Source organism: Ammospiza caudacuta, chromosome 7 (genome assembly GCF_027887145.1).
Source record: "Ammospiza caudacuta isolate bAmmCau1 chromosome 7, bAmmCau1.pri, whole genome shotgun sequence".
NCBI lineage: Eukaryota > Metazoa > Chordata > Aves > Passeriformes > Passerellidae > Ammospiza > Ammospiza caudacuta.
The window spans coordinates 33,493,934-33,619,325 of NC_080599.1; the positions used below are offsets into that span (position 1 = coordinate 33,493,934).

The 125,392-nt window shown below is 38.4% G+C and overlaps 1 long non-coding RNA gene across 1 annotated transcript; it reads left to right on the top strand.

Moving 5' to 3' along the window:
* The first annotated feature begins 64,669 nt into the window (after nt 1-64,669).
* Nucleotides 64,670-100,897, top strand: LOC131560290 (uncharacterized). The gene is made up of 3 exons (XR_009274941.1): nt 64,670-64,741; nt 87,324-87,371; nt 100,750-100,897. It is a non-coding gene; the product is annotated as an uncharacterized LOC131560290 (long non-coding RNA).
* Nucleotides 100,898-125,392: the final 24,495 nt, after the last annotated feature.

Below are 125,392 nucleotides of genomic sequence, written 5' to 3' on the forward strand. Positions count from 1 at the left end.
AAGATCTTGCTGGTGACTCAATTTGGCCTAATTTGTTTAACATTTTAGTAGACTATTTGCTTTTTCTCTTCTCTCCATTAGCTTTGTACAGTTGGTGTTGAATTTTTGTGCTTTTTAAAATTCTTTTTCCATACTAAAACAGTATAGACTTTATTTTTAGATTTTTGTCTAGAATAAACAAACCCTGTCTACTTTGCAGATAATTAAATGGCACTCAAAACAGAAAAACAATGTGGAAAGTTGTTGTAATGATGGTAATAGCTGTGAATTCCAGCAATACTCTTAGGGATGGAGAAAGTAACGAGTGTGTGATTCCCCTGTAGGGATGCTGGTGTCTGTTCCCTGCGTGTGGACTAAACCTTTACATACAGATGAAATTTCACTCAAAGCTCATCTGAACAGCCCTTTAGTAACAGTTATTCTGAAGTCTAATATCCTTTAAAAAAATATTTCACCATCCATGAAGTTGAGTTTGGCTCAGATAGTAGAAACCTTGACACCCCAGATACACAGTGATCCTGTTTTGTATCTAAAATAAAATGTATTTAGATTGTTTTACCCAAGCCATATCCATGTAGTTGGAGACTGCTAAATTCACATGAGAATGCCTGTCTGCTTTCCATCTGAAAAATAACGCTCCCTTTCTGCCAGTAAAGATTTCAATATAATATATTTTCAAAGTAATCTTTCCTTGATCAGCAGACTACAGTATTTTATCATTTTGAAGGCTTTCTTTCCTTTATGGGGGAATACTTCACCAAATTGCATTTAATATCTATTAACTTGGATTTTTAAAAGATCAAATGGCCTTCACATCTAATGATGTTTTTCATAATTTATTTCTTCCAAATTGATATCACTGCATACTTAGAACTTGCTTTCTGTTCTCTCATCCTGTCTGAAAACACGATCCTGACAGGAGTCCTGCCTTATGAAAGCATAAACTTTGTGGGAGTAACTATTATGCCCTCCTTTTTTTGAAGGAGACATTTCTCTTACATTTCTACCCTTCCAGGAGCTCTTTCCAGATACCCAATCTTTTGTTATTTACTTTCAGCATCTCAGTTTTCAGAACTGCTCTGATTAGATGTGTTGGTTTTTTTGCTTAGTTGAGCTTTTACTTTTGCATCTTACCCTGTCCCACCTGCTCTTTGGCTCCCTGGGCTCTTTATCAGAGTAAATGTCGATGTTGAAATTTCAAAACATATAAGTAAATAACACAACCCATGCTTCTGTTACTTTTTCAAAGAGTCAGCTTCCCAAAGAAAAAAAATTACATTTTGCAAAGTTATGGAAACAACAGTGAGCAAATCATAAGATGTGTTACTCATATTCTTATTCTGTTCTATTTCTTACACTGTGAAGGTAACTCTATTATGTGAGACTTCAGTCTGGAGGTGTTTATTTTTGAAGATGCCCAGAGTACTCAAACTACAACTACTCTGAAAATAAATATACTATGCATTAGCATTCGAATATTCCTGTCCAGAATGATTTTCTGTGTTCATACAGGTATTTTCTCATCTATACTGTACATAGCTAGTATGAAATAGAAAATAAAATATGAAAAATCACCTAGAAGGGAAAAGCAGACTTTTTAAAAAACTGTACTGAATAAAAGTCTGAGAAGCCATTGCTTGTTATGTAACTGTTGTGGATAGATATGTTTCCAGTCAAGGGTGGCTGGTGCATATACTTTTTTTGCACCTCAACAACTTCAGTTTTATAACTGTTTGCATAGACGTTATGAGAGCAATTAGTAAACTATATGCCAATTCATTGTATAGGTGTTTTAGCAGGTGTTACAAACTTGAGTTTGCAGTAGTGTTAGGCATCAGATCCCAATATGCACGTGTCCAGTCACAGTCAATACAAGTTTCAATATTTTGCTGTGAATAGACTTCATTGTTACAACACTCAGACATAAATGCTCCTGTGGGGGCACATCTGCCCTATTAGCAGTTTGCAAAAGTTTTAAGATAATATTAATCTCACTTGAAACTCTATGCATGAAGAAGAGCCCTCTCTAGATAGTTTAGTTAATTTTCTTTGGACTTCAGTTTGGACTTCGGACTATTCAGGTTGTTGCTGTTATGTTGTTGGTTAACTATCATGTTGATTGTTATTAGGTTGGTGTTTCTGAGCAGCAATTTGCATTATGATGCTTCAGCCCATAAAGAGTTCAGATGAACTTTTTTCTCACATTTAATTTTTTAGTTTTAATGTTTTGTTTCCCTTTCACTTTGAAAACTATTTTTTAGCACTCTACAATAAAATAAATTTTGTGATTTTATGTTTCTACATGCACACGTATGTGTGTATGTATGTATGTATATATATATATATATATATATACATGTATATATACTATAGCTTGGGTTTGGGGGTGATGTGCTTTTGAAAGAGAATCTGAAGTCCTCTATTTGCCAGTACAATAGGACTTAGGAAGTTCCAGTATACTTTTTCTCTTGCTGTCTTTCAATTGCACTCACTTTAGGTCTGAGTAGAAATATGTATATATCTCTAAGGCAGCCATGCCACAACAATTTCCCCAAAACTTTACACTCACTTGTAAATAAAGCTGAATTCTAACTGCTGCCATTTTATCTGAGAAGTAATGAAATTTCTGCCTAGACTGGAGGCACTTAACCTAGAAAGATAAACAGAGAGCACATGTTTTGTGCTTTTGAATTATTGTTTGTGGTTTGCTTTGATAATTTTGGACTTCATATAGAGCTAGTTACTTGTAGACAACTGGCAATTACTATTGAGACTGTGGGTATAATCCATTAATATCCCCTAATTCAATGCAACCATCCAAATCAAACATTCTTCTGTTTTTAAAAAAGCCTGCAGGTAATGAAAGCTTCAGAACATTCATATGTGTAGTGTTACAGTAGAAAAGTCTAAAGTCTGCATTCAAAGACCTGGTAAAGTCCCAAGCTCATATTAATGCAACTTCAAGCTTCTAAGAGAATATTTTGACTGTTTGCCATTAGCCCTGTTGCTTATGGAACAGCAAGGAACTAAACTGGTGCCCGCTGGCTTTGAATACCTCTTTTTAGGGGAGGTCGAAACTTGAGCCAAAGAAAATGGGGGGACCCACCCCAGTGACCATGCCTGATGACATTACCAGATGTATCTAGAGAACAGGAAACTACATCTGTGATGTTCTACAAATATTCAGCCTGTGGAAAATGGTGCTATGTGTGGGAAGACTTTCTTATGTCCAGGCCTTTCTGATTAATCCGAGATTAAATGCTAGGTTTTCCGAATGAGGAAACAACTGTCTTCATTCCCAATTTGGAAGATTTTGTCCTGTCAGACCTGGAGAATATTGAGTATGGATTTCTTGTGTTATATAAAAAAATAGGACAATATTTCAGTGAAAATGTAAAACATTGTTCTTTCACTAGTCATATTAATTTCATTAATCATATGTAACAGAATGTAAAAAAACTCATCAGCAAATTACCTCTGAATTGGTAAATAGATATAAAGGGATCCTCAAATGCATTTTTCTTACCTGGATGTCAAAGTCCTATAAAACTATCCTGTAAGGTATCTTCCAGTGTCACCAAATCTCTTTTGATCTCTCACAGTTTAAAATGGACTGAGGAGTCTAAACAGTTTTGTTCTCTCTTCTTTTAATTGCTTCTTTTTGCAGTCAGTCTGTTAATAATCAGATTGTGTTGTTTGTTATTTCTGAACCTTAGTTGACTTAGCCTGTACATAAACAGTCTCCTTTTGGTATTGCTGCATCATGTTGCTGGAGAAGGAGATCACATCGCTATGTGTGGAAGCAGTGTGGAAGATGTCACTTTTGTATCTTTCCAGTCTTAATGTTGTCTTCAATGAGATGGAAAAATCACTAATAACTATAAATTTGATAACCTTCAGAAAACCTTTTGCTGAACAGTCTTGATTTCTGATTTGTACTAGTTTAAGTCATTCCATTTGCATATGAAAACAATCTCTCTCTTCCCCCATCTGTTATATTATTGATTTACGTCTTTCAGGTAGTTATCTGCAATGATGCACACAAACATTCATAGTTTAATACTGTCATTTTGAGCTGATTTCCTATACTCTAGTGAACATAAACCATGAAAAATTTAGGATACATTTCACCTTCTTTTAAAAGTTTATTACAAACTTTGGAAGCCAATTGTAAGTGTTTTACAATAATGGATATCTTTACATTCTTTTTTGGTGTTCAGTATTTTTGTGACACTTGATAAATACCACTCTATAGACCAATAAATAGTAATTTTGAACCAGCCTAGACCTTGATTGCTTTGTTTAGGTAACTCTGTGTGTGTAATCATGCACACAGACTTTGAGTCATATCCTGCCAACTCAGATGACAGTAACTAAAAATACTTCTTCCCAGGGGCTGGCTACAAGAGGAATCAGGATAGTTCTAGCACACTCCTCCTGGCTGGGAGGTGCCATCATAGGTGGTGATAAACATACCTTAGTGGTATCCTCAGCAGGTGAACCAAATATTGACCTGCAGAATTTGGGTAGCCTTCAAAAGTCATTGATGCACTGGAAATAGACTGAGAGTATCACCTGTGCTTTAAAATACCTCCTATGTCATCTCACTGATGGGGTGACTTCAAATTAGGTATTAGGCTCTCCTTCAAAATGTGGGTACTATGTGCAGGTGGAACTCAAGTTATATGCAAAAGTGGAGTTACAGCTCCAGCTGATATAGCAAAGACAAAGCCCAGTGTGAGTTTGAATAGGTATTTTTCTCTATAAAAGGTATATACTCTGAAAAACATGCTTCCTGGCAATGATCACCATCAGACAACAAAGTCAATATAGCTGAAGTCGAGCTTGCCTGTCAGTTCATCTGTGAAAACAGCCCCTTCTCTCTCTTGGTGAGTGAAATAGTGAATGCTTCCCCTTAAATACAGTACAGGACAATGAAATGCATCATCCTCACTTCCTTAGATACACAGTTCCTCTCACAGCTGTGAGGAGCTTCATCTTGGCAATGCTTCTGGACTCCATTACATCCAAAATTAGTCAGCAAATAGTTTGGAAGGACTTAAAATAACTAACAAATTAAGAAATTGAAATGATGACTGCTCTATGTGAGAAAAGAGTAAAAAGAAATATGAATAAATTGGCTGGCTGATGTATTCTGGGTGTTTATCTGAGGAAGCCTCATGGTAATGACATCTGTTAGACATGACTTTCTGTAGTCAGGAAAGGGCACTCTTTAAAACTCTTGTCTGTAAAGTTGGACTATCTTTGGTCTGGAGTACAGCAGAAATACTCAGGTCACTTAAAGCTGGGCAGATCACAAAGCTGAGCTTTCATTTTACTGCACTGATAACCTGGTGAAGGCTTGAGGGCCTGGGGTTGCATCTGCCCTAAGTCCTTGCATTTGCAATCAGAACTTCTAATGAGAATAGGAGGAAATCTTGCCCTCACACTCTATGGTGCAGAAAATCAGAGGACTTTATTTCATTGTAGGGTCATTAGATCATGAGGAACTTCAGGAAAAAAGTCTCTAAAAGACTAGTCTTTAAAGGATTTAACCCATTCAGTGGTAGGGAAGGACATCTTTTGCTGGAGCCGTAAATGAACATTCCATTATTAAAGAACGGAAGGATTACTGTTCTCACACAGACCTAACAGCATATTTTGTATCTTTTTATACCTCCAGAAGGGGAAGTTTCTTGATCAGAAACTCTTAAGTGTTTTAATAGCATGGGAAACTGAGGCTTGGAAATATAACACCATTTTCCCCTTGTTGGAGCAAGGCCAGGTGGGGGTTAGATCTGAAAAGGGGATAGCCACACTTAATGTTGGAGGGTAAGAATATTTTACACTTTCTCTTTGGGAATGGTGGAAGTCCTATTAAAATGAGTTGTTTCAAATTTAGACTGAATGAAGTGCTTCGGAATTTACTATGGGGAGCAATCCACCATTGGCAATAGAATGAACATAATGACCTAATACTACAAAGACTGTCTATCTCTGTTTCCTGTAGATCTGTTAAATGTTCGACTTAGGATTTGATTCCAATGTGACCACCAAGAAAACAGAATAAAGAAAGTTTTCTTGCCCTTGGTGTGAGTGTAATATTCCCACATTTTTTTATGGCAGTCCTAATCTAAATGATCTGCAACCTTTGAGCACAAAGACTTCAGACTTAGCTGGGGCAGGTTGCAAACTGCTAAGCGCTGCTCAACATCTTCATAGCTGAAAAAGGCACAGGGTTCTTAAGCTTTTATTTGAATAGGCTGTAGCTATTATTAAAATAACCTTCAAGTATTGACTCAAAATCCCTTCATACTTTGCTAAAATTGTCCTGAAATTTCTGTCATTCTCACTAATATGTTTCATTTTCTTTTCTGCATGCTGTACTTAGCATTGTGAGTATTTTTCCCTCTTTTAACTTCTGTATATTAAAAAAATGTTGGTGCCATTTTTCTAAAACAAATAAGTAAAGTGAAATTTTCCCTTTGATAATTTTCTCTGCTCTTATTAAAAAGCACATTGCTTAAAGCTGCCTCTTGTCTATTGTAGTTCAAATGACAAGTCCGAATTAGGTGCTTTAAAAGTTTGCAGTTACAAATGGAAATGTCTTTAACTATTTATAATCATCTTTGTTTAAATTGTCCTTACACAGAGAAGCAAGGTAAGCGAGGTGCTGAAATGCATAGAAAACAGGATCTTTTTAGGAAGTCAGTGGTTTTGTGAAACAGACACCTTCTTATCAAGGTCTGAGGAAGACTTATTTTTATTTGGTTTTGGTTTTTCCACCAGCATATGAAATATTTACGTGTTAGGCAGTATCAGGAATACCCATTTTCCATAATGTTGTACAAGCCCAACCCATCAATGTGCTGGTTAATTAAGTGTGACCTAAACCAACTTGACTTGAGCTCCGCATTAAATGCACAAAACCCATTTGAGCTGACCAGCAGCAGAAGTGGTACTCAGAGAAATTGAAAAGGATTTCTCCCAAATGCTTTCTACTTACTTACAGCACTCAAGTAATGGCTGAAGATTAGCATATGACATGACAGATTACATTAAGTCATGTCTTTCCAGTGCTTTATGACAGCACTATCACATTAGCTTCTTAGCACTGGCACATCGAGGCATGCAAATGTTTTCAGACCCTCTTATTCAAATCTACAAGCTGACATGGCAGCCTTGATATGATTATTAGTCATTTGAGAGACTTTAATTCACGTCATCAGATAACAGGTTCTGCTAAAAGGTTAGAGAAACTGTCTGCTTTTAATGAAGCCCTCAAAAAAGACCCTCAAAAACCTCCCTGCTCACAGAGAGCCTGATTTGACTTTATTGACAAGATCCCCCTAAGAGTGAACTTGACTTGAATAAGTAAGCAGGCATCTAGAGTGAAAAAAACACTGACTTCATTTAAAAATTAGACTGAACTAGGTTGAATTCCTATATTTCTGCTTCCCATTTTCTTTCTGGTTGTATCGTAGTTTTAAAGACAAGGTGCTCTGTCTGGAAGATGTTTTCAGCATATGGTGCTGAGTGAGGAAAAGTAGGGCAAAGGCTGGTCCAATACTGTAGTGGCAGACTCTCATACTGAGTGGGAGGTCACTGCTGCTTATTTCAAAGGTTAACTGATGGTATCTTGTCACAAGGGTCTGTTTACACTCTTTTAGTCTGCATCTTTTAACATGACTTCATATTCAGGTACTGTTTTATGTGAAAATCATTCTGCTTTTGCCTTCTAATGAAAATACGTAGTAAACTAGACACCCATGGTCAGTGGCAGTTAGCATAGGGTGAGGTGAGAGATGATGTTCTTCCTGAGCAATAAAAAGGAGAGGAGGCCTTTACCATTAAAAAGGTAATTTGGTGCTAGAGCAGCGACTTCTCTTTGCAGAAGTTGTGGGAAAATAGTGCTGATCCTAGCCAGCATTGTCCCCTGACCTAAGATACATGTCACAAAATTAAAAAAAAAAAAATCTGAGTTCTTAAAATCCTTTGTCATTAGTGTCAGGATGGCCTCTGTATTAGTAGAGTTTATGTTAATATATTACTGCCCAGACTACAACTGACTTCCAGAAAGCTTCTGGTGGCTTTATGCCTGGAACTCACTGAAAGCTTTTGTTACCTTATTCCTTATTGTCGACTAAGGAGGAAGCTGAAAGTTGCTTGTGGACTTTGTGAAGCACCTAGTTTAGAGATCACTTTTCTTATGCCTCAGAGTTTCTCTAGAGCCTTGCTTGGTTTGCCTGTTAGCAATATGCTAACTGGGAAATCAGTAAACAACTGTATTTAGGTTCAGACACTTTGTATTTAGGCTACTTGTTGCAGTTGACGTTAACTTTTTCTGTGAAAAGCCAGTTGAGAATCTTGAGTGTAGGACTCACATTAGTTATCAGGACATGCATATACTGAGTTTGAGATGAGTGATTGCAGCTGATTCACCTTGGTGTAGATGACCTGGTATCTATCACCTTTCACATTGCCTCTGAATGTCACCTCTGCAGCACACGTCCTCCAGGAACGCCGGTTCTGCTCCTGCTGGATAGAAATGTGCCAGGTACAAACCAGCTTGCTGGTCTGTGTCAGCTCACTAAATCCTCTCCTCTTCATTTGCCTTTGCCACTCCTGCAGCTGTGGCCACAGTGGTCCTCTCAGATCCAATCGACCTATTCTGCTTCTATTTTCATGTCTTCCAGCTCTTTCTCTATCTGAGCAAAATCAATTGCTCTAAGTACTACCAGTCTAATCTGACTGTACTTCATCCCATTCCCTAGAGGTAAATTGACAGGATGAGCAGCAAGGCAGTGGAACATCAGCTTCTTTGTTACTCTTTCTACTCTTTTTACCAAGAGCTTTTCTTGTCCTTAACCACAGCTCTTCATCACAAGACTCCACTTCTGTGCTTCACCAGCACCAACCAAGCTTTTTTCTGTGTTTGCTTCACTGATTCTCCAACCCCTCTCACATCCATCTTAAAATGTATCTTTCAGCCTTGCTTACCCTTGTTAATTTCTCTCTCATTGGATTTATGATCAAGTACTTTAACTTAATCATACAATGTCTTTTTAACTGCATAATGTAACTTAAACCATTATATTTTATAAGTGTCTACAGAATTTTCATTTCTATGAAAGCCACTTACCATACAACAGTTACAGTGCTTTTTGAATGTTTTGTTCTCTGAAACTAACAAAAAAATCTTCCATTACATTGTTATGTCATTGCTCATAAATTAATTTGCTAGACTAAAATAAAATATTTAGACTTCAATCTTGCAAACGCTTCCACTTGAGTTCTCCCACTAGGCTTGAAGAAGATTGAGAAGATTTAGGCCTGTTTGTGGGGCACTCCAGCAACTGACAAAACAGGTGAATGAAAACAGAGGGTTTTAGGGCCACACTCTCAGGTGCACCTGTGAATCTTCCTACCTATGGCAAGAATAAAGGTATATAAAATTGTGATAAAAGACAGGACATAACTGTACCAATGGTTTTTCCTCATCTTAGAGTAAGTGTATAGGCTCTCTTAGCACAAGTTGTAAAGCAGATTAGGTAAAACAAATTAAGGAAAAGGGTTAATATCCATATATATATATATATATACACGTATATATGTCAATAGTATGTGTTAGGAAAGATAAAAATATATAACACGTGTGAATCCTCACAGCACAAGCAAAATCAATCCCACAGTTATTCTTACAGGATGTGGCATGAATTAGCCTGGCTGAAGATGTTTCTTTTGATTCATCCACTGTTTCACTGGGTTGGGTACTTGCTCTGAAGAGGAAGTTCTGTACAATTTCTTCCTGCAGCTCTACTGGCAGCAGAAACCTTAAGCAAACTTTGACTGCAGCGTGTGGCACTGGGTGTTGAGATCCAGAACGACTATCCCCTCTGTTGCTGGATGTGTTGGTGCTGGCAAAAGCCTTGAGTCCTCAGCCTGGCACATTTCCAAACCCAGAATGGTCCATCCTCCTTCATGGGTTGATTTCAGCTGCAGAGGGAAGTAATGGGAAATGACTTTTAAACTGGAGATTCCAGTTGTCCTTCAGCTCCAGTCTGATGGGCTTTTAGTGCAGCTGCTGCCTGTATTAGGACACCTGACCTGCTTTCATCTCCTCTGTATATCTATTCCTGGTCCTCCTTTGTGTCTCCTGAAACACTTAAAATAAAAGACTACGATTAGAGAAATACAAATTATTTTAAAATCCCTGCTGAGTCTCTGAATTTTTGCAGACAGTCCTGTACTTGCAGTTATTTCCATCTTGTAGTTTAATACAAGCTCAAAAATCCATACTGCTTTGCTCCCTTCTGCCTATTTCTTCTGCAAGGTGTACATGTTGATCAATAAAGAATCTATCTCCCCCTTTTCATTACCTCTAGCCTCCCTGCTATACACAGTCTCTTATACACAGGTTATGAATGATTCCACAGTCTCAAAATTATTTTAAATGTAATTTAGGCTAGAATGCAGTAGAGTGACAAATACCAGTGAATTGAGAGGGTTTGTTCACCAGAGGCTGCAATCTCTTGCGACAGCTAACTATGGCTCTGATCTTCATTTGCACTTTCCCAGTCCTGTAACAGATTGCATTACTCTCACCCTTTCTCTCTCTCTCACTGTTATTAATTCTTCACCTTTAAAAAGATTAATACCTTTCAAGAAATGGACTTGTGTGCTGATTCAACTATTCTGACTGCTAATATATGGAGCCCACAGCACTGAGAACAGCAGTTTGATATCTACCACCTGATGGACCTTGATGTACAGCCACTGTTATCTTAAGTTTTCATGGTTTTTGAGGCTTAACACTTACTGTACTTGGGTGAAAAGGTGCTGTTAGTGGGAATGAAGGAATTGCTCTAAGAGTTAAGGGAGCTATGGGATAGTTTTAGATTAATCCTACCTGCCAGCTGTACATTTCAATGTTGAAAGGCTGACCCCAGTAACTGGTTTTCTTGTCAGCAGAAAAGCTTTCAGTGGCCTACTTGGGAATCAACGCAAATATAAGGTGTGATTGAAGGGAAGGTCTGAGGTAAGTGGCAGAAATAGTAAGAATCACTTAAATTTCTTCTGTACCAGAACAGATTATGATGTTTACTTCACAAGGTATCAGCTCTTTCTCATTACATTGTACTGTTTCTGATATAGAAGTATATCAAGTTGTCTGCCACTGAAGTCTTCTAAATATGATTTTAATAAAAATCCTCATCTTTAAAGTCTGGCATTCAAATATCCGTTAGCAATCTTTGCAGTCATGAATATTATTCCTTATGCCTATATTTCAATAAAATAAGATTTTTGTTAAAAACAATTTATTACTGTTGCTATACTAATTTTAATTTCATTTTCTAATTATTTAATAATTAAAAGTTAAAAAATATGCATCTAAAGTATGAAATGGGCAGCTGGTATTTCAGGAAACAGCTTACTGGCACAGGGCAGTTCCAGGTGCATTTTAAGGGAAGGTAAAATCCAGACTAATGCAATTTCCAAGTGATTATCTTCTCTCCTTTGGCATGTTCTATGTCTTTGCCATCCTGTTCTAGCTTTCTCTCAGTCCAGCTGTCCTTCACACATCAGTTCTAAGGCCTTGTGTGATTTAGGTCTTCCTAAACTGGTGTATTTTAACTAGCTGACCATGTGTATTTCTATACCAGCTAGTCCCGTGCTATACAACTGAGCTTTAAAAAACCTTCTCTGAGTAAGTGGACTCACTGAGTGCTGAACTATTGTGGACTATATGTTTCTGAAACAGAGCTCCTTCAGATATTGCAGCAATCATTTTATTCTGAAGTATAAACATACTACATATTTTAAACATGAATTAGCTGGTGAATGTGGTGCATAAACTGCTATTTAACTGTCCCTTTAAAATACATATTTAAATCCTAGGCTGTGTATGACTGAATTAGATTTAGCACTTTGTCTTAAACCACAATTCAGTTTAAGGGAGCCAGTAATTGGGTTTTCCTCACAGTGACAGAGGATCTCAGAATGAGGTTGCTTTGACAAATATTGTGGGCATTATATTCTTATGGTATGAAACTTTACTCTGTTGTCACTGAAGTCAAGGGTGTCCATTGATTTTACTGAAAAGTGGAAGCCCTCTTTACAGCCAAGAGGGCTTTAAGACACACCTTAGCAGAAATAATTCCTTGGCCATGTGGCATTGCCCAAAATACTCTTGGCAAATACAGCTGATTTAGAAAGGAGCTCAAAATTTTTCTTGGTGATGTAGTACAATATATTAGATAAATGAATGTGCCATTAGATGAAGATGGTATGATCCACAGTTGAAACCAGCTACAGACTTTAAAACTAAACCAGTATTGATACACTTCTAGAGAGAAAATACTGCTGTATTACAGCTTGGCCTTCATCTTTTACATTTTTGTGAATGTATCAGTGTATGCATAGGTGCCCTGTGGAGTGTGTAATCACACACATGTACAGCTTCTGCTCCTAGCCTGGTGGGCAGATAACATCTTGAGGCCAGTGGAGGGGGTGCTTACCTGTACAAGGCACTTGTGTAAGCTTAAACTGTGTATCTTCTGGTATCTCTTGGAAGCTCTTGTCTTCAGCACTGCCTTGCCGTGCTGCCTGGGTAGGAAAGATTTCACAAGAAATTACTGTGTGATGGTAGGAACTGTGTACTGCCCTACATGAGTCCTTGTGCAGAAACACAGTAGAAAGTTTGTCTGACACAGTCACATGTATTTGATAGGCTATTCCATCATTTGCTTCAACTTTCTGTACCTCTGAAGCCAGCAGGCACAAAAGGGCTCTTGATAATGGGCTCTTGATAAGGGCTCTTGTCTTCCTGCAGTGGTAAAGGACCCCGAGCAGCAGCTCTGGCAGTGAGAACACTTGGGTGAGACCATGGCAGCCTGTGCTTTGGCTGCATGTAGTAAATGGCACCTCATGGCCTGTATTCTATCAGATAAACTGAAAATATTTTTTAAGAAAGCAATACAGAAACCTCTTTCCTGAATTGTTTGGGGAGTTTTGTTGTTTCTGTAACAAACACCACTTAGTTTCTCTGCCATCTCTTATTTACTATATTAAGCCTTATTTGGATGTTTTTATGTAATAGGCATAAATGAAGTGTTTTAAAGGGAGAAGTGTTTGATAAAGAGAAAAAAATTCTTTTTTATTCTCAAGAATGTGTAGAAGTTGTGTGGTTTAGAAAGAAGCGGGAATTCTGAGTGATGCTTCCTGATTGAAGGCAATCTGTTAAAGCAGAAGAGACAAATGTGTGGAAATCCTTATCACATAGTGCTAAAACTTTGCACAAGTTCAAAAATGATAGGGTAAGATCAGAGCAGGGGGAGTGGATCAAGGATTAATGTATACAACTCTAGCACTAGTGTTCCTGATGGGAAAGTATTCTGGAGAAATGTTACTATTTGCTTACTTTTATTCATGTGGTTTTCAGTGTCTCATGGACGTTGTCAGAGTTACTAGATGGATCTTTTCTCTGATATAAGCAATACTGCAAAAAGAAAGAAGCTTGAAGAAATAACCTTATTTTAATAAAATATTTAATTACTTCTTTATTCTTGTTGTCAATACCAGAATATAGGCAAGATAGACTGTCTTATCTGCTAGGCTGTGTCTATTCACAATGTTTTTGGAAAATCTAAATAATGATTCTATTAGAAATGTGACTTTCAGAATAATATGTGTTCAAGCCCTAATGAAGAAGGTATTGCTGGTATGGATGGATACATTCCTTTGTTTCAGAAGCAGCCATAAGCTAGAGAGCTATTAGACCTCTATTGTTGGATGATGGATAGGATTTTCTGCTAAATCTAAGCAGAAGGTAGTCAATGTGATCATCTAATGACTGGGCCATTCAGTCACTTCTAGGGAATTTCTGGTCTAACTCCATCCCATTCTCTTCTGGGAAGATGAATTGGTAGAATTCTAAGGGACAGCTACTGTAACCTCTGGTGAGAAGAAAAGAAATAAGTGTTAATCCCTTTCTGCTCAGAGGAAGTCCTAAACACAGCTGTACAACAGACCAAAAGGGCATCTTATCAGTTAGGTGCAGCTCTTGATTAGATGGAGTTGTCCAAAGGAAACATGGATTCCTGTTCCCTTGCTTACGAGAGAACACATCTCCTATGACTTTCGGCTATAGATTCTCATCATGTTTGTTGGCCCAGGGAACAAAAGATTTTAGAGATCAAAACTCACAAGAAACTACCATGTGGCTGAATTTTTTTAAAGAAAAGAAGAGAGAGGACTTGTTTTTTGTGAAGGCTGAAATAACTGAAATACACCACTAAATATTGTGGTGTATTTAGAGGCCGTAGCAGAAGCGAACTCCTTTCTTCCCATTTTAGCAATTCCCAAGTGTTTAGTAGTAGTTCATTCACCTCATGATAAAAATGAGGAGATTTGAGGTAGCACATTTTACAAGGCTTGTTAAACCTTGACAGAAAAAAAAAAGTTGGCCTCTAGCACAGCATATTGTGAGCTGAAAGAAACACGACTGAGCTCCTTGGAGAGCAAAATCTCAAGGGTTTTACAGATACTGGGTCTTAGTCAAGAAGGACCATGGAGGGACAAAAAGAGATATTCTATGATAGCTACAAATGAGGTGTACTGGAAGGATGAACGTCTGAAGGACAAGCTGATGCTGCAAGGACTGCCTAGAGGGCACAGTCAGTCAGCAGAGCTGATAGTAGATGTCTGCTGAGATTAAAAAATATGGAGAAAATCAGATAAAAGGCATAAAATCTGCTACGTAACAGTTAGCAGGTGTTATGCCTGTTTTTTTTTACCACAGACAGAGTTTAAACTGAGCTGGTTCTTATTGAGTTTTGTAATTTTTTTTTCTGATTGTTAGAAGTTTGCATTTGCACCTGCTAAATTGTAGCTGAATTCTAACTTCATAAATATTAGCATTCATATTTCTGCTTCTTGTTCAGTTCCCACTAGTCTGCATTTGCCTATGTGTAACCACCATACACTCACCAAAATATACTACCTCAAAAAATTATTCAGACCAATAATTGTGCCCTGAGGCATATAGTTGAACCTTCACCTCAGAAAAATGAACAATTCTACTAGGCGAGCTTGTGTGTATCATATACAATCAATCCTTTTTAGAAGATTTAGCACACTTGGAAAAAATGTGACGCTGCTTTGTTCAAACTCAGTGTATATTTATAAAAGTATCTGACTAAGAGTTCTGGGACCTCCTTTAACATATCCATTCTGGAAGCAATGACAAACTTTTGGACAAAAAGTAGTTGAATTCAATTCAATATATGCAAAGGGAAATAATTTGGAAAATTTAAAAAAGATTTAGTCAACCCATTCCAATCATAAGTGTTGCAGTTAGGTGAGTGATGTATGATATGTCTGAGAAACTTAACTGTAGCAATGCTGGTGGTTTTTCATAACTATGTTTTTTTAGAGCAATTTGAGACTGAAGACAAACCTCTGTTTGGATGGATGGTTCTGTAGAAATTCTGTCTACTCAAAATACAGGGTATATAGCATAATGCTCAAGCTAGAATTAAGGCTCTGTAGGATTTAGAAAATGAAGTTTGACTGTAAATATTATTATAGTTTTATACTTCTATTTTGTAGGAACGCTAACTTGCCAATCCATTCTGTACATGAATCTCTACCCATAGCTTTAATTCACTTACAGAGTTTTTTGCAAATATACATATGTACATAGACACACACATATACATATACACACACATATATATATATGTGTGTGTGTGTATGTATGTATGTGCCAGTACCATAGATGGTTTTATTCAATAGGTATCAAGGGGTTTTATGAGGGAAGTTAAGTATGATGATTGTCTCAACTTTGCAGGTGGGGAGCTTAAAGTAAGGAGGGCCTTGTAGACTTGCTGAAAACCTAAAAGTAATTCTCCAAACTGAGTGGTGGTTTTCTAAAAAGTTTTTCACAGCATAAGACAAACCATATTCTGCTGAGCATTTGTGCTTTGCTATCTCCTAAATTTTCTTAAAAGTGTGCTGTTACCCCAGAAAACATAGGAACAGATTTCTAAGTGTTAGTTTGTTAAAGTTCAGCTAGGGTTTTGCACTTGAAATTCGGGTGGAAGGTAAAACACTGCTTTTCATGTGAAGATGTTTATGTCAGTCCATAGCAAAGAAGAGGCAACTGGCAATGAGAAAATAATAAAAACTGTAAGTATTTTTTTGATTCTTTACTTATTGTAAATCTTAGGCAAAATTGAAGTCCTGCCCTGGGTTTCCTTATGTGCTGAAAAATATCTCTCATGCCCAAGAAACATACAGACCAGAAGTGTATACATGCATACCTATAGATGCAAATCTGTGTATGAAATTATACCCATGTATCTCCATGCACATGCTTTATATTTTGTGATCCACCCTTTCCTTCCTCTCATTAAGGCAAATCATAATCCACATTTTCACCTTCATTTCTTGGGTTTCAGTTTTAAAGCAACATTTATATGACTATGGGGTTTGTGTTTACAGCATTTTCTATCATGCCAGTTGCAGTAAAGTGTTTGGTTGGAAAGCTTCATTGAGACTAGCCAAAAAAAAAAAAATCCTTAGTACTTTTCAGAAATAATTCTTGCTATCACTTATTATTTAATAAAGTGAGTATGGAATTGTTGAAGCTGCAGCGTAAGTTATGACAAGATTAAAAACCTGCAGATTTTGTCTGCTCTTCCAACCAGTTGAAGTTTTTTTCTGATGAGATCCCATGCAGGAGTTATGAGTTGCTTCAGTCTTGTTTGTGAGTAGCCAGTAGCTTTCACAGATGCTGGGCTGGACTACTAAACTAGGTGTCAAAGCAGCATTTGCAAGACTGGTGAAAGTGACTGCTTATCAAATAGATGATCCACATCTATTTGAATTGTTATTTATTAATCAAAGATCAGCAGGCATAGAAAATGTTTCTTCATAGAAAATGTTCTAATCTAGCCAGTGATTTCTGGACTATGTCCCTTGTCCTGATTCACAGTCCTGAAGAATGTGAGAGAGGTCATTTCAGAGGTAATAAAACTTTCAAATTCTTGGCTGTGGTGAGGAAATTTTCCTTTCCCACTGTGGCAGCTTCCTAGCTACTCTGATTGCTCAGGCCAGCTAAAAAGCAGCATGGAAATATGGTATGTTAGGGTCCATTATGCTCTTGAGAAAAATTTTTCTAACTAAAATCCGAAACAAAGGAAGATGCTAAAATGTAGTCGTGAGATTGTGTACCAGGTTTATGTGGACAAATCTTCTTAACAGCAAATGAGGAAATTAGTCATTAAAATCCAGTCAACCAATAACAGAGTTTGTGCCTGTAAAATCTTAAGCACCACTTTGGAAATGGCCACTATAATGAAAAGAAAGTAATCTTGGTTTGATGGAAACAATGGTAATCAGTTTTCTCTAGTGAGCTTTGGTAAGAAATGTTTGTGCTCATGTTCAGTGTATAATAGGACGTTGTGGTATTGGTACAATCCTATTTCTAGCAAAGAGTTATTCTTAGTTGGGTCTGGTTCCTTTGTGTCTTCATTCAAAAAAAATGTAGAAAGCAGAACAAGAACATTACAGGGAAGCATAAGGACTCTTCAAAATTCTGTCTGGTCATCTTTAGTAATTGCTTGCAATTATAGCCCTTTTTGCTTAATTTCTTGTAAGCTTCTGACTGACGTGCCACCCTTTAATGAGCTGCATGGATGAAGAATGTGTTATAAACAAGCTGGATACAGGTAAACAGAAATAACAGGGTGTTCCCCATGGATCAGTGTTCTTTGTGGAAATGTTTATTTTACTTGATGTTACTTATTTTAGTTTTGAGGATTTGTTAATGTGGGTCTGAAGTTAATCAGTTTGGGCAGAAGTTTGTGGAGGGGAAAAAGTATATTTTAAATATCAAATTATATTTATAGAGAGTGCAGCTTAGATTACATGTAATTGACAGTGCCCTTTAGATTAACAAGTGAGATAGGATCATCTTATTTTCAATATTCTTTTATGTTTAAGGTGTTTCTTTAATGGTTCGGATTACAACTTAAAAATAGAAAGCCTGTGCATATGCTTCTGCTTGCTAGGGTACTGCAGACTTGATTTCTGAGGTTGCTGACAGCTTCTGAAAGATTTAGGAACTGTCAGCAGGAAACATTCCCATAGAATCTGTACTGTGAACTTTTTCTGGAAAAACAGCATCATTTAGCAGGTAATATATCTTCAATAAAAATACAGTTATGCAATAATGACTCATTAATATGGTCGATCATAACATCTTTTCAATTCAATTTAAAAAGGAACTTGTGGAAAGAAATAAGTTCCTACTCAGCTAGTCAGTGAACTTGGTTATTTCTTTTATATTGTTGGGTTTTAAGCTTTGAAATAGCTATTTGATTTGTATGGGAGATAACATTTACTCATGACATTTGATTTCCGTATAAACAGATTTCCATTTATGTTTAGATTAGTACAATAAGGTTTTTTCCTCTTTTCTCCTTTTTTTTTTTTTTTTTTTTTTACCTTTTTGAATATGCTAGAAACTGCGGGAGTACTTTGGTATGTAACTGTTAATTTATCCTTTATGTCTTTATGATCTTGTCAGTGCTTCGTGTCTGCCATAGTTTTTCTAATCTAAAATAATCCCAGTGAAATCCTTTGATTGTGTGTTTGGACCTGATCCATTTCTAAAGCAGGAATGTAATGGGCTTTATGGCACTTACTTGGAAGTAATTTATCCAACAGAGTGAATATAGATACTTGTTTTAATAAGAATATGCTTTATGGTAAGTGGAGACGGCTATTTAATTAGGCAAAGGGAAAGTAGTTCATGATACAATCTGTTCCAATCATCTTGGACATTAAACAAAAAGTCAGACAAAGTTATTTATGTACATGCACTTTATTTGCAGTTGTTTTGAGTAACCTCTTGGTAGAACTTTACAGCATTATCTGGGGAAAAAAATGTGGATGTGCATTTCTTTTTAAAAAATGTAAACAGGAGTTTCACTTATTGCTCTCAGTGCTTCAAGTGCGCATCTCTTAAAGCGGTTGACAGTGGCAGCAGTGCTCAGTTTATCCTGGATAATACGCTCTTTCGACATTTGGTGCTTTACATCTTTCTGGTGTGAAGGCTGATATAGGATGCCATAAAAGCATTACACTCTGCTTCTTTCTAATGTGGATTTTTCTATTGCCTTGAGCTGCCTATTGCATAGATAAATAAGATGTATTTCTGAAGAAGAAGGATTCCTGTGCAGTGCTGCAGAAGCTGCTAGGATTTTAGGAGGGATTAGAACAGCATTTAGAAACTAAATGGGAACATGCTTCCTTCAGTTCTTCTGACTATATTGAGTACTGGACTTAATTTTTTGTGTTAAAAGCTGCTATTAGTAGTAATTGTAGTTACAAACCTAAAAACAGCAAGGCAAAGGAGGAGCAGTGTGCAAGTGTTAAAACATGCTGTTATTTATGAGTTTGATATACTTTGTTGTTGGACTGTATGCTTCATTTTCCTACAAAATTGTCTTCCTTTAAGGGACTAATCCATAACCTGTTTGATTAGATTTAATAATTTCTGTGGACTATAGTGGTCTTTGGGTGATGTGTCAAGGAAGGAAGAAAGGAAGTCTTATTTACCCAAATGAAGTTGAAGTTATTTCAAATACAGGACACTTTTGGAGAAAAGTGGTTGTATTTCCATCTATAAGTGCTTGCCTTATGTTTAAATGGTTATTAGTAATTGTAAATGACTCTTCCTTGCCCACCATTTTGTCAGTAGAAAATTTTCTAAGGTTTTTAGACTTAAGCAGATCACTAGGATGTTCCTGAACAACTGATTTCACATGCAATTTGTCAGTTCACAGGAGCCTAACCAGAATTTTGTGTAGTAAAGCCTTCATTGTGCTGAACAGACAGCATTTTCTCAGCATTATGATAAGAGACACAGATATCAGGCATACTCATTCAAGAGGAATGCCTGTGGCAAGAGGAGTGAAGTCCTAGGGCTAAGTTTATTTAGTGCAAAGAAAAATATAAAAATCAAAGAAGTACTTTTCTTACAGCTCCAGCTTCCAACCTTTTGTACAGTGAGTTGGAAGAGGTTTTGATATAAGACAGTGGGTAGTGTGTGCTGACACTTTCCCTCCTCCCCACAAACATGTATCACCAGCTGGTTTATGTGACCCTGCTTGTCCCCATGAAGTCAGTGGTAACTCTGGAATACCAAGCAAGTCTGGCCTGCCTGCAAGCACGAGTTGTGACAGAGCCTGGAGTCTAAAGCCAACAAACTCATGGTTCTCTTCTCTGCAACAAGTCAGGGATGAGCAACTACTGTAAATTGTATGGGTATCTCAAACAGACCATTTTATTCAGCTACATAATGCAAATAAATGCATCACACTAAAGGGGAAAGATGTTTGGTTTTGGTCATATTATGACAAAATTCCATATTAAATCAATTTAGCAGCTCAGTTCTGGCAAATCACCAGTAGGTTACTCACAAGTGTCAGGGACTTGCTGTGTCCAGTTCTAGCATGATACCAAATGTTAATAGACAGCTCAACCTCTGTTTAAAATTGCATTTTAAAATGGAAGCAAAAAATTAAAACAGATATTTATTATATACATATAGTAACTGTCCCAAAACCCAGAGGAAAACCTGTCTAAACTTCCTAGATCTGGTTGTCTGAGGCCCCTTTTCTGGAAGGTGCTAATTGCTTCCTAAGGGATGCCAAATGCTCTCAAATCATTGAATTCAATGAACCCCGATTGATGTATTTCAGTGAATTCCTGATGAAGTCAGCCCTTCAAGCACTACAGACTCAAGGGCTCTCAGAAGTATGCAGGATTGTGTCCTACATGGATAAACAAAACAATGTTAGAAGTGTTCTGTATGACAACCAGGGAGGTTAATAGGTCAAGAACATCAATTAGAACTTACGTAGCTGTACTGCTCATTTATGCTTTCATTTTTTGGACACAGATGTATCTTTAACTTTTTGCAGTGTGAGCAGTCCCATCCATTCAGATATAGGGAACTATTTAATGTCTACAACTCGATACACCTGATTCCTTGCAGGGCTAACATTTGAGGGGTTTAAGAATGGGGACAGGACAGGTCTGCTGTTCTCCCAGTCAGCTGGACAAGTGAGCATCTTCAGGAGCTGATCCCAAAACCTGGTTTGTGGGCTCCAGTGGTTCAGGTGCTGCTGCAGAGGCAGCTCAGCTGTGCATGCAGGTATTACATAATTATGAATGTGGTAACATCAACAGTAAACCCAGGGTTCAAAGTGCCCTTTGCAAAGCTCTGAGGTGCAACAATGTTTTTAGGGTATATGCACACCCTTTAAAAACTACAGCAAACGCTTCTTAGTACCTCTCTGGAGCTTTTGTGACTTAAACTACTTACCCCATATTGGCAAATTTAGCTTTTCAACTTCACTGTGAAGTTGATCATTACATTATATTGGCAGCTTTTATCTATTACTGACATGCAATCACCTCTACAGTGAAATGCAGTAGCCGTTTCAAAGTGCCATTGCACACTCATGGGAAATAACAGGCATGCTCTACTGATCACAGATCATCAGATCCTCAGATTTGGATCTCACACAAAAGACCTTCAGATCTCCTAACACCTGTATCCAATACCGAATCAGAAGGAAAAACATTGTCTATTGCATCACTAAGCTGTTCCTGCAGTGGTGAACTTTCTTGGAGGTCTCTCTTCCAAATGCTAAGCAGCCCAACTGGTCTTAGCTTTTAAGATCACAGCCCAAGGTGGTATGGCTGCCGGCCATAACTCTAATGAAAACCTGGTACAGTGGGTAGATTGTTCCTGGATCTCATTATAGGCAATTGTTCCACTACTTCTGCTGTTTTTAATTCCTAAACCTAATATTTACCTCTGAGCATTCAAAGTTATTTTGAATTTTATCTTGACAAATCACTAAGGGGTCTATTCTTCTTTCAATGCGTGCATTTAACTCTCATTAATGTTCATATGAGTTATGCACAGAGCTCAGTTCCAGCAGGTTTTTCCAGCAGGGCCTGAGTCTCAGCCCTTATATGGTGTTTCAAAGTTTCTTATGCTTCTGACCAAACACAAAATTCTTCTGCCCAAATGGAGCAGAACAATGCTTCCTCCTACCCTCCACTGTGACCTTCTGGTCTGCTACACCTATCAGTGGAAAGGAGTCTGTCCCCTTTTCTTTCCCCATTTCCAGCATGGAATGTATGCATACTGGGAATCTTGGGGGCACAGTTTAGCAAAGAACTCACTCAGGCTCAGTCTTACAGAATCCTTGTGCAAGCTTTTACTGTGGAGTAACTGACAGTGTATTTGGTACTGAATCAGGCTCTAAATTATGCCTAACGCTCGGTTAACTGGAAAGGTAAAAAGTCTGGGCATATTGCATACCATTTTGACATTCTGTGAGCTCTCTGGCAGTCTTTCAGTTATACTTCTCAAGGATACTTTTGCTTTTTTCTTCATATTTTTGAAAAAAATATCATGTATCCTGGACTGAGCACATGATATCTAGAAACAAACAAACCCTGAAGGAATTAATTTTTAGACACAAGAACCCAAAGATTTAATAGGATGAGTGTTGTTCATACTGTATTACCTTCTGTAGCATGAGTTGAGAGACTTAGCATAAAGGTTTTGGAAAATTATGATTTCCTGGGGCTTCTGCACCAGCCCTTTGTCAAGCACTGACTGAAGCAATCTCAAAGAAAATGCTGAAAATAGAAGGGGTGATTTTGAAACTTAAAAATACCTCTGCAGGGCAAGGTGCATTCTCCTCTGCCTGGTGAAAGGAAAATAAATCTCTTCCTAATAGAGAAGAGCTGTAGAAAACGGACCTGGAAATACCAATGTCTGCATTACAGAGATCTCTGGATACTGTCACGAAATAGCCAAATATGTCGCTTCTGCAGGTAGAGATCACTGGGAAAAAAAAATTTATTCTTCCACAGATTTTAATGCTTTCTTTGAGGTTGGAGGAAGGAAGAGGGGAGAACTACCCCCCATTTTTGACAAAATCCAAAACCACAGGAAACATGATATATCTGAAATTAACTGTGCTGCAGGGAATGCTGGACTGACTGATGGAGTCTGACATAATTTTGGTCAGTTTTAGTGGTGTGGTTTGCAGAATCAAATTGGAAGGAATTTTGTTGGTTCTGGGGCTCCCAGGGCCCACAGTCCACTGTACTATCTGTCCTGAGTGAGAACACAAGGTTTCTAGTCCACTCTGTTCTCGCATTTTGGAGCAGTATTGAAGACAGTCAGCCTATACAGATTTCAGAAGTGGGCATTTGAAAGCTTTGGGATTCAGCATGATGACAGATGTCATCCTGCAGATACCTACAAGCCATTTTTGGGAATGGGGCTAAGGTCCTTTATCCCAAAAGCTCTGGTTTGACTGAGGTTGGCAAGGCTTGCAGATAAGTACCAGTACTGAGAACTTCAGTGGGAGAACATACAACGCTCTGGGAAAATGGGCTTCCCAACAGCTCAGCAGATAGGCTGGCAAGAAGCCAGACATTCTAAGACCTGCCTAACAGACAGGATGTCATCAGGTGTTGGCTGAAATACTCTGGGGACAATTTATAGATTTTGATGAACCAGCATTTTTGACAAGCAAATGTCATTGGAGAATTCCCAATGAACTGTAGTTTCCAGCAGTTTGAGATGGTTTAGATGTTGTTTGGTTTAAACGAGGTTGTCATATAAAATGCAAGCAAGCATCAGTTACCCTGTGCAAAACTGTAATGTAAAAGTTATCTCTTTTGGGGGCATGGGTTACTTACAGAAAGCTAGTTCCTAAGTAAATACTATATATTTTCTGTGCAGAAGGCAGAAATGTTCTAGGATTTTGCCTGCTTTTCACTTCCTAGATGAAACAACCTGGCTGATCAGACAATAAAGGAAGGTGAACATGTATATGTACCAGGGGCTAAATTAATAGCTCCAGCCTCAAAGCAGTAAAGTGCTATTTAATGTTTTGATTTCTACTTCTTCCTTGGGGACAGAACGAAGAATTTCATGGTCAGTTGTAGGTTCTCAGTCAGGACGGCCTCTCTTGTACCCTTAGGAGCTACAAGCCCATATGTGTTTTTCTTGTGGAGATTTCAGTTTGTCATATGAGCAGAACCCAATTCATCTTCTCATTCTCTTTATTTTTGGGATAAAAATGGCTCTGACAGAGCCTGCCACTTATTTTTGTCCTGCTTCTTTTGCTTGGGTTGTTTTTTGAGCTTGTACCTGGGAGCATTTCAGTGTTTCTTCCCTGTTATCCAGGTTCTGCTCTCAAGATGCTTTTTGTCCTAAACCCTTGAGCTACTTGCCCAAGGGCTTCCCCATTTTCTGTGTGTCTCACCAAATTGTGCAGTGATTTAGCATGGTCATCATGTTCCCACTGGTTCCAGTAACAGCCTCTTCCTTAGTCTCAGACTGACTTTCTCTGTTGTGTGAGAAAGATGGTGTTGATGTGTCTGACACTGTATCAGAATCTTCCATCTTTTTCTTTGTCCTAGTATCTAATGTTAAACTAATGCATAAATCAAACATTATGCCTTGCAGACAGGCAGTCCAATATAAAAGTCACACATTTACAAGCTTTCATGCTTAAGAAAATTGAATCATAGAATCATTTATTGGAAATAGAATCATTTGTTGGAAAAGACCCGTTATAGAAGAGTTAGTCTGAAAGTAAGAGCTAACAGCTGCATCTGGATAGCAGCCGTCATAGCATAATTTTTAATATACCATATATTTTTATTTTTCCATCCTCTGGATAATTTTTCACAGAGATGGTACAGTGAAGTGTGCTTTCAGCAATGATGAGAGTGGCTTTGATGCTCTCAAATGACAGTTTTACCATAGAAGGAACAATAACCAAGCTTATATCTTCACTAATTGGTGGCACCAGCAAGCTCTACAGTTGGTGCAATATCTTTGTTTTAAAACAGTGAGCTCATTAGAGGCAGTAGGCTGCTTCCATTGGAATGGTTAACAAGCTGCAACCCAGAACATTTCTACGTGCCTTTCCACCCCCTCAGAGACTGCCTTAGTCATCACAGCCTAAGAAAGTAAGAAAGATTGTTTGCTGAAATGTGAAGGAATTTCACCATTCTGTGGTATTGGAATTAACACATTATTATTGGATTCCAGGCCTTTATTACTTTAATATCTTTATTTTGACTGTGGCTCTAAAAAAGCAGATCTGTGAAAGAACTTCTGGCTTCATACACAAACATAAAACTTTGAAGGGCATTATGGTGGAAATATGCTTGATTGAGAACTGTGGGCATTAATATAACCATTTCAATCTAAACTTGCTTCAGTACCCTGTATTTACTGAAACAACTTGAGCTAAGCAATGGATATATTGTCTTGTTCTGGAAAGAAAACAATTGTTCATTGTATATCACAGAATCATAGGGTGATTTGGGTTGGAAGGGACCTTAAAGATCATCTAGTTCCAATACTACTGCCAAGGGCAGGGATACCTCCCACTGCTCCAGGTTGCTCGAAGCCCCATCCAACCTGGCCTTGAACATTTTCAGGAATGGGGCATCCACAACTGCTCCAGACAGCTGGTTCCAGTTCATCACCATACTACCAGTAAAGAATTTCTTCCTAGTATCCAATCTAAACCTACCCCTTTTCAGTTTAAAGCCATTTACTCTTATTCCATCACTATTTGTCCTTGTCATTGAAAAGTCCCTCTCCAGCTCTCTTGCAGACCCTTCAGGTACTGGAAGGGGCCCTAAGCTCTCCCCAAAGCCTTCTATTTTCTAGGCAGATGAACTCCAATTCTCTCAGCCTGTTTTCACAGGAGAGGTGCTCCAGCCCTCTGATTTCTTTGTTGTCCTCAACTGGACTCATTCCAACAGGTCCAGGTCTTTCTGATGTTGGGGCCCCACAGCTCTCTCTGTATTGTCTGATGAGAGCAGAGGGGAGAATCACCTCCATGGCCCTGCTGGCCACGCTGCTCCAGCTGCAGCCCAGGGCAGGGTTGGTTTCTGGGCTGTGAGTGCACATTGCTGGCTCATGCAGAGCCAAACCCCCAATCCTCCCCAGGGCTGCTCTCAATCCATTCTCTGCCCAGCCCTGTCAGTGCTTGGCATTGCCCTGAGCCAGGAGCAGGACCTGGGGTGTTGGACAGTCAGCTGAATCTTCAAGCTAGCTTGATGTAGGCCCATCACTTTCTCTGTGCAGTATTACAAAGCCAGCTTAGCTCCATGTTTAATCCAAGTCCACATGACTAGATATTCCTTGAGAGATCATAGGAACAGCCACTGGATTTTAAATAAAACACCAGAGCTTTTGCTTTCAAAGCCAGTATCCTCAAGGCTGGGAGGAGGTCTTGCTTAAATTTTCCCGATTAAGAGTGTGGTAGGTGACACTGGCAGCTGAAAAGGTTGTCAGGTGTCAATAACTGTAAAATCTAAATAACAAGCTACCCAATGCTCTACTGAAGAGAAGTCTCGAGAGGTAAATTATGGGAATTCTAAAGGATTATCTGGCTAACATCAATCACACACTCAGGTATAAAATCTGCTATATTCAACAAGTGCCATGAACAATTGCCTTTGTACATCTCAAATGTATCTTGGGTACCTGGTCAGAGCTTTAAAACCATGGTTACAAGCTTCACCTGTGCAGACAGTGTAGTTACTGACATTTGGCTCAAGCTCAGAACTCTCTTACATTACAGGACTATTACACAGGCTGCTCACCCTTCTCCTTATTACTACTTTTTGAGCCAAACACAGCCTGCTGTGTTTTGGTGTTTTTTTGATTGTTTGCTACCATTGTATTAATGATGATCTATGCATACTACTTCTGTATTCTGTAGACCTAGTTCTTTTGCTAGAATCAGAATATGAGATGTGAAAAGGTGACCATCTGAAATATGTTATTCCTGTGCCACTGTGTGCCTCAGTGGAAACAGAAAGGATTTGGAATACTTGCCTGCTGTTTTCTGTTCCTCACCTTGAAAGAAAGAGGAAGGTAGCATGGTCTGTGTCCTCTGCAACCACAGCCTTTTCCAAATGCTTTGGTGTGTTATTGTAACTTGCCTTTTCCCTCTTAAAAGTCTCTCTGTACTACATTATAAATACCAATAAAATGTTAGTAGAAAAAAGCCCACATAAAATTCATGTTATTTGTTTTAGACGTCTACAAGATACAGTCAGTGTAGGAGGCTGGAATTTTTTTACAAGGGGGAGTATTATTTTCACTTTTTAATTTCACATTGACCGATATTTTTACTTTGGGTAAAATAAAAACATACATTTTCCTGAGCCTTTACCAAGATAAATTTTCTGAACGTTAGGCATTCCAGGATATATAGCCAGCTCCTCCTGAGAAGCCAACGGATAGATCCGTTTGCTTTGGAATACGGTTTTCTCCATCTCCGTCAGCTCTTGCCTCTGTCAGCAATATGGAGCATGATGGACAAAGCAAATCAGAGCTTTGAAATGGACCAGTCACCACCTTCTCATGTCTTCTGTCCTGTCATGGTTTAGGTCAAGGATTGTGGTCAAGAGGAAATACTGACCTTTTTGCTCTTTGCACACTGGGGAAGAGGTGGGCACAATGTGTTTGGGGTGCAGTTGCTGCACATGCCCCAGGGTGGCTGGGATGCCAAGGCACTCTGATAGGGTAAGGAGTGTTGGAGTGGAAAGTCAGCTGATCAGCTTGGTCACCTCCTTCCATTCCTGGCAGTGAGTCACTGTGACCATGTTGTTGAATGAAGTCATCTGTTACCTCTCCTCCAAGCCATGTGATTAATACATTTCTTAACAAGCAGATCGCTGCTCATTATTCCCCAGTGTTCTCAGATGTTTCTTTTATTTTCTAGAGCTATCTGAGTGATTTGCAGAGAATTGGGGATGCCAAGTAGGCCAGTTGTCTTGCAGAGATGGTGGCTGGTGTGGCATCTGAGCCCCATTGCAATCTTTTAACAGTTTATTTATGAATGGGCTGTATTTCTGTATATTTGAAAGAAGGAAAATACTTCAGTTTGTAAATTGACTTATAGATTTAAATCTTACAAATACGTGTGTTTTTGTGTATTACTGTGTACCACTTGGATGCCACTGTAGGGGCAAACTGTATTCTCTCTGTTCAAATTTCAGAGGTGTTAGTATTGCTTAGCCCTGCAATTCTCTCAATTAAAGGTACAAATAAGAAATATTCTTTTATCCAAACAGTTTTTTATTACTGTTAACATACAGTTATACAATATACTTAGATAGACTTTTTGATCCAAGAACCTCTCAGTATCTTTAGAAAAATATATCACAGTAAGTTCGTAACAATTCCCACCATAGGACACTTAAGTCCTATGCCTTTCTTATGGAAGTTTTCACAGCAAAATTGTTTAAAACTTAATTTTATCAGTCTGATAAAGACTAAGGTAGGGGCTGAGCAATCTGATTTTCATTGTAGTGTATTATGTAATGAGGTCCTGTGCAAATAAGTTGTAAACCTTTCATGGATAATCTTCCAGAGGCCTTGTGATGTTCTTGAAGGACTTCCAATTTTTCCTGATAGAAATTGACCTTTTTTTTTGGCTTAGGGATGACCAGCTTTAAACTTTGTTTAAACTTTTACTGAGAAGTTGAGTTCTGCTCTACTAGGAAAGCAATGATTTAAACATCCTATTCATTAATTTTCAAGAATTGATTATAACCCTTTCATACTTGTTCACAAAAATGATGGATCTATGGAATACTTGGTGACTGCCACTGCATTTGGGTCATGAAACTTACTGGTATTATTTAAACTTGTCTGTAGTGCTTAGCAGTGCTGACTTAGTCTAATTGCAAGCTGCTGTGGAAATGTATTCTAGTTGCTCTTACAACTGCATTTCATGAGCTGCTCAAAGTTTGAGTCCTCACAACCCCGCCCCAAGTGTTGATTATGATGTACCTGTCTTAGCCTTCTGTGTCTGTACAGCCAGGCTTTCACACATGTTCTCCCAGGGAGGCATGTTGTAGTCTGGGAAATCCTTGCTAGATATTTGTTAATAATGTTCCTCACCTCTGTTATATATTTTTGTGAATTAGTTACAGATGGTAACATTGAATATGTCACTTTTTTGTTTCAGAGTTTGTCCATTTTGTGATGACCAAGACAGTTTATATTTTGCATAATTTTTTTCATCCTCCTTCCAAACTCCAGCAACTCCTTCTGCATTAGTTTCAGTTTTGTATTATGAATTTTTTTCTTTGAAATTTTACAGACTATGGGCTTACTTATTTTTATTGAATGTGTGGCTCTGGAGTGTGAATGAAAGGTCCAGATGTCCTGCTCTTCATGGACTGCAGCAGATTTTGGATTCTCCTATACAAAACCTGACATTGGATGATATGGAATTTCTGTAGTAATTTTATAGAAAAGATTACTATTTTGACAACTATTTTTCTCTTTTGAGTATCAAAGCATATTATTTGGGAATTTACAATGAAAAGTATTTCAAAATATTGTAGCACTCATTTTTATATTCTTGAAGTGGAGGTCCTAAGATGACTAGGAGTTTTCATGCCAAATCAAATCAAGTCTGTAGTGCAGTGCAGGCACTGGGTTCTTCTGTGTGATGTAGCTAAACAAGTCCTCCTGTGTGTGAGAAACAGTCTCTGTGAAGGGCTGAAGTATCAGCATCTGCAGTGCTTGGAGGAATGGGCTGTTTCTCACAGCCAGAAGAGTGCAAGGGAGGGTCTGAATTATAGTCCACGTAGCAAAATAACCACCTTCTCAATCCTGAGCATTGTGAATATATAATTATTTAGTGACAGCAGATAGTTTAACATTCACCTTCTATTAGCTGGTTACTGATTCTGCTGTGCTGACTTGCCTGCTTGGCAAATTGAAAAAAAAACAATCAAAACAAAGAAATGGAGCTGTCTGCACTCCAGAAAGGACTTTAGATTTGTCTCTGACAGTGATCCATGGCAGACACTTGAGATAACTAGTGTCTTCATTTGTCCTACATTAGGAAGGTGTGGGATGATTTTTCTCCCAGTTCAATGCATTGATAATACATAATGTGCTGAGATCGATTTAAATTTGAAAGAAAGTACTTTATTACTCCTTTAACAGTGCCTTTTAAACTCAGTTCTGATAACTGACTTTTTTTGTTTGCTTCTGTAGAAATTGGATGAGTTTTATATATTGGAAAGTTTTTTGTTCTGTGTATGTCCAATGGCTATAAATGGTACCAAATATTTTGAATTCTGCAATTTTTAACTTGATTAAGGATTTTTTGAGCTCTCTATCGTGATAGAAAAGACATGATTTACTTTGTCTCTGCCATTTGATAGCATGCTTCCAATGTGTCCTCATCTTGTTCATCTCCCTTCTAGAGTAAATAATCTTAGTCTTTTCAGAGCATTCAAACAGTCTGATTGTTATTCATTATATCTCACTCGCCCAACACTTCTTTATTCCTTTCTTCTGGCAGCTGTAGATGTTACTGGGGTTTTGTTTTCTATTTTAGGTCGTGCTCTTGGCATACAAGGTTTGCATTTTCTATGTTGATGTACATTACCATTGTCAACAATTAAATATGGCATTAATTTTGGGTCCCTTTGCATAGCTGCTTGTGATGTCTTAGCGAATTATCATTGTCCTACTTTGTCCTGAAATAAATACCCCTCCATACCCTGCAGATGCTGCCATCTCACTGCTCCTGGACCTCCCAGGCATTACAGGCCATGAAATAGAAGAAGCCTTCAATAGTTAGCCTTTAGCTAAGCAGAGTATTGACCTGAATGCCATACTCAGCTTTCTGCTGCACAAATTTTTACCCCAGCAGTATCTCTCCCTAACCACTTGGCTTCCTTAGTAGCTTTCCATGAAGAAGCTTGTCACAGGCTTGCTCTGCCTGGAGTTACGCTGTGTCAGTGGCTTTCCTTACCTTGCTATAGTACCAACAGAGCTGTGCTGAATTTCAAGGGATTGAGGCCTAGTTTCCTATTTGAATCAGTTTACCAAATTCACCTGGTCAGATATGTGATGGATGATTCAAGACTCTAATTCCTTGATCATTCTGAGATGACACTTATGCACTGAAAGGATATATTCCCATGGCCCAACTCCTTTGGAACAGTACCTTTCTCAAGTAAGAGCTTGTCTTTTGCCACCAGCCCAGCCAATTTATACTTAAGATCTTCTGGACTTTTGGTGTAATGTCATCATCTCTGCCTGATGACTCATTGTTTTTATAATTATGACTTTGCTGAAGAACCCTTTCCCTGACACCTCAATTTCCCGAAGTATATCATCCTTATTAGCTTAGCAAAGAGGAAGGAACTTGGATCATGGTCCTCACCTACAAATCTCTATGACATGCCTGGGAACATTAAAGCATGCCCTGCAGTTCATGATATTTTCTAATAAAACCAGATTTACAGATATGACAATCCACCCCAAGTAGCAATACTTTCCCTTCAAATTCTGGTCCTTTTTGCCAGTTTAATAAAAGTAGAGCAGTATGTTGAGTCTTTTTTCCTACCCTTTTCTCAATTTTCCAATTTACATGGTAATTAAATTGGTAACTGGGACAAATAAAATTTTGTTAATAGGTCCCATTTTTGTTCTCATTTGTCATTCAAAGAAAATTGAAATTTTCGTTGAAAAATCACAACTTTCCACATAAAATGTTGCATCAAAGTTACAGAGTTCAGCTTTCATTCCATTTTCATCCCACAATCACCTGAAATTCTTCCATTTGTTCTGATAAATTTGCTTCTGATATACGTCATATATTTATTTTGCCAGACATGAAATTCTTTGCTGGAATTTTAAAGAAAATAAAGGGAAAAAACCTCTAGTGAATGGGATTTGAAAAGTGCCAAACTTACAATCCAGAGAGAGCTGTACATAGCACCATTAAGGATAACAAGAAGAATAATTCTCTGGTGGGGACTCTAATAAATGTAGTCGTGTGCTCTACTAAAGAACACGTGAAAATGGATGTGGTATAACAAAATTATTCATAAAGAGAGACACAGAAGGTTGTCATGCTGAGTGGTTACATGCAGTTATATGGAGCACTAACAAGGTTACCACTAGAAGCAGAGTGCTGGGGTGCTCACAGATGTTTTCTAGCTAGCATAGAGTGTAAACTGTTTTTATCTTAGAGTATATAGACAAAACTGGAGTTGAAAGGGTGCTAAATCTTTCTACTGATTGTTAATAATTCAGAGCCAAATGGCAATAACAACTCATGTAGGTCAGTGTAACAACCCCAGCAACTTCAAGATATATGATGGAAGGTTTTCAGGCTGCATGCTTTACTGCTCTTTCTCCTGGATTATTTTTGATACACTATGATCATGTTCTCACCCTGTCCTTCATAAATAAGCAATGAAATGTGTGCATGCATGTGTGTGTATGTGCACACAAATGTCAATGAAATATAGCAAACAAACTGAAATACTCATTGGAAAAGTTTAGTGTGGAAGCAAGGAGCTCTTCCTAAGCTGCTACTGTAACATTTCAAACTGTAATGTTAGAAAACCAGAGGCTGAAACTTTGCTCATATTCCTGAAGTACAAAATGTCTAGGAAGTGCAGTAATTCAGAGAGTTGGCTAAGTGTTGTTCCAGCAGCTCACTGAGCTAAAACATCATTTACCCGCAACATCAATATGATCTGAGTTTTATACTATCATTTAAACATTTAAACAGCAACAGATTTACAGCACAGACTGGAGATATGGCTGTAACTAATACTGTAACAAAATCAATAGACAAATGTTTTAGAGAAGGGCAGTCACTGCTGTTCTCACTGATGTGCGTTTGTGTGCACAGCACAGTCATGCCAATGTGCTTTGAATTCAGCTCATAGGAAGGAGTTTTAAGCTCAGGGATTTAAAGCATTCAGACTTCCTCAGACCAAAATCATATCAAGACATGGCTAGGAATATCAGTGGCCATGTCTAGAGCCAATAAAAATCTGTGGAAGTGTTTTTCTACTGAAATTGGCCTTTGGGGATTTGCCTTTAAGATTACATTTTAATTGAAGTAGTGAGCCAGTTCTGCATGTGGTGGAAGCAAGAGGGCTGCTAATATTAGAGCTCCTCAAGAGCCCTGCAGATTCTGCCAGGTTAGTTAAGGTGTTTCTACTAGACTTAGACTTCAAGATGTGGAATGATGAAACAGTTTGTACTGTTTCATCAGTGCCTCACATCTTCAGAAGTTGATTTTAGGCAAGCTATTAGTGGTCATGGTGCTGAGCTGCGATAGCAGCTATTTGCTTTCACATTTTGGGTATTTACATCAATCACCATAAGCATTTTGTCACCTCATAACATCCTGGATTTAAAAATTTATATATAGAAACAGGATAAAAATGTAAAAGCTGAATGGATGGACAGAATCTCTGTGACCTGTGGCAAAAAAACTCTCTGTAAATATCAAGCATAAAAATTACAACTTGGAGCATTTACCTCTGGAAGTTAGAATGTGCTGAACGCCTGACCTACACACCTCAGTCGTTAAAGTTACTAAATAGGTTTTTCTTCATATACAGGTCTTTTACCCTGCATTTATGGGCTTAGAGTGCCAACCTAGAAATAAAGATTTATATTGATTTTTATTTTGAGGTGAACATACATTTTCATATTCAAAGCCTATTTCATAAGAAAGTAATTGTCTTTTCTTCTATTATTTTCCCCAGATTAGCTACCCAGAAAGAGAGTCAGAAATAGAAACCATTAGGTAATTTTAAGAATTAAAATTTTATTCTCTCACCTAAACAAAGAATTGCAATGAACAGTTTTCATGTGAAATAGGGGTTGAAATAATTTGATTTGCTTCTCAATGGAGAGTGTTTGTGCATGCAGCTCAAGAGGAGCAAGCAATACCAGGAAGGTAATTGTAGCTAATATGTTTTAGTCTACTTTTAGGGCTGACTGAAGCCACATGCATGATCTGTTTCTATTGTGCAGCTGACAAGGTGTAACTTGTGAAGTTACAGGAGCACAATCCCTTCTAAGTAGGAGTCTCGCTGCTAAGATATTAATCCGAGGTCCTCTTCTAATTGCCAACAGTAATCAGTTTGTTCATGTGGTAGATGTGTCTATTGTTGGCAGAGGACAAAAGGGTTAATGAATAAGTGATGCCAAAAAACAAACCCACGTGTTGCATTGGGAAATGTTTCTGTAATAGTGTGTCATTGTTCGGGTGAGGAAATGTCACGTGCAGCTTCAGACTATTTATACTGCCTAAAATCAATTTTGAAAAATGTAAGCACTGGCCACAGTGGGGCCCTAGCAAGGATTTGAAATAAACCTCCCAGGAGGAGGATGTAATTATTTTCTCTTAATATCTAAAATATCAGGTTTAAAGGGAGAAGGTAAAAGCATTCATTCAGCACAAGTGCCTCAGTGTGTTTATTGAATGGAATCACACAGTCTGGAGGCCAGCACTGTGCTGCCTCACATGCCTGCTATCCCACTAATTTTGCTGGGATTAGAGCGGGTGTAAATGAGCACAGAATTTAGCCATGGGATTCTAAGTCCACTTTGGCTGAAAAACCACATGTGGGCATGTGCACACCTCTGCACAGACACACACAGTCTGCAGGTGGAGATTGCTGTGGTATGCTTCTGGGGTGGAGTCCCCGTGGCAGGAATGCCAAAAATCTTTTTAATCTTATTCACCTCAGAGAAGTTATAGCTGGCCTTGACAGTGGTATTTTTGTCTTCAAAATGTACTGCTATTTTAAAAACAAGTTAAACGCACTTAGTTGAAGAAAGCTGTATTGCCTTAGTAATTTGCATTTGTGAGCTTCCACCTGTCAGCCAGTTTGTGCTCAAATAAGACAGCCACACACCAGTTTCTTTGAGCAGCAGCAAATGACCATTTTCTGAACTGGAACAGGAAGGGAACTGAACAGGAAGAACTTGTAGACTCTTTGCACTGCTGAAAGACATCCACGAGTCTTTAATTCAGGAAGATAAACTTGGAGAGACTGCTATTGAGGAGATATTCTTCTTTCCAGCTTCAGAGACAGATGTAGAGCTGAACTCTGGCCATTTGTGTGTGTGAAACCAAAGTGAAAGTCCTATCCAGAAGGTTGTTCAGTTGCTCTGAAGCTCTGTGAGGGCTGGAGGTCAGAGTGAGACTTCCTATCTTAAGAATTGTCAGTGTCTTATCTCCTAGTGATAATGCTTGGTCTCGCAAAGTAGTGGAAATCTCTTGCAAATTATTTCCATTGCTCTTTGCCATCATTAGTAGAGAGTTTGTATTCTCCTGCTCACAGGAGGATCAGCAAGGGTCTGCACATCTGTGTGATGTTAGGACCATGTCAGGATTAGAGTCAGGGCCTGAGCTCAAATTTCAGAAATATCCAGGTAACTGGAATCCAGATGCCATCTTTTACTCTGTGCCCATCTCTGATTTTACTCAGATATAGTAGCAGCAGAACAAAACAAGCCAGGTCTGTCCAGCAGAGGAGATTTAAAAGTAAAGATGTGAGAACTACAGGAAGGATTGCTGCTATCTCTGAGCCATATTGTGTCATTGATTTTTAGGCTGATCTCTTAACTGATTCCAATTGTGACTTAGACTTAAAAATTGATGATACAGTATGGCCTTACGTGAGGAAGGGTGAGGGCTTGGGTTTGCTTGCAGCTGCGGTGATGTAAATCCTGAGTCACTGTACTCAGCTGGAGTTAGGTCACTTGTGCTGGAAGAGCTTAGGGCCTGTTCTTGTGGAGTCAGGGAAAGGACCCACAGCACATCAGCTGCTTCAGAGAATCAGCCCATCTGTACCCTCTCTGCCCTCAGTTATTCAGATAATTCAAGGCAGTTTACCTCTCTATGCAAAAAGAATAAACAAGTATTGAAGTAACCACAGGATAAAAGCATGCACACAGGCAATTATGAGAGAGCAGCTGATGCACTGTAAGTTCACACCCTGTGTTACCCTGTGGTAACTTGTTTGTAAGCTGGTTCTCTCTGAGCATAGTACCAGAGAGCAGGCTGCAGCCCTTTGCATCACCCTAATGACTGCTGCTCAGACAATATTTGCAGCCTGTTAAGTGCTTACAAGAAATAAAGAAAAGGGATGGGCTAAAAAAAGTCTTCCTTCTGGGGATATTTTCCCCTGCTCTTTTGAAGTAAGAGCAGCCTTACAGTTCTTACTAGTTAGTATCTAATGGTACTAAAACATAGAGCAATTGCTATTCCTAAGATTCCAGTTTCTGTCTGCTAGAATTTGTTATAGCTGTCAATAAACAAATCATGGTAATAATTACAGTGGTGCCTGCTGATACCTCTTTGGTTAACATTTGTCATTAGATTTATTATAATTCTGTGTTTATTAGGAGTTGTAACTTTGACAGAGGACCTGCTCTTCAAGATGAATTTACCCATATAATTATAAACTATTCTTTAATTTTTAAATCTGTGTAGTTTTACATTTACAAAATGCCAAAAAAACATGTGCTTACAAATGGTTTACCATATAAAAAAGCTTTTTATTATTTTTATTTGATGATTTAAAAATCCAATTGTTTGCCAGAATTCCACTCAGACCAACAATGAAACAAGTTAACACTTCAGATGCTGGGACCTAATAAACTACAAAATGGCCCCAAGGATACATTTCTTTCCAGAAATCCTCAGACCTTGATGATTGCATGGAAATATTACTTGGGAACATATTGTGCTATTGGAGGTACTGAAACCCACAAAACAGAGAACTAACTTCAGCCTTCAAATATATCCGTGCAACTCAATAAACTACATTCTGATTAATGTTATAATTTGGCCCAGAAAATTTAGGGCAAAGGCTGAACCTTTTGGTTAACACATAACTGCACTGAGCCTTTGCATGAGTCTCAACCCTCCTTTTTGTCTTACAAATCATTGGTCCTGAAATACCTATTAAAGGCATAAATGGGTAATTTATAGATGAAGGGCCAAATTCACCAGTGCTGGGTCTGGAAGATATAAATAACACTTTCTTGTTTCAGCATGGCTCGTTGCACTCTGCCTTCCTTTGGTGTTTTCTGATGATGGAAGGAGATTAATTTAATTTGTGGTTGGGATTTCATATTAGCCTCGCTGCTAGCGGCTGCTGAATCAGTGCATTCCTCTGTTACTCTGGTAATTTGCTTCTTGGCTGTCTACTACACATTTTGGGCAGCTGTGGTACTTGCATTCCTCTACTGCCACCACTGAACAGGACACTGGGCTTTGCACAGATTGGTAGAAGCTGGCATAATTTCGGTTTGGTTACAGAATTTTAGCTTAAATTTGTTATTTCTGATCAGTACTACTAAGTGACTTGACTGTCAGTCTCCTGATCAACACTCTGCTTGAACACATATATTTTTTTAGATTAATAATATAATCAACTAATTGTAGATCAAGAAAAAAGTCTGCTCCAGAAATCAAAATTGCGTTTTGATTAGGTTATATTGGAATATTTATGGAAAAATTTCTTTGACCAGAAAAACTATAATAAACTACATGCTACATTAAACCTTAAAAAATGGACCTGCTTTATGTTGCTTCTGAAGGGCAGATCATAATCCAACAGTATCTGGTCAATGCTGATGGATAAATGGGCACTGTACTCAAAACACTGGAGAGCCTTGAGGCAGCAAATGATATTCATTTATAGGTACTGGTGCTTCGTTAGGAAATCATAGCTGTGAACCAAGATTTTACTAGTTCTTCTAATGTAAAAATCTGATTACTTTGATTCTGTTCATTGGTGACTTTTCAACTAGAGGCTTTAGCAATAAATTTGAACAAAACAGAGACTGTTCATTTTTAAAGCTATTCCAGGGGAAAAAACACCTCTGCTGGTGTTTTATATTATAATTTATGCCATCTGTCATTCTAATAGATTTTCCCTATGATTTTTACATGATATCATGAGTTCAAAATGCTATCTTTTCTCCTTGATATTGTGCTTTTTAAAAAAGCAGTCCCTTTTCTAGTTCTGTCCTTTGAAGTAGCTCATAGCATGAGAGGTCCAGCATTAAGAGTATTTAGACTAAACCACACAGAAACCCCAATGGAAGTCAGCAGGTAAGCACAGCATCAGCTCTTAAAAACTGATAAACAAACCAAAATGTTTTAGAGGACAAAGGGGGTGACTGAGTCCTTTTTATGAATACAAAAGCTAATAGGATCAAGTTTTGCACATCACGTACTCTGATATTCTTAATTAGAAAAAATTTAGTATATTGGGATTAATTTTCTGGAATCCAGGAAATTCTGTACTTGGAGTAAATGTAATAAGGTTATTGTAGTAATTGCCATGCTGCAGGAATGTTACAGAGCAGCAGATTACATGCAGTTTCAGTATATGCACGTACGTGTATTTACATGGACTTTTTCTCCAAATTAGGAAGAGACTTTATACCAGGACACGGTTACTACGTTTCTGCAAAGAATTATTTTTTGGTATTATGTGTAAACTTTTAACTGGCTTCAGAAATCAAATTTATAGTGTAATTTGTTGAGTTGTGTTGTATGTAGCGCTTCTTTGCCAGTGCTTTTTGAAAGAACCAGGAGGTAACAAAGGGATGGTCCCTACTGCTGGTCTGTAAAGACAGGTGCTGTATTTCTCGCAGCTATGAGGAGATACATGTGCTGTGTTTCCAGTTACTTAACTGCATTATGAATATAAACATTTCCTCAGATTAGTTCTGCCTTAAACACTGCTCTCCTTTGTCATGGATGAATAGGCAGCTGCCCATGGAAACTTAGGTATGGCACATAAGAACCTTGAACTAACCTGAAAATGCATCCATCATTTTGAGTTACTATAGGGGCACAGCTCAACTCACTGAAGTAAGGTACTCTCACTCCATACTAGTAAGATGCCTGAAAATCCTACATTGTATGCGAATAGCTTAGCTCAGGGCATTTAAAGAGACTCTGTCCCCACTGTGAACTTGAACCATTATCTTATATTGACAGAGGATGCAGAACTGTACATATTCTAGTCTCCATTTTAGATGGGTACCTATGCCAGGAGTATTGTAAGTACCATGTACAGTCTGCCTCCATCACATTCCTTATAGGCCCAGTATGTTGGTATTTATTATGCTACATGAGAACAATAATTATGTTTTTAAAAAGTTTGCAAAATAATGTGCCCATCAGACTAGGATTATTTACATAGATCACATAGTTGTCATTTGGAGTTTTTGTATATGCAGATAAATCAGAACAATATCTTTCCTATATTTCCATGTGTGTTTTATTTTTTTAAATACAAGAAATATAAAACAAAGAAAGTGAGAGCTACAAGAATGATTAGACATCTTGTAAAAGGTTTCTTAGTGTGGCTGCTGACCTTCTCAGTCTGTTCAGCTTTGCTTTGGTATGTTTAACTGCCCCGGGAGGTCATTATCAGACAGTGGTGACTGTTTTGTCAGGTCTTATTGTTTAATTAGATCACAGTTTATGTCAAAATTCTAAAATTCTTTTGGCACATGCCAAAATTTTCACAGTTTTTCGTTTTTAAGTTGAAATATTTCTCAAACATTAAGCAGCAGCTACAAGGGAGTAGACAAATTTATTTAATATTTACAGTGTGCACTTAAAAAATTCTGCCTTGGGTTAAATTCATTGAAATGTGACATCTTATTTTCAAGAGTATCCTATGGGTAGTCCCTTGAAACTTGTATTGACATTAATATAAGCCTTAAGAAATAGGCCTGGCAAGGCTCACATTATCTATAGTAAAGCTAGTTTTTTTCTACTGATCTTGCCTCCAATCATCTGAAATGGTATAAGACTGTGTAAACAAACCCTCATCTACAGAATTAGAAAATGATGTTTTTGATATGCCTTTCCTGCCCTTGAAATTATATGCCTGAAGTGTGCAGTCAGTGATGTACCATGTTCCAGTAATGGTAAGATAATGGGTACAAATTTCTAGGCTAGAGCTAAATGCCAAACAGCCAATACTACAAATTTGTTGCTTGGATGATCTACTTGTTCCTGAATAAGGCAACTTACCTATCTTTTTATTTACCATATTTAATTAGAAATTAATGGAAAATATCTATATTACTCATTCCTCAGAATTCTAGTAAAGAATAAATTTTCAGTTGCCATATTCTTATTCATTTTGTACAGAGCCAAATCAGTTAGTGCCTTTGGAAAGATGCAGTGCTCAAACTGAGCTAAGAATGATGATGTTCAAAGGATCAAAACACTAAGTGACCTCATACAGGTCCTATATTCTGGAAAATCTATCTCCTTTTTCCAGTTCTCTTGTATGGCCTGATAAAGTGTATTATCTCTCTCAAGACACTTGATGTCTCTGAGCAAAATGGACCCAAAAGCCCCAATTCTCCCTCACAATTAGCAAGGCTATTCTGAGTCGTGATGCTTCAGTGTATGAAGCAGGAAATCATACAGACTTTGGGGGTAATTTGTTTCTCCAGAACTATCATCCTTCAGTCTCTCAGTTTCACTGTTCCTCAAGCATTTCTCTGTTGAATATTTATAGTGATTGACCCCACTGCCAGGGATTGCTGTGAGCTCTGTAGTATATCAGGGCTTAGGCATTTGATAGAGCAGGGTCTGTGCTACACCGGCAGAGCAAGCACTATCAGTGTCCCTCCACGTGTAACACAGGAGCTGAATCACTCACAGAGACAGATAAATGACAAATGTAGAACCCAGACAAGAGCAAAAGGTGGTGTAAGGTAAGGACTAATTACTGCTGCTGCTGGGAGTAAAGCCCCTAAGTAGAGCAGATGTAAAATGAGGCTGCCCCAAACAGGCTGGAGCTGCTTTGGAGTGACTTTGGGGAGGGAGAATTGGCTTGAGAACCCTAATATCTCCTACCTTGCCCTCCTTGAAGGCAAAATGAAGGCAAAAAAATAGTGACTGATGCACTGAGGAGACGTCCAAAAGAGACCATATGCTAGCTTGTGGTTTGGGTTTGAGGTTTCCAGCACTCATGAAAACTGTGAGCCCTGACTATGAAGGCAGCAAAGTGGAAAGGGTTTTTGCCAAGGAAAGGACAGGGTTTGTCCAAAGTGGACAGGGTTTCTGCTAAGGGTTTCATGAGGGGACACTGTACAAAATAGGGAACCAGGAACATGTTGTAGTCATCTTAATCAGGCATATTTCAATCGTTAACAAGATCTATACCTACCTGAGGCCTGAAGGAACAACCAGCCCAGGTGTGAATTTAGCTCCATTTCCCCTGCCCTGGATTTAGTCAAATCAAGGGGCATTGGGCCAGCCAAACCTGCCCTGCAAGCACCCAAGATTCAGTCACTCACTTGATGTGCTCAAGGCCTTTCCACCTCACTCATTTCCTGCCAAATGGCTCCTGTTTAAACAGTGCTGTGCTGTTGTATCTCAGATGGGCTGTTTTCTAGCCTGGAGCTAAGCTGGGCCCCTCCCCAGGATCAGACACAGCCTCAGTTATGCCTTCTGTCGTGTTAAACCTTTCCCATGCTGGAGAAATTGTGCAGCCCTCTACCGCTTGGGTAGAGACTTGCAGAGAAATTTTATTGGCAGCCCCTCTGGGTCTGCATTCAGCATTTTTTCAGACTGGCCATTTATTTTTAGTCCTTCTCTAATAATTCACTCTGTGGTAGCTTTTGATAGCTGCCCCAGTTGCAGGGCTTTGCTCAAGCGTGTTCCTGGGAGGTGTCTCAAGCTGTATTTCCCCACTGTGATTGTTCTCTGCAGTGTGTACTTATTGTCAGATCCCCTAATTTCTCCATTTCTGTGTGGCACATAAAAGCCATCTCAGAAAGTATCCTCAATTTACTATGTTGACTTATAGAGGCTGGAGAGAAAGCAGAGAGGAGCCTTTCACCCTCATAGCTCTATTGAGAAGATCATCATGTTAACTCTGCATAGCTGGGGATATGGCCAACTCTCTGAGGATAAGCATGCCCCATGTTTTCCCATGCCTCAAAGCATGAGGAAAAACAGATCCACTCTAGATGTGAAAGGGGTTTTGAAAAACTTGGTCAGGAGTGTGAACCATTTCTACAGGGTCTTTGCTATAATGCGTAATATTTGTATCTCATTCACAGAGGGAAGGATACTGTATCTTACAGGTTTGGGAGAAAACAGAGTTCAGCCTTGAGCTCAGTTCTTGACTCATAAAGACTCATTTTGTTTGACAAAATGACTCTGTTTATTTGACATCTGATTAATCTGCCTTTTTCTCCTTCTAAACCTTTTGGTGAGCTGCAGTTAGGGTTTTCTGTTACCATTTCATTATGAATACTATGTGAGGGATAAATGTGTATATTGTGTTGCATGCATGTAATATAAGACAACCTCTGCCCTGAGATACTGGCAGTGTAATACAAAAACAGTTAATGTAGAATGTGAGAAATCCAATTTTCTTTTAATTTTAGCTAAATGAAGTAGTAGTTAATGTAGTAAAAAATATAGTAAACAAATGTAGTTAATAAGGCATCCAGAACAATTTTTAAACCTTCAATTGCCAAATTTATTTTGACTAAGTTTTAGAAATTAAATTGATAAAATTATGCAATGTGACAATCTTTATACTCAGAATCAATATGTATACTAGTATGTTTCAGGCGGAGTTCATAAGGCTGCACTGCTTTGTAGCAGATACTACAGTGCCACATGACTTTCTTAAAGAACAGTATTGACAAGCAAATAAATGCTGCTGGTGGTATTAAAAGAGCACATTGTGTACAGATATTTGTAAACATAGTATGCTATTAAATTATTACTTAGTATTTATTCAATTATTAAATAACTCTCAATTACCAAGTACAATTGGAACTTTAGTGCTAAACTGCAGTATTGGATAGGAGCAATGTGCAATTATGATTTCCCATAGTTATCTACAATCTCTTTTCAGAGAATTAGATCACATCAGCCCTCCCCACAAGCAACTGATTACCTGAGTATCTGTGGATTCATTGTGTCTAGCACACAAGCTCTCATTGCCCAGAGCCCTTTCTGGGTACTAATAACACTTTCCCAAAGCATGACTATGGTGTTTGAGACCTGCTTATGGTATTTTGAGCTCTCCCAGTGAGGTATTTTCAAGGCTCGCTCTTAGCGTGTTTTGTGGCACTGTGACCAGCATGGGGCTGTATTTAAGGTGCAGGCATTAGCATGGGGCATAGTGATGTGAATGTGCCCACAGGGCTCTGGTGGGGTCTCAGCACCTTGCAGCACCATTTTGACTTTGAAAATTACTCCTGGGCCCACTGCTATGGACAGCTGATTACTTTCTGACACAGGGTAACGGGAGTTGCTGCCTCAGGTTGAAGCAAAATGCAACCAAACCTGCACACAAGGAGGCTCTCTTGACCCCTGCCTGGGGTCAGGGAGGCCAGGGTGCTGTGGAGAGAATTGTTGAATTTGAACTAGTTTGGCCTGCACATGCTGTAATATATGATGTTTATATATATCTCCAGCAAGTAAGATGCTATTTATCTAATGGTAAGTGGGTAGAAAAGGTGCTGTACCATCTTTCTCTCTCAGACTTTGAGTCTCACCAGGTTTTGTTCTCCTCTGCCTAGAGGGTGGATTGCAGATGGAGCAGTTGCCTGACATTTATAAATAAACTTCTCTCCTATTTAATTTTCAGCAATGCTGTTAATAAGTTCTTAAAGCTGCTTCTATTAATTTAGCATGTGGTGGCTTTCTGTGCTCTCCCTGCCTTTTCTGTACATTCTCTGTTGGCTCTTTGTAGCCTGCAAACCTTAGTCATCTCTGTAGATTTATGTATTATAGCAATGGATTGGAATTAGGTGTCTGGCCCACACAAACCTCATTCTACTGATGAAACATATTCTTAAAGCCATGGCTTTGATGTCACTATTAATCAGCACTTGACTTTCAGTTAGATTTCTAGTTTGCAAATGTGGGGATCAAAACAGATATTCAGGTTTGTTGAGGGCTGTTTGAATGGCTTCAGGCAGTTCTTTGAGACTGTACTGGGGTGAAGCAAATGAGCAAACAAAACGTTCTGTTAGCAAAATGAGAAGCTTTTAATTTTCCTTTAGCAAGTTAGGAATTTAGATTAACCTGTTCACATCATCATGAATCACCAGTGCAGTGTCTAAGGTATGTTTTGGTTTTTATTGCTGTGGGATCTGTACAGCTACTGAACAAAAAAATGTTGGCTTTTTTATACTGAATGAAGATAATGAAATGAAAAGTTTGCAAAGACAATTGATAATACTATCAGTGGGTGACAGTTCCCAGAGACAGACACTGTATTTTAGGGTGGTATGGGGGGGTCTCTCAAATTCTGTGGATAGAAGTTTACATCTGAAAAGTCTGTACACAGTCTCTATCCTTTGACAACTAAGATGTAGTCATGATTGCTGTGTTCCCTGTCCTGCCAATCAGGCTTTGCAGAGTGGATTCCATTAGAAGGGATTCCAGAACAAAGTGAACAAGGGACTTTCCTCCCCTTTACCATAAATTGTGGCATGGTGGTTACAGGAAAGATGAGTATAAGGCAATCTCAGTACCTTCTGAGGCAGTTGGGAGAGAACCTGAGTAGGGCTCTATTATTTAAAAAAAAGAGAGGTAGATATTGCATCCTATACTAATTACAAATGTCATGTCTTTGGATCTTATTGAGAACCCTTTGAAAAGAGGAGTCTTCATATACCCTGATACAATGCTTAGTAGCAGATACTGAAGTTCTAAATTACATCTGCCCCAGAGCTAGCTGGTTCAGCCAGAGTGGACCAAAAAGAGAGGTTTGCATCTCTATCTTCTTTGTCATATGGATATGTCCTTTATCTTAAATAGCTAGGATTTAATATTTCAAGGGAGACTAGATTCTTCCAATCAGGATAGTAATTGTTGCCCTGAAAATGTAAAGACTTGGACACATAGATTATGAAACCAGATTTGTTGATTGGTAACAGCAGAAGTATGGAGGAATTAATCTTATATTTCTCTTATGGAAGGCTGAAAGAGGTAAGCATGTCAATACTTCGTGCTTCTGTCAGAAAGAAAAGCAGAAGGAACAAAACCATAACTAAAAAAAGATCCCAACATGCAAATTTGTCAGATGATTGCAGGTCAAAGAGTTTTTAGCATATCCCAAAGGTTTGGGAGACATGGGCTGAAGAGGCCGTGGTGGAACCAGCTTTTGAAACATTGGAATATGTTAAACACCACTGGCCACTTGCACCATGGGCTATACAGGAGTACCCCACAGGCAGACAAACCAGAAAGAGATCACTGGAAAGCTGCCTTTTTGCTGTAGTTTCTTTCTCTTTCTAATTTGCTGCTTTTCATTATTTACTTTACTTTTTCTTAATTTACTATTCTCTTCCAGCCTCTAGGAATATGAGCTATACTAATTTGGGTATTGTATCATCATATTTAAAGGCAATATGGAAGTCACACCGTACTTAGTTCACCTAAGTAACTAAATCTCAGTGAACATGTCTGAGTCAGTCTTAAGGGGGTTTAAAGTGATAGGATATGCACAGTGAGGGGTCTGGAAGGAGAGGTAAGCTACCCCAATTTAGGCTTCCTCCAGACTTAATTGGCATTCTTCAATGTACTTAGACTCCCTTCTGTTGTTGGCCCAGCATCTTCTCATAAGTCAATTTCTACTTCACACTCTGGAAATAAAACAGAGTAGAAGCACATGATTTTGCATGTAATCAGACCTATTATCTGGTTTGATCATTATTTTGTAGAGATTTGATTGCTACTTATGATCTCTAATAGAGGTCATTATTTTATTACATGCTTTCTGGGTATGATTAAGTCACTTAAATGCAGGCTTTCTTTCAGTTTAAGTTAGTAAGAATAATACACTTGTGATTTCATGTAAATAAATCCGAATTTCCACAAATCTGTATGCATTGTATTATGAAAGCTTTTTGTTTGAGTATACAGATACAAGTAAATTAGTAAAGTATAGAACTTTGTGCAAACTAAAAGTATAATATAATTTTATATAACTAAAAATATAACTAAAATATAATATAAAATATAAATTTTATGGAAAAAAGTTTTAAATTTTATATAAATGGTCTCCAATGCTGCAATCCCATTATTCACAGACTTTGAGAATAAAAGATGTAGTTTCTTCTAGGATATGTGGCCCTTAAAAGGAAAAGGAAAGCAGTATTGCTTAACAAACGTGAGTGTTCCAAAAATAAATTTAATGTTGTTAACATTTACTTTATTGAAAGTTACTTGGTGAGGTGCGTAATTGTTCAGCTGCATTGCAGACTTGAGAGTTAGGTTTTATGCACAAGTGTTGTTCCCTCAGATTTTTTTTCTCAGGTTTCTTAAGGGCCTGTAATGAGCTCTAGCAAGTCTTCAGTGCTTCTGGGGAAAACTAAGCTAAGTCAGTATTAGTCAGTCTTGAGTGAGCTTGTAAATTGCCTGATAAAGATATTTGCCCGTCTTGTTAAATTGGAAGAAAAATAACAGAGTGGGTAATGAATTAGTTGGGCAGCTCTTCCAAGGAGGCGAGAGATGTGTATGTCTCGAGAGACCACAAAAAGTTGAAATTATGTATAAGAAAGAGTATTAGGATGAGAGAGAATGATCCTGGATGAAGAGACTCTGGGCCTGAGGAAAGGTGACATTGATTGCTGGTACATGTTGGACTGGATATGCTGGACATGTTGGTCTCTTCATGCACTGCTAATTCTTGATATGATCAGTTCTGCCTTGTGGGATCTCAGCACAGCAGTCCTGATGTGCAGAGTCACCGAGACAACCCTTGGGGGGCTCGGAGGTCCTGGAATATTGCCAGAAGCATCTGGTGGTTGGACTTTGATCCTGCACAGGAGACAACACCTGTATGAGGATGGGAGGATCTCACAGGGATAAATGGTGAAGGGATAGATTAATTATGGTGCGAAACACAGGTTTTAGAATCCCGGTACAGGGGGGTTCTAGGGAGACAAGATGGAGGAATTAGGGCATGTCCTGTCCTCCTTCTTCTTCTTCTTGTCCTCCATCTTCAGTGGTGGTGGTGGCACTTTGGGATTGGTTCTTACTAAATGTGCACTTGGCAATAAGGGTGAAAGGTATTGGGGAAAATAGGTAAATATCTTATACGTAGTTTTGGGTATAAAGATCAGTGACTGCCCCAAGGGCATGCAGTGTGCTCATGGCTGGCTTGCTGTGCGGACCTCTGTCGGGCCGAGAGAAAATATTGTAGATAAGATTAATAAGCAACACTGAAGACCGAAAAACCTGAAGACTCCTTTCGTCCTTTGGAGCGCGGGCTGCCCCAAGGCCATCTCGAGCCTTTCCAGGCCATCAAAAACAGCCGAGTCGGGACACTGCCTGAGCCAGACATTCATCCTGCATCAGTGCCATGGCTAGTCAAAAGCAGTTTAACAACAGAAATGTACAAGAGATGTGACTTTTGGCCAAGTTGTTTCATGACCAGTTCTCAGTAAAACACTCAGACTCTTTCAACCCTCACATGAACTGAGGACTCCAAAATAATCTACAGAAATAGCTTTTTTACACATACCACTGAACTGGTCCCAGTGCATGAAAGAAAGATTCCTTTGCCCGTCAAGCCACAATAATTTCTCCCCATACGTATTTACACCAAATTTTTGTACCATTTCTCTAGGCTGTGTTCTCAAATAAAGTATTTGTCATGGCTACATATTACATGAGAAGCAGGCAGACCAAGCACAGCCTCTACTGATAATATAAATGTTCACCTGCACAGCAGGCAAAAACATCATGAGATTAGAGAAGATTGGTGAAATATAAATCACATTGAGAAGCAAATAGACTGATCTATAACATTCTGCAGAATCTTTCAGAATGGTGGGTCAGTTTGGCAATAGCAAGATGTAGTGCAAATGTATCTCAGAAAGAGCCATGAAATATCATATATAGGAGGTTCACCACTGACTTTTTGTACTCAAACTAGAGAGCTCATGTACTCCTCTTGAGGTATTGTTTACCTCAGGAACCCTACCTTTTGTATTAAATGTTCTTGCTCCAAATTTCTTTCCAATGGACTGGTAACAATCAGAGCTCACCACTTTTTTGAACAGCTGCTATTTGTGTCTGTAACTGAAAACTTGCTGGGAAAGCTTTATGCAATGGTAGGAGTTCAGATGCATTACTGTGATATGCAAATAGCTATTTGTGGTTTGTTAGGGAAATCAAGGCTGGAGATGGCTATTTTTTTTCCAGCTTAGATTCCAAATGAAGTAATTTTGCTCTATAAAAAAAACCTGGTTTGGGGAATATTGCGATTCTAATCTTTTTATTTTGGTGCTTTTGTTTTTTTTAACTGAAGGGAGTTGAACTTGTAAATGTTTGGATACCCTTTTCCCCTTTTCCCAACTCTCCTTTGACTGAAGATTGTTCCATAATTTCTGTGCAGCTGCCACAACTGGGTCTGTGTTTGTACGTCAAGTGAGCTTAGCAGACTTCTTCATCTTGGAGCACTGTCCTTACATAAAGACAGTAACTGAAGTACTGATTGCATAAATAATATTTTTCAATAGAAAATTCCTTCTCAATTTGCTGTGGAAGCTGTACATGCCTGTCTTTTCTGTGTACCATAACTTTCTCTGTACATGGTTTCTGAGCTAAGCATGCATCAAAATAGATGGCTGAACCAAACAGACATTTCTCCTGGACCTGCCTCAGAAAGCAGCATTGGTAGTTGAAATTCCATTTTTAAATTCAACTTCTCCCTCTTGGAAAAAATTCACTAAAGTCAAAGTATCACTTTTTATAGCCTCAGTAACTCTTTCAGGATTTTCAAAGTCAATTCAGCTCTAAGCTGAAGTAATTATGGCACATGCTATAAACCACAAGCACTGTAAACTCAGCATGGACTGCTATATCACCATCTTGGAATCATATCAATCTCCTTTTACTTTAATTTGCTTTACACACTGTTTCTTTGGTGGCTTTTTCTTACCTCACATTTGTCTATTCATCTATTAAAACAATTGAGAATGTGACCTGTTCCAAATCCATAAAAAGATAGGACAATTTTGGAGCCATGAAACTTGGAATTAAAGTGCCTTTAGAACAACAACAACAAAAAAATTGTAAATTTTTCTCCATGTTGTCTTTTCTAATGGAAGGCAGTATACTATTAACTTAAGGCTATTGGTAGATGAGAGTGTGCCTCCCGGCAGTGAGGATCCATTTGCACTAATTTTTATTGTATTTTTAAATTAATTTTTTATTGTAGATGTACTTGCTACATTCAACTTATATGTGAATGCACAGAACTCATATGTGAGAGATAGGCTTTTTTGAATAAGGCATCTCTAAGAAGCAGGCAAGGAAACTTTGGATGCTTTCTTGGTAAGGTTTGGCAGGCAATGAAAGAGTAAACCACTTACAGTGCCTCATACCTGAACATTTTCTTGATGTTTATAAGATTTACAGAGGAATTGGTTTTCTTTTTTTTTTTTTTTTTTTTTTTTTTTGCAAATGTATGCTCATCCCAGTTTTGCCCAGGCCTGAATATGACATGCCAAACTACCACAAGAAAGCCCAGGCATCACAATAGTTTTCCAGCTCAAGTAGCAACTGAAAGTCTTGTGAGACGACTTACAAAATTCCAGCTCAAACTTGTAGAACCAAGATGTTTACATAATTTATATGAGGTGGAGTTAAATATACATAAGGTGGTTAGCTACAATAATAGCTAAGTTTTCAAAGTTGCTCAGCACATGCATCATTTGGGCTTCAGACCCCAACAGAATGGTGATAAAATCCTTGGTCCCACATAAATGTGAGAAGGGGAAAATGATTTTTTTTACTGACCTTTTACAGGTTTCAAACCAGTCTTTCTTTTAGACCACAGGTGTCACTGCATGTCATAATTATTATTAGTTAACCTCTCTAGGTGGTAGCAATTCAAGGCTTCAAAACAGCTCACAAGTTAGCTTCAGGAAGTACTCAAGTATTCACATCAGTTGGACTAAATAATATAACATATATAGACGTGATGAAGGAATAAAACCCTACCTTCATAAGGAATGAAGGAATTCTGGTCCCACTACTGTGTAAACCATATCACTGACAGAAAATGAATGAGACCTTGATGAATGCTTCCAAAAGTTCCTCTGCTGTTAAACATTTATGGCTTATCATATGTCCTTCTATTTTTCTAATTCAAACTGCTCAGAACACGAGGAACAGCTTTGTAAAGCTCAGTAGTTTCAAAGAAAAAAGATATCAGTGCTTAAGATCTCCACACTGAAATATCTTGGATGAGAGAGAAAAAAAATTTTTTCAAGGCCACTGTCCACAAGGAGATGGGAGTGACAAGCATGTTGTTTACACTTTGATCTTGCATGAAAGGTCATTAAAAAACACTCACTGACTGTGGGTTGCACTCTCCAAAAGCAACAACATGTATTCCAATCTTAAAATACATCAAGATGGAACAAACTTTGAGACTGCCACATATGACAGAGTGCTTCATGAAACTTTGAAACATACTGTTCTTGGAAAACCAAAAGAAAACAACCAATAAGCTTACAGGACACAGTTTTTAAAGAAAAATCAATTACCATTGTTTTCCAAAATACTTGCTGACCACAAAACAATGATTTCTAATTCCTAGTGGATGAAGTTATTTCTAAGAACCTATTCTTTCCATTCTAAAATGCAGCAGAGTACAAGAGACGTTTCTGAGACTGATTTCCCCACCACAGAACTAGTATATTTTAAAAAGAGGCAAGGTACACGCGATGAGGAAATGAAGAGGGCCCAAAAGGCCTTTTAATTTATTTTTATAATAAATATCATTAAGCAGAATTTTGAAGCCATATATTTTTATTTTGTATGCAATGCTTATATTGTAGAAAGGAACCATTTAATGAACGATTGAACTAAGCAGTTGGTAACAATGAAGTTACTATTTTATTGAAACCTGATAAACTTTCCTGGATGATTTGAAATTTTTTAACAACATTTTTCAAGTCTGAAAAGAAAAAAATTGAACCCTAATTTTGGCAGAAATGAAAAATTATTTGTATCAGCTTCATTTGGACATGGAAAACGTGTTTCAAACCATTCATGGCTGCACTGCTCACAAACTATTTATTATGTACTATAAAATACATATAACATGTAACATAAAAATTAAATAGAATTGTTCTGGAACCATAGATACAGATTGAGAGTTAATTAAATGAATTTGTGGGGAAAAATCTGTGTGAGATACAGGACTAAGGGTTCCCTGCTGTACCTATTTAATGAAGTCTCATCCGTCTGATGGCTCCTGGACCCAGTCTTCAACACCTCCACAAAAATGTCACAATCTTTATGGGGGAAAAGTGTGGAATGTGCCTTACCCACATCAAGTACACCATTTTACAATTCCAATCCAATTAATTAAGCCTCTATTCTTCATGCATGAATGGCCGTCTCTCAGTTACACACCCAAGGCAAAGCTCCAAAGGGGCCAGGCAGCCAAAAGTGAAGGTGCATTCCCAGCTCTCATTTACTTAAATACATATTTTTGGTAAAACAAAATGTTTAAAATTACTTCAAATAAAAGTGTATATTTCTCCAGGGCTAGAGCATCAATAACTTATGTCTCAGGAAAATGAGCTTTTTTTTTTTTATTTTTAATGCAGAGTAATAATTAAAGCAGGAGGAGAGGACAGCCTCCTCTGTGAATGAGAAAATTAGACTCAGTGTGGTGAGATGGGAGGATAGAAGGAGACTTCTGATGCGTGATTAAATGAAGAGGCAGTATGGTGAGGGCAGATGAGACACAGCACAGTGGGAGTACAGAAAGCAGGGTGAAAGAAATAAACAGAAGACAGGATGTTAAAGTACCATAACCTGACTGCACTCCTGAAGAGTTAAAAATGAACTGATCATCTGTCAGGAAACCACACAAGAGGGGGGTGATGTGATTCTAGTCCAACCTCCCTGGGTAGGAATGTTGCTCTTCTGTGATTAAGGGAGTAACTATTTTCTTCTTACTCACTGTTATTTTTAGCACTTGATTTCTAAATATGCTTCCTATAGATCATCTGTAATTTCAGTGTTAGAAGAAACCATGCTATTTTTTTCTGTAATCATACGGAGTCTTTTCATCTATGCACTTGTTATTTATACTGATCAAAACTTCAATCAATTCATTATGTTGTCTGGACACCCAAGATCCAGCTCAGGGAAGCACTTTCTCAGGTTCTCTTGTCTACTGCAACCTCACCCCAAAACAAAAAGGGCTGTATTACAAATAGCCAGATGTGCAAAAGTTATGCTTGCTACCTCAGAACCACTGAGATGTCAACGGGAGGTCACAGACAGGAATGGCCTCTTCCAAAATTAGCCGTGGCAGTATAGAATGTAGCAGGTCCCTCTTGTTGGTACCTGCCAGACAGTATTACTCTCTATGGGAAGAATCATGTTAGTGCTGCCCAAAGGCAGTGGCTGTCATTGTAAATAGTCAGTGATTTCAGTAAAAAACCCCACCATGGCCAGCCTTGCCTTGTCAGAGGGACCTGAGTGGGAGTTGGAGTGCCAGACCTTGCTGGAACTGTGGCCTCAGTTCTCCCCTCCGTTCCTCAGTGGTGATTTCTGCGCCGGTATGAACAAAATGCCAAGGCAAGCACATCCTTGACAGGTGCTAGTAGGACCGGGGAATGTTTCACCTGTTGCAATTACACCTTGAAACTTTTCTACACTTTTCTGCAGAGGTGGAATTTCCCAAATGAAATTATATTTTCCAACTGTATTGCAAGTTTGAGGCATTTCACCCATTTACATACTCCTTCAATCTGTCATCATTGATGCTAGAAGGGAAAAACCTGAAATAGAGAGGGAAAGCTGACAAGTCCTAAAATTAAAAAGTTATTGATTAAGCCATTTGACTTGTTCTTTCATTCCAGTATTGTACTCCAGGAAACAAATGTTTAATTTATTTTGGATAAAGGGATTCAATTTGTGATAATGCCATGGAAATATAATTTCCTTACAAACTCAGATTTCTCATAGAAAAATATTAATGAGTCTTTTCCATTACACTAAAAATACCATGTACAAGAGCTGGTTGAATAGTGCCCAGACAATGTTTTTGAACATTTGTCAGAATTGTGCTCCTTTCAAGAAAATTCATGTCCCATTGTACTATTTGCCAACATTTACATGAACAGTTTTTGTTTAGGTAAAGATTGGCTGATTCCCTAAAAATTATCAGTCCATTTAAAACCAAAGAATAGACAGTATCAGGTCATTAAATGGCCAAGCACAATCTTCATTGCTAATAATAAATATTTTACTTTGCAAGCAACTTTTAAGATCAAAATTGTTCATTAAAAATGCAAACGTACTTGATATTATGCAAAGCATAATTTAGGTATTATTCATCTTCAGAAAGAGTATCAATGCCTCTTTGCATTGATAAATTTGATTATTAAATATATTGCCAGAACTCTGACTTTGTCCACAAATACTCATTAAAAGGAAAAAATTCAGAACATTATCACAAATCCTTCCCTGCAATTAATGAAACATCATGTATTGTTTAAGAACTTTTTTTCTCACTCCAAAATGTTTTATTTTCAAAACACAAGGAAACAGAAAGACCTTAGTATTATCCTATTTATGCCTATTGCAATGGCAACATTACAGTAGTAATCAGAGTGCTCAGTCATAATTGGGCCTTCTTTGTACATAGTGCTAGTAAAAGACATTAATTTCATGAAGTACATAACCTAAAGTTATTTCAACAAAATAAATGCCTTTGAAATTGTGAGAACATAGTTCATCAACTCTTCCCTAAATTACATAGTACAGTTTACCAGCAAGTGCTGCATTCTCTATTAAAATTTGACATATTATAATTTCATAATTAGTGGTTCTTTTAGGCTGGAGGAATTGCTGTTTGTTTTTTTTAAAAGTATCATAACGCTTTTCAAAAATTATTTTACCTTGTTTTTTTTTAAAGAAGTTTTAAGGACTGGGGGAAAAACTTCTAAAATGAGGCATGAGTGTCACTGATGCAGTAAGTTACAGCTGAGTCTGTAAAAACTCTGAAACAGTACTCTTGAAAGGTAGGATTTGTAAAATAGTTTAGATGTCCCATGATAATCTGAAAAATTTAAATAACTGATTTTGTAATTATTTTATTAATGCTAAAATTGATTAGAAAAGAAAGGGATAGTAAAATATCAGTGGTCTCACAAGGTGGATTTAATAACAAAGTCTGATTTCAATAAGCAGGGAGGTGGGTTACCCCAAGTTCTAGGATTCAGCCATGGAGCTCGGCTCCACGTACACCAGGGATGTGACTTCACTCCCTCTGGCCCATGTTAAGACCTCCCCAATTAAAGATGCTCTCATGCTCCTCTGGCTGAGCAGCTGTCAAAGAAGGAGGTGGGCAGGACCAGCGGAAAGCAACCAGTGCACGTCATTCCACCCTGCTCGGCAGCCTCCTCTGGGAAAGAGAGCTGCTGATCAAACACAGAACAGCTCTAGCAAGCTCCCAGTTTATGGTTCACTGTGGACTGGTCACTGCTCTCAGCCCAGGCTTGCCATAGCCACTCTCCTGTTAGCTTGCAGGGAGGAGGCATCAAACCCAGCTCCTTGATATTCTGCTCTACAAAGTGAAAGGAAAATATTTTCCATATCACTGCAACTTTGTTCTCAAGAACAACAGATCTGGACAAACCCAACTCTAAAACTGAATGAAAGTTCTGGATTCAAATAGTTATTTTGGATGAAGTTCCAGCTAAGGGCCATATAACTTTGATGATAGTTGCCTATGTGCTCGAATGAAATTCTAAATATAAACCCCCTTAAACACTGAGACAGTTCAGCTTGATTTTCCTGTGTCTTTCCAGTGAACCCAACAGTAGTTTTAAGTTTATAATGAATTTTAGATTTGGTTGTAAACATTTTCACCATGTTTCTTGTGCATTATTTCATTTTCTATGAACTTAGTAATTAATTGTTGGGGATTTTAGTAAATCTGTTGGAGGTTTCTTGTAAAACCTCCAATTTTAGCTATGTTTGTTTTTAGAGCCAATAAATCCCTACTGTGTTTTATAAGACAGATTACTCAAGCTAAGATATTTATTAATATGTTGAACTGTGTTGGTGTTTTGTTTTATTTTATTTCTTGAAGAACTGTCATAAAAGTTGTAGATATTCAGTCATATTAATTAAAAAGCATAGTACTCATCAGGTCAAGCCAGTAGTTTCCTTTACCTACAATCATCCAAAACATATTCTTATTCCTTTCCTTCTTTTTCACTCAGCCTCCTAATATTGTCAGGATTGATGTCATCATTTATCCACTCCAGAATGCTCAATTCCCTGGAAACGAATTGGTGGGAGAGAGACATTTGCAACAAGAAGCCAAATTTATTTTAACAATTTTGGGTTTTATAAAAAACAGTATGTTTCATGAAACAGTGGTACCTAATATTTCTTTACACTGGTAGTTTTCTCCTTGTTGACTCGTCCTTCATTCATTCTCCCGCCCCCTTAGCAAAATAAGAAAAACAGATTACTGTAAATTTTGGCACAGAAGGATATTTGCATCATTTTCTTAGAAGTCACGTGCTTTGGATTTCCTCTTGTTTATGATATATTGAAATGCCTTCCAGATGTTCTTAATTATAAAAAGTTTTCAGGAAAGCAAAGTAATCCGTAATAAAATTTCCTCTACATTTTTTAAAATAGCCAATAAATTAGTGTACTGTAGCTTATCAAACTGCCACATAATTCTGCATTTGACCCCGGCACAGTAAGGTCTGGCATTTCCTTAAGACAGCTAGTTTAGGCAGAGGCAAAGCAGGCATAGTTTCAGTTCCTCTTCCTGGGGCCAAGCCAGCTGGGCGAGTGCTCATTGGTGCGAGTGGCTCCGGCTTCCTCCACAAACACAGCCACCTCTGCTGCACTTGGAGAAGCAGATGTGTGACATGGGGGATGCCAAAGCTTGGAGTCAGGACAGAGACAAAGAGAAAACATTTTAGCTGCTTCTTTGTGTTGCTGATGCTGTGCTGCATGAGATTTTCATTTATACATTTTGGGCAGGTGCCCAGATTGCTGTGGTGAAATCTAAGTGAAAACACAATAAAAATAAGATTTGTTCAATTTTCAAGGACATCTATATGTGGAGGGGGGAAGGTTTTAATCATAAAAGGCATTTTTAAATGGTTCAAGAACTAAATGAATGGCAACAGTTCTGAATTCTTAAAAATCTTTCTGGAAGCTACCTCTTGTATACAGTCATCTGTTTATTTATCCTAATGACACACCTGGTGAAGGTGCTTACTCTAAGCCTGTATAAGGACTTAAGGTAGGAACAGTAATGGGAAATAGAAACCAACTTTGCCATTTCTGTGATTTTTCAAGCTCTGTGTGTATGTGTGTGTGGTAGGTTTCTTTTCTCAGAAATAATCAAGATCTGAAAGAAAGTTATAGTTCCACAAATATTTGATGAAAGAGTTATTAGGCTGTTGGATCACAGGTTTAGTGGCCTGCACATATCTTTAAATTTGTTCTGCCAAAAGATCTCACTCTGAGAAACAGGAATTTAAGCACACGTCCTGAAAGACAGAAAAGAGTAAGCATGTGCATTTGGTTCCAGCCAGGTATAGGAATTCTGTAGCCCTCTGAGGTGAATGTGAAGCATTAGGTCTAGGAATATGATATAGAAGCTCTAAAAGTGGGAAAGCATACAGCATTCTAATGGACTAGATCCTCTTGCCTGACAGAATCACTTCTCTTCCAGAGGTGGGAAGGGAAGGAATCAAGCAAAAAAGAGGTTTGTATATTTGGGGGATTATTTTTCCCAGAGTGTCTAAACACAGCAGGACTTCTAATAAAAGGAAATTACTGTTAATGTAGCTATTCCACTCTCAGGTGGCATAAATGTTGTCTGAATGGTGAAAGTGATCTCTGTTGGCTTCCACCACTCGAGGCTCTTGCCTTTTCTCACTAATTTTCCTTGAGTACTATTTCATCAGCCAGATTTGCAAGGAACAGTAAATAACCATGCAAAGCTCCAAGCTTTTTTTTTTTTTTTTTGCATTAAAAGAGTAAAAGCAAATATTTCACCTTGCTATTGAATCTATTTGTATTTGTTGTAAAAGCAGCACAGCGCAGAATTTGGACCCAGTTTTAGCAGAGAGGAGACAGAATGCTAAGAAAGATGTTAAGACAAATTTCCTTTGTGTGCCTATTAAAAACAGTAACTAATGGTAATCTTGCCATCAAACTAGAAAATGACAATCAATGATAAACAAGCTGAATTTTTTAAATGCTCATGGAAGTAAGATAAATGTGATTTAGAGCTTATCTGTGTAAGGGTGGTGGAAGAACATAAGAAGGAAGGAGGCAACCACAGACCTCACTACAGTGGCAACCATGGCTGAGAACTTTGACCAAATCTTGAAAGGGATATAAAATGCTAGTGCCACCACCCCTCAAAAAATCACCCCCAAGAATTATCCCATGTTTTCAGATGTCAGAACCTGTTGGTTTTCACTCTTAGAGTACTTTAAGAGCTGTAGATCCATTTATTTTTTGGGAAGAGTCAGGTGGCACTGCCAATGTTGTCATCCATTCCTCCTCTGCCTGCCCTCCATGAATGCTGTTGTCCATACTCAGGCAAAGCTGCCACTGAGACAGCTTTAAAGTGAAGTTTAGGCTTGAGTTTGGCTGAGATGAAGAGTATCACTTACCTAACAATGTCTCATCTGCTGCAGTAAGTTTCTGTGGTATTTGACTCTTTTTTTTTTTTTAATGGTAAGGCAGGAAAATCTCTTGTCCTTCTGATACAGTGGCAGTGAAGACCCTTAAAGAAAGCAGTGAAGTTGAGATGAACCACATTTTTAGAAAACAACAAATTATTAAATATTTGACTGCATTTGTTTATTTGCTGAACACTAGTAGTACCTGTAGTGCTAGAGTTACTGTGGAGTCAGTGTAAAGCTGGGTCTCTTCCCTCCTAAATATTTCCCACATAGGGAGTAAGAAAATTACATTGCTAAGGAGAATTTTCATGGGAGACAGAGCAACCTTGGTGATCACAGTCTGATGTCTGGTCTTGCTGTTACCAGCATTTGCAAGGTGGGGAGAATGGAGCTAGGTAAAAGCAGTCAAAGCCAATCAGACATTTCAATCAATCTGATAAAATTCTTTACTGATTCAACCTTTTGTTAAATCAGCCAGCTGTTACCTAATCGTGTTCTACAGTGAAAAGCTGGTGCTGTAGTGTCCAGTCTTGGTGTCTTTGAAGCAGCAGAGATTAGCAGTGCTAATTTTTTTTAATGAGGTTTTGCTCAGATTCCTTTTTTTTCCACTACTCTTTTCTTTCCCTAGAGGTTTATCTCCTTCCCAGATGGGTGTCCTGCTCCCAGAGGAGTTTGCTGTCTGTCTTGGTTTGAAAGAAAGGCATCTCCTAAGGAAGGTGGTAACCTACTTTGGAATAGAAAATGGGACCCCCTTCCCTCAAAATTGTTATAACCCCGAAATTATGGGGCTTTCAGGCAAACATATGGGTAAAGGAATAACAGTTCTTTACTAGTGTGTATATAGTGTGTATATGTACATAACAATACATATACAATACAATAACAAGGTAAACAAACAACAGCGAACAAACACAGAGACCCAGTCCCAAAGGCAGAGACCCGGCCCCAGCCTTCCTTCAGTGCAGTTCCGGTCACAGCCTGCGGGGGCGCTGCTGGCTCCCGGCCGGGCAGGGCCGGTGCGATTCCCCCACACCTCTAGGGGGCGCTGTGGCGCGAGCTCAGCCCTGTCTTCCTCACAGGGTAATGGTGGGTGGGTTGGTGGAAGGGATGGAAAAGGGGCTTCGTTTACAAACTCACAGCAGGCAGCAGGTCCCAGTGCCCGTGCAGATAGGGAAATGAGCTGTAGCAGGAACCTCAGAAGCAGGAAGGGTAGGAGAAGACAGGATGGAACCCCGTGGTGGTGGTGAATTCTCCCCACAGTGATCACAATCGGTCTCCCCTCCGATGTCCAGAGTGAGAGCGCTAGAAGCTGGGCCCAGCTCCTTCCCTCCAGCCTAAAATCTCCAGGTAACTCTGCCCTTCCCCACAGAACCCCCACCCCCCCCAAGATAAGAGAGTAGCCAGCTGCACCCTTGTCCCTCCTCTTTCTCCCAGTGACATCTTTTGTTCTCCTAAGTATGCGTAGTTATTGTCTCTTAGCAACAAATGGGAGAAAATTCCCTAAGAGAAAGAAAAAAAAAGAAAGGAAAAATCTTAATTCCCAACACTGTCCCTGCAGGATGTCACTGGCAGAACTGTCCCACTGAGGGGGAAGTGGTGGCACTGCTCTGCGAAGCGACGGTGGGTCCTTCTCAGCTGTGATGTGTCAGCAGCAGTTTTTCAGCAGGGCCTGTCCTGTAGGCACAGTTTCACAGGCACAGATGGGCTCCAACTATGAGTGTACAAACTTGTTCTCTCACAGTGCTGAGCTGGCCACCCAGGGCCTCGGACCCCAGGTGTTTCACAGAGAAACCTGAGGAACTCGTCAGAGAAAAGCTGAGCTACAGGTAACAGAGAAGTTGTTGCTTTCTCTGGAGAAAGGATTTATAGTATTTTCTGTTGTTTTTGCTGAACTAGAGCTGTAGAAGCCACATACTGAGGGCAGTGAGGGGGGCAGAATCAATGCGAGTGTCTTGGTCTCTGGATGTGTTCAGTGGTCTAAAGCACCTAGAAACTGGCATTTATTTTCATATTTCATTTGCCCTTTGCAGCTGCAAAAGGCAGCAGAGCAAAGGAGCAATGGGCTCAAAGCCTTTTGCAGTGTTTGTGGGAGTGTGCTTAAGAGTCCTTAGCCTACCTGTGGGAATAGGGCTGGGGAGGAACTTGTGGGATATTTGCTGTCTGGCTCATCCATCAAGGAATGTTTATTTGTTCATTAATTGCTTTTATGAAGATTGTATGGACTGCACATGCAGTTCCTCACTGCTCAGTCTTTGTTCAGAGTTTACAAGCCATGACTTGATGGCAGTACAACAGCATAGCCTGCCTCCTGCTCTTTGAGCTCATGGTGTACAGCAGGGTGCTGCAGGAGACTCTGTAAGGACAAGATACAGCACTGTGCCTTTGTAGGAACAGTTTTATGCTTTTGGTTGGTTGTGTGGGTTTTTTCTTTATTTAAATTTTTTGAAGTGTATAAATAGGACTTTGATATTTTCATTGCAATGTACTAGAAAAGCAATTGCATTAAGGGGACTGTCCACACAAAATTACAAAATTGCATGCTGGTGTAGCTTTCTGTGTGCATTAAATTTCTGTTAAAAAAGAAACAAAGATGCATACAAGAGGTGAAAAGAGTCACCCAGGAGGACTTCAGAGGTACAAGGATGGACTGAGGAAAGCTAAAGCCCTTGGGGACTTGGATCTCTAAAGGGTGGCAAGAAAGGCTCCTGCAGGTGCATTGTCAGCACAAAGAAGGCAAAATAAAACGTGGGCCCCCTGCTCAGGAGGGTATGAAGGATAAAGAGCCAGGCTCTTCTCAGAACCGTGCAGGCAAAAAAACAAGTGACAAAAGGTACAAACTGAAATACAGAAAATTCTGCTTAAATGGAAAAAGAAAATGTTTTTAATTGTAAGGATGATTGAACCTGAAACAGATTGCCAAAAAATATTGCAGAGTCTCTGTCCTTGGAGACATTCAAAACTGGACTAGACACAGCCATGAGCAACCTGTTCTTGTTGACCCTACTTTGAGCAGGGGTTTCAACTGAGCAGTCTCCAAAGGTACCCTCCAGCCTCAATAATTTTGTAACTCTGTGAAATTCTATAATTTGCAATTTTAACAAATTGCTGTACTAACACTTTGGACTAAATTAATTTCTCTGTAAATCAATTGAGTATTTGTTATCAAAACTCTGTCAACTTAATTTCACCTAGACCTAAGTGTTCCATAAACATTTTATTGAATGAGAGGTCAACAGTAATGTGTGCTGCTTTTGATTCCAATGAAATCGACCTGTGGGGGTTTTTTTTAATAAATAAATAGTCTTTTCTGAATGTGAAACTGGCTGGAAGCAAAAGTGAAACTTGCTTTATTGCTTTTCATTGTTCAAACTGAGAGAAACAGCAAAAGTAAATGGAGGTCATAGGTAGTTCTAAGTAAATTGAATTAAAAATATATTAATTTGTTTACCATAGCAACGCCACTTCCAGTAATATGATGAAGAAATTAGAGTGTTTACTGTCACACCTATTACATTGGCAGAGCCCTTTGATCTTTTGTTTGAGCTTTCTGTAGCTTTTCTTCTTTTTGTCACGATTCCCTTACCCAACTCCAGTACTTCATGGTTGTAAATACCTGTAAGATGCAAGTTGCTGAAATTTGTGACTGTAAGAGGTTGACTTGTGTAAATTATGCAAAGAAAGGGAGTAATTTACTTTGGAATGAATGCAGCCCCGTGCTGTCATTGGCTCCAGGAAGGATGCTCATTTGTGCCCGTGTGTGCTGAGAAGGGTGAAGGCTGAGTTAAAGCAGATCAGGCCTGCTTTATTTTACACACTCCTGTTGTCTTACTGAAAATTCTGCCTGATCCTGCAGTCCATTTGTATTGTTTGGTTTCTAACTTGTACACATTTCTTTTGCTGCTCCCACCCACCGGAGCCACGTTCCTGGCTGCAGCTGCTGGCCAGTAGCAGTGCTTGACTCCTGGGAACCAGGACCTGTTTTGCCAGCCCTCGCTTTGGTTGGGCTCATTTTAGGTAGCAAATTGTGCAGTGCAGGTTAAATGAATGGATATTACGTAGACTAGTGATACTTCATGGACTTAGAGAGAATCCTGCCCACCAGGCATCTCCCCAGCTGCGTGTGGACAGCTGACAGCGGGTTTTAATCACTCCTAAACTGAAAGAGAAGAGGTCTGTGACCCTCTGCATTCCTTACAGAGTGTACAGGAGTGTGTCTCATGTAGTTCCTTTGGTTGCAGGCTTCCTCCATGCTCTTCATACATGACCTATGGATATTCCCTCATATACTTATTCCATGGACTCCCTCTTCCTTCCCTTGGCAGCGGTGCTGATACTTGGCAGGACCTTTTCTTGCCCCTCTTATTATAAGTGAACTCCCAGTACATGAACAGATTCTTTTTTAACTAATTTACTATGTACAATTTTATCTTGTTTTGTCTTTCTTCCAGCTGCGTCTTGAAAATGATTGACTGTAAAAGGCTTATTTAAAATTTTGAAGTTCCTTTTTAAAGCAACCTCTGGTTCAGCAGTGCATGATGCTATAGTACAACAATACTAAGTCTTTTCTTAATTCTTACATGTTTCTCTTCCTAGTTTCCTTGTGGACTAGGTAAAAAAAAACAATTGCCTCTATTACTTAATGCCTCACAACTCCAAGAAATCACTCCTTCACTGTAATTTTGAATCCCAGCCCAGCTGGTGGTTCTTAGATTTCAGGTTCAGGTTATGAGTTCAGTACTTTCAAATGAATCACTGAGAGCAGTACTTCTGTCTAAGAGTTGTCTTTTTTTTCCTGGAAGGTTTTCCTGGTTTTACGGATGCAGATCCTGAGAAAAGAACATTCTCCTAGAAGTACCAAATAAAAAGAAAAATATTAAAATTTTCAAATTTTCCCCCCTGTTTCTTTAAAGTGCTTGTTCTCTTCTGTTGTTCTATAGTGCAACAAAGATGTGTGGTATATGCTGCCTGTGCGTGTAATTGGCCTATTGGTCTTGTTCTTACTTATTTTTGATTTCATCAAGATTTTAATTGAAACTTCAGTGTTTTTGTGAAGGCCTGTATTTTGAGGAGCACTTTTTACCTTTTTTAATGAGCAGTTAGTGGGGTAAAGATTTTCCTTTTTGTCTGCTGTCTGTGGACAGTTCTCTTCAGAAACAAGTTAATGGATAATGTCCCAGTGCTCACCAGGAAGTTTGGGTTTTAATAACCTGCCTGCTTATGAAAACATATTATCAACTCTGAAGACAGAAACAGTGAAAATGTTTAATGAATTGGGATACATTTTCAGCTTTGGTCATTAGCACACAGCCCTGATCTTCATCCTTAGTTTCTTACTGATGCTAGCTGAATTGATGAAGAAGGCTGTGGATTGATTAAATAGGATATAAAGGCAATCACGTAGTTTTTTTTTCTTTATATTTATTCCCAAAGGTGTTTGTTGAGGGCCATGCTGCTTCCTTCCACAGAGGCAGACAGAGGTTCTAAGGTGGTGGTTCCTTTGTTGAACTCTGAAGGGCAGAAATGCTCTTCTGGATAAACTGGCTGAGGATTGTTGCAATTTAATGCAGATAGTTAAACAGGAAACTACCAAGGAAGGCTTTTGAAAAAATCTCCCCTATATGATTACAAATTTTAAAAAGTCAAAATAAATATGGGAAGCATCATCATTTACTTCTAATATTTCACCGATAGTAGTATTCACATCTTAAAAAGATAAAAAATGCAGACAATAATTTTGCAGTCAGATCAATTACTTGCATTGAGTTGACTAAGAGTGAGTATGATTTCAGTGAAAAGTCTTAACTTTAAATTGTTCATATTGAAGCATATAAAGAAGCTTCTCTTTTTTGGATAATAGTGCACACTCTGAAACAAATTTGGCATACTAAAAATATTACTGGAAAGAGTTCACTCTTTTTAGACATAAACAATTGCTAAAACCCTTTTGATAATGTTTTCAGTAAAGTATTTAAATGAATCACAGAGTAGTAGATATCTCACATTGGATGTGGAGATTTTGTTTAGTTTTTTTTCAAACCTTAACTTCCTGTGGAGAAAAAGGGTCCAACAAAGAAACAGTGAAAATAAAAACCAGCAGGAACATAAAAAGAAAATTTTGAAAAACTGTCAGCCATCTTCATTCACAAACAGTGAGCCCTGTGCCAGAGAGATTTGATACTCCTCATTTCTGGGAGAACAAACATGGAAAGGAAAGAAAAGACATGTCTGTAGTCTGTTCTGTCTTTCCAGATGGTTGTCACATCCCTACTCCAGAATGGTTACTGAGCTGCTCAGATGAGAACCCTTAACCTGTATTCATCAAAAAGTGTCTCAATTGATTTAAATAATACTGTCACTATAAGTAGGATTTGTTTTCACTAAAACAGGTGGGGGCATAAAGAAACAGTTCTAGTTAACAGATTTCATATGAGCCCCAGCAATGGGGCCATGACAAGTTGCTGAGGATAGAAACCTTTTCAGCCTATAGAGCTGTGAGGGGAGGAGGATCTGTGTACGCAATTTAGTTGGTGACACTGAAAGGCAAATGATTGAGAAAGGATATGAGATGAGCCATATTAGACCCAAAAGCTCATCTAGCCCCGTTCTTGTCTTGGGTATCATCAGAAGTTGAAGAATGTAGCTATTACCCTCTGAAGTACTATTCTGAACACAAACACACTGTTCTAGCCCTGCTGGGCCAGAAGAGAGGTTTTTCTCCTTGGGATACCTTCACAATTTTTTCCTCAAGAATCCTGTCACAGAACTTGTTTAAACCTTTGCATCCACTGTAGCATTCTTATTCAAGGTGTTCCACTGTAGCTGGATAGAACATAAGAAAATAAAGATAGTGTAGAAAATAATCTTACCCCTAAGGAGCTGCAGCTGGGCCAATTATCAAAGATTAGGAACAGGCCTGACTTTAACAGGCCACAGCTGTAACCAATGAGAAGAAGATGCTATAAAAGAGTGGGGGTGGCTGGGTGAGAAGGGAATTGGAGTTAGTTGGCTGCTTTGTGAAGAAGAAGGAGTCAGTGCTCTGAGGAGATGTCCATGAGAAACACCAAGAAGGTATGAAAGTTTTGTGATAAAGAGACAATAGTATGGAACCCTTGTGATAAGATGACAGTGTTCCACAGCTTGACTGTACATTACTGTGGTTAGAGTCTGAAATCTGTTTATGTTAGTTGATGCTTCTGAGCTCTTGTGTGGGAAGAAGCAGTGAATGGATCCTCTGTTACTGTTGCTATGCCACTTCCAATTTGATAGGTGTCTATCTTTTCCTCCCTATGGCACGTCTTCCATACTGGACCATGCCAACACATTTGATTGTTTCCTGTCCAGTAGTCGTTCTGCAGATTTTATTATCCTTGACATTCTTCTCCATGCCTTTTCTATTTGTATATCCATTTGAGAAATGGGATCAGAACCAGATAAAAGGGCTCTGTGGGTTTATGCACTGATGCAGTCATGCTCTCTGCTTTCACAGCGACTCCTAAAATTTAATTCACTGTTTTCTTGTCAACTGTTCTTTTAGCTGAGGCTTTCATTATCTGTTATGTTATCTGCATTACTTGTCTGGCTAGTTTGTTACCTACATTGGGCTATCGAGATCTTCCTCTTGGTGCTGTAATGAGCTTGGAAACCATCATTTTAAATGCATAGTCATAATTGTTGATTCCATATGTTTCCCTTTACATTTGCTTGCATTAAATTTCATTGATCAGTTTGTCATGCAGCAATTTGTCTCATAAAGTCCTTTTGCATGTATTCATAGGCAGCCCATGTCTTTGCTTTCTTTAGTCCAGTTTGCTCCAGGCTCTGGGTAAAGTATCTGAATCCCCAGCCTTACTTCTGGAACCCCTTTAAAAGCAGATTTCCTAAAAGCTCCTGCTGGATGATGCTAACTGATGCTGAGAGTGTTAAGTTCTGTGCAGCAGAGTGAAAAGAAGGTGTTGGAGTCAGGTTCCTGAAGGTGGAAAGCTGATGTACTTGTGTATTGTGCAGCTTTAGAAAGTGATAGAAGTTAAAACAGAGCTCTTGAATGTCTGTGCAGGGTGCTGAAGAATATTTTTCCCTGGTTGGCCTCCTCACCGTATATGCAGTATTATTACTGTAACCGTGCTGTACTATATAAATGAATGACTTAGTGATTTACCCACTCTACCATGACTATGTGACCAATATCCATTTCTTGTTAATTCTCAAACCTTTAAAATGGCAGTATCTTAAGCTCTGTATTCCAGAGCATTGCCTGCTCTTTAGGCAAGAAAACCTGATGGGGTGTATGTTATTGGCCACTGGACCATGCCTTCATGTATCCATCAAGCTCAAGGCTGGTGGGAAGAGTCTGGGTCTTCATCCTGGGAAGAATGGGCTTCCAGGGTGGCTATAAAGTCCCAAAATTGCTTTCCTGGGTTGAAAATGAAAATTCAGTTTGTTTTACTTTATTACAATTTTTTCTAGATAAAGGAAAATAGTAAAAGGTGGGTAGAGTCATTCAAATGACAATCATTTCTCATCTGGGTTCTAGCCAATGGTTCAGGTGTTCAGACTGGTTATGCTGTGGTATGTTCTGCTATTGATACAGATGGTGCTGTGAAATTCTGTGTTTCCTTTTGATTTTGAGCCAGTTCCCCATCATGTTGGCTTACCTGTCAACTGAGTCATCTTGATCTTTTGTGACAGAAGAACTGTGGGAGAAAAAGCAATGGATAGAAGTGGTGTTTTAAAATAATCACCAGAGTAAAATTAAAGTTGCTGTTGTCTGTGACCTACCTGGTGTCCCAGTGCCTTCAGAGGCACAGTGGCATTTGACTGTACAGGTAGGATCTTCCACAGGAAGCTGCATCTTGGGGCTTAGGCTTCACTATGGATAATTTGAGGAATCTTGCTCTGAGGTGGTGAGAAAAAGGTACTTACACTTTGACTGAGGGAAAAGCCATTCTGTTGGTTTGACAATTCAACAGTGGGCTCTCACTGGGGAGGAAGAACTAGATCCTGTCTACTACTTCCAGTTAATTCTTTTTAAAAGAAAATGAAAGATCAAAACAGTCCAGCTGCCAATGAAATGAAACATAAGTAGTGATTTGTCTGACAGACTTCTAAATCTGTTCCCCTTGACATTTTATTTTGTCAGTGATTTAGCCCTGACAGACTTATGTCCCATACAGCTTTTCCAAGGGCTGGACTTTATTTACTCATTTAGCCTCTTTTTCTTAAAAGAGACACTGGAAACATAAATGCATTTGATATACATTGTTTGTAACAAACTGGAAAAGATCCAAGATGTCCAACTGCCAGAAAAAGTTTGCTGGAAGGGCAATGTTAGCCACAATGCCACATGTATTATCCCAAGGGAAGGTAAGTGGGAAAGGTTTGGAGCACAGTGACGAGCCAGAGAAAGAGACAAGGGTGGTCTTGGACGTGCAGCAGAGCATCCTTCACAGGAATTGCAGCTTAAGTCACTTTGCTGCTTGAAATCTTTGTTCAGAATTACATAATGCAATGTGATAGAATCATGCCTTCTGTATCACAGAGTCCCTGACTCTGCTTCCCAGTTGAGGAAGAAAAATCCCTTCCAAGGAAGTAGCTCTATCCTGTCCTGTGTTATAGGGAACTTTCTGAAGTTCTCCAAAAACTCTGCTTAAGCAGCTGCTTGGTTTATGGTATCAGTATATATATCTGGACGCCCAATTGCTCCTACACAGATTCTATACAGATGCTTATCCTGAAATTCTCCTGAGTCCCTGAGGACTCGATAAATCCTGCCTTAGATCAGAAGAATTCTTAATGTCCTTTTTTTGCTTCTGGAACAATGGAATCATTATCACTGCTGTAATGACTTCACACTTCTACAGCCAATGATGTAACATTTTAAACTTGGCTTGCAGAGCAATTGTTTTGCTCCTCTGAATTTTGTTTATTACTGACATATGGATACAAAAGGGTATAATTTAGTAGCTAGATCTAATCAGCACTTTGTATATAAAATGCATCAAAACCAGACATCAATAGCAGTCCATCTTAGTGTGTCTGCATTCCAGATCATTGTGTAGTGTAAGTTAACTGTTCCTTTCATTTCTCCTGGAGCCCAGCTGGTCTTGCTTAATTTCACACTATTTTATATTCTGTTTATTACTGAGGCCAACAAGTATTTTATTTTAGCTGTTTGTACATGTTAAACAAACATGGGATCTGGGTGGAATGTCTCTGGCAGAAACATGCTAATTCCTCATACCCTCAGAGTCCATTCCACACTTGAAGGAGTGGACTCAGCCAATTAAATTAGGCACCCAAACAGGAAAACCACAGACACACGATTACATGTTCAGCCAAAGCTAAATGGTGCAGCATGGAAAGTCGTGTTGTTGTTTAGCTTTTTCACAGTGAGGCCTGTGTGAACAGAGACAGTTGGCAAGGACTCTGTCAGAGCCTGCCCATGGGACACAGGAGAAAGGCAATTCCTGCTTCATGGAGCTGGCAGAATTGGTTTAGCTCTTCTTCATGAAAAGATCGTCGTAGGTATGCAGTAATAGAACAACACCACATTTCAGCTTCCAGGTAGTGTCTTTGGTGTCCAGAGACTAGAAAAGTCCTAAAGGATTTTTGGCTTCATTTTTTTGCAGACTTCTGCCCTGGTTGAGGTTACCAGGCCCTGAACACTATTCACAACATTCACGAATCACAGAGTTGCTGATGAGATATGGTGAGTCCCTGTCCCGTGCTGGCTGTCTGATGGCCTAGTGGTTAGGAAACATGCACAGGAAATACTAATTTGGGCATTTGTAGGAACATTTCAAATCTTGTCTGGTTATATTTAAAAAGAAAGGGTGCTGCTATAAAGCTGCATTTAAAATAAGAGGCCTACTGTTTTCATTGAAATGCTTGTGGTGCAGAAAATTCTGTGATGTAGCTCCAGGATAGCTGGAGATACCTTGTTTGGTCTATTCAGTTGCCTGAGCATCTTTCATTCAGAGAGATAGAGACTTAGATCCAGCCTGTATTCATGCATCTTCCTGGCCAGTTCTCATGATTCCTCCTGAGAGCCCTGTGCCAAACTGTTACTGCCAGCACTTCCCAAAGCACTCATTCTTCGCTGAGGAAAAATAACCAGTTTTGTTATGTACCACTTCCATGCTGGATGTCCAAAAATCAGGTGTACTAATGCACAACTTGCATTGCTTCATTTACATAGCCCTTGGCTACTAGGATGGTGTGTACCTTAGGAATCCTTGAGAGCGGTCAAAATCTGAATATAGGCTGCCAGGCCAGTGGGGAGTGACAGTGAATGATCATTGTGATTGTGGTCTGTCATGGTGAAACACAGCTCTGCTACTTTATTTAATAGAGTCCAAGCTACTTATTGTGTTCTGATGCTGCCATTGCCAGACTACAGCTGGAGTGTGTGGGCACTATGAACTGTGTCCTTTGTGGAGTGTGTTAGACTGTGAGCTGTGATGATTTTTTTTTATTTTTTTTTTTTTTTACTTCTGAGGAAAGCTGTTTGGTCCTTTGGACCTTGTTCACTCCATGGGATGCTGCAGTGATTTAGGTTGGCTGCAGTAACCAAGCTAGCAGTACCTTCATTTAACTGGGAAGGAGCTTGTTACTGTCTTCCTTTAAAATTCTTCAGATCTGAAAATTATTTTCCAGCTCTTTGGTCCAGAATAGACGAGGCTTCTTGCTTTAGCCCATGCATCTAACAGTGGCTATTTCATTTTTTTAATTTATAAAAGAACTAAGCCAAGTTGCATGCAAACATATTTTTGCATGATGGATCTTTTTTCTGATGTTTTGATGGTATTGTAGGTATGGATTTCTAGTTTAGTATTGTTCCCTCAGTAAAAATTACTGGGGCATTGTATTTAGAGTAAAATAACAGTGATCAAAGGTGTGCAACTCCTGTTTTCTCTCTGAGCTGAAATTTTGTTAGTCTTTTCTCATGCTGGTGGGAGGAAAAGGCCAAGGCATGGTTGTTTGCCTAATGAGGGCAGGATACAGCTGGGAGGAAGCTTGAAACTCCATCACAGAGTCTGCAAACAGTCTAGTCTCATCAAATAGATGCCCACTGTTTGCCAAAATTCAGTGAAATTGGGAGATAATGAGGATAATGAAATAAAGAAAAAGAGAACACTGTTGTTCTTTAATGCTGTGACCTTTTGTGAGATGTGTGGCTTGCACGGGTGTTTGTGTGAGTGCTGGCCCATGCTGATTTTACAGTGCTTAGCTGTGTGATGGCCGCTTACCAAAGCTGCGGAAGCGCCCTGTGGCCGCCCTCTCTCTGGGCTCGATAAGCTCCTGCAGTAACGCTGCAGTTAATAGTTTCTGGAAAAGCGGATATCTATCTGGATTTGAACGAGCGCATTTTGGGCTAAATATTGAAGTTACAGGTATGTTATACAAATCCTGGGTGTGCCAGCCAAGCCTGTAAAAAAAGCTCATTAGGATTAATCTCTAGCAGGGTGACTAATGCAAAGGGAATGAGGTACTTCCCTCCCTGAGTCAGCAGAGATTTGACACAGCTTTCAAAGGGGCTTCACTGGAATGCAGTCGATTGCTTTGTGCAGTAGGTATGCTCGTTTATTTAATTTGGAACTGCTTGCTTTAGACCAGAGAATACTATACAAAATTGGGAGAGACACATAGCCAGATATTCTATGAATAGATTTAAACCAACATAACTCAGTTTGGAAGACATGAAGTACATAATTATCCAATGTACATTAAAAGCACTAAAGACAGCAGCATATGAAATCTATCTTACCTCCTGCTCTGCTCTTTGAGCTTTGCCAGATTTTTATGTTTGAAGAACCATATTTACAAGTGAGGTTTTGTTACATCCTATCTCAGTTTAATTTTCACAGTGACTTCCACGTGTAATATCAGGAAAATTAGTTGCAGCTCAAGATTACAAAATGTGGTATTTTAGGAAGGAGTAGCTAAAGAAGGCTCATTAGCAGTTCTCCAAAGCTTTCCTTAGGTGGTAGCTTACTGGTAACATTTGTGTAAGGCAACGGAATTTTTTTCCTTGTAAGTGCTGTAGTCAGCTAATAGCAGTCAGATTCTTTTGAGTGGTGCGTAATTGTTAGCCCCATAAAAAGAAAAATAAATTGCTCATTTTATCAATAAAGATATACAGAGCCAAATACCAACACAAAGAAAATTTCAGTATGATTTAAAATGCTTGCTTATGTTTCATTCCCAAGTAACCCACTATTTGTAATTTCAGACTGAGAACTTTATTTTGCCTCTACGTTTTCTTAATTTTCATCTGCAATACGTGTTTCATTGCGGATAATTTATCAGGCGCGGTGAGGATATTTGGAGATCCTTTTTAAAACACCTAATCGTTTTTCAAAGAAAGTTAACGGAAAGAGTAGATTTTCTTGATAATCCTTTCAAAATTAAAATACAACACAAAACCACTATGTTTAAGTGACATTAAGGGTCTCACTTAAACTAGCTAAAGCTGGGAAATTCGAAGTGAATAACTAACACTGTTGTAAACTGCCCTCATGTATTGCAGCTGACAGTGCGGAAGCAGAGGTTCAGAGAGCAGTTCAGATAATGATCTTAAGAGTCTGAATATTGCCTGTGCCTCAGCAGTCCCGCGAGCAGGATAGATGCCTTTCAAGATCATTCTTTCTCATGAAAGATACGGCATTTCCTTTCCATGGTCATACTGAACATGATTTTCCTCTGGCCAATTTATGCTTCATTCCCTGGTTAACAGCAAGGGCTAAGTAGCGCACAAGCAGTTTCCAACAAACAGAGAAATCTGTAATATTACTCTTAGTTTTACTGAAGCCTGAAGAGTCCTAATCCTAGCCTTGCTTTCTCTCCAATCTTCACTAAAAAGAGACCCCAACTAGCCAGAAGTATCAGAAGAATCTGGATCCCCCCCCTGTTTTTGTTTGAGGTCCAGTTTCACCTTTTCTCCACTGCAAACAGTTCAGTATGCTGTATTCACACACTTCATTAGCTTCATATTGCCAGTATATCAGATAAGCATTTAGTTAGGCACAGCAGGACTTCTTAGGGAGAGAACCTATTGTAGAGCTTCCATGATTCATGGAATTTGTACATCATTTTAGGAGTTTATTAAAATTTTCCAAATATTCTGACATACCTAAGGAAGGGGAAGTATTACAGTGTCATAGTGCTCTTTCTTGAAGCTGAATGGCAGAATTTTGTGCAGAAAAGGGAAGTTAGTATTCTTGGTGCTTCTTTTCTAAATAAACTAAAGGTACAGTTAATTTGAGGCAGGAAAAACCTTTGCCTTTCAGCCACTAACTTTAATGTTAGCCCGTATTTTGCAGAATTCTTGCAAGTAGAACCTGCAGTGTTTGATTAATGTCAGAATTTCCTTTCAGTCTTTCTCTGAACACATTCCTTGAAAATTTGCTTAATTGTTTAAAGTTGCCCATACTTTACTGCCCGTACTAAATGATACAAGAAAACACAGCATCACATTGCATTACCAACAGGGCCAAAACAGAAAGTGACACTTTTATGCAGTTGTGTATTTTGTGAATCAGGGGTAATTGGAACATATTAACGATTTCCTTGACTCCTCCTTATTCTGCTCTGCCCCTGCTCCCCCTGCAACCATCCATATAAACTCTAAGGATATTTAACACATTTAAAGCTGTCCAGCTCTATGTAGCTCCTTGTAAAGTAATTCGGAATGATGATTCCTAGTGGGTGAGTCGTGCTCAGACATCAACTCACACATACACATAGCAGCGCGGAAAGCATGAACCTGTTAAGGATTTCACCTTTTAAGAAATGACAGAATAATTACAGGACAACATGTCCTTCATGAGTAAAAACAACTAAGCTAAAGTGCTTTCAAGGCTGGTGTGGCCTACTTCTCTTCTAGCAAGTTGCATAATCATAAATTGCTAAGGGATTGATTCATACACTGAGTGGTAACAGGAGTCTGTATAAAGGTGTATATAAATATGTGGATAACACAGATGAAGGCTGAACTGAGTTCAGTTCTTCAGTACAGCTTGGCAACAGAACTGAGATGATAGAGCCAAAACCTGGACTTCATATACAGATACAGAAAATGCAGAGGATAAACCATGTGTTACCTTAATGAAGGGTAAATAAGATGTTCCATTTTCAGACCTCTTCAGGAGGTGATTGTGATAGTTGGTAAATTGGCCTGAGGCAAAACTTAGGTGTAAGAAGTACTCAGTCCTAGAATTAATGTTCCTGGATTTCAAAAAGAAGGAAAAAAGGGGGGGGGGGGTCTGCCATCTAATTTTATCTGGATGTGGGTGAATAGACATAAAAATGTTGCCATTTGCATCATTTAAAAGAAAACATGCCTTAGTTAAAAATTAAAATGACCACAAACCAGAAATATCATCTTGCTTTTCAAGTTCTCACGTATCTATCACAGTGTCTTCCTGGTGAACCAGTTGTTAAACTTCTTTGTATGTTTTTATGACTTGAAATCATAAAAGTTAATTTCAGTTAATCTATATTAGTGGGATGTTGTTTCTTTGTCTGAACACTTTAACTGGACAGATTGCACATACACTACAGTATCACCAAATGCCAGGTGAATCTTGCAGAGCTATGAGCAAGGGTAACTCAGCCTCTGAAGGTTTTCCAGAGATTTAAGCTGCATGAAAAAAAATATACTTGTTGAAAATACCTACTCTTTACAGACAGGGATGCTTCTTTTTCCTGAGCATAATTTTAGGGCCACAGTTTCAAAGGTCCACTTAATAGGCTTCTCCTTCTGTACAAAAAACCTTTGCCCCTTAATACACAATGGCACATTGGTTGATCTGGATAGGTAACATTTGCATGCATAGGCAGTAGATTCTGTCATTTATGCTTGTAGATAATAGAACTTGCATGCACAAGACTCATTTGGATTTGGCCTCAGAACAGATTGGGAGGACAGATATTTAAGATTTGAGGGATAGATGCGCAGTAGGGGACTGCTGGGGTAAATGATGGTTGAGTCTGGAATATCGAAATGGGGATGCTAAGGAAAGAATGAAAACAGTGCTCATCTGTTTGAGTAGTACTGAAAGCAAAAGGAGTTTATACAAAGAGCAAGGCAAGAGTGATATCAAAGGTCACCTTTCATTGTGAAGAGAATTTGAAACATGAAATTTTCTTTTCTGAAATATGTTTTTGCCCTATGGTCTCTGTCCAGTGAAGGCCTTTAATCCATCTTTCATGAAATTTCAGCCAGAGCCTAGTGCTTCATGTCACTGATACCAAGTAATTTAACAGAGATTGTAGATATGTAAGGGTCAATCCTTCAACTCAGGTGAGATTTTTAGGCTCGCTGAAGTAATGTTAGTTTTGTGCTGGCTGATAAAATGTGCTTGGATGGTTAGATTCTTTCAAAATTACTATAATTGTAGAATATCCCTCTATTTGACTTTGGTCAGCCAAGACTAACGTTCTGGGTCTGAATTTCAGGGACGTCATTTACAATATAAGAGGAAGCTGGTATCCCGATCTAAATGTTTACATTTGAAATCCCAACGAAACAAAGCTTTGTGCCAACTCCAGGGCCATAACACAGGGGATGGTATAATCTGAAACCAGACTGTGAAAAGCCTATTACATTTTAATATCACAGTGGTCACTCAACCTAGCGCAGACTCACTCTTTGCTTAAATAAGATCTCACTGAAATAAATGAGTCATGCTGGAGTCAGTAGTATTTTTCTTGTGGCTCTGTTTTGGTGCACTGACTGTAATATCAAGGCCTCTGCAGCAATGCACTTAAACACAAGTGGGTGAAATATGGGGAGAGCAGGAGTCCTAATTTCAAATTTCTTGGGTTTGTCAGATTATGTTGTATTGTATCAGATTTTTCTGTGAAAGCTGAGGCCACAGGAGTCCCATTACACTTTCTGGGCAAGATCCTCAGATGATGTAAATTGGTTCAGTGCTGCTAGACTAAGTGGAACAGTGTTGAATTCAGTGGCTCAGGATTTAGCCCAGTAGGTCTGAGATAGCTATAAAACCTCACTCTGTGCTTGGAAAGTCATACCCTATAAATGCTTCCACAGTGCAGTTTTTTATAGTGTCTATAGGAAGCTCACTTTGTCTCTGTGACTTAAAAACACTAACTAGGCAAGGTCAAATTTCTGTTGTTCTCACACTATAACTGTTAATACTAATAAGTGAAGGTTTAAGTGTACTGTCTCTTAGTGGTTTTGATCTTTTTTTATTCTGAGTTTGTCGCTCTGAGCTATTTGTATCTTGGGCCATTTTATAAGTACACAAACATAAAGAGAATATTGCTAGCAGGGACTGGCTTGGTGTCCTGCGTAGTAGAGTATCCTTCTGACAATGCCTGTGTTTACTTGCACAAAAGTACCAGGTATATAAATAGCATGCAGGTGCAGTTAGTCTACCCTAAGTTTCCTCAAGCACTCACATTCCTTTTTCACATGGTAACTAATGAAATGACATTTTTGGAAGAAAGTGTTATGTCTCATTGTGTTAGCTGTTTCAGGGTCTAGCCTGAACTCCATCGCATTCACTGAGTGTGCTCCTGCTTTGGCATTAAGAGCTGAGGTGGCAGTCATTTGAAAGTATTTTGCAACAATTACCTTATAAGTAGATTTGCTTCTGCAAAGGGAAGGAGATTGTATTAAGTGAGCTACAGAAGCAGGCATTTATGTGCTTCTCTGTTAGTATACAGCAGCCCTTATTTTGTAAACACAAAGATAATATAAGATAATCCATTTCTTCAGTTGCACAAACAGTTCAAAAGAGATTTGTAATGAAATGGCTTCTAGCAATCTTTAATATTTCATGGTCATTTTTTGGGATGGTGGGGGGAAACCCCCAGCTTGACTCCCCTGTTTATCTTTTTCACTTGAGAGGCTTCAGGCTCTGGTTCTGATTTCAGTGTGTATTAGGCTGTGGGTAGGTTGGGCCTTGAGTGTCTTCAGAAATGAAGGAGAACAATAGAAGCTTCACACTGTGTTGTGCTTCAGCTCCAGTGAGTAATGCTAAATTGCTTGCTTTGTCACAACCACATGCTTCCCTTCATGATCCTAATGGGTCCCTGCAGATCCAGTGGGGATCACAACGCTGGCTGCATACATTTTTTAAGATTGTTTCAAGATATCATGGAATACATCCAGAACCCAGATTGATGTTTTCTTTGGGGCCCCAGAGCATGGAATTTTCAATTACTAAAAATAGCAATAGGAAAAACAGCTTAATCTTTTAGAGAAATGTTTGGGGAATGAGGGTTAGGACAACTTGTTTCAGAGCATCATTTCCCTCAAGGATAAAATTTATATCATTATACTAAAATTATAAAAAAAGTTGTCTATCTGTGTTCTTGTCTTCAGACAGTGGGCACATTGTACCCTTAAGTGGACATTGCTGTTTCTAACTCATATTTTTCTTAGCCCTTTCACTTCATACACTAATCTTTACCTACCTTGTAAAGTTTGTTTGGGTGTTTGGTGCCACTTTCAGAGGTGGCATGTAGTTGGATTTCCTTGCACGTGCTCGGACATAATGAACCCAAATTATGGCTAGTAGGATTTGTAGGCATATTGTGATCTGGGAAAGAATCTAAGGCAGTAAGTGTAAGGCTGTCCAGAAGGGATCACACTTGAATGCAGTGAATACTGAGGGCATGCTCTAATCTAACTGTGACTCCAAGACTCTGCTGAACTTTTAAGTTAATTAGGGTCACAATGACCACTAGATTTTTATATCTCTTTTCTCTTGAAGCTCAAATATTTGTCTTGGGACACCTTTTCATATTGACTTGCTCATCCACACTTTAAATTACACAGTTTGTAGCAATAATTAGATTTTTATATTACTGAAAATGGATTTGTGTGCCAGAACACTCAAGAATATCAGACAAAATGAATTTTTTAAATGAGGCAACAACTGAAGAAGTGGAAGTAGCCCTAGTGACCTAGTAATATGTATCCACATCTCTAAAAGTTTTTTGATAACTTGGAAAATTCAAACTGCAACTGAAAAGCACTGTGTATCCCCAGGCAGGCTTAATTTGCATGATCAGCACTTACTCAGCAGAGTACCATGAGTATGTGAGACCTTGGTGTATTAAATGGGTCACATTTAACTGTCCTTGAACAATTCCTCCTATGTATTAAACATAAACAAGCTTTTTGTCATATTCAGCATCACTGTTCTTTTTTCTCCACACTTTCTTTGATACAGAATAATTTTTCTATAGGAAATTTTAGACATACAGTCTATATGTTATGCCACTTTCCTCCCATAGTCTTGCTTAAAAAGTCTGCACTTCTCTCATTTTGTGTTCCTTGTTTTTTGTTTTTTGTTTTTTTTTTTTCCAACAGCTGGAGAATTCCATCTGAGCAAAAATTTAAATTAAAGTTGGTTTTTATAGTTGAGAATTGTTGGGCAAATTGCAGTCTGTCTTAGTTTTCCAAATAGCCTTTAGAGACAGACTGTTCTTTTCTTGTCATATAAATCCACTGAGCATGGGTCAAGGTGTCTGTTGGTAACTGGAAAGAAGAGGCAAGACACTACTGGACTTCACAAGCTGTGGAAGGAAATGGGTAGCAGTGTTCAAATGTAAATAAAGATGGCAGGAAAATGGTTTTTTCCTTTTTCACAATAAAACCCAAACAAGTTCTTCTTTAACACCCTTTGGTGTTTCCCTATGATTTATTAAATAAAAGACTACTTCTTTGTTACAGGAGATACCTTTCTGCTCATTAAATATTTTTTTAATGGTATCCAGTAAACCTTTCTCAAAGGTTGTGAGTGGTTTTACACCCTGAACAGTTTTGAAAAGAACTCCATGAAGTCACTGTCTGCTATGCCAAAATGTAAATCCTGCATTCAGTGAAGATAAAGAAGAGAATGGGGGAAAAACCCTTTTAAGTTGCATTACACAAAGAAAGCTTTAAAAAGCATTGGTTTTAAGCATGCTACTAGCTTTGATGTAATTAGCTTGATGTTAAAACTGTGGTACACTAATGTCTGAATGAAAGGTACTATAATTAAATTATACATTCTATTTGCAGTGCTTTTCTATTTCACAGATTTGTAAGTTTAGACTCCTGCATGTACAAAAAGTCTCTGTTTAGATCACCCATTTTCCAAATTCTATGCCAAGCTGGATGTCCTAATGGAGCACTATTTTATGTAAAATATGGGGTGACATGTCAGCAAAAAAATCAGGTTTGTTCAGGATTATTTTAAATTTGGCCCACTCAGTGTGAAAATCTAAACACATTAGAAGATTCAACCCTAGGGGAAATGAGCAGTCCTTATATATACAGGACCTAATGAGCCCTGAAGGTAAAAATTTGAATTACGTTGTCTAAGTTTTAAATAACTTCTTTTAGAAAAATCTTCATTATTTCAATTTTAATTTTTTTTTAACAGAGGCCTTAGCACTATTCTCATTCTTCAATAGAGGGTTCATAGGACACTTTTACTGACAAATTGCCTTTAAGGACTTTTTTGAATATTACCTTCGCAGTGTTCTTAAATTTGACTGTCTTAAAATAGTCAAATAAGGTGGATAACTCCCTTCAATGTGTTTTCAATTGTAGATCATGGCACTTTCATCCAACAATTTTGTAGAGATAACTTTTAATTACAGTAATAAGAACCACATGGGCAATGATTGATGCAAACCTGATGTGTTCTCTTACTTTATTAATCTTTTTAATTTGAGACAAAAGAAAGCTTTATCTTTTGAGAAGAAGAGATGTGATATTCTGTTGTACTTTTGTAACTTAAAACAATTTGATTGCTTACCAGAAGTTTTTTGCTTGGATGCAAATGGCAAGAGGAATTTGCACATTTTCTCTTCCAGTTTGCTTACCTTCAACACTGTGTGCTGCCCCATATGGCACCAGACTGCTGAGAGTATGGAACTCTTCCCTTAGTTTTACTTCAATTCTACAAATTTTTTATAAGCAGAGTTTACAAACTCAATTAGAGAGCAAGAAAATGAGAGGCAGTTAAACACACCATACGTCAGGGCAGTTGATTGCCAAAGGCTAGCTTGTGTGAGATGTTAAGACCTATGAGATATCTTGTTCTTTAACTCTTTAGCTTTAGGAGCTGAGACATCTTAAGGTCTCTTAGGCCCACTGTGGCTATGGTTTCAAGCAGCTGTAGTTTAAAATGGCACACAAGATGATGTTGATTCAGGTGCTAATGCAGGTCTTTGAAAGAGACACTGTAAATATTTTACCTGAACTGGTTTAAAGGATTCACTTCCCTTGAGTATGCTGAAGGTTAGATTTAGTTCCTTCTTTGGCTTGAGATACTTCAAAAACTTATGGGTAAAGTTTAGTTTGCACATGTTTGCCTAGAGTTTTTTGTGATGAAAGTACTCGGAGTAACACTAATGGATGTGGTGGAAAAATAGCACAGTGGCTTTTCCTATTTACTATTGTTCAAATTTTTTCATATTATGTAATGCCAATAGTGTTCCAAGTGAGTTACTAACAGGTAAAGGCAGGGTTTCTGCTCTAGAAGGTTCATATTCTAACTAAAAATATGACATCTCAGGGCTTTACAGAGAGGCATGAACAACCTATTGTGCATATAGGATGTCAAAAGCAAAGCCAGCCTGTGATACCTGTATTCTGTAGTTCAGATAAAAACCCTGTAAATTAACCTATATCAGCACACTTCACAAAATGTTCTGTAAAGTAACAATGAAAGAACAGCACATGCTTTTGGAGACCTGAAGTTCTGTAAGCTTCCTGCACTGCTTCAGCAATAGCATATAAATAGCCCAGATTCCATCCAGCGCTGTGGCTTGGTAGTCTGTGCTCACACGTTGGGATGCTGACTTTGAGCCTGATCCAAATGCCTTTGAAGTCAGTGGAAGACTTTCAACTTCAGTGAGTGAACTGCAGAGGTGTTTTGTGGTGCTTTCTTGTGCCAGCCAATTTAGAAATGTCAGTGGGAACAGGGAAGAGGAGAAGTTCAGTTTCCTGTACCAACTCAAAGGTAAAAGGAATTGGTTTTTTAATTGTTATTATTTTTAAAGAACATTTGCCAAAATGTTTGTGCCTGTCGCCACATAAAATGGACTGGGTTTGTAATAGATGATGATAATAGAGAGAGAATGGCAGTTTGTTAAATTCACTGTGAATCTTTATTTGTGTGGTAGAAGTGGATGCACAGCTCACTGTTTATATAAATGCTAAGTTAGATATGGTCTGTTTTAAAGGCATTCCAGACAACTTTTAAGAGGACCTACTAGCACTCAGTGCCAGTCAAACTGTGTCCTTGCCTGCAAATTAGTTCCATGTGATTGCTTAAGTCGTGATACTTGGACCACAGAATTGGGAAAGTTAGGCCTTAAAAAATATATATTAGGCTTGCATTACACACACTAAGAAAACTGTTTTAGCCAAGCCCATTGATTCATCCTGGGTCTGGAGACACAGTAACTCTAGAATCCCCCTGTAATGTAGCAAGGGTGGCAGGAGGGAATTGAAGTGCTCAGGAAGCTTACATTTGTTTCAAGCTGTCACACTTAGTGTGAGGATGTCTGGTGAAAGCATGGAAGAAGTATTGCATTTTGGGATTCCTAGAAAGGTGCCCTGGCCTATATTCCTACACACATTTGTCATATCTAAATTATTGAGCAATTGAGTTTAGTAATAATGACCGTGAATTAACCATTTGTCAAAGAGAAGGAATATTTACTTTAACCCTCAGGCTGCCACACATGCCTTTGTGTTGCACACAGCATTCCTTTGATTGCCAGAGTGGAAGTGTGGCAGTAGACCAAAAGTAAACATGGAGAGATAGGGATACATTCCCTTACATTTTCTGAGAAATAATTATAATTTTGCTCATTTGTTTCAGCCAAACTTTAGCAATATCAGAATTCTTTCTGCAGATTGATTTGATTTTGAAAAAGAGTGACTGCTTCATGCTGCAGTACATTTCAGTTTTGGATCTTTTAAAATTATCTTTGATGTTACCTGAAAAGACATGTCCATTGCATAGAAGACTTAAAACTGAAAACTATTGGATTTTCTACTTAAATTGCCCTCCATATTCCACTTCAATTCATCTTCTAAATGAGACTGTGTATATCTTTAAAAATATTGTACTACTGTATCTTCAGAGTTCAGAGTAGTTCAGAGGCCATTTGCCAAACTTACTTCCTTGCTGTGTACTGTGTAAAAAAACAGATTGAATTCTCAACATCCAGCCCAAAGTTTATAAAGAAATAAATGTAACAACTAATTTAGAAAGTTAGCAGGTTATCTGGTAACATCTGTGTGGTGGAATTATTTGGTTTGGTTTTCCCTCCTTGGATTGAGCTGGTTTCTGAGATCTGTTCTTCCAGACATTACTAGTCTCTATTAGTTTTTCTGTAAGTACTAGTTAAAAATACAATGACAGTCCAATTTATTCCATTTTGAGAACTGACTGGATCATATTATATGAATGTAACTATTTGGCCTATTTTAAAAATTATATGTAATTATTTGAGGCAAGATTTTCAACCAAACCTATCCATTTGTTTGCTGAGACTTTGAAACAACTTTCATGAAGGCTTGTAGTAGTCTAGGAAATGGATGCCTGTAGAATGTTGGAAAATGCAACTTGTCCCTGGATAAGTGAAGTTTGAGGGTGGGCTTTTGGGGTTTTTGTTTTTTTGGTTTGGTTTTTTTTGGAGGGGTTTGTTTTTGTTTATTCCTTTTATAAAATTGCTGCTTTCCCTGCTGCCTTTCTCCTTTTAAGTATTTTCTGATGATTTTAAGTTCTCCTAACTGATCCACTTCAACCTTATAACTTGTAGAAACATACATATGGAAAACATCAAGATACTTAATGACTTTCATGATTTCTTTGGGATAGGAAGAGGGAGCAGGGGAAGCAAAGGTCATTGGTCGCACAGTGAACTCATTGGTACAACTGAAGTGATCAGTCTACTCACCTGTCTCTCGCAGTAGCTGCCTCCTTTCTGCTTGGGAGTTAACAGCTGATGGTACTGAGGTGAAAGCTTCCTCATCCCTTGCCATGTGCTGTAAAAAGCTGAGCAGCTAAATGGCTGCTGATAGTTTTACCAAATTGAACTTTTGTAGATCTCCAGCTCCATGCATCATCTTTGTAAGAATCACCTTCTGTCTGTTTGGAGCAGTTTCATGGCCATTGTGCACAGTCTGGACTGATGATCGAAGGCCAGGCAGCTACCAATACCTTGTAGTACTTTCTTGTACCATAATGAAAGATTGTAAATGTGCTGTCATCTGCGTTTTGCAGTCTTCTCAGTGGCTATCTAGAACTACCCTCAGGCTGAGATCAGACTTTCTCCATTTCCCCTTTGTAAGGCTGCATTGCTTCTAATATCTGAAAAAAATTCTGAAATGGAAAGAAATACAGGCAAAGAGAAATGGAACTTTTCAGTATCAGCTGAAGTAATCATATGGTATAAAGTATGTTTTCCAAAGATTTCTCCTATTTGTTTCATGAAGAGTCACATTCTGTGGGTGGTTAATTTGAGCCACACTGTGTCTTATATTTCAACAATAGTTTGTGTTTATATGCAAGTATGTACCTTTGTCCTGCAAAATATTGTACAATGCCATCTTTAAACAGTCTTTATCTTGCAGTTCTAGCTTCCCCCTGCCTCCCTTGAAACGTAGGTGGTCACCCAAAGTAAATAGAATTCCTTCTACTCCCTCCACATCTGCTATGTGTTATCTGGCACTCACCTCTGACCCTGATATTCATCATAAGAATAAGAATTGCATCCTATTCAGCTGCTTGTGTGCACTTTAACTCCAGTGATCACTGACTGTTGAAATAGTATGTGCTGGGAGGAGAAATTGCTGAGACATCATCAGGGTTCAGACTGGACTTTCTGTTTTCTTGTGCACTTTTGGATAATTAAACAGAAGTCTAGGGATAAGCAGGTCAGCATAATACACCAGGGAAAAAAGCTTGGTATAATTCAGGATTGTAGTGGCTGGTGAATGTGACCAAACAAGTTCAATGCTAACTCTTAGTGAGGAGGACTTCTGAGTTCTGTTTGTAAGCTGCTGGATCAAATTATATTGTGCATTTGCATAGAGAGACAGTATCCTCTATGGAAGCAGTAAGTTTAAATGTATGTCTGTGATGCAAACAGTTAGTGATCCTCTTCCTTTCATTTAATAACACCACCCTCCATGACCTGGTGGTATCATTCAGGGAACAAAGTAAATTTTTTTTGTGAGTAACAGTTTTAAAATCTGGTCTTATATGTGAGGATCTGTATGTTAGGATGAACAAAGATCTTTCCTCTGCCACCCCACTAAATAGAAACCATCTGAAATTTTCCTTTTTTCACAAGGATGGACAGAATTATTTTTTGGACACTGTGGAGGAAGAAATAAAACTGCCAATTTGCTTGCCAAGGATGAATCAATTAAAGTTTTGGGAAATTTACCAATTCTTTGATTACTGAAGACTTCTTGCTACTTGCTCTCTTCTTTCATGGCAAAGGTGTGAAGGAGGAACCCTTTGCTGGCCCCTAATCTTCACACTCATATCTTCAACTGAATTATGATGATAGTCATAGAGCAATGGGAGCTAAATGTGAATTTGGACTGTGAAATAAACTGCAAAATCTTAAGGGCTTTTAGCTGTCAACTTTATCTCCCTCTCTCCATCCACCCACCCCATCCACAATCCTTTTGATTTTCAGAGAAAGGATTTGGGAACCAATAGTTTTATGTGACCAGTGTGGTTTATCAACTGCCACTCCTGCTCTTTTGGTGCTACAAGCCTCAACACTGCTTACAGAAAAACAAAGCCAAGACCTCCTTGTACCCACACTTCGAGGTGATCTCTGTCAGTCCAGCAAAAGCAGTTCTTGCATGTGCACTTCCAGTCAGAAGGCCATCATGTGATTACTAGCACCTAGTAGTGCTCAGTTATGCATACCAATTATCAGGATGTGGATAGATTTCTTTCCTTTTAAATTGTTTATGCTTCTTCACTTGCCAAGTTTGTTTCCTTGAGCATGTCTGTTTTTATATTTAGCAAAATTAACAAGGGATGAAATAGGTGCTGAGGATGTTAATTATGTAATTATATGAGCAAAGACATACTGTGTAATGGACAGGGAAGAAAAATAACAAAGACCTTACATGAGGAAATTAAATCTCATGTTAGGTTTTTGATTAAGGTTCTGATTTTTACTGTGTTGCCAGTGGCCACTGGTGACCTCAAATGTGAAGGTGAAGAGTTTTATTTCTTGTTTGCATTTATTTAAGTGTGCACATGTGCATCTGCTATATAGTCACATTAGTGGGTGGGTGGAAGGGGGAACTTATCAGCAGATTAAAATATGGGAGGCAGGATTCTCATCCAGGAAATCATCTGTTTGAAAGAGACTGTAAAATGAAATGAAAAGGATCGTATGAACCTTAGTGGTACCTAAGTGGTTTCAGTTTGCGTGTTGTTAGAAATCATGCAGCGTCCTTTGGTGCCCTTTTCATCTTGATCGTCTTAATAAAGAAGACCAGTTAGTTTGAAAGGTAGTTCTCAATTGGAATTGACTTCTGATCACCCTATCACTTCACAATCCTTTATACATCAGGAACACTTGAAAGTATATGAACATGTTTGTGGGGGTTTTTCTTTTCCTCCGGAGAGATTCAATTATTTATGCTAGAATTATTCTTATTGTGAGTTATTTTTATAATTGAATCAAAACTGTGTAGGCTGATACAGCCCCAAGTCACTGTTGTGATCTGAAAAATCCTCAAAATAGCTGAGTAGAATAACTTTGTCACTTGTTTGTCATACCAGTTATGACAATGGGTCATTCCATGGATGTCTAAAATGATCTTTAGCCACATTTTATGAAGCCAGAACTGTAATCCAATAACAATTTTCTGGCTAAGTGCTTCTCAGTTGCCACTGGGGACTATCTGCATCATTGTTGATGCTCTTAAAATGAGTTTAAGTTAAAAGGACACAAATTTCATATATCTTTCCTTATTTTCTTGAGAGTAATCTAAGAAAATAATACTTTAAATAATTGCATTCTGGTTCCTGAGGGATATCAGCATAATTGCATTGAGGATACCTTTATTTTTATGCATTTATTTATTAACAAAGAACTACATTCCATCTGTAAACCAAATGATTGGTCCAGTGGCACAAAACAATAAAGTAATGTAACCTCTGGTTCATTAAATTGGAATATAGGGATTGAATTACTAATTTGTGTTGGTTTGAATTTCTTGCTATAAATTTTACGATTCTAAGATGTAAGGGAAAAATATATCTCATGATGTAGGCTACCTGTAGTTCCAGTCAGGAAAATTTATATCAGACTCATGGATGGTGAAGACTGGCATGGTTCATCTAGTACTTTGGTGGGCACTTCACAGAAGGCACAGCTGAAAAAAAACCAAAACAAACCAAGAAAGCACAAACTCTTATTTAAACTGAAAATATTCTGTAGGGGTCACTTTTAAATATGGATCGTGTGAAATGCTGGTTTCTGAAACTCTGCAACATGAAGGTCGTATAGCAAAAGAAATGAACAATGAGAGAGATGCTTCATAAACCTTTAGTGGTTTCATTTCATTTCTGTGTTGTCTCTCCTGCAATCCACTCTAGTGTTTTATTCACTGTAATCTTGAATTCAAAACTTTTGTACAAATTTCAATCTGCTATTAAGTTTGCTCTATTCTGATCATTTCAGTTTGATTTCTGTGTTTAACAGTCTCTGGAGCTGTTTGTAGAAGCAAATGTAAAACCCATATAAGACAATATGTTCTCTTCAGTGTTATGCTGACTGGATTCCTACTGGGACCTAATCCTCTGTTATCACAGGTTGAAGTGTGAACTGGCTCTTATTTCAACCTGCACGGCCACAGACAAGTCACTTTCTGTGAACAGTGTCTGCCTCAGTGTTGTACTTCTTCAAAAGTTGTGTTCATTTCCTTCCTGAGTAACACAAAGTATTTCACAAAGGCTGCCCTCAGATTTTTGGGGGCAATATTAGCTAAGCTTTCCCTTTCTTACAAAGAATGGGTAATCTAAGCCACCTGTATGGCAATCTGTCATGAATATTTAGGAACTGAAAATTGATTCAATGAATTTGAGATGATGTGATGTTTCCAGAATTTTGGCAGTAAAGCCACGCTTACTGTGAGCTTTAACTGCCTCCCCCCTTCTCCACCCTGGGTTTTTGTTTGGAAACCAGATAGGCACAGCAGGGTGCTTGTCTCTATTCTGTACCAAATCTCACTTTTTACTGGGTTTTGAGGAAGCCACAACAGGAAGTAGTTGAATACATCTATGAAATAGCACGTGACTTGCTTGTTTCACAGTGGTTTCCAGGTGCAAGATGCCATTATGATGGGGCAGTTTGCCTGCTGGAAGTCTGGGCTTTCTCTGCAAAAAACTTACCAGTTATTTGGTTACTCATTAACGCACTGTGAACCACCATTAATTTTGATACACAAAACAAAAGATCAAGGTTCTTCCAGCTTAAAATTTGCACTTGCTTGATGGTAGAGATTTCAGTCTCTTCTGACCACAAGGAGGGCCTGCTCCTCTCCACCCTGGTGTCAGGTGAAGGCTATGAGCCCTCAGGCAGGTCAGCAACAATTGCTGCTCTCAGGTCAGAGCAAGGCCAGCTTGGATCAGGTTCCTCAGTGCTGGTCCTGTCAAGTTTTGAGCATCTCCAGTGGCAGGGATTACACAGTGTCTCTGCCCTATATGTTAGTTTTTTACTGTCCTGATGATTTTTTTCCCACTTTAACAATATTTTATTGTAAAATTCCTTCTTGCAGCTTGGTGTTGATTATTTCCCATCCTGTCACTGGTGCACCTCTTTAGAAGAGATTGGCACTCTGTCTCTCTCTCTCTTTCTTTCTCTCTCTCTCTGCCTCCCTCCCTCCCCCTCTCTCCTACTTCAGACTGTGTTTGAGACCAGCTGAAGTTGCCCTTTGCTGAATCTTCTCTGTCTTGCAGAGCTTCAGAATTTTCAAGGAATAGTGTTCTGCCTTTCATAGTTGGACCTTTATTGAACTTCATTTGAACTTGATTGATAAACAAATTCTTATACTCTTGTGTAAGAATAAGGTTTTCTATTTCAGAGTCTGAAATGTGGGCACATTTGGGGTCTGTAAAGTGTATAATCTGGATTTGATAATCATGCTATTGAAAGCTGGTTTATGAAGGACAGGTATTTGCAGGTCATACTTTTGCTACAAAGACTCATATCACTTTGTGTGCATTATGTCACTGAAACTGTGTGTTTCCCTTGAGGCAATGGCTGAACACCATGAACCTTGATTGTTTCCAAGGGCTCAGGGAGACCCAGGCATCCTGAGCCCTAGTCTATGCTGATTGTCCGTAATGCACTTGAAGCTTATCTTTCTATACTTCATTGATTCACAGTATATAAGCATTTGCATAATATGAAAAATCCAAATGGAAGAAATGTGCCAATTATCAAATATGAAATAGATTTCAGGATGCTCAGGCATTCACTTTTCATTATAGATGTGTCCTTGCTATTCTTGAATTCTGTCCGGAGGATGATACTAGAAAGTTTATGTGTACTTGGCTGGAAAAGATATGATTTAAATAAGTCTAATTACTAACTATCTGTTTTGTTTGTGTGGGTTTTTTTCTAGAGTTCTTGAACAGGAGGTGATCTGACAAAAAGCATATTTGCACCACAGGTAAGTGACACAACTGATTATATGCATTTTTTTGACAGTAGTTATTGAACTGAAATTGGTAGTCAGTTAGGAGATCTGTGGGCATTTGCTGTCCCTGAAACTGCCTCTGTTCTCTCTAATTTCCCTATGGGCTGTGTGTACAGTGTGAGATCTGTGGGGACTCTGGAGGAGATGGGGTGTTGGCCTCCTAAATGCTGTCATAGGCTGCATGCCAGTATATCTGATCTGTTCACACTTCCAGGAATTTAAACCAAGTCCTCTTTTGATCCTTACATGGCATTGCATGACGGGTTTCAGGGCATCAGAATTGTTACTTAGACAACGGGATTTGGTATCAAAATACAGGAGAAGTAAAGATAAAGTAAGATAGCTAGGGAAGAAAAAGTGAAAGTATGGAAAGGACATTGCAAATATTAATTTAAATTTTGGGGAGATTGCTTTCTAGATTGAGTAGCCAGCACTAGGGTAGGAAGGAGATGCAAGAAGTTGGGCTTGATATACACATAAGAACCATTCTTAACAACTTCAAAGAACAAGTGGTTTCTGCCTTAGCACACCTAAACCAGATTGTTTCAGCACACTGAAAAAAGGTTGCATCCTCTTTCATGTTGCAAGTAACATAATGTTTGGGATTTTTTTTTTTTTTACCCCTTTAACAGTAAATGCTGTTTCACGCACCTGTTTTATAAAGTCTGGTTGTAGGGCACTGGATGTCCGTTTTTCTGTGTTGGTGTTGGGGGAGCTGCAGTTCTAGTTTTAGCTCCAGCCCCTTATAAACCATATGAGCCAAATGTTGTTCCGCACAAAACCAGCCATTGCTTTGGTACTTTTAAAGCAAATTAAACAAGTGGAAGTAAAGCAGACAATAGTTTTTTCTGAGTCACGTTTTTAGAAATGCATTTGATGGCCTCACTGTTATAGTAAAGACCAGCAGCCCTGTGGTTCTATCATTTTTATTAAATGGCATTGCTTTAGACTAACTGGCAGTAGGCTTTTTTCTACTCACCAACCTGTTTCATTCAGATAACTCCTCAGTCATCAAAGGCTCCTTCTTTGGTTGCACCACAATCATTGTGACAGTTCCAGGTAAGAGTATTTGGCAGGGATAGCTTAAGGGTTCATTCTTTTCAGAATGTTTACTTTACCTGACATATCTTTCCTGGGTGCCACAGTGATTAGTAATCTGTATATTATTTAAGGGAAGCTAAGGAATAATATTCTTCCCTAGAAGAGTATTCTTCCCTAGAAACAGATAAAGAGTGTATAATAAAAATCATAAATAGCAAAACCCTCTCAGTACTGAAGATGTGCTAGGAGAGATGCTTGCACAGCAAGCAAAAGACTGTGTAGAACAGTATGAGCATGTGTATTCTAGATAGGGCAGAGAATATTGACTGTCATAAAGATTAACTGAAAATCCTCATTTATAAATTACTGTAAACAGGAATTTTAAATTCATTTCTTCTCAAACTTTAAATATTTGGGTTGATAACATCCACATTGGGCCTCCTCTTGGGGCAAAACATTTGGAAAGACTGATCAAAATGGTTTGGTTATTTCTGGAGAGGAAGTGAATATGTATTGTTCTGTGTAAAATTTTGAGCACATTTTCTCCCCTGAATTGCACCTTTGTTTTGCTGTTTCAGTATACCATCAAAATCTCTTGTTAAAGTGTGATCTTTCCTTTAAGTACTAGTGTCTGTTGAGAAAGAGGCTATTGTTGCCTTATTTCATGAGCTGAAATGATTAAGATCTGTAGAGCGACTCTAAATGTTCCTAGTGATGCTACTGAGTCACAGGCTTCTCAGTAGAATTCTGCGCTATGGTATTTGTGGGGAGCTGGATAGATCCAAATTTTTAGAAACATGGTAATAAAAATAAAGGCTGAGATTATGAGTTTAAAATCAGGATGAAATCTGCTGGATAATCCAAGTACAGCACTCACTCATTGAGCAGTTCAAGTATATAAAATCCAATATTTTACTTTTTCTTCAGTTACATGTGTGCCTTCAGGCCCTTTTTATTGCATGTTTTTCAGAACTTGCTCCAGAGACAACTATTAATTTCCTCCTAGGTTTCTGCATAGCACTCAACACTACAGTGCTTCAGGAACCATTAATGAAGTTATTTTCACAACACCTCCATGAAATGAGGAGAGATTATTGTCCTCATTTGACAGATGGTGACAGGCAGAGTAAATCCAAGTTGAAAGCACCTACTAATTTGGGAATCTAGTTTGAGACATCCTGCTTCTATCTTTTCCACAATATTTAACATTGGGTAGTAAGCTGAAAGCACAGTTCCCTTTAATTTCAGCTGCATTTATGAGTGATCAGCACTTCAAGCAAGGCAGACCCCAGGGTTCAAGTCAGGCATTGAGCACCTGAGGAACATAAGTTGATAGATGACCTTGAGTAAAAAGCTTGGCTTTAGGAAACTTGTCCTGTATCTCATAGACTTATATGAAAAAAACTAGATGTAGACTCCAAACTATTTGAGGAAACTTTATAATTACCTGAAGTAGAAAATTGTCTTTTTTTTTTTCTTTTGTTTCCTCTACCTTCCTCACTCATTACATAGCTCTGAATGTCAGCAATGCATGGGGCAGCCCATCTCATCCTTGGACAGCAGCCTTCTGCCCTGCGTTATTTATCCCACAGACAAGTCCACGCCTCACATTGTAGAAAACAGTGGTGTTGTGGAAAACTCACTTTGCAATTATGCAAATGTACTGGTTATAGCTCGGGTAGAGTTAATGTTCTTCACAGTAGCTAGTATGGGACTGGTTGCATGATGTGTTTAACCAAATGCCAAACTCTTGTCTTTGATCATAAACACTAACGTTTGAGATGTATCACCAGGGAGAGCTACAGGGTACTAATGAGATAAGGAGTATACTGATCTAGAGTAGCTCTGCATAGGTTTCTGTAGGCAGATGCAGTATGAGCAGGGATGATTGCTTTTTAACTGTACTGATTTCCTCCCATTCCCCATCTCTTACCCCTTGGTGTCATACCTAGATCCCCAACATTGTAGGGTGAGGAGTACTGTGTTTTGCTTGTGTAGAATTTAGTATATTGTGGTCATGATCAAGAACTTCAGTTGTTTTGGTAGAGTTTCTCTGCTTTTGTGTTATTCATGTTATCACCAGAAAAACAATGAGTCTCAAGTAGATAATTGAAATATTTTCTCTGTGGACCTCTGAGGTGGTGATCACTGACAGTCCCTAGAATGTTATAGGGAGAATTGTGATTTTTTTTCACTAACTTTTGTTTCTCTTAAGTGATTTTAATGTGCTCTATACTTTTCAATTTACTAAAGTACTAGTAGTTTATTAAAAGAGGACATCAAATTGACCTGTGTATCTGTATCACAGGACTGTTGTGAAGATTAATAATTAGATAATGTTTATAAAGCACTTTTTATAAGTGAGAAGTGCTGTAAAGTGCTAAGTATTATTATTGCAGCATGATAGAGATCACAGAACACAAGTGAATCAGCTCTAGGTTTAATCCTTATAAGGCAAAGCATACCAGGGGCAAAATAACATTGCAGTTATTTTTCTTACATCCAGCACTTCATTAGCTACCACATAGGGTTATATAACTTTGTGAGAGTCTAACTTAGTAAAATCTATAATCATAGCAGGAAAAGTTCTCACGGGTTTTGCAGGCAAGACTTGTATGTACAGCCTTGAAGGTCACACACAGTTACTCCAGCAATGCTGCACCAGTGCCTCCAGTTGCATGTAGGGACATCACTGCGCCATTTGGCACCCTCCACATTAACCCCATCATGCAATGCTCTGTCTAGGCTGCATAATACATGGCACAAATACAGGTCTTCCCTACATATAAAATGGCATAATGCCAATAAATGCATACAGACATCTGCATCTTCTCAAGATTTTACTATGCTTTCTCTCACCAGCTCTTTTCTGTACTCCATAATCTCTGCTTTTACTCTAAATTTTTACAGAAGATGTGTGAAAGACACCCCAGCAAATCCATCACTTTTTTTCTGGCTCCAGTCAAGTCTTCAATGTCTTTGAGAAAATCAGCCAGCATTTTCTTTCCTCTTTAATTCTCACTGACTACTTATCTTGCTGCAGGTGGCCTACTACTACTGCTGCAGTCATTGCTTTTCCCGAGGATGCCATAAACATAGAATATTTTCTCAAGTCAGATTCTGGTGCTGCCTGTTTTCTGCCTCATCCTCTGTAGGACATTCTTGAGCCAAAACCTTGAGAAGCAGCATTTATTACTTGGTACAGCTACCTACTGAGAAGAGGAATGTGAAATAGACTCCCTAGAGAAGTGGTGTGCCAAAACTATTGAAGATAATCCATTAAGAAAAATCATGTGCCTCTTTCAATTGGATTTAACTTCTCCTAGGTGCTTTTTGGGGGAGGGGGGAGGTGTTTTGTTTCAGTTGGGGTTTTTTGTTTGTTTGGGTTTTTTTTTCTCGTTGTTATAGGGGTTTTTTGTTTTTGTTTGTTCTGGTTTTTGTAGTCTTTTTTTGGTTGGTTTTTGTTTTATGGTTTTGGGGTTTTTTTGCAGGGCTGGGTGGGATGGGATGTTTCTTGTTTGGTTTTCCTCTCTCCCTTCTTCCTATAGCAATTGCCAATAGACAGCCTCTTAAATCCTGGCTGCTGGTATGTGGACTGCCTTCCTCTTAACTTTACACTGGCAAACCTAGTCTGACTAAAGAATTCCTGAATCTTATTTTTTTTTAAAAGGCAAGCAAGTAAAGGTACATCAAGGTACCATGTTCCTCAGTACAGTACACAAGCAAACTTCTGAGATGAGTTTAATGCATTTCTTTGCTTCTGAAATGTGCAAAATGTGTATTAAAATGTCAGGTCTTATATGAGAAGTTCTGAAGAGAAAGCAGTTTCCTTGAGCGCCAGATAAATGAGCTTCAGGGGAAGAGTTTCTGGATACCTCAGACAGATGTTTGTCAGGACCTAACTGCAGCTCATTGAGTAAAACTGCAAAACATCTGTGCTGAGAGAAACCTACAGTCACAAGAACTCACAAGATCATGGATACCTGTCCACATAATTTAGATATCCTCAACAAACCCTGCTTCAGGGAGTCTCTGGAAAGCTATATTGGGGTAATTTCTAAGAAGGGCACCCATCTGCCTTCATGTCCAGACACTGACTGTGGCACATACAGAGGCTCTGTGGTCTAGAACAGATGGAGGCGGATGAGAACTACAGCCCTGTGACCTGCCAGGTCACATAGGCACAAGGTAGGTAGCTGAGGGTGCCCTGTAGGACTTGTCCACAAAGTAGACCTGTTGGGCCTCCTGTGGAAAGCAAGGTAAGCAGAGGTCAGCTTGACCATAAGCACAGCCCGGTGTCTCTTGTACATATTGGTACTGTAACTTTGACATGTGAGAAGTGCTAGAATGAAAATGTAGATGAACAGGCAAAAGACTTGACTTAGGGACCTACCAATACATTTCTATACTTGTGAGTTTGTGCAGTGATAGCATTTCTGTGTGGGTAACACAATGAAGAGAAGGAATGCTAACTCTGTGAAGGAAAGGGAAGCTCCACCTTGTCTAAATTGGAACCAGCTGACTCCAAAACCCAATAGGGTGGGGAGGGGATTATTAATAGTCAAACCAGCAAGGGGGAGGATTATTTATAGCCAAACCTGGAAGCAAGGCGACAGGTGGTGAGGAGCACTTGGGTCAGACAAAGACATCTGCTGGGAATATCAGCAATACAAAGGTAACTCTGTATCCAGTAGTAAATGATAGGACAGAAATTACAGCTAACCTGGAGGAAGAAAGGTTGCAGAGGCACATTTGAGAGAAGTAACAACATGTCAGACAAAGGAATTAACTAAAAGTAGGCATGCTGCCAAAAATAAAACCTATGCACCATTGAGAGACCTAAAGCAAAAAGCGGGTGAACTGAGTGCCTGGGGATGAAAGAGGACTGACCTTCACCACATAAATGTGACTCAAACAGTTGATACTAATGCAATGTTGCAGTACATAATTGTTACCTGGACAAGGAAATCAGATGTGGGAGTACTTCAGTCTAGGGCTATAAATGCCATAGAAGAGACCAGCCATGACGATGGGGTGTAGATTTCTGTGGTCCAACCACGTACTATTTCTCAGTGAAAAGGTATACAGTAACTTGACTGGGAACTGCTGTTCTTGTGCAGTGTTATAAAATATTTTAGAATATCTAACGTTTGTGTAAGTTTTTTGGTGTGGAGTTGTTTGTTTTGTTTTTTTAATTAGACGAAAACTCACGAGAAATAGAAGGTAGCCTTATACTACTTGCTGCCTGCTTAATGAAATGGTGAAGACCTGATTTTTGTTCATGTTGCTCACTGTTACTGTGGCTTTATATAACAGTCAGAAGTACATAGAGACTGACTGTTTGAGTGTAAAGGTGTAAAAAAAGGTAGTGTAAATGAAAATTGTTCCCTGCCTGTGTGGCTGTGAGAAGTATTAATGAGGTAGCATTTACCCATTTATAAATGGCTTTGCGTGTCAACAGGCCAAAGTTCAAAGAAGCTGTTTCTTGACAATTCACAAGATTGGGCTGAAGATCAGGTCTTCAGACAGGCACAAATGGAGAGCTCTCAGTCATACATTAATTGCCTCAAGGTATCTATCTATACTTAGTGATAGCCAGAGTATAATTAGGTTACATGTCTGTGTGTGAGAGAGCATAATAACCTTTGTGATTCAACACTGGGTATCTACTGCTGGACTCTTAAGTGTTCTAAAATGTGCTTTTGGGATGTTTGCAGTGTCTAAACCAAATTCAATGGGCTAGAATAATCTCTTACACTATCTTGTGTTTATTTTCTATTTTAAAAAGAAATAATGAAAAAATATAAAATAGAAGAAATGTCGATATAGTCAAAGAAAGACTACTGTTGGAGAGACTTGGATTTGTAATTCAAAGTGGGGAAAGTTGCTAAATAAGGAAGTCTCAAATGGAGAGGAATTTTTGGGAAAGAGAATGACTTGATAAGCAAGAGATAGAGAACTGGTCAAAAGAAATTTTATGCAACTTTTAATTAGCATATAGAACTCATTGGCACAAGATATGGGAGTGGAGGGTTGGAGGGGTGGAATTTAAGAGGGTTGAAAAAGATCAGGCATTTGTATGGATAATGAGAAAATCTAAATTACGTTGATTAGAATAAAAACATTAATAAAGATGTAAAACTTAATGCTTGTGGGCAGGAGCCAAACACATATGAATGGGATTCCAGGGAAACTTCTTGCTTGAGGTGATTATTCCGTAATATTTCCATATTCCCTTTGGACATTTTTTTTCTTTCCTTTGTAGCAATAGGTACTGATGCAACTGAGGATCTGCTAAGAGACTCTTTCTTTGCATTTATGCCTATGTAGGAGGGAAGAAAAGGGTGGCCCAAGAATATGCTCCTATTCAGTGCTTCTCTGAAGGAAATAACCTTTAGACACTTGTAGAGAACATAAGCAAAGTAACCTTGCTCTAATTGTCATTAGGGCTGGCTCCTGAGTTATGTGGAAGAAAGACCTGTTCAATTTTTCCTTAGCTCTCATGCCTTCCATCTGCTGGTTGAGCCAGGGGTTGAATTCTGAGCAATGCAGAGTATAGATGACTCTCTGAAAACCCATTGTGATTTTACCCCCCTCTTCTCCTTCAAAGTGAGTTTATTATTCGAAGTATATACAGAGATTATTCCTGCTTAAAAGGGATATTTCCTCCTATGAAATCTGCCTCCTACCAGCACTCTACAGGTCACAGGATGCGAGTGGTCTGTCGGTGGCAGTGCATGTTAGGTCTGTGGCCTGGGGGCCTCAGGGCAGCCCCCAGCCTTCCAGGTGAGCCAGCAGAGCAGATGTGCTTTCCACCCTGCCCTCCATCAAGCTGGGACTGCATCTAGCCACATGGTGGTTTGCTTCCCTGGCCTCTGTTCTGCATGGTGAGATAGAAGACTCAGGGAATAACTGAAAGAATCTTACCAATTAGAAATGGCAGTAGATTGGTGCTAATGTTTTAGTAATTTCTAAATGTAATGCATTTAATTCTGCCTTTTGCTGTTGCTTGACCCTATGGCTGCTGTAGCCACTTCCAGGCACTGAATTAATCTGAATGGAAATATGAGTGGAAAAGCACACTGTATTTATTATGAATTTGAGAAGGAAGAAGAAATTGCTTCAGCACTGCCTCCTTTTCATACTTCATATCTCTAAAAGTAGCCAGTTAATTACATTCCATGGTTACTGCTGTTGTAATGTGTGCTTATTTGAAGTGCAAAGATAATAATCGATTGTATACTCTTGACTACACTATTAATGGTTTCAATACCCACATTGTGTTTACATTTTACTTTATAACTAACACTTAGCCATTCTGGTTTTAACATGTAGTAATTCAGTGAATTCTGTCTCCATGTAATGCCCTTGCCATTTCATTCTGCAGTATTAAGTGTTGTTTTTCTAGGAAGGTCTTGAAATGTGGGGCATTATGTATGAGTTATGCTAATTTGTTAGGGCAATGAATACATTAATTTCATTAGTAAATGGCCTCAAAGCAATAATTACCAGTGTAGGTGTGTCAGAAACGATCATGTTCAGTTTTGCCAGTTAATTATTAAGATTTTGTTCTAAGGGACCCAGATTTGACATCCAGCTTCAATTTAGCCATAAATAAAAGTATGAAGTATATTGGGCTGAAGAAATCTAGCCAAGAACTTATTTTGCTCTTAGAAATTCTTGCATTTTGTCTAATTGTGACTGCCAATAAGATGCCAAAATAATTAGTGCCAGTGCTATGAGGTTTATACTATACCTCCCAAAAAGGCACATCACAGTGAAAATAGCAATTGTGCTTTCTCATTCCTCTCATCTTGCCTTATGTTACAGAATGTTGAATTATTCAATGGCAGTATTACTTGCTAGTGCAGTATTAAATTTGAAATGGCTGCAGTTTATCGTTAAAGCTTACGGGTGGTTTTTAATAGAGTTTACTTCTAATGGCCTAATTAGGTTTCTAAGTTATATCTGTGCACTTCTTGAACTTTACATGACTATCTCCATGTAAAGGAGACAAATGGAGGCCCTTGTTCACCTGGATTACTTTCCTTAGATGTGACCTTATTTTTAATTACAGTCACCTGTTGGGAGCACCTAATAAACCATTGTTCAGTCATAATGTGCTTTTAGACACCTTAGAACTGTATTTTTTCCAAAGGAAACTTGAAATTGAAGAAAGCCCATGTCATTCTGGCTTGTATCAAGAAAAGTGTGGCCAGCAGGACCGGGGGCAGTCTTTGTTCCCCTCTGCTCAGTCTGCTCAGCACTGGTGAGGTTCTGCCTCAAGTGCTGTGTCCAGTTCTGGGTCCCTGACTGCAGGGAAGGTATTTGAGGGGCTGGAGTGAGCCCAGAGAAGGTCAGCAGAGCTTGGGAAGGGTCTGGAGCACAGGTTCTGTGAGGAGCAGCTGGGGGAGCTTGCCCAGGAGAAAAGGAGGTTCAGGGGGAACCTATTCATCTCTACAACTGCCTGAAAGGGGATTGTAGCCAGGTGAGGGTCAGATTTTTCTCCGAGGTAGCAAGTGATGGGACAAGAGGACAGGGCCTCAAGTTGTGCTAGGGAAAGTTCAGTTTGAACATCAGGAAGAATTTCTTCATGGAAAGGGTTGTTAAACATTGGAACGGACTGCCCAGGGAGGTGGTAGCATCACCATCCCTGGAGGTGTTCAAGAAATGACTGGACATGGTGCTTAGCACCATGGACTAGTTGGCAAGGTGTTGACCACTCAGTGTTTGGAGTTAAAAAGGCTCAGAGGCCTTTTCCAACTTAAACGGTTCTTTGGTTCTGTGAAAAATTGTGTACATGAGCTGAGATCCATTTCTCAATTATTAAAATGATAGCAAACAAGAATCTCCAATGTTTCATTTTTGTGACCTGCTTTGTAATATAGAATCAAAGAAGGAGGGACAGAGACCCTCTGTTCTCATCACTGCAGCTACTTACAGCTTCTTTCAAAACAGATTTATATATCAATTTCAAGATTATTATAGAATAATACTGGAAAAAAACAGGACTGAAAATTGTTTCCCTTTTAGATATATCAGCAAACACACTGCATTACTCTGTTGCATCATAGGAAAATGCACCATATATGGAGGCAAAGGACATACAGAATTCCTTATATTTCCCATCAGTGGACATGAATAACAGGTGCTGACAGCAACTATTTCAGCTCTGAAATATGTTTGATGTTGAGTGCAAGACTCTAGCCAAGCTCTTCAGGTTTAGAGCGTAGGCCATCATTAGTCTGGTCCAGTAAAGTATGTGCTTTGCAGAGTTTGCTTGCTGACCTTAGTTCTTAATCCCAAGCAGAGTCAGTGAATAATGATGTGACATCTCAGTTCATAGATTTACAGATACTAAGAGTGGTGTCTAATTGTGGCGATCTTATTTTGCATGATTGATAACTTTCCACTAGTTAAGCTGATATTTGGTTTGCCTTGGGAGAGAGGCAAAGAAATGCAACTTATCTCACAGTGAGTTTTGGTGTATATCTGAGCAGCCCGGTTACTTCTTTTCTGGTCAAGCTCCTGAGAATCCTAGGAAACCATGCAAGGAGAAATAAGTATTGTTCTACTACTGCAGTAATTGTAGGCCAGCATTTCTGTTTCTCTTGTTGGATGGCTTTTATTCTGGACTGCTTCTTTGCTTCTCTGGTATTTGTTTAGAAATTCCGAAGCCAAGAGAGTGAGTTCCTTTCTGTCTCAGATTGTGTTCTTCTCCCAAGATACTGTGAGGAAAATGAGTCTTCCTTGTTTATTGGGCAATTAAGAGAAACATATTGGCAATATTCCACCAAATCTAGAGTAGCACAAATCTATCAGAGTAACTCAGGAATACTTCTCACCACAGAGATTCTCAAATACATAGACAAAATCCCTTAAATTTTATTCCTAAAAAATAAATTCCCTGGGAGATCAAGTTTTGTAAAAAGCTGTCAGTAGCAAAGAATGTTTTTTCTCTCCCCATGATCAAGCATCCTAGTCTTTTATGGAATAGGTTGCCTACTTACATTTCCTATTTTTCACCCTTAGTATTGAATTTAAACATTTAATGATTGATTTAGTATTTATTGCATAGTTTAATAAAAGTTTAGTGATGTAACGGAGCTGGTTACAAAGATACACCCCACTAGAAACTCATTTACTTAGAATTTGATTTTGTAAGTAAAATAAACAGCTTGGCTTTCTACTCACATTTTATAGCCACCTTAAGGGAAAGGTGGTGATGGGGGTTGTGTTGCCATGTGGGTTTAATTCATGAACTTCCACTCAGAGTGCTCAAAGGCAATACAGTAGTTGAGCCAACTTTCTCTGTTAAATTACAAAAAGGGAGACTTTTTATTTTTTTTTTTACCAAATACAAGGGATCAACTCCAGCTGCAAAAAGGAAATTTAGAATTATCATCATACCAGTATCAGAAGGTCCTTTATATTTATAGCTTCATAAAAGTTCACAGCTAGAGTATTTGCTGCCAACTCATAAAAGAACTAATGAAAATTTCTGCAGATCTTTTTTCGTGGACAGTGATTTCTTAATCCCCTAAATCCTGATGAATTTTTATATTCAAAACATTTAAAAAAATGGATAGAAAAGGACCTTGTGATTCTTTAATAGGGTAGGTCACATTTAAACTCACTAAGGGACGAACTGTGCTACTGTCTTATTTGGGTGCTATCACCATACTCCGAGTGTATCCATTAACACCAAGACAACTGTGACAGTATTATTAAAAAAAATAAAGATAATTTTATGTGCCTTTTTTCTGAAGGCAAATTGCTCTATTGTTTGCGTAAACTTTAAAATATAATTTATAATAATAAAAATCATTAGTGTTTCAACATTTTAAAAGTGTAATTAAGCAATAAGTTTCTTTGAGATAAATAGTATTTGGCAATAATGAAAACCTTGTGTTTTAATGTACCTCAAAGGGTGTTGTAACTCTAAGCTCTTGTGTCTAAGAGCACAAAGCTACTTCTAGTTACATTTCTAATAGTATGAAAATTAAATCAATGTTTTTATCTCCAGCTGTGGAAAACCATTGCCAAAAGAAAAACTAGTGATAGTAACAGGTTAGGTGAATAATTATAAAATTTGAGGGTAAAATGAGTTTTGGTGATTTTTTTTTTTTCCTAGCTATTGATCATTCCCCTCTCTCCCTCAACCCCTGTTGTTATCTGTTTGGAACATCAAGGCTGCCCTAAATTTGTCACTTCCATATCATTGCTTTCTTCTTCCCTGTAGCCTCATCTACTTGGAGAGAGTCTGTCCCACCAGGAATTGTGTATTGTCATGGTTTAATGCCAGCGGGCAACTAAGTACCATGCAGCCACTCACTCACTGCCCATTCCTCCCGCCTTGGTGGGGAGGAGAACTGGGGCCAAAACCATGTAATCCTTGGGGTTAAGAATAGTTTAATAACTGAAAGAAAGCTAGTAATAACTGTACTGGAAGGAGAGATGGAAGGATGGACAAATGGACATGCAATGAAACTGCTCACCACTCCCTAACTGATGTCCAGCCTGTTCCCCAGCAATGTTCAGCAACTGCTGGCCAGCTACTCCCAGTTGATGTACTGGGCTCATGATGTTCTATGGTGTGGAATATCCCTCTTGCCAGTTCAGGTCACCTGGCTGCGTTTTTATCAAGTTTTTTGTGCACCTGCTTGCTGGCAGAGCATGGGAAAGTGTAAAACTCTTGATTTAGGGTAAACACAATTAAGCAATAACTAAAACATGGTTGTGTTATCAACATTATTTTCCTACTAAATTCAAATCACTACCCTGTACCAGCAACTAAGAAGAAACTTAACCCTATCTGAGCTTAAACCAGGGACTGTATTTTTGAAGTTGCTTCCAAGTTTAACTTTTATGTAGTGAGAAGTGTTCTGGATTATGATAATAATAAGCTGTCTCTTGATGCCAACAGAATAGAGAGGCTGTATTTCAGAACCAGAAAGTTTCCAGACCTACTGCTGTAAAAGGATTTCTCTCTTAGAAAGAGGAGTTTCTTTATTTTAACATACTTTCCTTTAGGAGTAAAATTACTTGTGTAAGTGTGGCAGTGGTAACTAGAGGAAAATCACAACAGATTTTGAAGCTCTCTAAAGAGGAGAATCATTTAGGAGCTGCCCTTTTTGGGTAGAAATGAGGAGAAGAAGAGTGGAAAATGATGGGGAAGAAAAGCTCTGTTAGTTTCACCATGCTGGTTCTTTAGGTTTCTGAGCTGGTGAATAAGGGCAATGTCTGTATTTTCATCTGTGTAGTTGTGAAAACTTGTGAAAAAAGCTTATTGTCTTTTTTTCTGCCAAAGGTTAATAGTGAAGTCTGACCTCTTCCATAGATCCCTCTGAGACACACCTACCAGAGCCGAGCCATTCAGGCTGTCCTCACAGCCTGAGCCATTTTATCATTTTGCATGCAATGTGTCTCAAGCTGTCAAGTTATTTGTTGAACTAGGCCGTGCTACTGTTTGACTGAGAGAAAGACAAATTGTCCATATTATTCCATATTACCCTTAATTTCCATATAATTGTTTTAATCTTTGTTTTATAATAAATGCATGAAAGTGTCCTGAGGGTATCTTTTTGTTTGCTATTGTAGGTGTCTCATTTAGAGTCCAAGCAAGATGGAAATGTTCAGGGCTGCTCTTTCTTCCTCTCACCTGAATGGTTCACAAGACACACTCTAAAACTAAGATATCAGTCATTCTCACTGCAGAACTCTATTCCCAGCAAGTGAAGTTGTGTTTCCCATCCATGTCATTCTAAAAATGTTTAGCAACTTGGATTAGGACAAGTGATAGTTTTGGTTGGAGAGATGTGTTATGCAAAGCCCACAGAACATCTAGCTGTTGCTGGGGGATCATATGTTCCAGGTTAAAAGGAGCTGGGGATGAGGAGAGAAGGAATATCTTACCTGAGACTAACCACTGCTTCCCAACTTGCATCTCGACTGCGTGTTTATTTAAAGAGGCTGAACGAGTAGTCTTACACAAAGAAAAGGACAGTCTCCAGAAGTTCTCATTGGTCAAGATTAATGAGAAAAACACACAAGAGTCTTCTCTGGAGTGCTTCCAGTTTGGCACTCTACCTGGGTGTTTTATGCGCAGCTAATAACAGCTTGTCTCCATTCTCAGTGGCCAGCCACTTGCTGCTTTCACTCCTGGACTCTTTAGTTCATGGTGGCACGTTCTGATGTGTCTTTGTTCAGGAGTGGTTACTTTGTGGCACTGCCTATTCCTACACTTGAACTTCACTGGCAGGAATCTGCTAAATGGAGAACTCCCTTGGGAATATCCCAGCCGAAGAGCACACACTTGGACATAATTGCTCCACACCAGTCTAATGGGAGGGAGTGAGGCATTAACAAAACATAAACTGATAGGGGAGCAAAATAAGGTTCTGAAGAGTTTTTTTGTTCAATTCTGTAGAACTAATGACAACCTATCTGTGGAGCCTAATGAAATGCTATAATCCCCCTATAAAACACCTGTGAGACACCACAGAAAGTCTGTAGAAAGTGTAACATTGTATAATATATATCCATATGGGTATTCTTTTTTGGTTTTGATGGGAGATGGGACAGTGGCTGAATTTAGTGAGCTGGCAGAGTTATCTGTGCATGCCTGACAGAACAGAGAAATAAGGATACTTCATCTAGCTCTTTCACAAGTTGTTTTTAAGCCGGAAATAGAACTTAGTCTTTAGGGGGAACAAGCATCCTAATTTCACCAGATGTTAATGCTTAATTCTATGGTCCCTTTAAAAACAAGCCCAGTGTAAAGGGGAAAGCCATATGAATACATTTTTTGACATTTTGTTTATTAGCGTTTTATCTAGGCTAGTTGTAAATGAATAGACTTGTCAGCAGAAATCTCAGGGTGAAGCAAATAAAGAATGTTAATAGGCAGGGAGAAACAGAACTAACGGCAAATTCCTCACAAAGAGCCCTAATTTATTAGTTTCTCTTTCATGAAGATTCTGTTCTGGATTCTGGTTTTGTCAGAAGAAACAGCTGAATGATGACATGGATTCTCAGAAAAACTGTGTTGTCTGGTGGGAAAATAGGAAAAAAAGAGGAAAGAAAGTCTATTTCTTTTAACACTTTCTTCAAAATACTTCATACCACAGAGTGAAGCTTTCTTAGTTTGATTTGTTGATTTCAGTGAACTTGCTAAGTCTGAGTTTATAAAAGTGCTGTGAGGCCTGATTCTTGTTGTGACTGACTACAGTAAAACAATAAATGAGGGCTTCTCTGGGTCTCTGTTGTGCAAATGATGCAGAGCACTGGGTTCAGGATATGCAGCTAAGTTGGAACTGCTTCTGGCTTGCTATACACACCTGTACCCACTGGGACTAGTGTCACAGTGCTCTTTAGGCCAGTAGAGCTGCTGGGAGCTACAGCCCTGCCTCCTTTCCTCTGCTCACATTGGTTACACCAGCCTGTTCTCCCAAGCAAGAGAAGAAACTGCAAATTCCAGAGTTAAAATTATGACATTTTCTTGGAGTTTGCTTATTAGTTACAAGCTGGACATTTTCTATTGCTCTATAGACATACAACTAAATTAAGTTGTGTAGTTAGGAAAGTGTCATCTACACTTCTTTGCTCCCAAATTCCTTAGTGTGATTGAGAGTGTAGGTGTACAGCTCTTCAGCCAGGTGGGCATGAGGAGCTGTCATGTACATTAGAGTTGTCACAGTACATTAGAATTAGCTATGGACCCTTTTTCAACAGAAGTCATTATTTGCCAAGGTGACTAAAACTTCTCTGACCCAACCCATTCAGCTTTCAGTTTTATGTTGACAGTATCAGAGAAAGTGCAGTGTTTTCAAAAAAGTAATTGCCGAGTGACCTCATAGGGCAAGTTCATCCTCATATTCCTTCCCTTGCCTTGGACAACAGAAAGGCACAGAATGTAAAGATGCATCCTTAAAAGTGCTTGAAGTCAAGATGGAGAAAGGAGAGGTAACGAATGAAGTAGAGCAAGACAAATGAAATAAATTTATGAAAATAGTCTGTTTCTTTGTTTAATTAAAATTCCTTTCCCAGTGTTAAACTCATTCTCTGAGCCTGTATCATTACCGCCTGACCTTGTCAGAGTGTCATTCTGAAGTATAGAGAAACACCCCCCAAAACCAAGAAAACAATAAAAAAAAAAAAAAAAAAAAAAACAACAACAACAACAAAAAAAACACAGGGAAGAGAAAAGTGCTGAATCATGGCAATCTAGAAGTTGTAATATTTTTAATTTGGTACTTTGCTTGTATTTTATTTTATTGCTCTGTTGGAAACACTCCTGGCCTTTTTGATGGAAGGAAGAATGAAAGAACAGATTTAAGCCATGTCAAGGTAGTAAGACAGTAGAACTCATTTGATTGTGTAGACTAGTTGTATGTAGTTTGTTTTTCTTTCTCCTCTAACTATGTTCCTAAAATGAATTTCTTCCATAAATCCAGTACAATAACTTCTGTTTCAATAAACGCCTGTCAGGCTTTCTCTCCTGCTGGAGAAACAACCTTAGAAATCAAAACAACTGTTGTAGCAACTTAGGAAATGCACTTGTACTTTCTCTTGCATTTCACCTTTTCTTTGTCCCAGATCCTGAAGGAAGAAGACTCGGGGAATGTGGTCTAACAAGGTTCTAACTTACATTATATTTCAAGGAATTATCTGATCATTATTCATCCTGCATGGGTTATTCATCCTGTTGCAATCCACTTTGCAAAGGGCCCATGTCAGCTCTCTACCCCATTAACCAGGTGTAGCACCACTGCTTTCTCCTCCTGCAAGGCAGTGGGAATTGACTCCTGAGTGGTCGGGAGATTCAGAGTTTCAGCCCCATCCTTCAACTCATGTTATTACGAAGTGCTTTCCCCTATACAGCTGCAGTTTTAGCTTTCTGAATGGACAAGAAGCCCTTTTGAAAAGTTCTGTACAAAGAGTTACTTGCTGAATTGCAACTCTCCTTTTCTCATCCCCTGAAGAGGAAAGAAAAAGAGATAACATGTTTGTTGCATTTGCTCACCATGAATATGCTTCTCTTCTTAGTTCCACAGAGACTGCATGATATGCATGGGGAGATTCTGAAGTGCAGTAATTGTACTGTGCTAAAGCTGTCATCATTTTTTAAGACTCAGTCTTCCAGATGGAAACTGAAGGCAAAAGGAAATGTTGATAGGTCTTTTGATTTAGTGTGGACAGGGAGGAGAATGGGAAGGGAAAAAGAAACTTGACTTCTACGACGCTCAGTGTCCTGACACAAATTCCTCTTTTAGGCCATGAGAACAGAGTTGCATTCTGCTCCCTTATAGTACCACTTTTTCATCCCAGACACAGCTTCTTCTCAGGCTGCCAGAAATGTGTTCTAACTTACTCAAGGCCCTTGAGTGCAACAGTGAAAACTGGATAGCTTGACACTGTTGTTTGGTTTTTTTATAAATTTCTGAATGGCACATTAGCTTTATGAAATTGACATTAAAGGCAGCCTTATTTATCCACATTAACATGAAATTAATTTCATATTACTAAATTAATAGGGTGATGAAACATTTAGTTCCTTTCAATACACCAGTCTCTGAAGATTTAATTAAAAATATCCTTTTATATATCCCAATTTCCCAGTTGTTTCTCTATGAAGCAAAATGTGATCAAGATATTAAAGTCTTGTACTTTTTTTTCCTGGACCACTTGTGTTTTGGTGTGGAAATGCATAGAACTTATATTCAAGAAGTTGCCTTCTCAAACTACCTTTTGTAATGTTATTTCATAAGATGATATTGATTTTCTGCATGACGTTATCTTTTCAAACTGATTTAGGACTGAAGTCTGATATTTGCATATTCAACATGAAACTGTGTAGCTTAACAGTGTTTCTGCTTATGAAAGGAATTTAATTTTTAATTATTATTTTTACTTAGCAGAAACTAAGAATCGAGTCCTTCCAAAGTATTTCTTGACGTTTTAGGTGACTTTGCTCTCATGTTTTTATTCAGGGAGGCTTTCACCAATCTGGTCTAAAATATAATATAGTATTAGCTAACATAGCTGTAGTAATATGATCAGGTGATAACTTGTACATACATTGGATATAATATCCTTGACTTGCAGGCATGTGATGTATGTTTCAAGGAGAAAGTGATGATAGCAGACAGGACAGGAACGGATTATCATTAGAAATGGGTGAGGGTGGGGTAGAGTGCCAGTGCTGTACTGCTTAGATTAATATTACTCAGCCCAAAGAGGTTACATTGGAAGAGATGCCGTGCTGGATATCTCTAGGAGAGCTGTGAGAGTTGATCATTTAGTAGCTGAGCATTAGTGAAGTACTGTGAAGTACTTCCTGCTGGAATATAAACAACCTGCCAGGCAGATGTCATGTTTCTGTTCCATTTCTCTCTTCCCTTAATCTCACCACAATTAATTGAATCAAAGCCTAGTCAGAAGTGAAGCACTCCCTTTATGTCACTGTGCATACAAGGACTACATGAATTACACTACTACTGCATTCCACATTGGAATTTTCATGCTGCCCATCCCTTCAGTGACCAGAAACTGATTTTGTCAGTGATTGAGGACTCTCAGAACAGTGGTTTCCTTGTTTGCATCCTTGCTTGCTCCCATGACAGCCTCAGATGCTCTAGTTTTTTGGCTTCCCCAGTTAACAGTAAACCTTGGTGGAAGTAGATGGTGGATTCTCTTGACTTCTGGTGCAGTACAGCAAACAACTTTCTGTTGTTTTTCTTTTTTTTTTTTTTTAATATATATATTGGTAAAATTCTGTAATAGAAAATCATATTTCTTGACTCTTTTTACTCTTTGAGTTTTATTTTTATAATCCCTGGGCACAAAGCTTTGGTGTCTTGGTTTCCACAGTATTCTGCCTGACATGTTTCACCATCACTTAGACCTGGGTGGGGAGTTGTGCTGATGCCTGCTTGGTATTGCTGGGTCTGCAATGACCCCGTGGCTTGGTCTCACTCACTGTTACATTTCAATTAAGCAATTTTACCCAGCTCATCAGGTTCTCAGAAATTGCATTTTTCTGTAAAGTCTGAACATGTGGCTAAAATACTCAAATTGCAGCTGTGTGTTGCTTTTTGGAGGACTCTTATTCCCACTTGCTCTTCTATCTCCTAGTATGTTTTACAAGTAGAGCTATACCGTGTTTTTTCCTACCACAGCCATAATGAAGTTTGCCACTTGTTGCCCATCTCAGTGGTGTATGTGGGAAGTGTTCTGGTGCAGGCTGTGGTCAGCAGAGCAGATCTATGTAATGATGTCTCACAATATAGGGAAAATCTGCAGAATCTGGTGCTTTTCCTTGCCCTTAGGAATCAGACTCTGTGAATAGGTACTTATACAGTGAATGGAAAGTGGAAAGATGTCCTAATTTCTTAATTCTTCTATGTGAATGATGTAGGTCACAAGTGAAATCTTTTTTATGACCTGCAATATTGGGATTGTATCTATTTCAAAGCTCATTAAGTTTTGATAACTAAGGTGATTTAATGACACACACTGTACTGTGGGCTTTCTTCTTCAATATGTATGTTTAACATGATGTTTTACATGTGTAATTCAGATGGTAAATACTGGAAGGAAAAATTAACTCTCTTATTTTCAAGCAGAGGACTGGGGACAATTATAATTTTAAAGGCAGACCTAAAATAATTCTTAATAGAATCTCAGTTTCATCTATGATACCTATTCTCTAAAATCATACCTTAAAAATTCAAAACTATTTTGTTTCTCTTCCCCTAGCTTTGTACAATGTAATTTTGAATTTGGTCTCAATTAGTCATGTCAGTGTAGTTTTCTGATCCCAGCATCCAAAATCCTATCATTTTAATGTGGATGGGAATTTGGATAGGAATTGCTGTGCAGCAGAATGGTGGGTTTTTCAAAAGACTTTTACTACAGACCATGATGAAATATTTTATGCCTGTCCTGTCTGCAATAAGGAGATATGGAATTAAGGAGAGCTTTAAGACATAAAAGCTCCATATGTGAATATGTTTATTTATGTTAAATTGAAATAAACTATCTTGCTCAATGAGAGAGTTTTTCAATTCGAAAGCAAGATATGTAGTGTTTCTCTGCATCCTTTAATTTGCATGTGAGGTACTGGCTGTGGAGGGAAGCATGGAGTAATGCTCTGGCCTTTCATCTCTGGAGAGAGTAGGATTTGTAAATTGGATAAAGGTCAGTGGGGAATATTAGTTTAGTTGGTGATGTCAGATGAGTTCCTCTCTAGATCACACAAACACTGTGCAATTGACAAAAGTATGGTAATAGGCTTTGGTCTGTCAATTTAATGAGATATCGAGGGGGATCAGAAGGATCTAGAGAGGTTTTTAGTATCCAATGCAATGCTGTGCAAAAATCTGTCACAGAAGAAGGGAGATACTTTAATTGTAGCCCTGAAAAGAAAATATGACTTATTCTGTGGAGCTCTGGTCTGAACACTGCTCTGATGTATCCAGACGTGAGAGTTTGTTCAGATCATTCCACAGAGGTCAGGATGCACCTTTCTAATCCCACCAATTTGCACCCTTGGTGCACCTTCACCTTGGAGGGAAACAAATTACCAAAAGGCATGCAGATACCAGGATCCTGCTCCGTTCAAAAGCTGTTATGATGCTTTCAAGTGTGTTTGTGCTACAGGTGAAGACTGCCATCCTGGGATTTCAATGTTACCAGCAGACTCTTCCCAGACAGCAGAAGAAAACAGGGAAATTGCAGAGCTGTGTTAGTTTGCAGGCACTTTGTGTTTTCCTGCTAATAAGCAGTTAGACATAGCCTTTTTGTGATGATAGTATCATGCAGAGGGCTTTAAATTATTCACACAAGCAACTAACATGTTTTATGTCTTCTCAAATTGTCCAACAGCTCTGCAACATCTTTTTAAATACTTATTGTTTGGAATTTGCACTTTCTAAGAAAATAGTCTGGGTTTTACACAGGTTCTTTGAAAATACTGATTTTCATATTCTGAAAAGCACATACACATTTTGTTAGTCCCTTAGATTATATGGTGGTTTTCCTGTCCCTGGCTATACAAGGTTGATTCTTAGAGTGTTTTATTTTATTTTGGATGGGAAGTGTCCATTACATGTTTTCTATTTACTCATTAATTTGATGAGCATTTGTCACTCAGTGCATTTCCTTGTATAGATTTTTAGATTTGTTTTTGGACAGCTAAAATAAAGCTACAAATGCAGGCACAAAAAGAGACTATTTCTTTGAAGCAAAAATTTAATTTGAAAGTTTTGAAATAATGTGTATTGTGTAATATCCCAAGTGTTGACAGTGTGCTCTGGATACCTCTGTGTGTGCTGGCTCTGGCCTCCTCTGCATGCAGATCACAAGATGTGTTCACAAGCAGGCTGCACACACAAAATGTTACCATATTGTATCTTTCTACTATGGACATCAAGTAGGGATTTGCATATGCAGTTGCCTTTCAAAGTGAACAATACTGTCAGACCCTTACATGCAAGGACCTGGAAACTGCAAATCTTCATTTCATTCCTCCTGAGGCCCTTTGGTGAGAGTTGTTCTTTCTTTTCTTGCAAAATGACTGCAAATACAAAGGTGTGAGTGCTTTATCAGCATTGTAACTATTCTGTAGAAGATTCCTCACATCTTAAATGCTAAAGCTATGGAAAAGAAATTCATATTTTTGGTATCAATTTTTCCTTTTGCCTATTTTAAAATGATTTATTGAAGTAGAAAGTTAGATGATGATAAGATAACGCTGTTTAGAGGTCATTAAAGAGTTTTCAGGAAGTTTCTACAAAGGTACTGGTTTTATATTGTCAGTATGATAAGAAAACTAACAATTTATGTCAAAGTTTGCAAAATGTGTTTGTCTGATAAACAGTCTACTCAAGGGAAATCAATCATATTTCCTTCCCAGAGTGTATTGTATTTTTCATGAAGTGAACTTCAGCAACTCTGCACATTCATGTGTTTGGTATTGTAGCATCTTAAGAAGCATCTTTTCTTGTTGCAGTGCTGTGTGTGGCTTGGCACCACATGTGGTACCATGCAGTAATAACCAGAAGCTAGGGATTATATGTTCTTCTTTAGCCAGGTGAGATCCTCAGAGTGTGTTTCTTCCCTCAAAGGAAAGATGTTTCTGTGAAACAAAAATTTAGTGTGGGAGATGGTCAGAGAGAGTTATAACACGAAGCTTCGTAGAATACTGTTCTGAAGAGACATTCTGCATTAATATAACTGAGAAGTATATTTGGCTAAAAACAACTAAAATATAGACTGCATAATCTACCTTCTCGCTGTTTTTCTTAATGTGCATTTCAGCTTATTACAGCAGAAATCACTTCTCAATTGCCTTGAGCTGAAACAATGCATCTGAGCTTGGGTTAAAAGCCTATAAGTACTTCTTTACTTGAAAAAAGTGAAATCGCATTACATTAATAGAAGTATTAATTAATCTGGCTTCATTTTTCAGTAGAATTAGCATTATTGAAAAGTCTTTGCCATCTTTAAGTTAAACTGTGCTTAGTTAAGTGGCAGAGTTTCATCTGTAACACCTAGTGATTGTCAGATAGTGTAGAAAATTATTGTCCAATTTGGAAACCTGAGACGTTACTGAGAAATGCTGTGGGGTGTGTTATAATGAAAATACCAATCCACATTAACCATGGTTGCCATAAGCAAAAATCTTAATATCTTGGCCAAACCTACTTAAGGTTCATGTAATAAACTCACATTCCTAATTTTATTAGGGATGTGCCAAGTTAAGCACTTTGCTGGCCTTTGGACAGATTTATAGCTTGACTTCTGCTGAATTAGTGTTGACTGACAAGAGGGCATTGTTTTATAGGATGCTATTTAAATAAAAACCTTCAGGGTATTTCTGTAATGTTGTCACTTCAAGCCTGAACTGGAAAAAAGAAATGTGTATTAAGGAGGACTCTTCATTAGTTTTCAGGAGTTTAATGTAAGGCTGTCAAATACTTCCTTATAAGGTAAGATATTGTAAGGCAATGAACAAACCCCATCTTTGTTCCAGGTTTTAGTAGGAAAGCAGTCTACTGGACTTCCTGGAAATTGTGAAGGTAAAAAGTTATTGTTCATTTTCCCTTGAAACAGTTGTGTGTAAAAAAAAACTGTAATCCTCCTTGCCTCTGAATATCAAAAAGGCAGTTGATGATAACTGTTTACTTTGTAACTTTATTATGGTACGTCCCTTGTTTCTGGCAAAATGTGTCATCTTGTATTTGTTCACTGAATATCCTGGGCCCAGAAGCATTCCAACATTTTCATGTGTAAAGCACCCTAATTATAGACTAGAAAAATGGTCCTTCCTTTTCAAATGTTACTTTGAACAGTCCTTCCTCTTTATAAAATAAATAAATAGTTTTAAAAGGTGTATCTTTTAGATGCACCTTAGACTGTTTAACTGTTGTGACTCAGAGCAAAATATTGATCCAACTATTGATAAAATTATTATGACCTTTCAGTCCACTTTTGCCACATATTTTATAGTTTAGGACCATGCAGCTGGGATTCCATATTACTATGAATAAATTTCTCAGTGTCTTACCTGTGGTCACAGATTTGTATAGCTGATTTGACCATTTGTAAAAAAGAAGAGTTATTCCTGCCTCGCTGAGGGTCTGAAAGGTGCGTGGAATGGATACAACTGAACTATTATCTGACCATTAGAAAGCCTTACTTTTTACAATTAAATTCTGAAATATGTGAAGGAGGTATGATTAGCACCAAAATGTCCCTACTTGGTCCATTTAAAAAGACATGTAAAGAATCAACTTCACTGAAGAGAATGACAAAAGGCACACAGTTACATGTGAAAGATTACAAAATGGATTTGCTTTAAAAAAAGAGATCTTGTACATACTGATTAAAATCTATGTAAATGAAATATTGGAAATATGCCAGTCATATCTAGCAGTGCCACTCATGCAATGGATCTCATGTATTTTTAACTAATTTTCTTAAACTTTGTGGTAGCTATTGCACGCACTGACCCAAACAACTGCACAACCCAGCCAAGAGTATGGTGGGAGACTGAAGTCCTGAGAATTCAGCAACAAAATCAGGATGTGAGTTCTGACTAGTAGAAGAGCAGCTGAGGAATAACTGCTGTCAGTTATAGTAAACTCAGTGTAGTAAACTGATGCAGAGAATTTAGCGGGCTGTCTCACCTGTTTAAATATGAGTTTAACATGACAAAGTTTCCCTCACACATTATTTAAGCATCATTATGTATTACTTCTAAAGCTCCATCATGTGCGTGGTACTTTACCAAGTTAGTTTAATTAAAAGGTTCTACTTGGAGCTGATGAATGCAATAACGTAAGGTTTACAGAGCCTCATTCCACAAAAGTGATGATGAATGCACTAGAGCATCCATGTGACTGCTGGTCACTGATGGAACTGTTACAGTGTTACATGAGTATTCCTAGGATGATGTGGGGATGAATCCAACCACGTGTTCATTAATGTAGTAATCATAGCAGGTGATAATATAACTGGTTTAAGATCTGCTTGAAATTGTTCTTATTGAGAATTGATCTTCTCCATAAGGGAACACTTGAACTAGAAAAAGTGGTGGAAAATACAGTCTTAGATTTATTTTTTTTAGTTGTTTTACTTTTATGTTGATCTGTATAATTTAAATATCATTTAAATATCAAACAAACCTACTGTTAAGGGTAGCAATTAATGAACTATATGTTCAGTGTTTGAGCTGAGGGTCCTGATCCTTTTCCTAGTTCAGTTAATAGTAAAGTTAATTGGAGCTGGGTTGCATGCTACTGTAAATATTTTGTCTTTCAATAATAAGTCAGGAGGCTTGTCTGGATATGTGGTCAAGAATAAGTCTGAGCTTTGTGAGATAGCACTGTGTGTGTTCATTGGTTTTCATGCTGGAAAGATCACAGACTGACATTGTCCAGGCTCGTGTTGTTGGTTTAGCCACCTCTTCCTTCTGCACATCAGAGGATAGTGGGTACTTCTATTGTTTATGTGCCAGTTAATGTATTCCATTGGCAGAGGTACTTCACTCCTCAGGACTAGAGCTGCCAATTCTACTCTAATTAGTAAGCATTAAAATTAACTCCCAACCACACAAATCTTTCCCTGACAACTTCACACCCTATTAAACCCTAACTTTCTTGCACCTTAAAAATACTTCTTTCCACAATTCAGTGCTTTGAGTATGCGCATTGCTCTTTGTAGAGTCTACCATATACCTGCTTAGCCTAAGAAATCTTGGCTTTCCCCAAAAAGAATTCAGAAATATTCAGAAGCAGAGGCTTAAATTAAAACAATAAAAGAATTATTATGCTTTAAAAGTATGCACATGTGCCTGTATAACCAAAACCTGAGCACACGGTTGGGCACTTGCCATGTAATTGTTTGGGTTTTGCAATTTAACTGTGTATTTGCACATTTCTGCCTTCACAGCCTTTAAAACATTCACCTCTTTATATGTGTGTTCTACAATGCTACACAGTACTTTCTTTTAGCACGAAGAAAGCTTTCTCTTTTTTGTCAAATGTGACATAGCTACATATATGATATTACATTGAAAATGGGCTGTAGATGACAATTAGATGCAACAAGCATATCCAAGCTCTGGTGGGTCTCATGTAATTTTCCCATCAATTTCAGAAGCTACATCAGGCTTAATGAGAAGAGATAGGAATCAAGGATGAAGAGGAGAGCTCTCCTCCCAAATGCTACAGATATTTGAGAGCAACTCTAAGCATTTGCTGTTAAATACCACCAAGTTAATCAGATTTCCAAAACAATGCATATAAATCAGGTTTTGAAACATATGGGTTTAGAAGCTACCACCTCAAGGAGAATGTGTGGGAAGCAGATCTTGGGAGCAGACTCCTATTCATGTTCTCTGTGTTCCTCCTGCTTTTAGCCAGGATCTCTAAATTAAAATGCATCAACCCCCTGGCAGTAGGGATCAGAAATTAATAGCCAAAAGAACAGTCTGCGATTCCACATCTTTATTTCTCCTTTTACATTATTTTCTCTCTTATGCTGGCTGCTGGAAACTACAGCAAAACCATGTCCAAAATATCCTTACATGTCTTGTTGGTTAGTACACTTCCACAAGTGCTGGCAGTTTGAGCTGCCCCAAGAAAAGGAGGGCCAATAATGGGATCCTCCCATTTCCCATCTGACTGGATTTTGTAAAAGAGGACCTGGCCTCTGTTTCGTCTGTCCTTGGTTAAAAACCTGCAATGGAAAAATGAATGGTGCTTTTTACTCACTCATCAGCCTGGGAGATAAATCAGGTCTAAGTTACTCTGAAGGGCTAAACCCAAAGTCACCAGTCTTCTTGCAAAGGAAGTGTTAGTGAAGTCTTGCACTGATCCATATTTTTATTTCTAGGAGATACTTTTGATCTGTCCTTCTGTTTTTGTAGGCTATATTAAATGTGGGCTTGGTTTAGATTCAAACTTCAATACCTTTTGATAAAGAGAATGTCAGCCAGTCTTCCTGGCATGTTTCTTTCAGTGCTTTTGTTTCCCCAACAGGTATATAGCCTGGCTTTGCATAATCTGTTGGTCTCCCACTTTTTTCATCTGTCCCATTAAATTTGGGGTTCTTTCTCTGCATTCTGAAGATGCTTCTGCAAAAGTGATGTAATTTCTAATCCTGTTTTTCATTTGTATCAGGGTTGTTGCTAACCATTCTTTAAATAAAAATACAACATGATTCTTATATGCCAAGGAGCTCCATGGATAACCATATAATTTCAAAACGATACTGATTTTGTTTATATGCAACATAATCTTTTACAGTTCTTAGTCTTTATTTGAAGCATTGCAAAGTGGATTTTTATGAAAGGTATTATAAAGGACTCCTTGTTTTTTCATAACAGATTTGAACATTAACTGATCAGAGTTCAGATAAATAGTCTTTACTCTCCATTAAAATATTAAAAAGCCTTTGGAAGGAAACTGGCGTAAAGATCCTTCATTCTTGTTTAATGAACACTTGTTGGCAAGTATAACACTTTAATAGCTTTGCAGAATGAATTTTGTGTGTGCATCCTCCATTTCATTGTCAGACACTTGTCCAGGTGCTGGGAATTTATTGGGGCAAGCATATTTTTACTCATTAGTTCTGTATTTGATTACAGAACAGTAAAATATGAGCCACTAAGTCCCCGAGGCATAGCTGTGTACATTGAGATTAGTAATTGCATGTCATCGTGTTTTCCATTGGAATTTATATGAACAGATAGGATAGGTACTTCTTAAGTAGGTTTAAAAGCAAAGCAAATTTGTATTTAATCTTTTTTGCAGGCATATTTTCCCTAATGGAGTAAAGGTTAGGCTAGATGATATATTTTAAATATGGGTTTAATTTATTTCTCTCTTTTTTTTGCCTTTGTTGAAGTATGAGGTTTTCTTTCTGACAGATTAAAGGAAATATATTGTAGCTGAAAAATTTGACTCTGTATGTGCTAATATAAACACAACGACTGGTGTTGTTGTCAGCAATGAGCGTTTATGAATATATGTTTATATACAATATGTAGGCAACGTTTTTATCTTTAACCAGCTTTTAATGCTGTAGGTATGAATGAAAAACATATAGCAGCTCTAGGGATAAATTTTATTCCAACTGAATAAAAAAATGTCATTTTTTAAATGTCTTTAGGTTTCCTGTTTTTCAAGAACAGCTTAAATGCCTTTTATATTTTTGTATACTAAGAAAACTCTCAAAATAAAAATGGAAATTGTCCAAGAAAACCTTAATAAATTAGAAACAAAATCTTTTAGGTCATGTTGAAGGGTTAAACAATGCCAAATGTGCCGTTCTGTCCTGTATAAAAGTGCTCGTGAATGCGTTTTCAAAAACTGAATCTAACGAGGTACTTAATAGTCACAAAACTGGCACATTTGATAATTAATGTTCCTTACTGAATTTTTGCTGATGCAGTATAGTTTTAAATGGAGAGAAATGTTAACTCAACATGTACTTGAACCATCAGCTGTTTGGAAACTTCCCCTTTACTAATGTGAAATACCTGTGTAGGAGCACTCAGCCAAACACCTTCGTTAGCACATCTCCATCACGGTGTGAGGATTTACCTGTGTTTGTGCTTTGTGAGCACATGGATCTGTGCAAGGCCTAAAATAGTGTGATTGTGGTCAGTGGGGAGCCCCTTGTCCTGCTCCACTGGCAAATGAAGAAATCATTCTGCTTCCAGTGACTGAAAGAATGGGTGCTGAGCTGAGCTCCTGCCCTGCCATCCTGAGCAGCACACACAGGCTGAGTGCCACCAGAGCAGGGCACTGCAGGGGTGCTGCTCACAGGCCACCCATTCTTCAGTCATAGCAGCTGATGGAACTTGCATTAGTTCTCACTGCACTTGTCCATTGTTCCTGTTTGAGCAAAGTGGTCAGGGGATAATGATATTCTCATCCCCTGCAGGTAACTTGTGCAAAATAGAGATTTACAGGATTCAGGATTTAGAAGTGTCAATTTAAAACTAGAATGAGGAGCCTGTACCTTAACAATGTAGGCAAAATACAATTAAAACAGATATTTAAGCTCGAGAAATAAATGTTGAGAATAGGTAGTAAATATTGTTTTCTTTATTTTTCCGTCATATTCTTCAGCAGTAGTGGCAGTGTATTTCTTTGCTATTAACTTCCCACTGATTTCACAGTACACATATTGAATATACTACATGTTATAGAGCTGAGATTCAGAGGATTTTGAGAGAGAAAGAAATGTTGAAGGGTAATTGGAGCCACGTAGGAAGAGTGGAGAAGGGATCCAGTGTGGCAAAAGATGGCTCAGAGAGGAATGTAGAGGCTCAGGGGAAGCTGAAAGTGGATCAAAACAGGACAAATGGAGGTAGAAAGGATCAAAATACCAAGGAGAAGGAAAAGAGAGGATTGTAGGTATATACAACGTTGTTCAGAGAAAAATGTGTGATCAGACAGACTGAGACCAATTTTGTCCTGGCTGACACAAGGTCAGAGGAGCAGGAAATCAGAAGCACTAGAAGAGGTATTTGGATCCTAAGGATATGGAGAAGGTAGTAAAAGTGAAGCAGAGAAAGAACTACTGGAGCAAATATTAGAGCTGCATGAGAGATGGAGAAGACATGGTGTCAGGAGAGCTCAGTGGGGATCAGGAAAGGATTACATGTAAAGCTATCAGGAAAGCCAGGAGTGGGTCAGAAAAGCTTACAGAGATTTGGTCAGAGTGGCCAGAGGGGCAGAATGATGCTTATTGTTCAGCATACTGCAGTTAGTTCAGAAGCCCTTACAAAGCAACTCCAAGGGTGGAAGTACCGAGAATATTAGCATCTTATATGGCAGATCTGCTTCATTGGCAAAATCAAGGCTCTTGCTTAGTTTATATCCCATGAGGATTTGGTTTGTTGGATATTGTCCTAGCTGCTGCTTTGGAATCAGCAGTGATTTTTCAGGATAGCTGCTCTTGTAAGGCATAACTCCAGGATTTAAGGCAACTTACCTTCTGAACATCCCAAATCAGGAGGTTTATGGCCAGGGTCTTAGCATGGTTATAATAATTTCTCTAAAAATAAACTGATGGCTTGAAGCAGGCAAATCTTTTGAGGAAGTCTTTATGCAGGAAAATTTTACCTGAAGAGCGTTATTTAATAAGTTCTTGCTGTTGTGGACTACAGTAACATAGGGGCTCTATCCTGGCTTTCGTTAGTGAATGTGCTCCTGCCTATCCAGGCTCCTATACAGACTTTGTCACTAAGCCACAAAGGTGATCCATTTCATAATTGTTTGCTTCAGATAGCTAATTCTGGCGGATGCCATCACTTGCCACTGCTGTGGCATATGTTTGTCAGTCCTCCCAGCACATAGCAAAGAAACCTTTTCAATAGGAAAGCATTGTCATTTTATCCTATTCATCCCTACTTGAAACCAAACTGAATGGCATTAATTATCACTTCAGGTAGTAAATCAGTTTCTCATTCGTGAAAGGAATGCTTCATCTTGAGTCCCTTTGTTTTGTATAGCCAGAGGGCTATTACAGATGGTATTGAACTCATAAGAACCATTTTAGTGTTATTCCAGCACAAAGCAGATAATAAATGGATAACCTTGTTTTCCTAAAAAGCCATGAATAACTGTGGCTTTAAATTCAATGATTCTTCTCTGCCATACTCCCTCCAACTCTAGAAACATGTATTCAGAATCTTACTTTAAAGTCAAGGCAAAGTGCTGATTGACTGTACTGACATAATTGTGTTAATGACAAGACACTGAGAGTACATTATTAGATATGTCGCTTATCATCACTTTTTATTTGGCTCTGATCTGCCAAGCTCAAGTTATACTTCTTATACATTGTGGTTTCAGTCAGTCACTTAAACTGCTTCAGTGTTGAAATAACATTTTTACAGGTCTTTTAGCTGTAGTTCAAGAGCAGGAATTCTTCCAGAGCATCATTAAATTGTTCAAAGTTTGTTCTCATGACAGGCTTGAAGTTTGTCCACTTAGCAAATGATTTCTTTGATCAGTAAAATGATTAATGAAACTACTCTTTTTTTAATACATGCATCCATTTTTTAATGCCAAATTAATACCAATAAAGTTTTTAATATACAAAATTTATCCTCTCTATTGTCACAACTAAGCTCCTGCAGGCATCATCTCAAACTTTTGAAATGTTCTGTTGTCTAATGGAGGAGCATGCAATGGGAAATGGAGACATTCTCATGCTATGTTGTGCTTGATGTGTGTGTAGTTCAGCAAATAGTAAAGTTTAAGCAATTCTATGGTATGGGAGGTATCATAAAAGGTTTACATTTAACTTGGTGTTATTCTTCCCTAGCTCATTCCATTGTAAGAAAAGTGTCATTGTTGAAAGGTGAGGAGCAAATGAAATATGAACAGTTAGAACTCATAAACAGGATGTGCTTATTCAGGGACAGACTATCTCAGAGCTGTAAATATTCTGCATTGTGTGGGGATGTACTTCTGTCTAACTAGTGCTGACAGGGAGGCATAAAGCTCATTCACCCATCCTGGTAAATTCAAGATAGAAGACATCTATTCAGTGTAGACTCATTTTGCTTGTTCTTTGTAAACCAAAACAGCAGATGAGAAAGTCAGTATTTGAAAAAGTTTGGATTCAGACCTGAAGCTGTTGAAATTTTAAATTAACTATTTTATGTTTGTCAAGATTATGATATCTTCATTATAGCACAGTTATCCTTCCTTGGAAAGGGTTCACCTCCTGTGTTAGTGATGTCAGGCTTGAAGTAATAAAAAGGTTGGGCAGAATTTGTCAAGGCTTAATTACATCCAGAAAGGGCAGCTTTAAAAGGAATTCGTGATAACTATAGCTCCCATAATGTTGCTGAAGAATCACGCAGGTGATGATCTGACTATAATTAAATAATTTGTATATTCAATGCACATGTGAGCTTTCTTTTGTTGTGACTGGGAAATTCTCTCACACAAGTATTTCCAGGAACTGGGACTCCTACAGGCTATTTCAGTTGGAATAATTAATAATAATTGTTCTTATAGCAGCCATAAATGCCTTGAAAGATGTGTTAAATAGTTACAAAAATATCCTAAAAACATCAGTTACCGCTATTATAATCACGAGAGGAAAATTTACATTTGTGATCAGACTGATAGCAGTCAAGTTCAGTTATGCTGTCAGTGACTGGAGCAGTCAGTTATGATGCAATGTGTAAATGCATTTGGATTTACAGTCTAACTCACTAAGTCATTGCTTTAGACTAGCAGGAAATAAAGTATTGATAATACTGACTCAATACATATGACTATCATATGACAGTTTTATTTTCTTATTTTTACGGAACATTCTGACTGTAGAGATTCAACGAGCTTGTCAAGTTGTTCTGCAAAATGCTAGGATAACAAATCAGTCGAGTTATATTCTTGTTCTGTGATAGTATTAAGAAATTACAAAATTATGCATGCCTTCTCTGTCTCTGTGTATACATACACTCACCACCCCCACCCCCCCAAGTGTACAGTGTGTACACATAGATATAGGTATTTATTTGCCCATTGTGTGTGCTGGGCCATACACACATGCATGTACTTGTAATATTTGCTATTTTGCCAAAATAGCTACCTACTGCAATGTAGAGGTTTGAAAGGCTGCTGTAATGCCTCCTTTGCTGTTGTCTGGAATAGCCATTTTCTTTCTTTACAAAGTTAAAATCCTGGTTTGAACTTAGGCCTGCAAAGGAAATTATTACCTATAGTGATGGTCTGTTACAGAGTTAGAAGTAGGCTGCAAAGTTCAAATTTGGACTTTAAATACTCTGAGTCATCAGGTGTATGTACCCGGTACAGTAAGTACGGGTTTAAGTATGAATACAAATTTAAAGATGCACTGCAGCCTCCCACCATGTGGGATACCAAAGATTGGAGAGATTGGGACTTGGGTTATCAGATCTTTGGGATAGTGAATGCATCTCAGGCTCTTGTATATGATGCTGACCTAACTCTGTACCTCAAATTTCAGATGTAATATAAGAGTGTTATTTTAATATGTAGCCTGTTTTCAGATAACCATTTGAAATGTCAAAGTCTAGGTCTACATTTTGTAAACTGAAACAGGCTGTTAACAAAGTGTCAGTGGGATGAAATTGATTCTCTGAAGAGAGCTACACTGGTGGCCCTTCTGGCTTGTTTGTTTTATTTTGTGTAAGTGTAGGCTTTGGTTCTGAAAACACAAGTACTTACCTCTTTGCATGTGTGTAGTTCCACTGAAGTCTGTGGGGCCTCTGATAATCATTAAATTAATTCTCATAAGTGCTTCCAGACTTAGAGACTTGGATGGGGAAAAAAGGCAGTAAGAGCAGATTCTCATTTCTGACTTTCCATTAAATCATCCTGTGTGATTTCTGCTCATCCCCATGACATAATTCTTGGGTTTTTTCTCCTCATTTAGATGTATTGCTTTTGGTTTTGTTTGTTTTTTGAGATGGAAGCTCTTTAAACTTTGCTAGTTATTTACTTTGGGTCCAGTGTCCCTCACAAGGGAACTACCGATGTATTTTTTTCCCTTGGAAAAAAAAATTAATTTTTCAATTTTGGACTAAGGGTTCATGTCAAAGATGAAATAAAAAATAATTATTTGTAAGCCATATTAAACATTGGCCATTAAAAAGGAAATTGAAACATGTCATGTCAAATATCTTGAGAGAGAAAGAAACGAAGGGAGGGAGTTGAGAGGCACATTCCTTGAAGTAACTAGAAAGAGTCTCCTGGTGAAATGGAGGCATCCTGGGGATCACTGACTTTAATTAAGTAGAAATGATCAAGGCACCAGGGTACTTCCGGGGGATTAATGACTGACTGGGAGACTTGATGGCCTCAGGCAAAGCTGTAGGCCATTAACCCCAGCCAGTCCTCTGTTTTTCAGGAAGTGCCCTGTGCCAAGGTCATTTTTCCTATTATAGCTAAGGATGGATCTTTTCTGTAGTCTCATGAGAGTCATGGAGTCCATGATTTTTGTGTTGTTTTTTTCCTCTTTTCAATATCTGACTTATGACATATGGGGATATTTTTATTAAATTGCTTGTGCTGTAGTGAGTGAATATCTTGGTACTGTTGTAGTCCAAATTTTATGAAAATCAGCACATGAATAGCACACATGCATATTAGCCAAATGAGCATCAAAGGATTAATCAATACCACAATAGCACAAGGAGGTTGAGTACCATTGGATTATTAAATTTGATCCTAAGAATAACATTACAGTCTTGAATAAAAGTTTTGTTTAGTGAAAACAGTCTTGGATCTTTGTGGATGACTTGTACTTCTAGCATCCTGTGGCAGAGTTTCAGAAGTTGTATGTCTTTTCATTTCCCTTTCACCATTGTTTTTCACAGTCTGAGGGATTGTGAAATGTTATCAAAACTGCCCTTTTCCTGAACCATTTTTTCATCTGGGAGAAGGTACAACCAAGCAATATGTTTGTACTAGTAGCATGAACTGCCGTTCCTTCCCTCTCCATAGTTCTTGGATTCTTCATGCCCAGTAACTGCCTTGTCAAGGGCTTCCCATCCTAGCACCCTACACTATGAGCAGGGACATAGGAAAATGTTGTCAGGGCTGACAGCCATGTTTAGGAAAGCATAGGAACATTAATGTCCCACTCACACTGAATCCCACCACATTGATAAAAATTACATTAGATATTATTGGACATTTTTGCAACTGGAAGAAAAAATATTTCTATAAAATACAGCCCCTGTAGGGTTCCCAGACTCCAGTTCCTTAGTCCTGGTTATGGGGGAGAGAGGAGTTTAGTGTTGTGTGCATGTGACCAGGCTGTTCTGTATACCAGGCACGTCATTGCTGGGGGTCATGATTTTGTTCAGAAAGGGCTATTTCTCCTTGCTGTGGCAAAGTGATGGCAGTAACTCCTGCAGGCTCTGCCATCCCGCCAGTCCCACCTCCTCTTCTCTCCAGACAGCCCCTGTGGGCCGCTGGTGCTGAAAGAGGGATAGTGGTGAAAACTCGATCACTCCTAGTGCTGAGGCAGCAGCGCCAGCCAGGAGGCAGCTGGCAGGGCACTGGTGCTCTTTGCTGTTTGGGGCTGGGAAGTGTTCCCCACGTGAGTGAACTCCACCACCATATTGCCTTTGTTCCCAGAGGTGTGAGGGCGGTGGGCAGGAATGGTCACAGACTGCCTTTGTCTGGGGAAACCACGTAGGGGTGACCTGCACAGAGCAGCTGCTGTCTTGGTTTTGTTTACAGTGGTGAGTGGTGTTTTACCATTTTGTGGGTAAAACACCCCTTTTTTTCTGTACTCTTGCTATTAATATTGCCATATTAATTGTTTATAATTATTGTTAATATAACTATATTGAGCATGTCTTATTCCATTGCTTTGTGGTTTTAGTAAATTGTTATCTCAACCCATAGTCTCTCCTTTTTGTCCCTCCCTTATGGGAAAGGGCAGGGGAAGGGGAGTGGCTTTATTGTTTAATTTCCTGCTGGTGTAAAAAACCAGCACAATCTCATTTTACATCTTACTGAGCTGGGGACTTTGGGGTTGTGCATCTTGGGAGATGAGCCACATAGCTAACCAGACCCTCAACCACCCTATCTACCCACCCCTTTACTGGAAAAACATCTTAGAAACAACTGCTAAAAATAGAATTGTTGATTAAAATAAACTAAAAAGCTTTTAAGCAATAGATCAAACTCTCCAGCTTTATGAGCTAAAGGTAATTAGAAAGTGTCCACTTAATACTCTTGACACAGAATACTGTTGCAGCCATGTATAATTTTATTGCTTATCTACAGAGGTCAGAAGCAAGGAACAGACCTTGTGTCTCATTTAAACATTTCTACTTCAGCCACTGTTCCTATTCCATCTTGTCTTGAATAGCTCATGCTGAAATCAATTCATAATATTTTGCTTGTTACACTAAGAGACGTTATCACTTACAAAATGTGCCTTAATAGAAACTTGGAAAACTCTAACCAGCCTTCTGTACAATACACGTTTGTCCTCAGCTCAGAGAGCAGCTCACCTGGAGAGGAGCCAGCAGGGCTGTGTCAGAGGAGGCTGCACAGTGGCAGAGTGACAGATGCCTGCTCTTACCTGCCTGGAGCAGCCCAGCATCTGGGTGTCTCCCTGTCCCCTGTATTTGTCTTACCTTAACAGGCATGTTCTCTTTCTATGAGGCAGTGTATTCTTGGTCTCTTACTCTCTTTGGCCTTTCTTTCACATTTGCATCTATTTACAAATACCATCCTGGATGCTTCTGCAAAACCAAGAGTCTTTTTTTAGTGACTGCTTGAAGGTACAATGTTGGCAATCCATAAGGCCTAGCAGTTTAGCTATTTTAAAAATTATTGGTGACTTCCACAGATGGTTTCTATCTAAATCTTTCTGGTTAATTGGTTAGATAGATGCTGGACTTTGAATTATTATATGTAACTGTTGGTGGGAAAGAAAGAATTAGCACTGCTACCATGCCTGCCATTTTTTGGCAGGTGTGTGTCTAAGAGTAGAGAAGGAATCCTACTCCTTTTGTTTCTGAAAGAGCAGAGGCAGCAAGTGCCTGTGCTCTTCATAAGACCCATATCCAAGACACCAAGGGAGTTTTCTTGTTCTTTGTCTGGAGAGCCCCTGAGGATGCTCCTTGCATTCTTTCACCTGACTCCATGTCAGATGAGTGGGATGCTTGATTTTACATGTTAGGGTTGTGGAAGGCACAGACAAAGTTTTCTTAACAAGAGAAGTAATGGATAAATAGATACTTCCACTGTATTTAGGGGAGAGGATAGATGTGTGTGTGATGAGGGGGAAAAATAGTTGGATGCAGTAACATCAGAACAGTTACCTTTTAAGGTATCTTTAGTCTGAAGAGATCCAAAAGCTTTTCAGCCTGTTTGTCTGGTACTGAAATGAAACTTTTTGGACCAAAAGTTATGCTAGAAGCACCGCTATCTGCAATGTGTTTTTAGAGGGAAAGCAAAGAGTAACTTCTCCAGTTGAAACTGCAGGGGGAATTTTAGGTATGCAGGACGTAATTACCAGAGCTGGAATTTGGCTAGTTCTGTGATTAATTTAACACCCGTATTCTTGTTAAAATTGCCATGGAGGTTTTGATGATCAAAACTAGTTAGGAACGAGCTTTGGCTTTCTGTTTCACCTACCATAAGTAAATGCAAAATACCAAGAAAGTCACCTATGTTATTTCATTTGTTCAAATTTTGAACAAATTTTTCTTCATATTTGATTTGGCTGATTCTACCAGCCATTGATGCGGAATTGCCTTACAAACAATTCAAATATTTCAATTAGAATTTTGTTTGGTAAAATCAAAATAATTTTGTACTTTTATTTTATATTTATATAATTCATTTATTTATTTTATGGAAGCAGAGTTGTTGTAAACATTATATTACAGTGATGCTGCTTCTGTGAAAAGCTTGTGGGTTTGTAGTTGCCATTGCCCCATACTAATATGAAATGTAGTTGTAGTGACATGTATGGATTTTGTTTCTGAACAGCTGTATGTTTTACATAAGATATATTTCTGAGTCACCCTATTCTGATGTGTTGTAAAATACTCCCCAAATCTCAGCATTGATACTACCTTTTTATGTATAACTTACTGATAATATTGATGGAAATGGGTGTTATTTAGGATTTCTCCACAATTGGCATCAGTCAAAATGAGCGCCTTCAGATTAATGCTATAGAAGCAGAGGACTGATAAAACCTGTTGAAATTGAGTTTTCTCCTCCCAGAACAATTGAATTCCATTTTCCCAAGCAGACTGATTCCATCCAGGATTACTGGCACCTGAAATATCACAGCTAAGTTCTATGGAACCAAAACTCTGACCCAGCAAGCAACATTTGAATTTGAGCTGGATACTACAGATCAGAGGTTTATTTAAGAGATACAGCCATTAATCACCTCTACCATGTACTCGCTTTTGTAGTGTCTGTCCTGGAGAAATAGGCATCTGGAGAAATACTCTGAAGCATGTTTTATAATTTAGAAGAGAAATTGGAAGATAGCTTTTCCCTCCTTAATATTCCAATGAGATTTGGTAACTTAACCAGAGATGCAATACAAAAGCATTTATGGTTCATGTTATATTAATACTGTGGCCTGATTATCAAAAACCATTACTCCTGGTTATCTTGCACAGGCTGAACTGAGCTGCTATACGTCAGACAGACTGTCTGTACACAGTATGTTCCATGTTTATGATAAGAGTATTTTAATGTAAAAGGAAACTTCTAAAATTGTATTTCTTTTAACAATTGGATTTATTATAAATATGTGCACTCAGATTTGCTGTTCCATGTGCAAGGAAAAATAAAGAAACTAGACACTCAAAATGTCACTAATCTTTCCTGACTCTGTTTTCTAATGGACAGTTTTGGTCAGATGTAGGGGTCTGAATTAAG